The 143,816-nt window shown below is 37.1% G+C and overlaps 10 protein-coding genes and 1 long non-coding RNA gene across 20 annotated transcripts in view; 4 read left to right on the top strand and 7 right to left on the bottom strand.

The window, feature by feature from the left end:
- Positions 1–2,270, top strand: part of LOC116298954 (uncharacterized) — a 3,420-nt gene extending 1,150 nt beyond the window's left edge. Inside the window, exons 2-3 of the long non-coding RNA XR_004197396.2 lie at positions 552–712; positions 1,869–2,270. This is a non-coding gene — a long non-coding RNA (uncharacterized LOC116298954). The remainder of the gene's footprint in view (positions 1–551; positions 713–1,868) is intronic.
- The window catches only part of LOC116298953 (uncharacterized), a 4,271-nt gene extending 1,548 nt beyond the window's left edge, over positions 1–2,723 (bottom strand). Inside the window, exons 1-3 of the mRNA XM_031707545.2 lie at positions 2,452–2,723; positions 607–696; positions 1–102 (exon numbers count right to left, since the gene is read on the bottom strand). The exon at positions 1–102 is cut by the window's left edge and continues 5 nt beyond it. Of these exons, the coding sequence (XP_031563405.2) occupies positions 1–102; positions 607–696; positions 2,452–2,515 (256 nt within the window). The 5' untranslated portion in view covers positions 2,516–2,723. The remainder of the gene's footprint in view (positions 103–606; positions 697–2,451) is intronic.
- A 2,497-nt stretch (positions 2,724–5,220) lies between these two features.
- Positions 5,221–12,389, bottom strand: LOC116298935 (uncharacterized). Of its 2 annotated transcripts, XM_031707516.2 has the most exons (5): positions 12,236–12,389; positions 11,570–11,648; positions 8,249–8,350; positions 6,543–6,649; positions 5,221–5,918 (listed from the first exon to the last, which is right to left on the bottom strand). In XM_031707516.2, the coding sequence occupies exons 1-5, from the start codon at positions 12,266–12,268 to the stop codon at positions 5,724–5,726; spliced, it is 516 nt and encodes a 171-aa protein (XP_031563376.1). In that variant the 5' UTR covers positions 12,269–12,389; the 3' UTR covers positions 5,221–5,723. The 2 variants fall into 2 exon arrangements, with proteins under 2 accessions (XP_031563376.1, XP_031563377.1); XM_031707517.2 differs by lacking the exon at positions 11,570–11,648.
- Positions 12,390–14,085: 1,696 nt separating this feature from the next.
- Positions 14,086–75,913, bottom strand: LOC116298934 (voltage-gated potassium channel KCNC1). Of its 9 annotated transcripts, none has more exons than XM_089030498.1 (5): positions 75,789–75,913; positions 62,595–62,745; positions 58,558–58,624; positions 26,208–26,847; positions 14,086–18,673 (listed from the first exon to the last, which is right to left on the bottom strand). In XM_089030498.1, the coding sequence occupies exons 4-5, from the start codon at positions 26,745–26,747 to the stop codon at positions 16,955–16,957; spliced, it is 2,259 nt and encodes a 752-aa protein (XP_088886624.1). In that variant the 5' UTR covers positions 26,748–26,847; positions 58,558–58,624; positions 62,595–62,745; positions 75,789–75,913; the 3' UTR covers positions 14,086–16,954. The 9 variants fall into 9 exon arrangements, with proteins under 9 accessions (XP_088886624.1, XP_088886626.1, XP_088886625.1 ...); XM_089030500.1 differs by lacking the exon at positions 75,789–75,913 and adding an exon at positions 74,613–74,752; XM_089030499.1 differs by lacking the exon at positions 75,789–75,913 and adding an exon at positions 65,687–65,866.
- Positions 75,914–85,999: 10,086 nt separating this feature from the next.
- Positions 86,000–89,104, bottom strand: LOC116304811 (thialysine N-epsilon-acetyltransferase-like). The gene is made up of 6 exons (XM_031714597.1): positions 88,985–89,104; positions 88,252–88,303; positions 87,857–87,934; positions 87,003–87,167; positions 86,823–86,863; positions 86,000–86,236 (listed from the first exon to the last, which is right to left on the bottom strand). The coding sequence occupies exons 1-6, from the start codon at positions 89,057–89,059 to the stop codon at positions 86,060–86,062; spliced, it is 588 nt and encodes a 195-aa protein (XP_031570457.1). The 5' UTR covers positions 89,060–89,104; the 3' UTR covers positions 86,000–86,059.
- A 13,429-nt stretch (positions 89,105–102,533) lies between these two features.
- On the top strand, positions 102,534–109,330 carry LOC148910896 (neuronal acetylcholine receptor subunit alpha-7-like). Its single transcript, XM_089030784.1, has 6 exons — positions 102,534–102,655; positions 105,325–105,479; positions 105,894–105,938; positions 106,042–106,151; positions 107,498–107,733; positions 108,237–109,330. Exons 1-6 carry the CDS (start codon positions 102,604–102,606, stop codon positions 108,908–108,910), a joined length of 1,272 nt encoding a protein of 423 aa, XP_088886910.1. The 5' UTR covers positions 102,534–102,603; the 3' UTR covers positions 108,911–109,330.
- A 4,957-nt stretch (positions 109,331–114,287) lies between these two features.
- On the top strand, positions 114,288–117,362 carry LOC148910897 (neuronal acetylcholine receptor subunit alpha-5-like). Its single transcript, XM_089030661.1, has 4 exons — positions 114,288–114,402; positions 115,440–115,557; positions 116,142–116,377; positions 116,677–117,362. Exons 1-4 carry the CDS (start codon positions 114,288–114,290, stop codon positions 117,360–117,362), a joined length of 1,155 nt encoding a protein of 384 aa, XP_088886787.1.
- A 1,219-nt stretch (positions 117,363–118,581) lies between these two features.
- Positions 118,582–123,766, top strand: LOC116304814 (neuronal acetylcholine receptor subunit alpha-3-like). The gene is made up of 6 exons (XM_031714600.2): positions 118,582–118,683; positions 120,214–120,371; positions 120,805–120,849; positions 121,190–121,299; positions 122,365–122,600; positions 123,075–123,766. Exons 1-6 carry the CDS (start codon positions 118,620–118,622, stop codon positions 123,764–123,766), a joined length of 1,305 nt encoding a protein of 434 aa, XP_031570460.1. The 5' UTR covers positions 118,582–118,619.
- A 904-nt stretch (positions 123,767–124,670) lies between these two features.
- LOC116304813 (neuronal acetylcholine receptor subunit alpha-7-like) lies at positions 124,671–128,311 on the bottom strand. Its single transcript, XM_089030662.1, is given in 5 exon segments — positions 124,671–125,482; positions 125,484–125,981; positions 126,390–126,633; positions 127,685–127,794; positions 128,291–128,311. Coding segments are annotated over 5 exon segments (1,092 nt in total). The 3' UTR covers positions 124,671–125,263.
- Positions 128,312–131,707: 3,396 nt separating this feature from the next.
- Positions 131,708–139,668, bottom strand: LOC116304810 (neuronal acetylcholine receptor subunit alpha-7). Its single transcript, XM_031714596.2, has 6 exons — positions 139,573–139,668; positions 136,576–136,733; positions 136,124–136,168; positions 134,979–135,088; positions 133,753–133,994; positions 131,708–133,149 (listed from the first exon to the last, which is right to left on the bottom strand). Exons 1-6 carry the CDS (start codon positions 139,622–139,624, stop codon positions 132,422–132,424), a joined length of 1,335 nt encoding a protein of 444 aa, XP_031570456.2. The 5' UTR covers positions 139,625–139,668; the 3' UTR covers positions 131,708–132,421.
- Positions 139,669–142,476: 2,808 nt separating this feature from the next.
- The window catches only part of LOC116300672 (neuronal acetylcholine receptor subunit alpha-5), a 4,874-nt gene continuing 3,534 nt past the window's right edge, over positions 142,477–143,816 (bottom strand). The window contains exon 6 of the mRNA XM_089030909.1: positions 142,477–143,653. Coding sequence (XP_088887035.1) covers positions 142,869–143,653 — 785 coding nt within the window. The 3' untranslated portion in view covers positions 142,477–142,868. The remainder of the gene's footprint in view (positions 143,654–143,816) is intronic.

The following is a 143,816-nucleotide window of genomic DNA, read 5'->3' on the forward strand; positions in this document are numbered from 1 at the left end:
CTTCATTGCACTGTTCTTCGTATTTTCCGGTAACTTTCGATGCTGCTTCCATTAATCGATTCATCATGTCGTCCCATTCTTCTCGTGAATGCGATGGGCCATCTATAATATATCCAAACTGTGATTAAAAACTTATGTTTCACAACCATCACTAGCTTCCCATGGGGATACTACACGAGGCTTCTTAATCTACACAAAAGGGAACACCTTCACTACAACAATGACACTCAATGGAGAGAACAAATCGAACAGACTCAACTGACATGATGCGGTACAGTCGAGAATCGAATCCTCAACCCCAGACTTGAACTACGAAGTAGTAAGAGACAGCGCCGTAGAAGCGCGTCAGGTCTACTCAGGTCTAGCTACGAATAAGCACTGATGTAATTTATTTGGGTCGCGCATTTTATGGGATAGGATATATTTGGTTAGCGCACTTCATTAAAAATGCGATTTATTTTTACGTTAATAAACGACAGTAAAAAATGTTCATCTCCCTACCCAGAGTCTCATGACTAAAGCGTTCAATACCCTCGTCTTTTTAATTTCAGTGGCTGAATAATGTGACTAAAAGCAGCTAGTAGTTCTTGTATTAAACAAACTTACGTGCTAACGTTGGCGCTGGTATCTGGGCGCCTTCAACCACATGTGCCAGCAGCACCTGATCTCCAGGCATGCGCATCCTGTCAAGGTACCCTGTTCATGAGAAAAAGTAAGTGACTTAATTAATTTTGTCGAGATAGTTTGAAGGGAACTTTCATCATTTATCAGGGGGAGGGGGGATGGGGCGGGGGCGAGGGCTGGAATTCACTACCCCCCCCCCCCCCCCCGGATTCCTCCCGTAAATAATGAGCAGCTTCTAGGTGGATAATAAGATCCTGCGAGGAAGTTTTTTTCTTTATGGAGCTTGTACACATACAATGTCATGACTCTGAGAAAAGGTTCATGTTAAATTCACCATTGTGATATGATTTTTCTGTTTTGTAAAGTTTTGGTTGCTGTTGCTGTTGTTGTTGTTAAATTGTTGTGTTTCACCACATAACATGTAGGCCATCAATATATTAAGAGGGGTTTTGTTACGTTTTTAGAATAACATAGATAATAAACCTATATTTTTTATCTATTTTATCTTAATGCTTTTCCCCGGTTATGAACTATCATTCGACTAAATTGAAATGGGATGTAAAACAAATATACTCGGTAACATGAGTCAATAATAGTTCCTGGATCGATCTAATTACTTAAATCTCACTAAAATATTGAAGTGGAAAACGAAGCAGTTTTAACAGCGCGAACTCTAATTAACTAGATTCCAATTTCTAGAATCAGTCCCTCTTTCGAAATGTTTTACTTTTTTTTTTTTTTTTTTCACTCTTTTTGAACTGATGTGTTACGTTGTAAAGATGGCTTACAAAGCAGGTGGCACAATTGAAATCTTCTTACTACGCATCTTGACAAGCCAAAACAACCGGTAAAATAATATTTTCATGAGGCATGGTTTACTATTTACACGATAAAATTTTGCGGAAAATCTCCATTTTCTCGAATGATTCTGAATTCATCCAGAATTCTGATGCAAAATGTAAAAAAAAAAAGTGGAGTTTTTATAGCCACATTTTTCATGGGTATTTTTTTATTTACGAAACATTTTTTCAGTACAATATTTCAAAATAAGCCTTGATAATTTCTTTTTCTTGTCGAACGACTGTCTGTGATAAAGACTTCTTGTGATAAACATCAGCTCGCAGGCTTGGAAGACTGATATAGTCTAATAATGTCAATCCGCATGACTCTCCTCTGTAATGTTCCGTTTGACAAGTTTGTCGGTGATATTAATTTTTTCGCTTCCTTTTGTTGCTTTTTTTTAGTAATCTTCAATGAATCTTTCTATGGGGAGTACCAACGCATCTTTACATGTAACTGAGTGTGCTAAGAGGTAGGGACTTCAAGTTTAGACTTTAATGAACCAATGTCTATGTAATGTCTAAGTGATTTGTTTTCTTCGCTAGCTTTCGTATTAATAATATTATAGCCTTGTTTTTTTCTTCTTTTTTCTTCTTCTTTTTGTCCTTTTTTCTTTTTTGACCCTAAATGAAAATTACGACAGCTAACTAGAAAGCTTTAGCTCCTTTCGCTGTCGTACACTTACACCTATTATATGTTAACTATAGTAAAAATTCTAAATATTATTCAAGCTATATATATTCTTGTAATTCTGTTATATAAAATTGAAAACAAATAGTGTAAATAAACTGAAGTTGAAATTGAAATTGAAATCAGTTAGAGTTATAACATTACCAAGAAGAGAAATGCGGAAATCCATTTACCATACTCAACCTTAGAAATGCAAACTAAGTTATAGCATAACCGTATGAGATTTACAAAGAAGAGAATCTCGTAGCTCGATATGAAAATATGATGATAAACTAGGCATTTTTTCTGCATACTTACAGTCAAAAGCTCGCTTGCTATGTTGGCTTTCGTTGATGGCTATAAGGACGTTTCTAGTCGGCATTGTGACTAAAATTTCTTCTCTGTCGAAGTAAAAAAAGAAGAATTCCGATAATTAAAGCTTGCTCTTCGTTTAAAGTTTCAATTCTAGCGGCTTCAAAGCTTCCTTCGGCGTTCACTGGTCTGAAGCTTGTTCAGACTTGAGTCATGAATTATGGATTTAGTCATGCATAATAAGTAGCTCACATCACGAATGTGGTTTGTCCAAAGCTTATACTTATTTATTCAAGCCAAAACGATATGTTTAAATTCGAATTCTTATTTGCTATCTCACAAAGCACTGAAAAGTTTATCACAAATCTAGGTTAATTTTTCGATGACAGAATTAAACTGCGGACGCGCGCGGCAACGAATCGTCTGTTTTAGTGGCTCTGATACACATGTAAATCTTACAGTCACTTCCAGTCGACACGGAGAATTCCCGCTCAAATATTAATAATTTGCATAATCACAAGTTTTACTTCACAGCATGAAACATTTGGTCTACTACGCCAAGAAACTGTCTCTCTTGAGTGAAGGGTTTTTTTCTCCCTGTTCGGATTTTTCAGTCCCTCCCCCCCCCCCCCCCCCCCCACCGCAAATGAAACCAAGCTCCCTAAATTCCAGTTCGATCTGTGAGTTAGCTGTGCACTGACTTATCATATTTCTACCGACAAGCTTTCGCTTGCTTGATGTTATTCACAAAAAGATAAAACAAAAAACAAAAAATAAAATAAAATAAAATCACAATGAAGACACACTGTCGCCATGTTGGCTGACACTGTACAAAAAATATAATAAAATGATAATAAAGAATAAATAAATAATATATACTAATAAATTTCTTTTTTTTACTAAATTTATCAACCTCGTTCCCAAGGCTCCTCGGCGTGAGAGGTCCCTGAAAACGAGGCTGTAAATTCACCCAACATGGCGTCTGTGGAAACGAGCGATATATTATTTCGTATGTTTTTTAATGATGATAAAAATGAAATAAAACCCGGATGTTACACTTATCATTCTTCTAATAAAATGGTAATATACGTGGACGCAATGATGTCCTGTAGGAAGATGTAATGGACCGGCGACTTCGACGATACGGCGGCTTCTTTTATGGGAAAATCTGATCGATGTGGCGTCTTAATTTATCTTTTGTTGTATTATCATGTGGTGAGCTGTTAATATCAATCGAAATATTACAGCAACAAAGCTTTATTTGCCTCCTGGACGCCTCATAATGCCTTGCGATCGAAGATGGGCGCCGTATCGTTGTAGATGGCCATTATTCAGAGTTTGGGCACTTGTTTGTCGTGCGGGAACTGGGCAACGTTTCTAGGTAGACAGTCGGTACCTACAGAAACATATAAAAAGAAAACATAGTAATAGAGAGAAAATACTGGTAAACCAAGGGCATGGAGCTGGAGTAATAGCTATTGTTAGCTACTCTCACGGAGCAGTACGGGTTAAAACTACGAATTCAATAAACCACAAGTATATAAAGAAAAAGAAGAAAGAAAGAAAGAAAGAAAGAAAGAAAGAACGAACGAAAGAACTCAGTCCACCGACAGAAATCAAACGAACAAAAAAAATAAAATAAAATAAAAAACAGAAAATAAGAAAGGAAAAAAAAAAAAAGAAAAGAAAAGAAAAGAAAAAGAGAAAGAAAGAAAGAATGAATGAATAAATGAAAGAAAGAAAAAGAAAGAAAGAAAGAAAGAAAAATCGATTCCAAGGTGCCATACCCCCGAGACATCCGCAGAGCTGGGGCGTCGTATGGACTTCGGACCTGACTGCGATTAAATCCTTCTGCCCTTGGGTGTACGAATTACGCAAGAAAATGTTCTAGCCGAAGCATCAGGGGAGAGACCAGCCGGCCCCCAGACCATATCAGCTAATCCCTTGCATCTCTGCCACGCTCGGAATCGGTTGAAAAAGTAATGTTAAAAAGTCTAGTCTATTTGGTGCATTGTTTTCACGGCTATTGTTATGCTTATTTAGCTGGAAACGTGGTCCAGTGGAAAAAACTTGAGAATCGATGATACTAAGTCAAGCCCGGGAGAGGAGGGTTAGTACCTGGATGGGTGACCTAAACATTATACCTACTCAAGCTGTTGATTCTGATTTTTTTTTTTTTTCGTTTTTCTTTTTCGACTTGAAAATAATAAAATAGTTATATGATTTCTCTAGTTTTGTTTGTCATATATTAGCCATTCCGAGATTGAGAAAAAAACTGGGTTGAGTTCACATTACAGTGCATTGCTAGGCTGTTTTACGGGACATACTTCCAATATGGCGTTTATTTCGCCCCTAAGACGTACAGCCTCACAATGTACTTCAATGCCCATCCCATCCAGTATTTTCCTTACCTCCGAATGGCTTATGGTGAAACCGGTTTCTATCGACCCAAATTCTTTGGGGGGAGATGATCTGTAAAGGGACTGGGAGAGGGATGGGTACTTCGTTTTCACAAATGGACCCTTCTTTAAGTTGTCTTGAATGCGAAGCTAACTTTGAAATACAAAAGAAAAGCCACAAATTCTAATGAGAAAAAGTGTAATTTCTTTTGTATTATCATGTTAGACTCGCATCCACGATGCTTTTGAGGAAGGGTCCATTGCCGTGGTATACTAAGCTTTCAAATGTTAAACGAAAGTTTAAACGTCGATCAAGTTAAAATGATAACAAATGTGATTTGAATTTCAATAATAAAAAACAAGATCAAACTCAAAATTTAACAGCAACAACTTTAATAATTTTAACGGCAAATCTTTACCCAGGGACTGGGGGAAAGTGCTCAAAGTGTAGTTTAACACTACATGAATGTTAAATTCTCCAGCCTGTCACGGGGGTCTGGGGGTTTAATTAAGTAGTTTATTTAAGTAGTAATATTGATAATAGAAACAATATATTAGTGACAATAATTAATAATTATTATGACTTCTACGTAAGGTTTATATTATAAATACAGGCCATATAAAAAATAGAGATGATTATTGCCGAGTTCGGATCTTCTACTTTCTCGAATTCCTATTTGAATTCCCAGAATCGCCCTCTCGGCATCTTCGTTCGTCGAGATTCCTCACCAAATCATGTCTCATCCTCCACCCCAGTCTTCATAGGCCAATGACACAGGCCTGGCGATTCCTGGTCTAGAAGTTTCATTCCTTGTTAAGGATTTGAAATATCAGTGTAGAAAGTATGTAGCAAACCCGAGTGACAATCGCATTGCGTTACTAAGCTGGAGGTACGAGCATTACTGGAATACGTGACTTGTGTATAACGCTGTCACTAACGCTACCCAAAACAGATCGTCTGAACACACCAAGACCTCGGTTTCCCATGACGATACACGAGACGCACTCATTGGCTGCCGTCTGACAGATTTCTTTACTGGGACTTCCAAAGGCAACCATCGTTCTGTGACGAACCTAAAACCACGAATTTATACGAGTTTATCAAGAAAAGATGTCTATGGTACATAACGGTCTATGCTTTTGTCAAAACTAGAGGAGTTACTGAGACGAGTGAAAACGTCTGCGCATGCTCTGAATCCGTATGCAAATTAGTCAAAACATATGTAAATTTGACTTTCAAACATGCCTGATAAAATGGACTCCACAAAATGCCAAAACTTAGTGTCCATACTTGAAACTTAAGGCTAATTCTTACATATTGTGTTTGTTAATACAGTATCTTGGTCTGACAAAAGTATACTCTCGAACTTTTTAGTATACTTGGAGAAAACAAACATTTATTTTCTCACTCAATCTCTTCAAAATTCTTAGAAAACGTGCTGAAGTGAACGCATGCGCAAACGTTTTTCTCTAGTGTCTGAGATACTAGGAACTCGTTAGAGCTGATGCTTATGATGTAACTAAGAATGCTATTGCAGAATACATATTCATCGCGGGTCATCCCTCCTACACCATACCGCCCAATTTTTTTGTTTGAATTATATCCATAGTTCATGTACCTTCCCATCCACAAACGTTTAACAAAGAAATGATACTCTAGGGGATGACACATGATACTATACCCTTAAAGATACCTACCTTAGACTGAATGCATTTTTTTTCGAATCTTTCCATTATAGGTCTTGATTTCTTCTCAGCTGCATGTTTTATTTCTAACATATCATGGTAGCTGCACTCTGCCTCTTCTACGAAAAAAAAAGAAAGAAAATTAATAACAATAATAATAATAATAATAATAAAATTAATAACAATAATGATGATAATAATAATAATATTATTATTATTATTATTATTATTATCATCATCATCATATATGAATGGATTCCACAGAGTGGGCTCTTCTTACGTAAACTGGATTCCACTTGGAATTTAGAAGTTGATTTTTACGGAGGGAGGAAAAAAAGGAGCGCTCTAGAAGAGAGAGTTAAGTCTACTAATATTGCATGACTACGTCTGTTTATTCGTTATTTCCAATATTGGTTATTTCATTCGTTCCTGCGTTCGTTCGTAATTTCTTTCGTTCGTTCGTTCGTTCGTTCATCCGTTCATTCCTTAGCTCGATCGTTCATTATTCATTTTCAATTAGTTTTCTTTTATTTCTTTTATCCGTTCCTTTTCTATTCATTCTTTTTTTATATTTTTCTCTTTTAGACTTCACATCTTCTCTGTCCTGAATTTCTCGGCTTTAAACAAAAGCCAGTCATCCTTCTTTAAAAGGTTCCGGTTTAGTATTTGTTTTTCCGATGTACGTTTTAAGTTTAATTCTACAGGCCACCACAAAGAGCACGGGAAATGGCCCAGCTAAATAAAGCGGCAACTCTAAGAACTTAATCTTGACAATGATCGATAAAATCCTGACATATTATACTCATATCCTATTTCTAACAATTGTAGATAAGTGACTTTTTTTATTGTAACCCAAAAAATACTTCAATTTCAAACATTTTTATTCTGCAAATATTTTCTTAAGTTTGGATTGAAGCTCATCTTTCTTTTCTCTTTTCTATATCTTTAATGTTTCTTTATAGTCTCGTTCGTTCGTTCGCTCGTTTGTTCTTTCATTGATTCGCTCTTTAATTAAGCTCTCATTTCTTTCTCTCTACCGTTTTCTGTCTTTTCTTTCTTTGCTAGTGTTTTTATCAGCTCTTATGCGTTTGTTTATTTATATTTCTTTGTTTCTTTCGTTTCTATCTTTCTTTCTTTCTTCCTTTTTCCCGTAATTCTCTTGATGCTTTTTCAACCAACTCCGTGTATGCAGAACGAACTCCATCTATTCCCGCTCCAAACATTCTTTCTTTCTTTTCTCCAACGTTACTATAGTAAATATTGATTTTAATCGCAGTACCACCACTAGAAAGATGTTTATCTATATATCCATCTATTCATTCTATACAATCCATTCAGTCCAGGCTGCGAGGTGGTTTCAAGGAGTCATTCAAATTTGAACTTTGCAACCTCGATTGAATGCTTTGTATTTGACTAGTGAACCGATGTATGAAAGTTGGTAAATTTTAGTCATTTTTTGATCTTCACTAACGTTAAATTTTCATTATATCGCAGTAACACAGGGACGGCGGAACCGGGGGGAATGGGGGGAGCTTCAGCCCCCCCTCCCCCACTTTCTGTAAAGTTTTAATACATTTTCACTAAACTCAGCCCCCCCCCCCCCCCCCACCTTGCCATACAATGTCACTATTGAGCCCCCAATTCAAAAAACGGCTCCGCCGTCCCTGTACCATCACCTAGAAAGAGGTAAAAAGCTTGACAAATACGTATATATTTACCATCTGATTCGTGCGTCGTCTGTTGAGGTACGTTTTCAAGTGTATGATGGACGTGAAGGAATATCATTTCATCGTTATCTTGCATAAAGTGCGCCAAGTACCCTATTAAACATGGCAGATAATAAACAAGTATGAAAGAAACTTCTAGCCTGCCTACGGTAAGTAAGTCGTTAGCAAACAAATGTTTATGCTTTTGAATGGATCAAACTCTGACAAAGAAATTGCTCTTGAAGGAAATGTCACATGGTCTGAAATAGGAAAATATTACGCCCAGGGGATTTGCCTCTTTATATTGAGTATAGATTCTGTATGATGTGAATGACGGTGAGCAGTGTATTCTGATTAGAAGAGCATGTAAGAAAATTGTACTAGAGCAATACTGCTCAAATTAATTCCCAAGCTTTAAAAAAATCGTGCCAAACTCCCTGAAGCTTTTATATGCAGAAGCCGAGGCGCCGTATGGTCTTTAGCCAAAGCGCAATTTATGATAAAGCAGACTTGCCCTAAATGTATATAAATAGATAATAATGTGCGAAGCATCGGAGACTAGCCTGCTCCCAGACCATAATATTATGCCTAAAAAATTAATTCTCGCACATATACACACCACACACGTTGATTTTGAACAGATAGCTCTTTTCCTTTCTTTTTTCTTTTGTGTTCTCAATGATCTTAGTTAGCGCCAACTCGCTTGAACCACTAGTCTTTTAAAAAAACTTGACTATCAAGAAGAACGTGAGGGAAGCCTCGTTTTTGGGTTTTCTGGATGAGTGAATCATAATTGTAAACGCATAATTTTCATTCTTTCTTCTTCTTCTTCTTCTTCTTCTTCTTATCTTTCTTCTTTTCTTTCATGTTGCTGATGCTTTTCTTTATTATTTTTTAACTTATTGATTCGTTCAGACCACAATATTTTGCCTAAAAGAATAATCCTTGCACTCACACACCACACACGTTGATTTTGAAGATAGCTCTTTTCCCTTTCTTTTTTCTTTTGAGTTCTCAATGATCTTAGTTAGCGCCAACTCGCTTGAACCACTAGTCTTTTTAAAAAACTTGACTATCAAGAAGAACGTGAGGGAAGCCTCGTTTTTGGGTTTTCTGGATGAGTGAATCATGCTTGTAAACGCATAATTTTCTTTTCTTCTTCTTCTTCTTCTTCTTCTTCTTCTTCTTCTTCTTCTTCTTCTTCTTCTTCTTCTTCTTCTTCTTATCTTTCATGTTGCTGATGCTTTTCTTTATTATTCTTTTAATTATTGATTCGTTCTCTTGAATAACTTTCAGTTGTGATTTAGTTTTTGATATTTTTTTTCTTTTCGCTAATTACAAACCACAATTAATTTTACTCTCAAGGTAACAACTAGAACGTTCGTTCACTCCCTTTTGCCACACTCAATTAATATTGTGGGGGAAAACAATGCAAGAAAAGAAGCCGATCCGACGAATACTTCAACTTTCCACACCAGACATACTAACAATAATTCGACACAGCATCGAGAATTTCAAGTGTATTAACATATTTTGACCTTCATTAGTCTTGTTAAGCATCTCATCTTTCCCTGTATTACCCTGTGTTATCTTTGCAAACCTTCACACCAAAGACAAATATTCCATTATTTATTTATCTATCACTTATTGGAGATTTTTCAATCGTTTTTCACTGATCCTTAGTCTTATTTTTGCTTATGAATTGACGTTTCAAGTTTGCCTTAACTCTAGATCTCAGGTTGCTTTTGATATGACGTCATGGCGAGGTTTAGGTTCATTCAACGATTTTCAACTTTTTTAGTATTTAAGAAATGTTAACTTTCTTATTGCAAAAATAACAGTAATTATTATTTCATGTTATATTTCAATTTATGTTTCAGTTTGAAACTTTGGTTTGCGGTTTACTGCGGTTAATCTACAACACATTCTGGAAAGATACCAAAACTTTATTGTTGATTTTCATTTCATGATCAATGGAGCTAGTAATCGATTATGAACTTCGCCGTACAATTCGTGAAATCGCTAAGCCGGCCTTTCTCATAGATCTCTCTTCAAATACAACATTAAAAGAGACATCACCAATTAATAGAGATGTGTGACTAAGTCCCTCCAGCTCCTAATCATGAAGGCCAATCTAGAACGAAACATGAATGTATCACTGAAGGGCTTTGCATATGTGCTTGTGGACTGATATGGCGACGCGAAGCCGATGTTATCACGCTGCGCGAAGTGATTATGTTTACTCAACTGAAAGGATTTTGAAAGACAGATCTTAAGTGATGTTGGATTTACTTAGTTTTGGATATATAAAAATAAAAATTAAAGAAGAAAAGGACGAGATAGAGGTTTGAATAAAGATCCGGACACTTGGCCTTGACAGAAGCTTCAGGGCGACCGCCGGGTCCTAAATCGCGGAAACTTCTCCGGCTTTAGGAAATATTTCTAGAAACGTCTTAAGCTGAAAGTACCTGTAAGAACCCTTCGGATCTAAACGATGGATCAAACTAGACACGGAATACATTTATGGAGAAAAAAGGATAAAAATTGAGGAGCAAATGCAATAAAAACCGCGTGTGAACCTCAAAGATGGTTGGAAGAAAACAGAATTTACCGTGCGGTTTCAATTCAGATTATATTTTTTTGATTGAAATAAAAGTGATTTTGATTAATTAAGTTTCATTGTAGTCGAAATTTGTAATCAAAAGTGACACGAAAAAGGTTTTGAAAATGCAACAGGAACATAGGAACTAAGAGCATTAACAGTTTTTTTAATGAATTGCGTAAGGTTATCACATTGAAATTAATGCTTGATTTTGAATTGGAACGAACAATCAGAAATGAGGAAACAAATAAAAGCATTATTAGAAAAAGTTCTGTATGATTTTCATCAAAATAGGAAACATATCCTTTATATATTTTTTTCCACTTTAGGCTCTACGACAAGGTATTGGCAAATTTACGATGTTTTTTGTTTTTCGCTTTTTAATTGGTTATTTGTTTTTGTTTTGAACTTCATGCATATCTTGATGAAGCATTTGCTTTACAAAAGGTGCCTTTTTGCTTTTGGTTTGTTGCGGTTTTTATTTTATTTTTATTATATACGAGGAGTTCTTCACTCATACTCGCCATTATTATCTACTGCGCTAACACTTTATTCCCGTTTGCATGTATGAAATCAACGAAAATGACCCTCCTGATTAATGAGAATGACAAATGACCAGGATGACTGAATTTTAGCACAATTATGCATTATGCGTGATGGCAAGTTAAACTTGATTTCAACAAGCTACCAACAATATTCAAACTTTTAAGTGTAATTTGAAGAAAACTAACGTTGAAGATTAAGGGTACGTCTGTGTTTGAACAGTCGACTTTTGCGGACACTCCATACCTCCAAATTCCGCTTTATCCTCTACAAATTAAACAGTGACAAAAAAAATCAAGTCGAAAATATATCCTACAATTTACCAACTAATCGACTTCAAAGTCACATGTGAAAATTTAAGAGATTGAAACACGAATGATATCATTGAAATTTGTGTTGGTAAGAAAAAGAAAGAAAAAGAGAAAAGAAAAGAAGAGAAAAAAATCCCAAAAAATTTAATTTTGGAATTTCTAAATTTCTAATGTTTAAATATTCAAAAAAGGACAATAATTATTTTAGAAGATTAATCGCCTTTCATTCACTTATAAGTTTTTTTCCAAATATAAATGGTGATATTGGGTTGCTTCTTACATTGAAAATAAGTACACATTTTTAAAAATTAAATAACTTTGACTAACGAATAAGAGTTCGGTTGGAACAGCTTTAACTTAACTTTTTAAGTTTTTTTTAATTGTTACTGAGAAAGATTCGTACGAACTTTTATATAAATGAACGAAAATGTCGCTAAAATAGTCTGAATTTGTTTATAATTTTCAGCACTGGTTGTTCAAAAGCAAAACATCTTTTATATCATGCATGAAATCTAGGAAAATATATCAGAGAGTGTAACTTACAGTCAAAGGCTCGTTCACTATGGACGCTTCCATCAACGGGGAAAAGAATTTTTTTGTGGCTAGACATTTTCTGTGCTTACGTGTCGTTTCCAAGGCAGTCTATAGCGTTCTAGCTCTAGTGCAAATGAGAACATCCAAAACTTCAACAGCGTTATTTCTATTTGTGTTCCTTTAATAATGAATGATTCTATTAATATCAAAGACACGTGACCTAATCTAACAAGCCAATAAACATAGCCGAAACGGAACGGCGTTTCTTCAGTAGTAAAGAACGACTTGGAAGTTCTATGTTTAGAATTCAAAGATAATGAAAATATTGTCAATCTTGGAGGGGGAATTTCTCTAAGGGGTTGGGGAAATTTGTTCCGAAGAATCGAATTTGGCGACATCTGCGATATAGTATTTTATGCAATGAGGCAGCGAGGATTATAATTCAGATAGAAGTCAATTTTCGTTTTGTTTGTTAATACAACATTCGGTTTATGGGGTTATTGATATTCATAGAGTTAAAAGAAAAAGGAAAAACTAATTATGATTTTTTCGCCTAAGGTAAATGTGTTGTGTCAATAAATCGCGTTACACTTACAGAATTTCATCATGTGCCGAAGGATTAGAAAGTTTGCTTTCTTGTAAAATTGACACTAATTGAATAAAAAAAAGTTAAAGCTCAAAAGTACAGATTGAAACCAAAAACCTTTCTTTTTTCTTTTCTTTTGCCATCTGTGATCAACGCGTTCACCTTGGAATCAATTATGCAAATTTATCTTATTTTTAAAAATATTTGTTCGCGATAGCTATATTCGAGCAGAAAAGGAAGGACCTCCTAAGAAGAAATACGTTAACTGAACACGAAAATCTAGAGGCTAAACTGAAAATGTTTACCCGGTCAAGCACGATTTACGTTTAAGCCTGCTTTTTAAGCGGAAGAGGGACAGCAACGCGTACGAGCGGTAAATGTGGTCGCCTAGCATGTAAACACATACTCAACCAAAGCGACACAGCCGGCTTATTTAACATCAAAGTCAAATCACTAAATTCAAAGCTTCAAAACACTACGTGACGTAAGGAAACTTCCTGATCAAATAGGCGATAAAATAGAATAATCTTATTGTAAGAAACCGTTTGTGCTTTATCACGTAACATATATCACGGCTGTCTCTAATACTACTTGATAAAGATGTGAGCGATATTAATATTAGAAACAGGGAAATCAGTCTTTTTGCTTCTAGGCCACTATCGTTTGCTTCCCGTTTTTATCCCAGGTTCGTCGCACTGTATTTTGTGCAACCATGTGACTCAAAATCCCTTGAGATATGAATAACAATGAAACAACCGCCATGTTGGTTGATCAAGAGAAGCTAATGAGGTTATGACGTAACATGCGCATGTTCTATAGATCCTTGCGAACAAGGCAAGGCTGCAAGAATAACTCCCATGTTAATATAAGAAAAAATTCCAATTTGAAAACCCCATAGGGATCAAAGGCTCGAAAGGTTTTTCCAGCCAAAAAGCGAGAGACGGCGCCTGAAATACAAGCCTGGAATTGATTGGTTAAAATGAACTTATCGACGTCATTTGCATCCTTCTCGCACCTACGGACGCCTTTATCTAACGCTTGGTTATATTGAGTAGTTGAACAACTGCTGCATGGGGTAAATCTGAGAGATAAAAGTTACTAATGAAGTTAAAATATTGAGAATGGCGTCTGAAGCGGCGGCCATGTTGTCAGAGGGCAAAACAAAACGAAGATGAGAATATATCATCAGAGTTTAGTGGGTAATGGTGATCGACGTGTCGTCTTGCAACTGCAAGCTTTTATCACCTTGATCTAGTAAAATCACACCAAAAGCGGTTTACAAACTCCTTTTATTTATATATTTTATGTATTTTAATGTTCGATAACTCTTTGAGCATTTATATGTATCGACAATTTCGCCCGCTACAGCTCATGCCTCCTTCGAGCACTCGTAGCGTCGTATAAGTAACAAGTTTGTCTCTTTTAACGTTTGTATTCTTTGAATTATTGATGGTCTTATTGCTTTATAGCAAAACCAATCTCATAACATAATTTTTTAATTCTAATTTTAGAGCTCTAAACCTGAAACGCGCGTTAGATTCGTTTTTGGTAAGCAGGTACTTTACAGTGAACTCCATTATGGCCGTCCAGTATCTCCAAGATGGCGGCGAAAACGAGCTTTTTTGCTTATTATAATAATATCATTAAAAAATTTATGCAATTTTTCCAAAAAATCGAACACGCATAAGTATTAATGATAATAAAATATTAATCATAGATTTATCGCATTTTGCTTTGGTTAAAAAAAGCAGTCTATGGCTTATTTTTATACTAATTTATTTCATAAAACTTCGATGAAGTTGATCCAATGTGTGTCAATAAAAATAGACTAAATATGACCATAACTGTCTAATTTAATAATAAAGGATTAGATTTAATTCTAATATGGCAATAGAGCAGTTTTCGTATGACTGTGAAAAAGTCGGTGCCGTATGCGTACCTTGCCCCGACCACGATGTTTTCTAGAATTTTGATTGGTGGGGTTTTTTTTTTCGTCCAATGTGGTTTGCTTGAGAAACCTATTGTTATAGGTTTTTGTTCGACTTTATCCATTGTTGTATGACGTTGACCGTGCACAGAGAAGGAAAGGTTGCTCCATTTGTTCACAGTATTAACTATGGTCTGGCAGTGCATGCCGTGACCTTGACGTGACTGTGTCCACGTCATGTTTGTGCTGTGTTTCGGGCATTTTATTGGACGGAGAGTACACTAAATTCTCGTGCGATGTAATTGGGTTAGCGTATTACCCCTTGCCGTGTCACGACCGTGTTCGTACCGTGAGGTTTTCTCAATCATACGAAAACTACTATATACACAGTCAAACCCCTGTTAATACGGACACTGGATCTGTTGTTACGACCACTTAATATGCTGTATTAAGAAGGTTTGACTGCATTAATTTTTAATACGCTTTTAATATGTTTTCCCATTCCAGACCACGTGTCATTCTCTAGAGTATCATTTCCTTGTTTAATCGTTGCGAATGAGAAGACACATGAATATTGATACAACGTAACAAAGAGTATTATTCTCGTGAAAATAACATTAAGTTTGAATTGGGAAAACATCATACATAAACTAAGGTTTCAAAAATTCTCATCATTCTCTTGAGTACAGTTTTCTCTCCGGTGTTCACCCCTTAAGTCCATGCATTAAGTAAATCAAACTTTGAAAAAATTATACTCAAGAAATTAACAAACGTCTGAAATGAGAAAACATTGCTCCCAAGATCCTATTTTAATCCTCAATTTTTAATTTCAGAGCACCTTCGACTGCCTGGAGTATAAAATTCTTTTATTATTTCAATCTCTTCGATAGTGCAGCTTATTGAAAGTAATTAAAAGCAATAATACTCAAGGAAATGACACGTAGTCTGAAATGGGAAAACACGGATTAGATCTACAATTGATTTATATTTGAGGTTTTGCTTTTCAGATTTCATCCCACATTTACTTCAAAATGGTAAACAACAGTGAAGAATTAGTTTATATTCGTCGTTAATTTTCTTTGATGCAAACTGCGGATTGAGCGAGCTGTTAAGTAGCTTGCATTACCGAATTGACGTCATTTTCGGTCTCCCGCGGAACCTTTGTCAGTTGAATGGCCAGTTTTCAAGTAGATGCAACTTGGAGCATTTAACATGACAGATTGCTCATATTACTTTTCACTGATAGAAAGTTATTTATACAAAGGTGTCAATTCGATTGCCGTCAATTTGATTGCCGCCATTTTGATCACGTGATTAACGATTTCTTTCTTTTCAACTAAATGGTGCAGTTTGTGTGAGGGGAGGCGAGGGGGAAAGGATGCGTGAGAAGGGTTGGGTTCATTCCCCACCCCTCTCACAAGAATGAAAATCTCAAAAAATGTGCCTTAGTTTTGGAGGTGGCGTGGAAATTGGTAACGAGTTAGCCATTTACTTTGGTTTCTCGGTCTGTTTTTCAAGAGAGTTTGCTAAGCTTTCCGCCACATTGAAAATAAGCGTCCACTAAAACAGCCCCATGATTCAGCGCGTGCTCATTCATTACCAGTTTCCAGCGTAACCTTGGAAAGGCCAATAGGTTGGTAAACTATAGCACTTTTCTCATTTACACCATATTTAGACCAGATACGACCCATTTTAAAGAGTAGGGCTTTCGGCGTCCATTAAAGTGACACCCGACCGGATTTGATGAGGTATAACTTTTATGATGATAGCCAAAAACCAAACGTCAAGAATTTGTCGAGGTCGCAAAAACATAAAAAAAGCTTTTAATGAAAAAGGATGCAATTGAAGGTAATTTAAGTCTTTTTTGTAGGAAGTAAATTATTTTAAGTGCCTTGGTCTTGTAATGTATTAAGGATTATAGTGAAACCTTTTAGGGTCATCAATTTTGGTGATGAAATTTTTAGAACGTGATGATTTTTTATGGCACCTTGGAAAATGGACGCCGTTTGTGTAATACTTTGCCAGGATATTCTTGACAAGAAAATGAGCCTTGTAGGTATTTTTTCCCACTTTTAAGTGACTACAATAACTTAATTTTCTAACAGCAAAGTATTCCGTTTTTCCAACTCACGCCATTGAGCATGCGCAATTTCCGTACTACCGCTGACTACAAAGTGAACAATTCAATAAGGCTATAATGGCCTGAAAATCCCCATCAAATCTTTGTTTCAAGAAAATCAGGATCGTCTTTCGAGGTGGATGGAGCCACACTTAGTCCCTTTCGTCTGCCTTTGTTTACGTAATCTGGTAAATAAGGAAACGTAGTTGTTCTATCTCGTGGAATAAAATTATCTTCACCCGGCAAATCTTGATTTGCGTCACCAGTAGAACAGTTCCCATTGGCTAAAATTTTCTTTTCCGGATTCAAGGGAGATTTACTTCCGGGAACGCTTTGCGTACGAGGCGGTTGAAGTTCTTTGAACTTTGCCGATAGTTTATTAGTGTCAGTGTCACTCGGGCATCTTTGGGGAGTGTCGTCCTCATCTCTATGGTTACTGGATAATTTTGAATCGGAAAGTGATAATTTTCTTTTTGATCTCAAACCCGAACTAGGATAAAGCTTGTCGTTTTGATTCAGATTGCTTGGCTCTGAATCCCTCGTATCATCTTTATCAGTTTTATCCGAGTCCTTTGATTCTAGTTGTTTGCTATATTCCGAACTCGCAGAAATTGCTGGTAGGATTATACCTTCTCCGTCATCGAGGTGTTCATCGATAGGGTTATTCGTGACATTCAATACCGGAAATGACGCATCATCAGTATCGTCAATATCTTTACTAGAACCCGCTCTTCCTTGAGATAGGAGTGTTTCTTTTTCCTCAGGAACGGTTGAAGAAGGTATGTCGCCATTTCTAAAATTATCTTTCCCATCTTTATCTGGTTTGAAAGCGATGAGGTTTTCAAAGTTTGCCCGCTGTCGTCTCCTTGGAGGCAAATCCCGCGCGGCGTCAAGAAGCGCATCTTTTTCGCTTTCCCTGAAGTGAATGTGGTCAGGATTGAGATCTGACCTGGCGCGCCGTGGCATATGTTGTGGACTGCTCATTGTTGATGACAAGTCATCACTCGTGCACAACTCATAATCAACATTACTCTGCTTAGTCTTTTTCTTTCTTCGTGAGCTGAGTTCTTGCTGTTTGGACAGCAGCCCCGGTACGCCTCCGAGAACAAGACGACGGTGTTTTGTGGGCAGTTTCAGTCTTGCTTGCGCATGCGCATAATAAAGATTAAAGTTATTTCCGATGACCGATATCGGCAGAGCAACTATCAAAACCCCACAAATTGCACAAGCGCCGCCAATGACTTTCCCAGGCCATGTATCGGGGGTCATATCACCGTAGCCGATCGTTGTCATGGTGATCAGACACCACCAAAAGGAGTCTGGTATTGAACGAAAATGAGATTTGTCCTTTTGTATCATGAACTCAGCATAATAGACAATACTAGAGAACATCACTACTGGAATCAACAACATGAGCAGTAGTAGTATCAGCTCATGCGAGCTAGCCTTTAGGGTCTGGACTATGATTTGAAGCCCGTACGACAACTTGATAAACCGAAACAGACGAAGGACTCGGATAACGACGAGTATGCGAACGATCTGATCGTCCGTAATTTTACTCAAGAAGAACGGCACGACCGCCACAAAGTCGATCCAGTTCATGATCCCTTTTATAAAGCGAAGCTTCGAAGGACAAAATATCAGCCGCATCAGGAACTCGATGCAGAAGAAGATACTGCAAATGTACTCAATATAATCGAGCTCCTGGAGTTTTCCCATCACTAGCGCTTTGTTTTTCTTCATTGCCGGCATGGTCGTAGCACAGAACATTGCTATGGAAACGGTTATGAAAATGCATGACATGTAGGATACGCCCTTAAAAATAAAACAATAATAATAAATTAAAATAATATGGCATAGTATAAAATTAAAGTAGCAATGTACTGTGGTTATTATGCTCGTCATGGAAACGTTGTGGATATATCAAAATCAAATATATGAAGCTATTGGTTGAATCGATTGGTGCAACCAATAGAGCTATCAAATTTGCATGAGTGAACGTATTGTCTAAGTTTAAAGCGATTACACTCATTTTCATAATTGAGGTTTTGCATTATCACGTGCCCACGCCCGTAAAACAGCTCGGGCTACCTGTGGTTAGATGGCAAAACAATAAAATCTCTTTGCTCCTTGGAATAGGCGACTTGCACTAAGAGATCAAATCCGTGATCAAATCCGACATTGAGGCTGGCATTCTACAGGATTTTAGACATGCGGGAATGTAAAAAGTAAAGGCGTAAGTAAGGTTGTTTTTTTTTTTTTTGTTTTTGTTTTTTGTTTTTTGTGTGTGTGATAAAAGATATACCGTTTACGATTATATTGTTCTGCAATCATCTATTGGATTAAACATGGCTGCCGTCACGTGTTTATGCAAAACTTCTATTACGCGGCCAACACGATGGGACCCAAGACTTCTTGGTTTTTTTGTCTTCCATTAATCAAAATATTTTTACTAAAAGCCTTGGAAACGGTTGGTGGAACTGAGCTAAAAACCCAGAAGTCCGGAGCTGTGTTTGTCAGTCGCCTGATCCTTAATAGATTTTAAGGGCAAATGCATGCAATACAAACCTCTAGGCCACTACATCAAGTATTGAACGGTACCACACATCAATAGATCGATCTTTATTTACGTTTTTTCGGCTCATTAGCATTAACAAAATTTCAAGCTACAAGCAAACCGACTCCAGAAATCGAAAGAGAATGTCTTATTTTGTAACTACTGAAAATATGTTTAATATTTTGGGAGTAATTTTTTTTTGAAAGCGGTATGATTTACAAAGAAATGTATGGTCGAGTGGCGCACCCAGGGTGCAAGACTTACCACAAAATTTATTATTTGTTACAACATAAGTTGTTTAGTTTTTATGAAATAACCTGGTAATATCTATTTACACGTTCATCATTTCATTTTATGTTATGTTTATCAATATTTGATAATTAAAATTTAATATGATTATTTAATGCGACTGGATTTCACTTCTATTAGAGCTTCCAAACTCTTCTGTTCTTTCATTTTGTTCAATAATTATGACTTAGGGGAGGTAGGTTGGGGAAAAATGTCCCGTGTCGGGTAGGGTCGCGTACATTTTGGCGCGAAATAAAGGCCTGGTTGGTCGATTCTTCAAAAGCTTTTGATGGTGAGGAAAAGCTGTTCTTGAAATTACTTCAAATTCTTATTCAAAAATGAGAATTAAAAACAAGAAATCTCTACCTAAGGATCTTAGATGAATGGAGAAGTTGTGGAGCTAAAAATAGATAGCCAAAGTTTAGAGGAATTGGAGTATATGATGGTCTAGTGTGAACGAAGTTTTCAAACTGACAGAACTGACTCCGACATTCAGGTGAGTGAACTTGGAATAAACACGTGAAATATAAATATATCACTTAAAAATGTGCAAAAAGCAGAGCTAATTAGATAGTAAAAATCCATTACAGATATAATTTAAGACGTCAAAGCTATCTTGCAGAAGGAATTTCTATTTAAACTCGGAAAAGATTGATGTCGCTGCAGAGGCTGTGTAGAAAGAATCAAAGACTACCACAGGCAGCCCACAAAATATGAATGTACTTTCAAGTCGATTATTTTGTGCGCTTAAATTTATACAAATGAAAAAAAAAACTATTAGTTTTAGTCAAAATAAGAAAAGAGCGACAGAAATAACTTGAATACGATTGAAAATTGAGCCATCTTTAGTCTCTCTTAAAATCGAAAATTCTTATAATCCTTGTATGATCTGCAGACGTTTTTAAAAAGGCGAGAGGAGAGCTTTGCGTAAAGTCTTACTAGTGGATAAATGCACTCGAGTGTTATCAGTTGAATTTAGCTAAGTCGTTAGTCAGTTTCCTGGAGATTATTCTTAGTTTATTTGTGTGTATCTTCTGAGCCTATGTGCATTTATTCAATCTTGCCAATCGGGCACAAAGCATCAGACCAGTCCTATTGCAAGAAACTTTTAAGTCTCTTGAAATGTTATTACAGTGCATAGTAGTGAAAGACAAATATAGGGATAGACGGACAGACAGACTGACAGACAGAAGGACATGGAAATTAGAAAATCAGATAGAAAGGAGACAGATGTAGAAAGAAGGAAGACACTAATATAAATAGAGAAATTAAACAAGAGATAAGTTCGTTAAAAATTCCAAGAATGACATCGATGTTGTCAAACACGAGGCAATACATTTCTTTTCATATTGAGTTATAATACATGGTTCAAAAATTAATCTCTCTCTCCTAGAGAGAGAAGCAGGGAGGGAGGGGGGCAGGGAGGGAGGAGGGCGGGAGGGGGGAGGGAGGAGGGAGGAGGGAGGAGGAGAGGGGGGGTAGGGTGGAGGAGCGTGTCGGGGGTGCTTCTTTTCGGGAGGGAGGAGGGATGCTTCTTTCTTTCTTTCTTTCTTTCTTTCTTTCTTTCTTTTCTTTCTTTTCTTTCTTGTATGGCGTGCGGTATGTATTTCCTTTCTTTTCTCCCCATTCTTTCTTTTGTTCGTTCTTTTTCTCACTCCCACATCGATCCTTCCATTTATTTATTGATATAATTATTCCTTTCTTTAGTTGAAACATCTCTTATTAATGATCACTCTCTATATTGAATAGAGTCTGAGTTCAACTTCAACTTCATATATCTATTGATGTGATTAATTAGCGGAACATTTATTAAGTTGTTGATATAAGGGAGAGTGGTGTTTTGGAGCGTGTTTTTGATTTCTGTTTTGTGCAGACGTTACAAAATTGTCAAAAACTTAAGTTTTGATTAATGTATTTCATAAAACGGCAGATTTAAGCGGAATAACCTTTGAGGGAAATGAATAAACAAATTGAAAAAAATCGGTAAAAATATACAAATGTCAAGAGGAATTATCTTTCTATCAAATTCCTTTTCTTCATTTTCCTTTCCTTCACTTTTTTCATTTCTTTCACTTCGTTTCGTTTCCCGGTTCTTTTTGTTTTCTTTCCTTTCCTTCACCTCCTTTTCTTTCACTTCTCTTGCAGTCCGTCATTTTTAACTCTCTTCTTTTGTTATTCACTTGCACTTCGTTATAGTTTCCGTTTTCTTTTCTTTGCCTCACTTTCCTCTTTGTTCGTTTTCTTTCGTTTCAGTTTTCTTTTCTTTCCCGAGAGTTTCCTTCGTCATCTTTCTTTCATTTTCCTTTTTTCACTTCCCTTCCCTTATCTTTCCTTTCCTCATTTGTATCCATTACACACGAGGTTGTGTTTCCTTCTCATGATGACAAAATTGTTTACACATACTACAATATCATAAAAATTTATTGTACTAAACAATCAAAAGTTTCCTTTCGAAACTTACTTTCCGGTGATGAAGACGGTTTTATTGCGAGTTGCCTTCCTGTCTCTGGTTGTCAAAATTGAAAATTCTAATTGTCTCGTTTCTTGATTGTAATTTTGAATGGCGAAGGGTCAGGAAATTGAAGCAGGAATAATGTCTAGCTATCGTACTATATTAGTTTTTCATTTCTTTCTATTCTTATAACCTTTCTGTTTTCCCATTTCCTGTTTTTTGTTTGTTTGTTTGTTTGTTTGTTTTTTCCCCCGTTTTCAGTTTTTTCTCCGACGTTTTATTTTACTTAAAAAGTAACCTTCACAAAGATAAAAAGGCTTTCTGTTTTTGTTTTGTTTTGTTTTCTTTTTTTTCTTCAGTTTCGTTTCTTTAAGGTTGACTTTTTTCTTTTATATCTATATGTACCTTTTTGTAGATAAAAGGAGGAAAAAAACTGAACGTGTTAGCATCCAATTTTCTTATTTTCCCATTTCACTTCTTAGAACTGTATAACTAAATGACAATGGCTGCAATCTAATTTCCTTGTATCCGTTTTCAGTTCTTGTTGAATGACTCTTAAATGAAATAAAATTGTCTTGCATTAATGAAATCTTCACATGACATCCCACAAAAAGACATTTTTTTGCTCGTTAGTATTTTCACAATTCTAATTATTTGACATCTCCTCGGGAAGGGAGAATCTCTGGTTGGATTTATTTGATTTTGTCTATCATAGAATACTCGTTCAAATATACTTCTCAATTGACAAATGCTGAAGCAAGGAAGAATCTCTGTTTGGGTTGGATGTATTTGATCTTGTCTATCATAGAATACTTTTTCGAATATACTTCTTAAGTGACAAATGATGAAGCAATCTATTATTTGAAATTTAAAATACTTTCCATTTTTTTAACGGATTAACAGAGAAGAAAAAAAGAAAAAAAACTCCAAATTGTTTCTTCTTTATTCCCAAACTTAAGTTGTCAACAGCATTTTCATATAGTAGTTAATTTTGAAATTATTACTCATTCTCATGAGCAAAAATTCTGAGATTTAATCAAAAAATGTTATTTATGTACAAATACGCAAAATCCGTCGAACAGCAAATTACGATTTCGTACTATCAAGCAGTCGAACCAGCATCCTTGAACTTTTTTTTATTGCAAATTATATTTTAAATCAGTTTTGGAAAATTCGAATAAGATTCTGAGAGTCGGCTGACTTAAATTTAAAGGCTTTCTTACCAGTGGTAGACTTGAAAAATGGCTTTGTTTTGGGGTTTCCGTCGTGTGCCCTTCCTCATTTTTCGCACATGACTGTTTTGATTTTTGCTGTTGTTGTCATTCGGTTTCTGTTTTCGTTAGTTAATTGTCACCTTAGTCTAGACTTCCTAAAGGCTTTCTTTTACTCTTAATGCAACACAAGAGTAACCTTGTTTCAAGCCCTCAATTCTAATAAGTGCTATTCAGTTAGTGGAATAGCACTTATGATGCTTCTGTCATTTTTCACATCTAGGAGTATCTTAATCAAACAGTGAAAAAATACTGAAAGGTTCATGATAGAAGACTGAAGTCGAGAGTCAATAACCGGGGCATAACCATAAACTCCCAAGTTGTGGATGAATTTAAAGGTCGTATTGTTGTAGGAAATAATCTATCTAGACAAAATTGTCAAAACTATTGCCTGAAGTTGCTTCGGAAAGGATATCGCTTGAATATAATTAAAGATGAGGTATTGACGAGTTATTTCTCTACCGATATAACACATTTATGATTGATTTTTGAAGAAAAAAAGTTGCTGGTGTAATCAACTTTTATGGGGCAAAGATTAGCAAGTCTCTGCTTAAAATATGCGCCTAATTTTTTTTGAGCGGTTTTCGCATGAGTGGAAAGCGAAGACTTGCAAGGCGTGAACGTACGGTAAAATATGTCGTAACATTGAGATTATTTCCCATATGAGAATAGTTATTGCATGTGTGGGAAACATACGGTACCGACTTACAGTTCTAACGTACAAGGTACAATAAATGGTTTCTCATAAGAATGGTTATCGTATGAGTGGGAAACATACGGCACTTACAGTTCGTACGCGGTACAATATGCCGTAACATTGAAACGGTTTCCCATAAGAATGGCTATCGTATAAGAACGTAATGACTTACAGCACATAACACGGTAGGATACGACAAAGTGGCTTCCCATTGTCTTTCAGTAATTCCTCGAATCATAACGGGTAGGTACGGTAAGGTACGGTACGATTATACTACGGTTACGACTTTCCCATATCGTTTCCCACTCATACGAAAACCGTGCTAGTCCAAGAATGCATAGTTCACGAGTTCGTCATAAACATATTTTTGCGGAGGTTACTCATTCATTATCAAGAAGTGGCCTCTTCATTCTGATAAATTTTATTTGACAAGCATGCACAAAGTTAGTACCATTTCAAATTTAGCACCAAACATTTCAAATTCAGTTTAAAAAATATTGTCTTTATAAATGTTAAATGTATTTTTGAAAATGATTTTTGTTTTGTCGCCTATGTTTCTCGTTACAACACTACCCTATCAACTTAGCAACCATTGTTTTTCTGTCAGGTATTATTTACTTAAATATAAAACTTTTTTACATCTAATTTTTACTATGCTTTTCTAAATTTAATATTTTCTAAATAAAGTTCTACCCATTTATATAAAAAAATATTACTCTCGACATCTTGGTAGTGTATTATATTTTATCAGTCGAAATTATCAAAATTGTCCATGAAGCATTGATGTAATTCCTTTGAACGATTTCATGCTGCTTCTTATCGGCGATTAAAAAAAACCCGATGTACTAGCTAACAAAAATGCTTCCTTTATATATTAGTTATATTTCTGTATTATAAACGTGTCCAGTAGATTCTACCTTGTATAAATAGTCGTAATTTTGTATATAATGAACGTTGTAAAAAGTACGTAATTGGAATAAATTGAAAATGCCCATCGATTTGCTCGTTTTTTTTTTTTTTTGTTTTTTTTTTTTTTGCGTCTATTCATCATAAGAAATTAAGCTTCTCTTATATATGTGTAGCAGAGAATTATTCTTAAAAATCTTATAGGAATTTAGATATAAAAATTTCAGTGATAAAGTTGTTCTCCAGAAAAGGTGTTTGTTTTTACGTATATACGCCAAGAAATTAAGTTTCTCTTGAAAGAAAAAAAAAAAAAAAATATATATATATATATATATATATATAGTAGAGAAATATATAGATATAGCAGATAATTATTCTTAAAATCTTAGTTAGAATTTGGATATAAAGATTAAAAATCTTATTGGAATTTAGATATAAAAATTCCAGTGATAAAGTTGTTCTCAAAAAAAGTTGTTTGTTTTTACGTATATACGCCAAGAAATTAAGTTTCTCTTGAAAAAAAAAAAAAAAATATATATATATATATATATATATATAGCAGAGAAATATATATATATATAGCAGATAATTATTCTTAAAAATCTTAGTTAGAATTTGGATATAAAGATTAAGAGAAAAGTTTATGATTAACCAATAAAAATCAACCTCGCAATTCTAATTGGAGTCTAGCGGGAAAAGACCCATTCTGTGAAATCCAATGATAATTCCCATTCATTTTCTATTTATCCCATTTATTCAATTTGTAGAATTAATTGGAGGAAATTAAAATTTCAAAATCATAAGAGACAAAATTAAGATAAGTAAGCAAAACCAAGAAAACGAGTTAATTATTAAAAATCTATGCTATTTTGTTTATCTATACGAAGTTGTAGAATTTCTGATGATTATTATAATGAGAAGTGGCTGTAATTGTTTTGCCGCACCTCGTTGTCAAAAAAGATAATGATAAATAGAAGAGAATATAAGAAGCTAGCTACGAAAAAATGATAGAAAGAATATTCAATATAGTCACTAGGTTATGTAGGGGTTTGGCAAAAAATCAGATTTCACTAAACAGGATTCGAGCCCGTGAATGTTAATTATAACGTGTAAAAACGATTCATCGATACTTATCTCAACTAAATAAACCGTTACTATAACTAGTTGAAGATATTTACCTTTGCGAGTTTCGAAGAGTGCGGTTCTTCTAATATTTCCCATATTCTTGGTTGCCATTTCTTCCATCGTGAAAGCCCCTCGTCCAAGCTTCCGTGTGATCCTAAATGTTGTCCAATAAAACCATCGGGTGATCGTAGGTCTTCAAATCCTGGACCTACAAATGCTTTGAGATTTTCTTCTGCTTCGCGATGTTGTGTATACTTCCCCCAACAACAAGGCTCCATTTGTTTCTCGTCAATTCCCCAGAATATAAGCTCTTCTTCGTACATCGGCCCACACATTTCTGGCGGACAGTGTAGTTTCCCTGTTCGGTAAAAATTCAACACTTGGGCGAAGGCGGTAGGGTGACGATCGAAAAAATATTCTATAGCTCCTGCCTCGTCGGAGCTTGCTGAGTTCTCAGCGATCCAAGCCAGGCGAGTATCTGGGATGTTCTGTAGCGTTGTGATATTCGTTTCATGTCGAAATCCCCCAACGTTGATGATGATTCGCGATTTATCGCCTCCTTTGTTTTGGCAGTCCGTCCTACTGAAATCCATCCTTGCAAAATACCCTCAGTTTCCGAAAAAAAGTGCTCTCTAAAGCTCTGTCCCTTCAGCACAGTGTAGATGACAGGAGATCCTGGGAAGACGCCAGTTCCTGACAGAGAAAACAAAGCCATCACCAAACAAGTCATAAAAAATCTAAAATCTAGAACCAACTGGCTTACAATTTTTAGTCGATAAAACCTGACTGGTATTATTTATCCGCAGGTGTTTACATTTGAAGTAATATTTAATTTTCCAGATATAAATCAGCAAAAACTAAATGAACAATGAATCTGTTACTCATTGTTATTTCATACGAATCCTCGTATGGAAAACTGCTAAATGATATTCAGTGCGATTTTAAAATCATTTATTTTCGCGTCCTACCAAAACGCGTGGTGACATGAATAAACTGAATGGGCTTAATAAGTGAAGCTTTACATTTCGACCAACAATTAAGACATTTTGTCTCATTAGCATATCTGAGAATTTTTTACTTCCAAGCCCTGTAATGGGATAAACTGGTGTCCAAATGAAGTCTGTTATATGTAATTGAAAGTTGAGCAAAATTTAAATCTCTCTGTGCGACTGTCATTTTAAAGTAAGATCTCGAGAGGTCGTTAGGAAGTTATTATTTTGAGAGCAATTTATTTGCTAGAATCCTCGACATTTTCAGTTGTACTTTGAATGATAAGGTTGACGGAAAAACGAAAAAATGATTAGAAGCTTTAAAAAATTTAAATAAAACATGGCTTGAGAAGGAAAATAAAGGCTTTAAATTAAATAGCTACTCCTCCTTTTTTATCAATTAACACTAAATTAAACTAACCGAATAAAAAGAAATTAATGTAAATAGTATAAGAAACTAAACCAAAACAGGAGAATAAAATGAAGAGAAAAATTAAACCAAAATTATGAATAGAATAAATCAACAACAAAAACTTTTTTTTTAATTATAAAAAATCAGCAATAAAACTGATGAGTGATGTTTCCATGTTAATATAACTTAACATCAATGTTGTTACTCACACCGAGCGTCGCTCGTTTCTATCGCTTTTTTAATGATAATTAAATTACCTACGATATCCTTAATCAAAATATAAATAAATAAATAAATAAGTAAAGGTGAGAGGGAAAAGAATAAAATAAAACTTTAACAAGAAAAAAAAATGGAATTAAAACTAAAGGCGCGATTACACGGAGCAATTTTCTCTGCAACTTGTCCGAAACAGCGTTGCGTCACAAGTTGCATGGAGCATTGCACCGTGTAACCTACAGCGCAATTTGAAAAATGTTGCGAGACAAGTTGCAGCAGTCCTTGCGAAAAGTAAAATTCCTTTCTTATTTTGGCAACGATCGCGTCTCTGTTGCACCGTGTAGACACTCTTGCAACTTGTGTCGCAACGCTGTTGCAAGACAGGTTGCAGAGAAAATTGCTTCGTGTAATCGAGCATTAAAACTTTCATTTATAGAAATCGTAGTAACGAATAGAAAAACAATAAGGATAAGAATACCAACTTGACAAGACAATGGTTAAACATCCAACATGGCGCGAACTCTCGTATGTAAAGGTATTTACTGGGGTGCCTGTAGCCCCCATTTTTATTGACAGTTAAGCCGCGATTACACGGAGCAATTTTCTCTGCAACTTGTCTCCTCGCAATAGCGTTGCGACACAAGTTGCAAGAGTGTTTACACGGTGCAGCGGAGACGCAAGGAATTACTGCAACTTGTCTCGCAACATTTTTCAAATTGGGCTGTAGGTTACACGCTGCAATGCTCCTTGCAACTTGTGTCGCAACGCTGTTTCGGGACAAGTTGCAGAGAAAAATTGCTCCGTGTAATCGCACCTTTAAATTGTTGCACTGCTTATATGCTGAAGGATGAGAGGGAGGGATGATTTGTGGAGGTTAATAGGAGTAACTCTCGTCATCTGAAGTAAGCTAAGTAAGCAAAAAGCAAAATGCAGAATGCAGCCTGCAACAAAACCTCCACGAAGGAACATTTTGAAATATCTGCTTCCGTGAATATTCTGAGCATCATGAACACCCATAAAACAACAATTCAAGCAAGATAAATCAGTTTGGTTTCAGTGTAATGGCTCAGTAATAGTAATTTTCGAATTATTAGAGAAGTAATATTTCAAAGTCGACAAAGAGGACTGAAACGGATTTCAAGTCCGCGAAATTAGTTCCATACCGAGCGAGGCGCAGCCGAAGCAGCAGGTAGGGGGACTCGCGATCGATGCCAAAGATATACGGGTTTAACTCGCGGATTTACGAAGACGGGTACAGCAGATTTACGGGATTTCCTCGCGGTGTGTCCTTACTGCTGCTGTAACTCAAACGGAGGTTAAAAATATCTCATAAATATACGATGCACGAATGTAGGAAGTTTGCCAATGACTTTTGCATAATTTGTCTAAGACCTAAAGTTATCGTACCTAAGCCAGAACCCTTTTGGTGTTGTGGTAAGAAAATGCAAATAGAAGACGACACGTCATCACAGTGTTACGAATGTGGTAAGAATATTCGTAATGCCGTACCAAATGCTACCAGAGAGCAGTATTACGCCAATGGAGGTCGTAAGAAGACTCCATACAAAAGAATAAAATACTTCAGAGACTGGATGAGTCATATCCAAGGTTATCGACCGGTATATTTAAACAACGAAGTAAAGAAGAAAATCATAGACCATTTAGAAGAACCAACGCCACAAAGCCTACGGAAAACGCTGAAAAAATTAAAGCTAGGGAAATATTACAAAGCTATTCCCTATCTTTTGTCTGAAATTACCGGTAGGCGTATTCCTCATGTCCCAGATATGCAAAGGGCCGAGTGGTTATTCTGTCGGCTGGATAAGGATATTCCTTATTACCCCGACGTAATTTACGAAATATTTTACAAAATAGACCCCAACCACCCGCTGTTAGAATGGATTCCGAGAAGATGAAATGTGCAGCCGAAATCCCCCTACGTTCTTTTCAAAGCAGATGTCTACTGAGCGAGTTTTCTTTGGAGCTCCTCTTTTGCCTCCTGGTAGATCTTTTTGCGAGATTCCTCGGAAAGATCTTTCACGATGGTTTTTTTATTGCCCGACTTTAATTCGCCGTATTTCTTTTCCTCCGCGAGGATCAAAGAAAACTCCGTGTCGTCTATGCGGCGGTCCCGCAGAGCTTGGGAGACTAAGTCGGCGATGGTGTTAGCCTTTGCTCTTGCTAGGGCTATGTGTGTGTCGTGCTTGGATATCTTACCGGACAATTGCTTCATAATGCCTGTCGTAACAGCGGAAACGATGCCGCAGACGGCTCCAACGCTGGCCAAAGGAACGCCAACGACTATTCCAGGTCCGGTAAGCGAAGTAGCAACGCCAGTGCCTGTTAACGCCACGGACATGGAGCCGGAAGTTATCGCGATTTTATGTAGTATGCTTCGGGCTCTGGCGTACTTTTTCCTGACCTCTTCGTAGTGTTTCGCTTGCCCTTCCAAGTAAGCCAGGATTAAGTTTGCTTTGTTGAGCCTAAAGTTTTCAGCGTTTAATTCGTTAGGACCTGTATCCTTAGTGGTAGCGTGATAATTGGGAACATCTGGGTACAACTGAGGTGCTGAAGGTATAACATCCATTATATATACTAATGTACGACGCTTTTGGGGATGATATTGAGGAGCAGCCACATCACGACAACCGGGATTATGCCAACTGGAGAGCCTTTAGGAAGATGTTTCCGCATGCAGACCCTAGTAAGTTCGAAAGAAGACCCGATGGGATTTACTATAACGGCGAAAGAATGTACAGCAATACGGACTTGGAGCCGCATGAGGAGAGGAAAAAGGCACAGCATTTGCCAATAACGAAGGAGGCACCCGTGCATAAAGCGCCCAATTTTCCTAGAAACTTATTGTTAACCACGGAAGATTACCCATTTTACGATGCTGAAGGTGGTGTAAACGACTTTGAAACGATGGTAACGTTCCTGAAGATTTCAGTGGGTAGGCAATCATTTGATGTAGTAGTAAGGAATATCTATGGGGATACGATGTTAAAGCATACGTCGGGTAAAGAGGCCAGGGAATGGTTAGCAGGACCCAATATGCGATATTGGCCGCAGCAGTTAAACTTTGCTGTCTGGGCCGCCACTAAAGGTTGTGGCGTTGCCGCGGATATGTTTCACGTTCCGATCATGCGGTTTCACGTTGCCTTTACGGTAAGGAGGTTGTTGAAGGAGCTTAACGTACCTTTACCGGGAGATAAGGCATTTAATCCAATGAATAATCGATATAACGCCGCAGCCCTAGAAAGGTTAATTAATGAGTTCAAACCACAGCAAAGAGACTTTCGTTACAAAGAGGGTAAGACGCATGGCCTTGGCATCGTTTACGTTTGGGGTGCCAACGGTGAGAAGCCGGCCGATTATGGGCATCAGGAATACCCAAGTAATGAGTTAGAGTTCGGTGATATGGGTGGTGATAAGAGCAATAATTCATTAATTACCAGAATCCAATCGAACTACCTCGGCACTTGGGATCCATTCGTGTTGATGAAAGGAAAAGGTTTAAGGAACCTAGCCAGGATTAACCGCAGCATTGAAGCATTTGTGTACTGCATCTTAGGAGCGCAGGTAAATACCCGCAGCCCCATCGTTGGATCCCAAGGTGCTTCGCGGGAAACGCAAGAAGAATTCCTAACTTTATTTGAGTCAGCAATAATAGAGAACGACATATCCAAGTCGGTGCAGAGATATCAATTAGCGGTGCAGCAGTCTAAAGTGCGACTGGATTACGCTTTGTCGCCTGGTTGTTGGTTAATGCCGAGTAATTTGGTCATCAACGCCCATTCCGTTGTGGGTTATAACAACAAGCTGCAGCGAGCTACTAAGGATATGAAGTTTGGGGTGAATGACGTGAACTCTGACCCTCTTAGGAACATTCCTCACTTCGTAGAGAAGCCAAAAAAGTCACACGAAGCGAAGCTACCCGTAGTTAAGAAACCATCAAAGAAGGCCCATGTTATGCCTACGATACCCGAGGAATACGACCATAACTTACTAAAAGCCGGCTTAGCCACCGCGGGTGTTGGTCTGAGCTATTATATATGGCGATGAACAACCCCTACGTAGCTGGAGTAGATTGTGTTTATACGACTTACACAGGCGAGAAAAAATACAACCAGGCATCTTGGGTTGATGTCACGGGCATGTCCGTGAATTTGAATTACTCAGGAAAGAAATTGATCCTTTGTAGTATTTGCATTGGCACTGAGCAGCCATGCTAACGTGGGCTTTAGGTTCTGCGATGACAATGGCGTACTGCAGCCTATGAGAAGTAAGACAAACAACAGGGTGCCTGCGCATTTTTCCGTAGAGCCACCAGCGAATAGCCTTGAAAATCATTCCGTTTGGACTTTACACATGGTTGCTGATTGCCACGGGAAGGTAAAGCTGCAGATAAGAGCAGACGATACGGGAAAGGTCACGGTAAATAGCATAGAGGATCAAAGAGATTACGTTTATAATCACAAGAGCATCAGCACTCTTACGGTGCTTAGTCTCTAGAAGCAAACTATGTTTGCTGAAGTATATGAATCCACACGCAAAGGAAGATTGGTTTCTTTATTATTTGGAGGAGAAGGACTACGTAAACGACGAATGGCATGACACCGGATTGTGGGTAGAGGTTGGAGGTCTGGGATTAATCATGTGTACTATTAGTATTTCAACGGGGTGGCATTGTAATGTTGGGTTTAGGATCGTTGATGAGAGTAACCGACCATTACTACCCTATAGAAAAAAAGATAACAATAGGGCTCCAGTTCATTTCTCATTCGAAGCCGAAAGAACAAGCGTAGAAGATTTAACGCCCGTAACTTTTCACATGATAGCTAATTGTCAATATGCGAAGTTACAGATTCGCCCCAGTGATGGGGTTACGTCGGGCGTCAATGCCGGTAAGCTGGGTCGCGTTCAAATAAATGCCGCCCCGTCGAAGAATCCCCCGACTGATGCTATTTGGAATCATAAGCCCATTAGCACTATGACAGCCATACCCTTGATACCAAATTATCAAGGCGGTGCGAATACTATCTTTACTTATCCCCAGTCGAGGACGCCTCGGGCGCCCGACGACGATAAGCCACCAGTAATACACAAGGATAAGATTAACCCTTCATCTTCTTCAGGAGTACCACTCCAATAGCGACGACCAAGATCCAAATGTTATTCCCCACGAACTTTAACAGTTCGCCGCCGGCCCTAAGTGCCAAGGAAACAACCGAACCCAGCAGCCCAGGAAGACCGGCTGCCATCTTTTTTCCCAAGTCCGTTAGTCCACTGCCTAATTTCTTTACGCCCGCGCCTGTAGCCTTAAGCGTGGATAGGATGACTCCTACTACGCTCGAAATAGCAACCGCAAATGCCAGCGGAATACCATACTTCACCAGAGCTCTTTTTACCTTTTCCTTGGTGGTAAGCCCCAGCTCCTTTTCCAGGTTGTCCTTTTGCGCCTGTAATTCCGCAACTCTCTCCTGAAGGGCTTCTAATTCCCTTTGGGCAGCCTCCCTTTCTTCTTCGGTACGAGTTAGGTCCGCAATTATTTCCTGCTTTTCGGATATGTTTTTTTCCAGGTCTTCGATGGCCTGAGTTTTTTGCTGGATTTGCTCTTCTTTAATGTTGATTTCAGCAACTAACTGCCGCCGCTCCACCAAAGAACCCTCTATGGTGGTTTGTAATTTCCTAACTTCCTCCTGACTCATGTTTAGGTCCTGCAGAGCAAGGCGAAAAGCCTGTCGAGCTGTATCCCTTTCATCTAAAGCCTTTTCGGCTTCTCGTTTAATTTGCAGTATGCTTTCGTCTTTACTTTGACCCAGCCGCAACAATTGTTTTTTATAGCTTGACTCCCTTTCCTTTAGCGTTTTTTCTAACGCCGCCGTCGGAGCATGTGATTTCTTAGCCTCCTCCAACTCCCTTTCTGCTTTATCCCGATCACGTAAAGCCTGATCTAAGTGTTTCGTCATTTCTTCCATTCTTACGTCTCGTTGACTAAACTTCTTCTCAGCATTAGCAAGTAGTCGACTTTGCTTTTCGTACGCCGCCTCTTTTTCTTCCAGCGCCTTTTGCAGTTCGATAGCGCGCCTTTCTAGCGCAACCTTTTCATTCAGGGTTTGCAACCTTTCTAACATGCTCCTAGTAGCCTGCTGAAAGCCTTTTAATCTTGAGACGTCGCCCCTAACGTTGCCCTCCTCATCAAAGAGGGGTTGCGGTTTTGTCCAGCGGTCTTTGTCGGGAAATCTTAAGTCTTGGACGCTTATGAGGACTTTGTTTCCCTTTTCCGTAAGCTTTACGTCGTCAGCATCAAAGTTGTCGTAGCGCTGCGTTAGCTCTTGCATTGCCCACTCTACGGTTTCCCGCGCGGCTGCTTCGTCTGTGTTTTGAAGTTCCAAGTACTCGGGGACGGGGCTGCCGCGGTTCCTTGATTGCCACATGCGATTCAAGGCTGCCTTGAAGCTTTTCCACCTATTGCCATACTTGCTTATCAAGGCCATGTCGTAAAGCAAAGGCTTTGCCCCCGCGTTTTTAGTCCATTCATCAAATTCTTCATCGTTAATATCGACTTGGCCTTCTTCGGTAAGGGGGTCAAAATCCGTTCCTTCTACTTCCATTATATATGATAAGCTCAAAGTTAAATCCCAACGTATTACCTAAGCAGGTTGGCGGGCTGAAAGCGGAACGCACCTTTCACCGGGTCACCTTTACCCCTTCTAGCGCAAAGCCAGGGGAAACGCTGTACGTAGGCGTGCCCCGCCTAACAGATAACCTAGTCTTAGTTCCTGGCACCCTGGCTTTGAGGTTTGACCTAGCGGTACAGTCAAGCCCCACAGATGAAAGGATTATCGTTAACAACGTGGGCCGCAACATCGTTTCTAAGATGCGCGTAAAGTTTGCCGGGGAATCCTTGCTGGACTTAAATAGGTACGATCTGTATACCACGTACAAAGACTTATGGTTGACAGCCTTTGACCGCGCGCAAAGGATAGAACAAGGAATTGGTAGTGTCATTCTACGTAAGGTTCGCACACCTACGAAAACGCAACCTACTGACGGCAGCGGAGAAACCGCAGTGGCAGACGCAAAGCGAATAAAGACCGCCTATGGTAGTAAGTATGTCATACCATTAGACTTTGAAGTGATTACGAATCACGGTGTGTATTACCCAAGACAGTTATCCGAACTGCAGTTTGAAGTAACTTTAGCAGATGCTAATAACATTATTGGTGGGCTAAGCACTGCACTTACCACAACAACCCCATACTCTATTACCAACTTAGAATTACAGTACGAGACCGTGTACAGCGAAGAGCTGGCCCGTAGCGCTGGCATGGAATACAGCTCCGGCAAGGCATTCCTTTACGACCACGTAGTGATGTATAAGACGTTCAGCTTCCTGGATAAGACGGATGAGGTTATCAACCAAAGCATTAACCTCCCGCGAGGAAGTCTCACGGGGTTAATGCTGGTGTTTGCCAAACCCTACGAAGCCGGTAAGCGCGACTCCGAAGCCTTCCATAACCCCAACATTACTAACGTGGGGGTAAATATCAACGGAGTACCAAACAAGGTCTACTCGCAGGGAATAAAGCCCGCAGACGTGTACAGGGAGGCAATGCGCAAGTTTGGCGACCAAATTAGCCCCGAGGAATTCTTTAAGGACAAATATGCGCTGTGGATTGACATGCGCACCATTAACGACGAAGACCTACATGGTCAAGGCCTCCGTCTAGTAAATACGCAGGATGGCATAACATTGGAGATCAAACGCACCAAGAATGCCTCCGCGGGCGACGGTGATAAAATAAACTGCTACGTCTTCGTCGTGTCTGACGCGCAGTTAAGCGTAGAAATGAACCAATTGAAAAGCGTTGCCTACTAGGACGGCTGAGGAATGAAGTCGTCAATGTTAAAATATTTCTTGAATATACAATGCTTCGCGTATTTGAAAGCAACGGTACGAAACTGCAAGTCGTGCAAGGCGATAAATTGTACTTCAAAGCAAAGGAAGTAGCGGCCGCATTGGGCTACGAACGCCCAAAAGATGCAATTAAGGTGCACGTTCGCGATAAATACAAGGTAAGGCTTAGCGAACTTAGAATGGAGGTGAATCGCCTCCCTTCCAATTCACACCCACATTCCCTGTATGTGAACGAATCCGGGTTGTATCAGTTGATATTCTCCTCGAAGATGGCAAAGGCAGAAGAATTCCAAGATTGGGTCCTCGAAGAAGTCCTACCCGCGTTGAGAAAGACGGGTAAATATGCGATGGACAAACGCTTCGACAGCCCGAATAAATTAGTTTTTAAGATAGAAAATTAAGCTGACCTGCATGCAAAGGTAGTCGATTACATGCGTAGGTTTTACCCTGAATTCATCATAGCACCAGGCCTTGGCGAGCTGCAGGATTCTGACAGCAAGCGCATAACATGCTGGCGAAAAGGCTACCAAGCCGGCCAGCCAGACCTTTTAATCCTTAACGCCCACAAGAAATACCGCGGGTTGTGTATTGAGTTGAAAACCCCAAAAGGAAACGGCGTCTTATCCGCGAAGCAATCTAAGAAAATCTCGCAGCTTGATGTAAATGGTTACCTAACTATGGTTAGCAACGATTACGACATTATCTGCCGTGCCCTGATGGATTACGCGGATGGCATTCGTATTCCCTGTAAGGGCTGTGTAAAGCGGTTTAAGTCCTACGCCACTTTGAAAACGCACCTAAAGATATTCCATAGGTATAATGAAGCTCAGCTTGACTCACTGGCGTGATCTTGCCCACGGTAAAGCATACGAAATAAAAAATTACGTCGTCTTCGAAGACATCGACCGTTTACGGTTAGTCCTCAAAGACTTAGAAGGCAAGGAATATTCCCTTTGGGCGCCGGATTGCGTGCGGTACGTAATTCAGGGCGAGGAATTCACCCACTTACGCAGCTATGGTAAGGTAAATGGCCGATGGAAGTTTGACATTGAAAGAACAGTCACTCCATCTCCTCTTTGTAGTTAAGCGCGTCTGCTAAAGTCCGCTGCGCTTTAGGATCCGCGGAGCACCAATGCCCCACAAAGGATCCTTCGGAGAATACCCTGTCGCAATGAAGGCAGGTGTATTTTTTACGCGGCGGCTTACGAGGGGTAATGCAGTCGGCAGGTAGTTCGCAAGTAATACAGTCGATATATTGAAAGGGTAATTAGAATGCCTCCCAGAAAGGCAGCTGCGCTAGCATATACCTTTAAAAGGGGTCCTTATTTTTATTTATTATTATTAATGAATAAAAATAAGGATGGGATTTGAGACTCTTTGCGCAAACCCTACCTTACTATTAAAGGCCCCAAGAAATGTTATTTCAAAAGTGTCTCAGAATGTTAACAATAAGGTTAAATCTTTGTTAAGTATGTGTGGAAACTATTTCAAAGAGTGTCTCAGAATGTTGACGTTTAGGTTAAATCTTTGTTAAGACACCCCGGAAACTATTTCAAAGAGTGTCTCAGAATGTTAACAATAAGGTTAAATCTTTGTTAAGACACCCCGGAAACTATTTCAAAGAGTGTCTCAGAATGTTGACGTTTAGGTTAAATCTTTGTTAAGGCAGTTGAAGATATGTTCCTCTTCTCTAACACAACCACAACGATCGCACTCCTGCCTCCAATACTCCCTTTTAGTCCACGGAACGCCTTCGGCGCGTTCAAAAGAGGGGAAAGTACGGACTATCTTCTTATGGTAATCTATGCGATTCCTTAAGTAATCCTCTTTATGCGGGCAGCGACACATCAAATCCGCACATTGGTAGCAATCCACGCCTTCCAAGTCGTAAGCGCGGGAGAGAAACCTATAATCATGCGTTCTCCGGTGCGTCTGTAAACGTTGACGACTACTAAGTATCTTATTACAGAAACTACACTGTCTGGTTTGATTACAGACGCCCCTTTTCAGATGCTGCTGCATTTCGAAGGGGTTGTGGAATTCCTTATTACAGTCCTTACAAAGCCCACAAATGCGTTTATCCTGATGTTGTTGCATCTTTTGAACGGTGCTGAATTCCTTACCGCAATCCTTACAAACCTTACTAATTGGCTTCTTCGTGCAAACTCCATGCCGAACATGGTATTGCAGTCTTTGTTTGGTGCTGAACACCTTCTTACACAACAAGCAGTCCATATATACTTAACAATATCTTAGCCTCCATTTAACATCCTTAACAAAGATTTAACCTAAACGTCAACATTCTGAGACACTCTTTGAAATAGTTTCCACGCATCCTTAACAAAGATTTAACCTAAACGTCAACATTCTGAGACACTTTTGAAATAGTTTCCAGGCATCCTTAACAAAGATTTAACCTTATTGTCAACATTCTGAGACACTCTTTGAAATAGTTTCCAGGCATCCTTAACAAAGATTTAACCTTATTGTCAACATTCTACAGGGGATATCGCATGAAGTCCTTAACGGACTCCTTAGCCCACGTTGCCATCGTTATCAGCGCGCCAAACCGTTCTGCACGCTTCAGACCGCACATTTCATCGTACAATTCCTGCACGCGCTCTTTCAGCCGATCGATCTCCTCCCTTTGCATTTCTATGGTGTCTCTTTTATCTTTTGCGTCGGTGGCAATCCTTCTTACTGCGTCCACTGGGTCCATCGTATATATAATGGATCCGAACCATATTCCCTGCAATGCCCTGATAGTAGGACCCACCGGCTGCGGAAAGACCCAATTCGTAGTGGAGCAGCTATTAGGACCCTTTAGATACCGTTTCGACTACGTCGTGCTATTATGCCCCACCTACGTGAATAACCGCACCTGGACGGGCATAGGAGTGAAAGATGACGACTTCTTTGTAGATATCTTAGATCCTAACGAGTTATCCGGCCATCTTAAGTTTTGGCACAAACAATTCCCCAAGAATACGCAAACCCTCCTTATACTGGATGACATTGCCTGTGGGGACGACGTAAAAAGACGCACCTCCGAGCTCGTTAAGCTCGCTTTCAGCGGCAGACACGACAATATCAGCGTTTGGTTGCTCTCGCAGCAGCTTACCAGCGTCTCCAAGCCTTTTAGGGAAAACATAGGATCGCTTGTCGTATTTTATACTCCGAGCAAGTCTGACCTGGAAACCATCTTAAGCGACTACGGCGGTGAGATATCCAAGGAACAGTTACACGAATACATGCGGCACCTAAAAACGCACCAACATTCCAAGATGATCTTCTCTTTGAGGTTTCCCTACACGGTTGGAATCTATGATTCCTAGTGTATATGGACATTGAGCAGCTCTTAGATGAAGTCCCCACGCAGTTAGATGAAAGTAACCTCAAGGAACAACTTAACATCCTTGTGTCTTCTGGGAAGTGTAAAGAAATGATAGGCAAGGAACTTACCCATGAGCAGGTTAATAAGTTGTCAGAAGAGGAGGTTAAGAAGTTCCATAAGAGGTACGAGGCCGCCCTTGCAAGTAAGACCACGGACGCCGTCGCAGATTCCGCTATCCGACTTGCGACTAAATTGCTTGGACTTGCGCTGCCCATAGACGACGTGGAGCAACTGCGGAAGGACATAAGCGAGGACTATGTTATCGCCCAAGAACTTAAGATAACCTGTGGGTGGTTGTCTTTGAAGTGCGGTAAGTTAATGGCAGTCGCCTCTGCGGCACTTCACGTAGCTCAGCATGTCGACTTGAAGGAACTTGCGGGCACCTTTGGTGCCTCTTGGAAGGACTTCAAGAAGGATAGAGAAGTCGAAAAGGTCTTCCAGGCGGCACTTGCTGAGGTACCTGATCAAGTCGCCTCAAGTACTTAGTCAAGTCGTTGTCAAGTCATTGCCAAGTCATTGTCAAGTCGTCATCAAGTTACTTGTCAAGTCCTTCAAGTCCCTTAATATAAGATGAGTGGCACCGAAGAACAACCACCCATAGAAGATACCAAGATTACCAAGGCTAAATCTCCAGGCAGAGTTGCCGCGGGAAAGAAGCTCGCGGAGATGAACAGGAAGAACAAAGCCAAAAAAGAAGAAAAGGTGGAGGAAAAAGAAGAGGAATCCTTTATTAATCCTGGGTACGTCATCGGCGCGTTAGGAGTCGCTATAGCAGCAGGCAGCCTTTACTTACAATGGCGGGCTACGAAGCCAAAAGTAAAGTGGGAGGCCGCAACATATCACGCACCTGTGGAGGTTAGAAAAAGTAAGATCCCTGAAATGGAGTAACCTTCTCGCTTTGTAATATAATGTCAACCAAATTAATTGACGCCGTCCAAGAAGCTGCTATCACAACCTCCATCATCGCCGGTATTGGCTGGGTAGGTAAGAAAGTCCTAAAGGAGGACCTTACTGAGGACCCAAGTAAAAACCTGAGTAACTTTGCTAAGATGACCGCTGCCGTATGCGGGGCTATCATGCTAAGAAATTACCTACAGAAGGAAAAGTACCTGCCTAACATATAATGGTTAGCTTAGTCGCAGGCGGAGTTATTGCAGCTTTAGCATTTACAGGGGCTAATTATGGTGGTAGATATCTGGATAGATTAGTTAGCGGTGATAGAAACGCAGAATCTAACGCCGAAAGGAAGAGGCACGACTTAGCGCTGGAGAAATATCAGCGAGACGTGGAGGCTTGGAATGAAAAAAGACAAGCTTACAGGAATTGGTTGGACAAGAACTACCAAGACAAAATGCAGGCGGATAAGAACTTCGAAAATACAGACTACGCCTTTAAGCTCTATGCGCAGGCGCACCCCGACTTTAGAATGAGAAAGCCTCAGTTCAAGAATTACTACCAGCCTTCTAAGAAACAAAAAGACAATGAATTGGTCTTTGTAGGAGTCGCAGGGCTGGCGGGAGGCGTAGCTTTGGCGTATCTAATATAATGATCGTCTTTTTGGAAAGCGATAAAAATAACTTTACCACTTATTTAAATCCCCCCATTAAAGCCCATAAGGTTCGGCTCATAAGTTGCTCTTTGTACAATTCTTGGTATAACCTGATTAGGGGCATAGTCACTGAGCATACAGGAGGATCTAACTATCAAGCCGTATTGCTGCCCGATGGACATTATACGCCAATCACACTGGCCAAGGAATTAGCAAAACACGGTTATACTCTCACCACAGGATTGCCGCACGAAATGACCCTCAAACATAATATGTCAAATTATTCAATGACTTTTGGAAAGTCTGACCCATTGGGATCTTTATTATGTGCCTCGGGCAAGACAATTACCAACACAGCCATACCTGTGAAATGGAAAGTCGCATCCTCTTACGAAGTCTATTGCGATTTAGTCCATAGTTACAACAATGGAGAAAAGTCTTCTCTTATGTCCAAGTTTCCACCCAAAGGTAATCCATTCGATCTGGTAGAATACACTCCCATTTCTTTGAGCTATGACTTGTCTAATTTGGTAGAAAGCATAAACATCACCATTAAAGTGGACGGAAAGACGGTGGATTTCAATGGACGTCAAATCAATCTTGTTTTGGAATTCATATAATGGGCCGCTTAGAGGACAAACTCAAGAGGATTTACTATGGGCCTGAAGGCTATTGGAAAGGAGCGTCGGCCATCAAGAAACTCGCGACCGCGGCCAGGGTATCAGATGAAACGGCTAAGAACTGGTTAAAAAAACAAACCCTCTGGCAGGTTTATCTTCCCGTGCCCAAGTACATTCCCAGGCCCAGCTTTACCGTAAATGCCCCCAATGAAGTTCATCAGGCAGATTTGCTTTTCTTACCGCACGACAAGGTGCGAAGAAAGACCTATAGATACGCTTTGACCGTAGTTGATATTGCAAGCAGATACAAGGACGCCGAACCCATAACCAGCAAGGATTCTGGGGAAGTCGCAGAAGCCCTAGGTAGGATTTATAAGCGCGTTTTGAAATGGCCTAAGCTGCTGCAAGTGGATGCGGGGACGGAGTTTATGGGCGTGGTTACTAAGACCCTGAAAGACCACGACACTAAAATTAGGAGAGCTGAAGCTGAGTACCACAGGGGTCAGAGCATCGTCGAAAGATTCAATAAGACCCTGGCCGAGCGTCTCTTTGGGTACCAGTATTGGAAAGAGCTGGAAGATCCCTCCAAACGCAACAGGGAATGGACTCAGAGGCTCCCCCAGGTCGTCGCGGCTTTGAACAACGAGGCGGCCAGGGCTACGGGAATGAAACCCAAGGATGCCATAAAAAAGAAACACGTGGAACACAAGTCCTACGTTAGAAGTTCGAGGGCGGTCGGACTGAAGGAAAAAAAGCTCCCCCGCGACATAGTGGTGAGATACCTCTATCAGTCGGGGGAACTCGAAGGTGGCAGTAAGAGAGCCACGGATCCTAACTGGTCCCTGGAAACGTATGAGATTTCGAAGTCCGTCACCAAGGAAGGGCAGCCCGTGTTGTATTACCTAGATGGCCCAAGTCGTGGATTTGTCAAGGAAGAGCTGCTCATAGTTCCCAAAGACTCAGAGTAGTGCTGCTCCACGCGCCCGATTGCACTCTAGGCATGTCAGTCTTACGTTGCCTCTACAATGCCCGCGTTTGTTGTTGATACGATCCACGGAGAACTGCTGATCATCATTCGGGTCAAACCTCCATAGTAGAGGTATGTTGCATTTGGCACACCGTGCCCCTTTCTTATAGACGTCGTCCACGCATAGGTCAAACTTTATCCCCGCATAGCGGGGATCTTTGCTCTTTTCTTCGTCGTGGCGCTTGTAGCGAAGGAGTTTCTTGGTAATGTTCTCCTTTGGTATGTCTTCTGGGGTGCGGTCGTAGCGCAGTTGCGGCCCCCAGGCTCTTTTTAACTGTTTGGCATACTCCACACGACTTACGGCGGTGTAGATAAGGTTGCTCCAACACAGCCGCTGGTCTATGATCCATAAGGTTTCTTTTATGGTAAGCCCCTGCGCGCTGTGGACTGTCATGCAGTAACCTAAGCGCCAATCTGGGTGGGAGGTAATTTTTTCCACCTTTTCTATGGGTACCCAGGCTTTATCATGTGTTACAGCATTTTGTAGTTGGATGTCGGTACCAGGTACCCAGACATCTCTTTTTTGCATTCGGGTGTCGTGGGGTTTATAGCAGACGGGCACGGGATATGTAGGGAATCGCTCGCGGTGTATATTCAGCAGGTCTTTCTGTATGCGTGATTGTGCTGCGCGCTTGCTGCTCAACACCAAATCCTTTGGATGCCACGCGTGAAGGAATTCCTCGTATTTCTTTGCTCGTACACGTTTGCGAAGTATCTTGTTTTGTTCCGCGTCACTGAGGCCCCGAAGTTCCGCCTTTAGGTTTCTTACTTGATCCTTACTGCGGTAGTCGGTGTTAATTTCTTCGGAGTGGTCGACCATTTCTTTCAACCATTCGTGGGGCATCTCTCCGCAAATAGGCGGTGGCTGGCAGGGGTCGCCGGCGAATATCACTTGACACTTTCCACGGAGGAATTCTACGAACTCCTGCAGGATTTCTAAAGGAACGGTGCAAATCTCATCCCAAAGTATTACCGGCGGTATGTCGTGGATTGCTTCCGGCACCCACTTTTGACCATTCCAGCGGAAGAAGCTGTGGTACGTCTGCGCATCGTAACCCATCTCCGTTAATTCTCGCTCCAGACGATGCGTTGGTGTTAACACCTTTATCTTTGGAAACAGTTTCAAGACACGCGTAGTTTTACCACTGCCACCGGTTCCGTAGAGGTAAGAGAAGCGTTTGTAAGATATTGGATTGGCAACCGACGGTAAAGGCTCCACAGTGGGCGTTATTGAACCATGTGTGTGTTCCCCGTGGTATTCTACGCGTTCTCTCCAGGCCTTTATTTCTTCGTCTTTGACGCGCCATTGACCGCTCTCTGCAAGTTCGTCCTCTGTATAGAATTCCTGCATCTTTTCTAACACTTCTGGCTTTACATACAAAGAATCCGTGGCCACGCGTGGGATATCCTCTTTGTCAAACCGCAACAGCATTGACAATAGATTAATGTGCGCATATGCTAACATGCTGGCCCGAAGATGGTAATATTGCGGGCGATGATCTTGGTAATAACACAGCGCATTCCATTGCCGTTCCCCTTGGCCTTCTATGAAATAATTCCACTTCTCTACGGACACCATGGTTCCTTGCTCATGCGCGCGTTTTATTAAGAAGCTCAACTCACCGTCGTCTGTTATCAAACGCCGTTGCATGTGTTTTTCTCCTTCCTTAGCGCCCTGTGTGAACTTTCCTATGACAACCCGCGCTGTGGGGTTGTGCTCTGGGAGCCATTGTGTGAAGGCGCTATGGCAAAGTATGGCTTCATGCGCTGTGTATGTGAGGAGTTTACGCTCTTCGAGAAACTTCAGCAGGGGCACGGGGATCCATTCTTTCTCCTGTAGATGTTTCCCGTACCACGCGTAAATTATTGGATGTAAGTCTTCTGCCAACTCCCATGTGGTTAGTCTGACGAATCCTGTTGCTGGTGCGTCGTATTTACAGTCTAACGCGACACGAAAGAATTGTGAGTCGGGATGCCCGTATCTATCGTAATACTCCTTACAATCCCCAAGGCCTTTAAAACTGGCAGGGTAGCAATGTTTCATATCCAGGGATACGTATTGATCTTCGTCGTACTCCATGTTCCACAGACCTCCATGGCCGTGTTCTACACAGGCTTTGGCTATGTCTCCGAATTCTTTTGGGGTGGGTTTCCAGCCGTTTCTTTTCTTTGCGGCCAGGAAGTCCAAACTGCGGGAGCTAAGGACCTCATCTGAAAAGTCCTCACCAAGGGTTTCGCAGGCGCTTTGGATGCGCTGGTGTTCGCTCTCGGGCCGGTAAAGAGTGCCGTCTTGCGTCATGAATTGATTTCCTTCCGAATCCATTAGCCATATGGAATTCTCGTGGATCAAATCTATGAGTGGTGACCCCTTGTAGACCTTTGTCTCCTTCTTTCTTGGAAACCTAAGTTCTCTCCATGCGTGCGCGTTGTGTTGATAGATAACAATAGGCGCTCCCCGGCCTCCATACTTTTTCGTCCCTTCGTAAATGAAACCGTCGGTGATGTCCTTCACGTGTATGCGGCGTTCTAAGGCAGTTTCTAACTTTTTGATGTTTTCGATGGAGCCTCCAGTTTTACGTGTAGAATGCTCCCATTTCCTGATGGCTTCTCTTCTTTTTGGCGTAAGCTTACCGCCCCTAGAGGAATCTTCGAAAAACTCCCTAACCAGCTTCCCGACACAGTTACCAGGATGTCGCATTGGTCGCAACTTCTTAACATCCGGCTCCTTAATCTCGTATGCACCGTAAATGACCACGGTAACCGGGTAAGCGACCTCGTAGAAGAGCATGTCTATTCCCTCAAGTGCTCCCGGTCGTGTGTGCTTATTCAAAACGAACAGGTTCTGCTTACCAGACGCTCTGATAGGATTACGACCCTTTTCTATTATCCACTCACCGTCTAAGTACTTTACGAATGTCAACTCCAAACGGTAGTCACCGGCCGGCATTCTGTTGATTATCTTTTCAGCCATTTTGTGATTCATAGTTTTGTCTGTCTTTCCCTCCATAAATGTAGCGAAGACAAAGTCAGCGTCTGAGTTATCCATCACCTGATTTCCGAGCCTGCGCACAGTTTTGTTTTGAATGTCGTTGATGGTGGCCATGTATATCTAAGGAATATTTTAACCTCCGTTTGCGATACCAAAATAACTTTAGGTCTTGGTAAAATACCCGTAAATCTGCTGTACCCGTCTTCGTAAATCCGCGAGTTAAACCCGTATATCTTTGGCATCGATCGCGAGTCCCCCTACCTGCTGCTGCCGAGGACTGGAACTAATTGCAAGTACTTGAAATCCCGTCCAGTACAATTTGGAGGCTTTGAAATGACTTCTCATACTCATTAATTATTCGGGAGGTTATATGTCCCTGAACTGAATTAATTTGATCCAGTTCAAGGACTTGAACAAAATTAATTCAGTCCTTTCACAAGACTCTACCAGGTTTCAAGTAACATCATGTGACCCAAAAAATAGTCCATTGATTGGCTGGCTTCCTCATGCATTATTAATGAGTATGAGAAATGCTTTTAACGGACAATGGAAATAAAACGGTTTAAACTGCCCGAAGCTATTGCTGAATGTCTCAAGAAAGGTTCTGAGTAATGGATAGAAGACGGAAGGAAGGGACGAATGAATAGATGAACACATGAAATAGAACATGGATTAATGAGTAAGAGTGATCAATAAATGAATGAATTGAATAAAACAACATTGCGCCCTAATAAAATATAAATTAGTATCCTGCATGGTTTTTGAAGCTTCTCTCTCTCTCTTTCTCTCTCCCCCTCTTACATTCAAGTTCTAAACATTGAAAGAACTAGTGAAAATAAAAAATAAAAATTAAACGGACAAATGGACGAACACATGAATATTGAATGCAAGTCATAGCCAACAAATCAATAAACAAATGATTGAATGAGTGTGTGAATAGAGGAGTGAATGAATAAGTGAATACATGAACTAGATGATTGAGAGAATGAACGAACGAACGAACGAACGAACGAACAAATAAATAAAGAAAATATATAATAATAAATGAAGAAATACATGAATAAAGACTTCAATAAAATACCAATAAACGATGATATATATCTAGTACCAAACACGATTTGTAATTACCTGTCAGCTGAGTGTCATACCCCAAATGTTTCTTTAAAAACATCTACCACAAATGCTTTAATGCATTTGTGATTAAGTCTGGTCTGATAATAGTGGTGTAAAATAACCGGAAAGACCCGAGGCTCTGCAACGTGGTTGGTTGAATTACGAGAACCTACCTAATAATGATGGCACATAAAGCATGTAATAACCTTTGATGCATTTCAATAGTTGCTCTATACGTGGTTTATAAATAATAAACTTCATAAATGTGACCTGGCGAGTCGTGCTGAAGCACAAAGAAATAGATTCCGATATTTTTTCGTGTTAGACTTTCGCATTTATGTATTTTTTCTGCGGATCTATCTTTTTCGCCTTAACGATTTGATCTTACAATCTAAAGAAGCTATTTTTCTTTCTAAAGCAGGATAAAAAGGTCTGTTTATTTTCATTTTGTAGCGAATATTCATCTTGTCAAAGATGGCAGAAGATATATTAAAGGAGCGCAAGAATCCATATCAGTGAATTAATAAGAAAAAATAATTTCACCTTGATAAATTCAATAAAACTTATTTTTCTTTTAAATTGGAATCCAAAATCTAGTTTAAAATATTTCAGTTGGTTCAAAAAGTCTGGCCCAAATTTTCATCAGGTAAAAATTCAGGTCTAAAATTCAGCTCAAAAAATTGGTCCAAGATTGAATAACGTTCGACCTTAGGTGCAAATGGTAAAGATTTTACATGAAAATATACCCCCTGTAACAAAGATATCTTACTATTGATCGAATGATCCGCCAAAATTAAGCATTTGATATAAATTAAAAGCCCTAAAAACGTGTCGCATTGCTGATGGAGTGATCGAGTAAATGCCTTAGAATTTCGAGATAAATTCAAATATAAGTAACTGAACAAATGTCTGGTAAATATCAATATGAATAACAACTAATTACACTGTATATTGTAGTGCCTTAACTTACCTGCTGCCGTCCCTGGCTATCTTTGAATCGAAGTATGAAAACGTACTCGCTATCTTCCTCCAATGGTTTGGGTTTCAAATTCTAAGTATTTTTCCTAACAGTCTGGTCTGTTCATTAATAATTTAAGAAATTGTTTAGGTATCTGAAGGCTGAATTCTTTAATGAGTACTAACTGAATAGTTCATGTTTTGCTTTGGTAACCTGACTTAGTAGTCACTGAGCTTTTTTTTTTTTTAACCTTACCTTGATTCGAACTTCACCTTTTTTCAGTTAATAATATCGATTCATGCGTCAACTCGAACTTTGAATTTGGTAGGTTTTTACATCGTGAGCAAAGATTTAAATGGTTCAGTAAATGGCTAACGAGATGAAGGCCTAGGAATCCTTTTTCTGCTCTTATCTTTAGATCAATTGAATGGACATTCAGATCTTGAATGCCATCTTAAATAGATCATTCTAGAACTAGAATTTTGTGATCTACAACAGACATGCATTGCCTATATAAGCACAAGACTTAGTCAGAACATACAAATAAAATCCACAAATCAATTGAAATTTAAGTCGTTTCCGCTAAAGGGTCGCAAAAGATGACGAACAAATTTCGACAGAACGCATGCGCAGCCTCATGATCAATCGTCCAATCAGCGGACGCTATTTCACGAAGCTTAGAATAATGGTACCAAAGACCCCTTACACTTGAAGAGATATAAAAACCTATAAAATCAATGTGTGTATGTATTTCAAATATGCTCTTTTTGTGGTTTTATTTTGCTTTTAGTTTTTTGTCATAATTTCAAGCAAAGCGTTTTTCAAAATTAAATAATGAGAACCAAAAAGTAGAAGGTCGGAAGCTTGACGAGGATAATTGGGACGTTCGTCAACCCCATTATAAAGATTTCATTTTTTCTCTTTAAAAAATCACCTTTTACTTGACTGAATGAGTGGAAATGACGTAAAACAAATATCGTCATTCTGCTGTTAAATCTTTGTAATTTATGGGACTTTCTAATCCGCTTGCGCCTTCCTGTAAACCAACGCTTCCCCCTCGGCACGCAACTCATCGGCACGCAACTCATCGGCACGCAACTCATCGGCACGCAACTCATCGGCACGCAACTCATCAGTAGGGATCGAAAAAAGCAGTTAGATTAGTTCTGACTGAATACTTTACTTTATAATAGAAATAGGTCGGTAAACTCTGAATTCAAAGAGCTGCTTGCTATTTATTTATATGAAAATAATGATAATAATGTTGATAATGATGATGAAACATACATACAAACTTTATTGACAGCACTACATTACACTATATATAATAATATATTAAACAAATCTGAAATATCACAATGTAATTTAAAATCCAAACATTCTATATACTAAATACTACATCATCATCATCAACATCATCATCAGCAGCAGCAGCAGCAGCATCATCAGCAGCAGCAACGGCATCAGCAGCATCATCAACATCAACAACAGCAGCAGCAGCATCGTCATTATCATCATTATCAGCATCATCATCAACAACAGCAGCATCATCAACATCAACAACAGCAGCAGCATCGTCATTATCATCATCAGCATCATCAGCAGCAGCAGCATCATCAGCATCATCATTATCATCATCGTCGTCATTTATTTGTTTTGTTTTTGTTTTTGCTCTGTGTACTCTGTCAGTAAACCCGCTTTCGCTCATTATTAACAGAAAGTGTGCATTTGAAAATTAATTTTGAATTTATCAATTATTATCATTTTTTCCTTTGTTTTGTACTTTCGATTTATTGGATATAATTATGATAATAATTATCATCATCATCACCATCATCATTATTATTATTATTATTAATATCATTATCATTTTTCTTATTATCATTATTATCATTATCATTCATTATTATCATTATTATCATTTCATAAACTCTTGCTGTTTCTCATATTTTGTCTTTGTCTAGGTTAGAGTGCTCACATGACTTTAAAATCTTGTAGAATCTCTAGACTGTGGTAGACGAGTGATAGAACTAACACATTAAACACGACTTACCGGGAAGTTGAGGTTTGAATGAAATTATATCAGTTATTCTATAATCTGTTAATCTTGTTAAATGATTGTACTAGAACCTAAAGATATCGTCTTTATACCTACCCTCAGAATGGATCGTTGCTCCAAGCCAGTTTTTCAACAGAACTGTCATTGACGAGAAGGGAAACAATCTCTATGGTATGGTGCAAGTCTTGATTCATTTTAATCTAACCTAACCATGCAAGAACTAAAATTACGTTTTAGATATTCTAGATTTTTCGAATTTCATTTCTTCTCTTGGCAAAATTACAATTAGCGAGTTTTAAGTTAGTTGTGGTCAAAGATTATTCGTATTTTCATATAAAGAGTTAAAGCTGAGGATATATAGAATGGTTCCAATTTACCAGTTTATTTGTTCGGAAATGATTAGCGAATTAATAAACGATGTTTTTTTAAAGGATTTTAGGCTTCTAACACTTTTGAATCAATCAGCTTTGTTAGGCTCCTGAATTAAATCATCATAATGCAACAATATTGTCATTTAAAAGTTTATCCCTTAAAATAGTTCTAACATTAGAACAATATTTCTAATACCCAATATCCAAAAAATATAATTTTCAAAGTACCTAAATCCGACTGCTCAAAATAGCAGGTTAGGTTGACGTTGTTAAAAAGAGGTAGAACTCTGCCCGCCAAATAAGTTATTTTTGCGTTTCAATTTCGCTACACAAGTGGTCTAACTAGAAACTCAGCCAATCAGAGCACTGGATTTTTGATAGACCATTTTATACTAATCCGTATATTCTAATCCTTAGTCTCCAGGAAATATTGCTACAGAAAAAAGATCGAATCAGGCTGGTGATCTTTTAATATCATCATTTACTAATCGACTGACTGACTGACTGACCGACCGACCGACCAACCGACCGACCGACCGACTGTTTTAAAAGGAAATACTGGTGTACTAGGGACGCCATTTCCCTCAGTATATTCTGGTGCCACTCTATCAATTTACTTTTCATCCATTCCTTATTCCAAATTATCAAACTAAATAAATACAAGTATATTCTAGTTAAAATTGCAAATTGCAGTTTTCTAAAGATAAAGATATCCTTGGATGTAAATATAACAAAACACGATATATCATGTACATATTGCACTGAAGAATTTGCATTTTGAAAACCCATCGTTTTTCTTGAAATATCGATTATATTTTTCTCTATTTTTCGTTCAGTTACTCTTCAGTTTTTGAAGTAGAAATACGATACACGTACCTCGGTGTTTGACTTTAAGCTAAACCTTCCCAGTTTCAATTAAATGGTGCAGTTTCCGGCTCCGGTAGTTTGTTGGACTGAAATTTCCAAAGGACCGTTGTACAGCACGTAGCTGACTACAAACAACATTGATAATAGCATGGGCAATTTAGCTGAGGTTCAAGGTGGATTCTGCTTTCTAATTACCGTTGTCATAGTGAAAAAAACTAGCCTAATATCGCGTTAACAAGCCATCAATCATCTGTAGAATCGCAGAGAACAATCTCAATTAGTTTTCGTATTTCAATGCATCAAATGCGGCTTTTTATTGCAATAAACAAAAAAAGAAGCTTTTGTTTCTAAAACTCTTTAGCTAAGTGATAGTAACTGTAGTGATGATGCGTAGAAGTCAATGAAATGATCAGCTGGATAGCATAAAAAGGGAATAGTGAATTGTTCGATGTCACAGAAGTTGGGGTGTCTCCAGACTCGTCCCGGAGGCAAGGGTAGCTAATTTGGGTTTCCAATTGGAGAGAACAATATCCAAACTTTTAAAATCAAAATTAAAATTAATTAAGATTAATTAAGATTATCTCTCGAATTCGAGACGACCTTGATTTATTCACTTAAGAACATGCATCCTCGACTGGCCGTATACATCGAGAAAGTAAATATTTTCCTACTACTTCAGTTGAGATCACGAAAACTTTTCTCGTTTCAACTGTGAGCTAAACTAGATAGTTTTCATTGCTAGTTTATCAGTGGATATATTTATTTATTTATCAGTGAAATATGCGCGTTATAAATATATATATATTATTATTATTATTATTATTATTACTCTGTAGAATTATTTATTTATTTATTTATTTATTTATTTATTTATCTATTTATTTCTCCAGATTCCCTACTTTTCCACCGCCCTCCGTGTATGTAAAACTGAGCCAACACGATAACGGCCTAAAATTCTAAATTCCATTCAATCTGTGATTTATCGGTAACCGTACGTGCTCTGACTTAGATCATCTCATAGGTTGTTTCAGAGTACATCGATAAATTTTAAGTATTCTGATTAGCTGCTGTCCTATCAAACAATGCCGGAAGAAACGGCTTCGTCCCTCTACACTCATTTGAAGGACTGATATTTAAAAGCTTGAATAGGTTAAAGAAATATAATAACACTAGTCAGTTAACACATAAACAAACAAACCAAAGACAAGTCCTAAATTGCCGAAGAATAGCTTCCACTTTACAAAGAATGGATTAATCGAAGGGAAAAAATAAATAAACAAAACGTAAATCATAAATTTAAAAAGCACTAAAAAAAATTCAACTATTTAATTTTTTTGAAAGTAATAATTAAGTAAATAAATAAATGAAATAAACAAAGCAAAAATATAAATCACAAAGTGAAACATTGTCTAAAAATCAATAGTATTCTCAAGTCTCCTTTTAGCGACAAAGGAAAAAAAAAGAAAAACAAAGATATAAGAAAAAAAGAAAGAAAGAAAGAATGAATGAGAGAAAGGAAGGAAGGAAGGAAGGAAGAAAGGAAGAAAGAAAGAAAGAAAGAAAGAAAGAAAGAAGAAAGAAAGAAAGAAAGAAAGAAAGAAAGAAAGAAAGAAAGAAAGAAAGAAAGAAAGAAAGAAAGAAAGAAAGAAAGCAGGATTCGCGCTTTTAATCTTTGTTTTCGTTTCTCTTTCATGTCATTGACTTTTCTCAAACTAATAATACAAAAATAAATAAACCATCTTTTTCTCTGAATCTGAGCTTGAAAATAATACATCCGTGACTGTACGGTCAGTATTCTTGGATCGCTTCGGTCGTTACGTACGAACTGAATTAAGATTTCGTGCAAACAAGAGCCCTGAGCAAAAAATAGTGAGAAATCAGTAATCTCAAGAAAAACCCCGGAGGCACTGAAAAAAATTGTTTTTTTGCGTGTGTATATTTATCTCATCAAAATATCATAAACACAAATGATCCAAGAAAAGATCCGTATAACGACTTGCTCTTGAGCAAGCACATACCCATACTTTACCTCCACAAAGTGTTTTCGCTTGGAAAATAATGGAAATATTTTAGATGTAGATAGACTCAGAATTGCAATATCGAACCCTTTGTATTGGTCATCTGATTATTTTCCCCCTTCGAAATCTACCGAATAATTAATCACAATAACCCTCGCGTCCGAATGACTGTCGTCTATTTTCTAAAATGTCCCATAATTTTGTAGCCTTCTTTGTTTTCAGGAAGTTTAGAAGCTAGAAATTTAATAAAGTCGGCGGGTTTGGTTTTTTTAAAATTTTTGTGAGCGAGTGAATGCGAAAAGATTTCACCATAGCGGTGATAACGGAAGTGTTATTCTTCCGTTGAGGTGCCACGATAACGAATATCAGCTACAGAGAATTAAATATTGTAAAGCGTGACGATGTTTGTTGGGTTTTTATGAATATTCAAGACAATTAGAATTTTCTTGAACATATAGGAAGAAATCAAGAACTATATATTTTTACTATGTATGGTCGATTTGAGCAATCAAGACACGAGCTTCCCTTGTTTAAACAGTGTGAGTCACCCGAGATGATAGCAGCGATATTAACCTATCAACTCGTTGTAATCAAAAGCGTCTCCGTACATCGGGTTTGTTCCCGCTAGCATCTGGTGAGCGAGCATAGATCTTTAAGGCCATAATTAAGAGTATTATAATACCTATAATGTCTTGAATATGTGGGCTTGAAGGAAACCCCAAACAGAACCACTTAGCTGAAAACATAACATAGTAGTCTTAAAAGAAAAAGTTATTAAGTTGAGATTAGAATTTCCTGTCTCGACCAATCAGATCCACTTGGATTTGGTATTGTGAAATCTTTATTCATTTTAAACAGTTTCAAACTGGCAATAACCGACAGCGAAAGCATCGCAATTAGAGATATCATGCCATCCTTCAATGAAAAGATATCCCTTTTTTTCTTCGTGGGTTTCTTTTTCATTGAAAGATATTTATTGTTTCTTGCGCTGCTCGACTAATTTTAAAATAGCCGCGGAGGTTTGCGTATTTCGTTAGAACTGGACTGGGAAAAATGCGTTTACGATTCATCAAAGCAATCCTTGATCTATAGGAGGTTGAACAGCTATGTCAAAGGACAGAATAGTAGAATATTCTTAGTATCTTGGCGGATAACAATGCAAATACTTCTGGAAAAATTGATTTATGATTCTTAAGGTCCTCGTGATACCATTATTATGAATTCAATACGTACATACACACACACACGCACATATAAATCTGGGGATGCTCGAGTCTATACTGTCGGCAGAGTGCTCGATGGACTAAGTTGCAGAGCGTAATATGTTGGTGAAGCAAGCAAGCTACTCTACTTACTTCCCGTTTTATTCACTGCATTCCATGCTCTTTACAACAAAAACGTATCGGCTATGAAAAAAGAAAAGCTCTGTTGCATACTAAAATAATTAACTGGCATTATCATGTCTTTACTAGATATAGAACTTCAAGAGGCGATGTTGCAATTTTTTATATTGAGTTTCCAAGTATAAGGAGATGTTTCTTACCTTTCTATCTGTTCAGTCCATACAAAAATAATTAAACGACATTGCCATGTCTTTACTAGACTTTCAAGTGGAGATGTTGCATTTTTTTATATTTATCAAGTATAAGGCGATATTCTTACCTTTATATCTTGCAGCTATGAAAATTGACCGTCGTTTAACTAATCTTGTAAAAACGAATGATAGCTCCTTTATAGCTTTAAGAAGACTTCCATTAGGCAAGACGACCTTAGTACCGCAATTTACTGTCTATCGGTGACTAAGTATCACGCAATAAAAACTGCGCATGCGCATAAAGGTGGAATGAATTCATTGGAAAAACTCTGCATGGCACACAATAAGATTTACTTAATTGTTATTTTGATATAAAGAACACTACTTCAAGAAATTGATATCTTTTAGTTTCTAATCACATAAGCCTTTTAACTCCCTCTATGATATATTTGCATTTCATAATCATCCTTCGTGGCGTTTTCAGGTAGTAACCATGGAGCGATGTATAGTTAAATGTGTTTTAGCAATGTAGCTCGTTAAAATATATTAAAGAAAACATGAAGTAGTTTGTTAAAAGTGGTTCTCCTGCGTTTCTGCCGTTAGGGCTGGTTGCTAGGTTACATCGTCTTTCATTTAGCTATCTGTCATTTAAAGTTTTCTTTTTCAATGTTTTGCTTTTTCTTCTTACCATAGCGTGCTGTAGTAAGTTAAATCTTTGATTATATTGTTCTCTCTAGGAATGAAGAATTAAGTTGATACATCTGTTTGGGTATTCAATGGGACTTGTTAAAATGATTGTCGAATTTGATAGTCAAATATTTTAAAATAAGTTAAAATGTAAAAGTGACAATTTTTACTCTCTCTCTCTCTTCCTTTTTCAGGTTTTTTTTCTTCATTTGTTTGTTTGCCTTCGTTTTCTTCTAATTTTGTCTCTCTCTTCGCTTCTTTGGTATGGAAAACCAAACAAGACCAAAGTATATTCTTTACTATACTCAATAAGATATTTTACATGATTTGATTTCAAATCATACTATTGTCACTAGCACCAGATTGACAAGAACAAATAAGCCCAAGACCCCTTAGAGCTACTGCAGACACAGAAATCTCAAAGACAATAAAACTTTCACCATAATAAAAAGAATGCAGAAAAAATAAACTACAACGAGTAAACAAATCGGACTCAAAACAACTGTGATAACCAACATGGGAATCAAATTTTTTGGTTGCTTGTATTTGCAGTAAACAATTAATTACGGTCGGTAATGCAATTCAGTTCAGAAATATCCATCAAGATACTAATTAGTTTTAGTGTAAAAATTAATCTCCGAAAGATGGTAAAGTGTTGTTTGTTTAAATGACAGGCCAAGCTGTCTGGTGGAAACAAAAGATACACATAACAAATAATAATAATAATAATAATATTGAAGTAGTAGTAGTAATAATAATAATAATAATAATAACATCTCTATCACAGAAGTACAGAAGATTGCTCTCCTTGGTGCTGCACACATCATTAGAAAAACTCTCATGATAACTATTCTTGATTTCTTTTTTCCCTTTTAATTGATTTATTTTATTTTTTATTTTAATTACACCTCGTATTGTAAATATATTCTTGTTTTCCAAAGGCCCATGGATTGGACTCGGTAAACTAAGAATTTTGTAAGCAAAATTGAAGCAAATTGTAAATAAAGATAATAATAATAAAGATAATAATAATAAAGATAATAATAATAATGATAATAATAATAATAATAATAATAATATGATGACGATGATAGTAATTATTAAAATAAATATAATTATATCCAATAAATTTAATGTACAAAACTAAGACGAAAAAAATAATAATAAGATAAATTTGAAATTAATCTTCAAATGCACACTTTCTGTTGATAAAGATCGAAATATTTACAAAGTACACAGAGCAAAACAAAAAACAAAACAAAAACACATACAAATAAATGAAAGAGAATACTTTTATGGATCATGTTTAATAGATCTTCTAAGCTAGTAATCGTGGTGATAAATCAGTTTCGGAAAAAAGCGATCGGACATGCACGTCTTCTCATTCTAAGTGTTTTTAAAGCATAAGAAGAGTTTTTCATTTTGATTATGAGTACAGGAAGTAAAAAATATAACTGGATTCCACAGATATTAATTTGTTATTTTACTTTTTTTAATACTGCAGTTGTTTTCTTGTTTTTGTTTGTTTGTTTGTTTGTTTGTTTGTTTGTTCGTTTGTTCGTTTGTTCGTTCGTTTGTTTGATTGTTTGTCTGTTCGTTTTGTTCGTTTGTTCGTTTGTTTCTACCAGTTTTGTCTGTAATCACAGAGTGGGACAATCACGATTTGTTTGTTTGTTTGTGCTTTGTGTCCCTGTTTGTTTGTTGTTGTTGCTTTTCTTTCCCGCCACTTTGCAATTCAGTTATATGACTTTCTATTTTTTGTTTTTTCATGATGCATTTTACATGTTACCATTTGTTTTTATGATTTTTTTTTTCTGTTACGAACTTATTATATAAACTGTGTTTTATCATGCTGGTAAATTTCATTTCTAATATACCAGTCTACCAATCCGGTGTCAAGGTATATCATCTCTACGAATATATATAAGTAATCCCTAAGAAGATTTCAAAAGTTAATTGTGGAAATATTTATATAAGGAAAACATTTTCCAAGCATCATTAAGTGAGACAAACAGCGGGAAAACTCGTTGGGAGCTCACACGATATCAAAAGATTAAATAAAACAGAGAAAAATAAATTAAAAGGGATGAAGTAAGCCGTGCTCTCTCGGCGTTTGACTTAGACTAGACATTCAGTTTCTTCTCTGACTTTCTCAGTTCTTTTTGGTATTCATTTCTGTTTTCGTCCTTGAAGCAATCAAACGTTCTGTTTTCTTAAATATCCTATCGAAGGAGCATTTTTGAAGACGTTTTGAATCTGTCGGAAAAAAACAAAATTGATAGATATTTAATTTCAGAGCCCGCAGTCTTCCGGTCAGCAGCAGAAACACCGAGTGTGTACAGGAAAAGTTAAAAAGTGATGAAATTGCAATTTCTAGTTAACATCGCAAATTTTCGAGAATATTTAAGCCTTTTAATCCAAGCTTTTTTATTAAAGCTTCTTAATTGCAAAGTTTAGAAAATCAAGGCACAAATCTTCATATTCCGATTTGACTAGTATGGAAACGTTTTCCTTTAATTTTATATATGCTGCCGTTATCTTGTCGTTTTCGTGGCGTGACAACGTCATCGTCATCTGCATCACTGTCATCATGAAGGATTGGTAATTGATTGGCGGTTTCCATCGAGTTTTGGGTGCACGCTGGAGTTTGCTAAGCGGAAGGAAGCGTAAGAGTCGCACACGAGGCGTGGCCGATTGCGACTCTAGCTCCTTGAGTGCTTAAGCAACCGACCAACAAGTGCACCCAAAACTCGTTGAAAGCACGATAACCAATGACCAATGCATGCTTTAATTTTAATTCGATCTTGGGCTTTCACCTAGTTGGAGCCTAGCTCTGTTGTGATTATCCCACGCTGTGATACAACAGCTAAAGCTTAATAGATTTTTTTTTGTATCATAGCAAAAACTTAAAAAAGTCACTGGCAATGGCATTTGCATTTGGCATTTGCATACGGCATTTGCATTATTAATACCATCTTCCCAAATTCACTTACTAATGTGCTTAAAGAAAGTTATCAATGAAATAAAAATTAAGATACAAAAAACAAATTGATGCACGGACTTGACGCCTCTACAGATATCGTGTGCCGTTCATCGTATTTTAATTAATGTACTAGTTGGCATCATTTCTCTTTTTAGATAAGCCTACGAGTTTTACATAATCTACTCTAGGCCGACAGTCATTGCTGCAAACTGTAACACTCTCGCGTGTCCTTGCTGTCATCGACCGACCTTAAATTGCCACCAAATCCTAACTATTGTAAATAGTGTATTTCCGTCTCTTACATTCACTTGTCTCAAACACAAAAAACGTCAAGAACATTTTGTCGTGTCTTATTTTTTAGCTGTCAATGTTAACAATGGATACTTTCATTTAAATATTTTGAGATGAAAAAAATTTTTTTTTTGATAAGTTAAATCAAAAACGTGGAATTGAATAACTAGTCTTGGATCGGCTTTATTCAGTAAGTTTTTTGTAAGCTATTATAACTGACATGACCAACCTGAAAACATACAGCTTGCAATATTATCGACTAAACACTAAACATCTTTGTTATGTATCGCTAAAAACGCACAGAATGATTTTTTTTCGCTAGAGCAACAGCGAGAGCGAAGAAGAGCAGAAGTAAAGTAGAATGAATATTTAAAAATATTATTAAGGAAATTGTTTTTGTACCTGTTTTGCCTCACAGATTCAGACTCTTGGATTCCAATCCATTTCGAATTCTTGCTTCTGCACGTTCCTATCAATGAAAACAGATTTTTAGTACCTAATTGGTCTATCTGCATTTTTAAATGTAGTTAGAATTAAACTTGGGAATCCTAAAATACCATGTACGTATAAGTTTTCCGCTCTCTTTTCCAGAGTTCCTGTCAAACGCCCTCGTGAAAAATAAGTACAAAAATAGGTACATCAGATACAAAATCCAACGATGTAAACAATTAAGTCTACTTAAACCCTTGAGCCAATGCTGAAGCCTTTGGATTCGAAGTCGTATGATAACTTACACAGTAAAAAAAATTTCAATAGATTCAATAGATAAGCCATGTAAAATAACGTATTGTATTCAACCAAGTGTTGTGTACCGAATCGACTCAACCTTTGACATCAACCTATCCGTAAAGAAAGCCAAGCAATTTTAAAATAAATTTCCCTCAACAACCTGACAGCGGGTAGAATTTGATATTAAACAACTCTGACCAATTAGAAATGCCCAATTTATGACTTGGACTTTCCGATTGACCTGTACATTGTATATTAGTGTATTTCTATCTAGAATATTACTTTTGTCCATATGGCGAGATCAAGCTCGTTATGTGTCCTCGGATACGGACTGATGCTGTCTTTGTTGGCAACGAGATAGCTAGAGCCTTAATAGCTAACCAAGATATCATTTTAGATAGTCTTGCTAATTTTCATTGAAAGGATCAGTTAAACTCTGAATTCATGAAATTTAAATTATCCATAGCACATTTTGGAGGGAGATGACACCGATATTTGTGGGAAGGCGGGTGAGGAGACTTTGCAAAACAGACAGATAGACAGACAGACAGGCAGAATTTTTACTTGAGGTATATTTGCAGTTAATTCTACATGAGCTTGGTTTAGAGAACACGTTCTTTAAATTTCACTAGCAGTAATCTCCAAGTTTCTTCAGGTGATCAACGATTTTCAAATACAAAGGAATTGGGAACCTGATATAAGGTCAGCCTGAAACCTTTACGTCCCCTAAATATCAGAACTAGACTTGATAAGTTCTAAGAGAAATAATGTATCGATATACATTAGTCAATATAGAAAATATCATTTTTCTGATGATATTTTTCAACCCATGAAGTATAAAGCTGCCGCCCACTTTCAAGTCTAATAATACCGACAGCAGAAGAAGAAAAACAACTGAGAATGAAAAATGCCCAGCTTATCTCGGTTGCTAATGAAGTGGTGAAAAGAGACACTGTCTGAAGTGGACTGATATATGTCTCGATAAACAGGTCCCTTTATTAAGATACATGATGCACGTACTGATTTGTGTTCAGATACGTTATTTCTATTCAAAACAGGAACTCTATGCCTCTAGAAAGGAATACAAACACAGGGGCGGTTTCAAGGTCGAGTAGGGTTGCAACCTAATTTTCTTGAAAAGATACTACAGTTACCCTGAGCCCACAGTTAATTCTTCGGCGGTTTCTTTCAAAACATTGTAATGGCGAAAATTCTCACTAAGAAATAACCAAATAACTCTATGAGACAGCTGAACATAGCTGCGCATGCGCAATTCTTCAGTAATTTCCCGCCAATTTCACAACATTGCAACCGACTTCCTTCTAAAAAAATACCTGTATCCGCTTTTGATAATTAAGTATTTCCTTTAATTTTTTATTATTTTTATTTTTTATTGTTATAATAATCTACTACACGTGACGTTTGATGAAAACGTATGTTTTGATACAGAATAATAATGGTTGGAATGTAAATACTAATAAACCTTGATCTTTATAGTAATCATGGCATATTTAATTCATATCTTTAATTACTTTTCGTAGCCCCCATACGCACGTATCCGGATATTTTTGAAAAGGGCCGAATTTCTCTGCCAAAACGCGCCACTTTTTGAAAACAGATGTGTGCGGACGGGCAAAAACGTTTCCGAAAACGCTACTTTTTGATAAAACGATAAAACACTGAAGTTCGTATTCAAAAATATCCGATTGGGAAAGGTCTGTCCTCAACATATTTTTTTTTAATTTTGAGCAGTGAATGCAGTCTTATTTTAATTGTTCTCCCATTTATAATCTTTTTCGCAAAGATTTCTTTCAATTGAAGCAGTCCGAGAGTAGAAACAGAACGATGAAAGGGATATTGACAAGATCACTGTAATTTGTATGGTCTGGGGAGATAAATCAAGTCGGTATTTGGCTTGTGCGAGCAAACCAATCAGACTATCTGACCTCTTTTCAGATGTGTGTTTGAAGGAATTTCCGCAAGAAAACAGTATATCACAAAACAGAAACTATATGAGAAAGCTTATAAAGTAGTTTGAAATATTTCACAAAATAGTTTCGTGTTGCTCCTAGGAAACCAGGATATTTTTTTAATACTTTTTAGTTACATGTAGTTCTACTCCCAACCTGACTCAAATATTTTTTTCACAGAATTTCCCAAAAAAAATCTTTCTTAAGTACAAAATTAACTACATCAAACATTTAAAAATTCAAAAAGTTGTGTGGATCAGACTGAATGGATGTTGCAATTCTTTTTCTTTCTTTCTTTTTTTTTTTTTTTTTTTTTTTTTCCCTGTAGGATTTCCACAAGAAATCAAAGTTCAATCCCAGACATTACGAAACGTCCAATTAAGACCCGATGGATGGTCGCGCGTGTGGTCAAAATCTAGTAAACTTGAAGACACCGAATGTGGTCGAAATCTAGTAAAAAAGAGGTAGGTAAGACCAAACAGTACTTAAACTTTCCTTTGTTGGATAATCTGTCTTATTATCATAATTTATTAACATCTCAATGTTGTTAATGGCTCTAATTAAATGTGGGAAAACAATTCAAAGGGATGGATTAAGGTGGAACCGAACGTTACTTATTCCTAATTTCTTAAGCCTGCTTATCAATATTGAATAATGCCATCAATGATATTCAAGAAATTACGGCGTCAAAGTAAGCTTCTTAAATTTTTTTTATAGATTTCTTTGAGAAGAAAATCCTTACTTTTTTATCTAGCTAGTCCTTAAATTCTGAAAAACAGTCTATGCTATGATTAAGTAACTTCAAAAGGTGAAAAGTCTAATTCTATTCATAAGTTAGCCTTGCCCTGGCTTAGGATCAGCCTACAACCAAGATAAAATAAAATAAAATAAACATAACTCAAAAATGTGTGTCGAACATGCAATTCTCAATTTACTCATTTCCTGATCGATGAAGCGGCTTTAAATATATATCCCATGATTTTTACTACAAACCATCTATACCAAGTTCTTCAACAGCAATTCTGTTGTTGACGTATTCATTATCTCGCGACCTCTTCGGCTTTTCAATATAAATATTTCATCAAAAACCTGTTTAAGGCAACTCATGTACTTCATACCATCCAACTCTGCCGACTTATTCGTCAGAGCTGTGATATATGTCTTCAGTATATTCTGATGGAATTAAGCTAGAGATCCTAACATCTTTAGAAACAAAGTAATGGCAATAAATCTTTTTCGGAATGGATGCAAATTTTTGTTTAAGTGCTCGATCGCCAGATTACTTAGTTCAATCCTACGTTTTAGGTCTAACAATAGGAAGAACTGGTTGTTAAAAATGCGCTATCTTTTGAACTGATAACGACTGGCATGACGTTAAGCAAGACTACGATGTAACATGGGGTCTACACAATTACTCAGATACCTTTTAGAATCTGTTGGCAATTCAATGATGTGTTTTCACATCTTATTTGATCCCATTAAATCCATACCTTTAAAATATAGGAATTTTCATACTTATAAAATAAAGAATACTCAAATCAGCTTTTTTCAAGGATTAATTAAGTAGAGGATTGGTTTTGTGGATTCGTATGATTAGCAACAAGAAACGTCTGTAATCCTTCTGGGCACTCACAATAAAGATACATTGAATTTTTGACCGGGGACTCGTAAATCAGAAACAAGTGGTACTGCCACCATAGGAAAGAAAGGGAAACAAAGATTGAGTGATTTGAAACTCACCTGGTAAGGTTACTCCTGCTGCTTATAGTGTTTTGTTTGTGGGCCACTGATGTTTCGCGTGAATTGCTTTTGGTCATGCGCAGTAGGTTACGGCATATCGTGACATGACGTTACCGCATGTGCTTGTAGATTGACAGTCTGTTAATTAGAGCTGAATGAAGAAACATAGTTGATTAACAGAGGAATAGAATAAGTATAGTCATTTGTTCGTTTTGCCTCTGTATTTCGTTTGTTCTTTCACTTCTTTTCTATCCATTTACTTATTCGTTCATTGATTAATTCATCTTTTTCGATTTTTTTTTTTTTTTTTTTTTTTTTTTTTGTATCAGTATCGACATCTATTCATTTTAGTTTCCTCAGTTGATCAGAACCAAAACACAAGCCTGCATCAAATCATCTACAGATGTTTTCCTCTCATCCTTACTGTCACCTTAAACTGTTCTCAATCGCAACCGAAGACAAACAAATTTAGTGTGACTACTGATCTAGCCAAAACACATCCTCCTCAGGGCACCTCACACAGTCTACCAAGCCCTATCGATCCACAACAGACTATTCAAAAGATTTAATTAGCTAAAAGTGATGTGCATCATTAATATTACTGGCCGTGTACTCTTGCTAATCAGGTTTTTTGACATTCATTTTGTTGCCTTCACAAATCGAGGTCAATCTTGTAAGGCACTGTGACCTCTTCACATTCACATATAGATAAATTAAAGATAAAAATAGAAGGTAAATCTAAATTCAGTAAAAATCAATTTCTCATTATTTAGATTATCTTTCATCGCTTCATTTTAGAAAATTTAATTGATATCGATTGAAATCAAACATCGTTTGAACTGAGACGATTATTTTTGGAACTAGTAGAGACCTACAATTTTCAGTATTTGATTCATCTTTTTTTGTTTTGGTAATATAGAATTTATGTATTTGTTTTATTCATTTATGTATTAGCATAAGCAACATAATCTCGATGACTTTAAGCATGATTTCACAGATTTCAGTCTGTCATTTTTTAGTCTTCTTCATCCACCCATCCGTCTATGCATCCATCCGTTTATGTATCCATCCATCCGTCTATGTATCCATACGTCTATGCATCCATCCGTCTATGCATCCATCCGTCTATGTATGTATCCATCCATCCGTCTATGTATCCATCCGTCTATGTATCCATCCATCCGTCTATGTATCCATCCGTCTATGTATCCATCCATCCGTCTATGTATCCATCCATCCATTCATCCATCCATCCACCTATCCATCCACCCATCCATCCATCCATCCATCCATCCATCCATCCATCCATCCATCCATCCATCCATCCATCCATCCATCCATTCATCTCTTTCTCCCTCCCTCTATCAATCCCTCCCTCCCTCCCTCCCTCCCTCTATCAATCCATCCCTCCCTCCTTCCCTCCCTCCCTCCCTCCCTCCCTCCCTCCCTCCCTCTATCCATCTATTTGTCTTTTATCTAAGATTAATTTGCTGAATCTAATGATTTTTTTTTCACTTTTCACCAATATTTCTCAATATTTCATGTCACCTACATTTTTCTATTGTCTTTCTTATCACCTTTACTTTCCACCATCTTCAATATTTTTCTGAATCTAATCCTATTTAACTTTATTTTTACATTTACTCTCCTATTTCTATTCCTGACTCACTAAGATTATTCCAAGTCTATTCCCATGTTTTCCTTAATCAAACTTTCCTTTCCATCTCTGACCAATCTTATTTTACGAACTGAAACCGCTAAACAGCGATAACACTAAATTTCATTTTTCATATCCCATTATTTTTATATCATTTGTTGACTTCAACATTCACAAAATTGAATCATTTTAAACCAATATACGAAGCATAGAAATTTTTTGTCTTTTATCAATAAATCACTTCCATATGATAAATATAATCCTTCAGCTTTAGTTCTAACTCAAAAAGGGTTTAAATTTAAAAGGGGCTTTGGATATCTGTGACTCAAGTTAATCCCATATAAAACACAAAAACATTTTAAAGTCTTTAACTTTTAGGTGGCTTTTCTTTTGCGACCTTTTGCGATGTTCCGAAGATTAACGTGAGCTTTTTCGTATTAGCTAAAGGAGAATAAAACGTCCAGAAAGCGAGTTTTAAGGCTAAACTGACTTTTTGTTGACTTAATATATGGCATTTTGATTGGGTTAAATTTTGGAGTCAAGACTAAATTGTATAGGTCTTCAAGTTCAAATCAAACTGCCCTATCAGTCGTAAAGTTGTTATTTTCTAAGATGTTATAACAAATTTATGACAGCCAGTCTTTGTTATAACAAAAACAGGGTTTTCAAACCTTGAGCTACAAGAAATAGTGTTGGTGTCATCGGTTGAACTTTAACAGTAAATCAAAATTGAAAGGCTAAAACTATTCAAGATTATGATTGGCTTTTACCGAGGGTCAAGGCAATAAATTATATTCTTACGAAATATCCATGAAAATATTGAATTAAAACGTAAATATGAGTTTTAAAATTTCGATTTTTAAAAGAGATGTCAAAAAGGTGGATAATTTCTTATAATTGTAATACACCGATGATTTTTAAACTTTCAATCCATTCTTCTTAATTTTCAGTGCATTTGATTCTAATATTAAGCTTTGCTTTTTTTGAAATGTCAACATATATAGTGGCTCAACTAAAAAATAATAGATGAGAATAGTTGAAAAAAATAGTATTTGATTCAATTTTGAATCTATAATCAAAAATCTTATGAATATTTAAAAAATAAAATTTAAAATATTATAACAAAAAATTCGGAGCAGAGAGTGAGTTTGAACAACAATTTCTGTAGATTTACTTTTCCTTATTTGTTTGTTATTGATATAATTCAAAAAAGCATTGCTTGCCATCAATAACCTGAATTAAAAAGTGCCTTGGCGATTCGTGTAGCATCGGTAGTTAGAAACGAGACATGTTTAGACTGTCTGTCTGCACATGGAAAAAATAACGAGAGAATAAATCCCACATTTCAGCGCCTTAGAAATGATCATAGAACACCAAAAATATTGAAGTAGTTGTATACTACGTGGTTCAACTTATAGTTATTTTTGAATCCTACCTTTTTCACGCAGTCACAGTGAATGAGAACTGGCTTGAGAGAACATAGACTGAAAACTTGCGGTAATTGTGACAAAAGAGAGATTGAAGCAAGCTAGATGTTTACTCGAGAAAGACAATTGTCGAGTCTGATTGGGACTTCTGCACTATCTTAGCGGAAGCGATGAGGTGTTTACGATAATGCACTGCCAGTAGTAGTAGAGCCTTAAAATAACAATGCATGCGCAGTAAGGGTACTTAATGATTAGATACTTTGAAGAAGCGCTAAGCACGCAGGGTAGCGAAAGAGGTCTGGATGTAACGCAAATAAGGGGATTGTAACTGGTCAATTTGTGGGCATTAACATAACTTTTTCATAAATAAAAACAACCCTTTTTTGAGGGAAAAAAAGATTTATTCAAAAAATGTATTGCGATACGGACCTTTCAATAACCTGAAATTAGATCTAACCGTGCAAAACAGTTCAATGCATTATTAAAGACTCTGACCATTTTAATGGCAATCATCAAGGAATATACAAGGTAGTAAAATCTCTTTTCAGAAATAATCAATAAAATAAATGCATGGATCAGTGGCATGCATGCTGAGAAGGTTCAACACAGCAATTCAAATTAAAGGCACAAGCAGCATAGACGCCTAGACGCCTTGATTATATATAAGTTCTTATGTGTGGAACTTAAAACTCGTGGGTATAAAGAAACAGAATATCTAATATAAAATATCATTATCTATTTATTTCAGGAATTTTAATAGAAAATATTAATGACATTTCTTAGAATTTTTCCGGCAATTTTTGTCAGCACGATTGAAAAAGTGAAATTGAACTGTTGTTAATTAGATATGTGGAAGTTGAGACTCTTGAGTGTAATACAGGAATATTAATAGAAATTATTAACGATATTTTTTGGGATTCTCATGCAATAACTAAAAGTAATTGTCGGCAAGATTAAAAAGGTGAAATTGAATGAATTGTTTTGGAAATATTTTGTGGAAGGACTCACGGGTATATCCAAAAAAAATAAAAATGAGGCGATATTCTTTTGGACTTTTCTATGCAATATCAGAAATGCTCTAAGCAGGAGTCGCGAAAGTAAAAACTAACAGTTTTGTTGTAAATGATGTAGTTATTTAGATAATGGCCGGAAAAATAGAATAACGAAAAGTAAGACGCAAAAAAAAATCAATCCAGATAGATACGATAGAGTAAACCGGCAAACAAACAAACCAAAAACATCACGTTTATTGCTAAAGCTGCGAAACATCACTGTCAGCACTGTAGTTTATATTTTAAAAGACACTCACATTCGCTGCCAATTTCTTAATAAAAAACCCAGACAGCATATATTTTTAATTTCCTTATACATCATGCAATTTAAAAAAATCTATTAAGAGAGACAATTTCGCCAGCTTATCACGAAATTGGCCAGTAATTAAACTGAGGTCATGGTCATGGCTGTGGGCCGATTAAAGTATGTGGTGGTACTGATGGAATCTAAGGTTCTTCAGTTCAAAATTGCTTTCATGATTTTTGCCCAGATGATTAAAGTGTATGGATTATAATAGAGGATTCGAGACGTCGTGATTTTAAAAGATCTAGGGATCACAGACTGCTTTGAAAAAGAATAACAATTTCCCTGGGGTCCATTTTTGATTATTTCAAGGAAGTGAAACCGCTAGATACCCGAAGGGTGGTGACTGAAAACACTCGACGAGTAAGCTCTTCTTAGGGATACATCACGACATGGTCCGGTTTTGGACAAAATTCATCAAGTTTTTCATTTGAAACGATGCATCATTTCCTTATATTATTTATTGTCTACCGAAAATACTTAAAGTCTAGAAACTTTGATAAAACTTTTATTATAATAATAAATATATTGATCCTCGTATGATAAGATGCACAGGCATTGGTCAGTGCAGACCGCACATATTTCTGAAGAAAATGAATTTAATATTTATAGCTGAGCTTCTCATCACTTCGTTATAAATATCATCTCGGATGTGATACTTAATTTTGTCATAAGTGTGTGCTAGTCATTTTTGTAATTCAGTATAAACCCCACGCATGTAGTAGCTGCAAGCAATGGAAGAGTAATTGCGCAGTGTTCAACCCAACATCCCTGGAAAAAACTATACAGTTCAATTCTTATGAAATAGGAAATCGCACATTATAAAACCAAAATAGAGTATTCCAAGATTTAGCAAAATTGACTAAGCTTTACTTTTAAATACTACGGTCTTTAGCCACGTTGGCATGCATAGACACTCAGACATTTTACGTCTATACCTCCATTTCGAGTATAATTGATTAATAAAGAAGGTCGAGAGTGCACCCTGTGGTCGGAGGCGTGTGAAGTTTTGCATGCGACCATACGATATCATCCAACGAGCATGAAAAATAAATACACCAGTGCCAAAAAAGAAAAATGTTGGGCCTCGCATTTGCATTCTTTCTGCTAACGTCTATAAATATCATGGCTCTTCCTATCTTCTTTTAATCTTCCTATATGACTATCACCATATGAGCACAATATTTAATTTGCAATTAAAGCGACTTCCAGACATTGCTCTGTACAGATGCTTTGTACCGATCTACAGACATAAACGTAAGTAGGTTTTTAGGCGCGCACGTAAAATTACATTATTCTCTTTATCTACCAATTATTATACCACATGTGTATCACTAATGGCAAGACATACCTCAAACATAATCGAAATACCGATTGAAGCTTTAAACTAGAATTGCTTTATGAGATTCCTCCCTCCACACCTCTCAAATTCTTATTCTGCAAAGGAAAAACCTCTGAGTATCATCACTCCTTACCCCATTTCTGGTTGTTTTTTTTTCCAATGGTTTCTGTTGACAAAATTTGACGAAAAGTGAAAATTGGCATAAGATCTAGCTAGTATGTCGCCTCGAGCTGAATAAATTTCCTTTGTGCATTCTATCCATGTCTTCGCCGGAGTGCCGCAGAGAAGACGTTGACCAAAACGATTTGTATAAGTGACAGTGAAATCCTAGAAGGTTTGCGAAATTTGACCACTTTAACATATAATTTTTTTAAAAACCTAAAAGCTAAGGAAAACTAAGCTAAGTGTGACTGCAACAAGGCTTTGCCCGGCATATTCTTTCACAATATCACAGTACCTGTGTCTAAAAAGGCAGCTGGATCTTACATAATTTTAATGACACAAATATAAAACCAAAGTATCACCAAACGATATCACTCAGTACTTGTTCCCTTACACATTGTAACTAAATAACTAAAAGAATTAACTTACTCAGATATATATATAAAAGGCACGAATAATAGTAATGGCTTGTGCACTGTGTTTGATTAAAAATAGAGAAAGCAGTCATGGTCAAAACATGAAATAGGGAAGTGTAATATCGTTTTAAATTATTAAAAGCATCCTATCTTTTTTTTTTTTTTTTTTTTTTTTTTTCCCTCTTCCTTTCCTTTCCGTTTTTTCGTTCGTTTGTATTTTCCTCTCGTTTTTCCATTTCTTTTTCCCTCACGTTATTTTACTTTACCTTTTATTTATTTATTTATTTTTATCTCTTTCTTTCCAATACTTTTACTTGTTTTCTTTGGCTTCCATCCACTCCCTTTCTTCTTCCTTCCTTTCTTTTTTACTTTCTTCATGCCTATAACGTAATCTAGCAAATCAAGTCAATTGCCAAGCTTAGCATAATGTTCATTCTGACTCTTGCTTTCATTAAATATCTTCATTAAACTGAACAAAATCAACTCAATAAAAAATGCCAATTTAAAAAAAAAAACCAATTTTAATCTGTCGTATCGGTCACTCAGCCAGCAATCCGCGGAAACTATAAGATTGAAGGGCTAACACTCCTCGAACAAAAGTAAGCTTTGTTGAGGTTCTTGAAATCCATTTAAACGAGGAATTGAATAAAGATTATAGAATGAGATGAAAAAGATTAAACTGTTAAAATATTATGCCGTATGATTGTGTAAAATTTAAAGCAAGTTCAGCTTGGTCAACTGAAATGCAAGGCACAATTCATCCTCTACCATCCCCGATTCTCTCTCTTCCTCTTCCTCTATTTATAGGTTGAAAAAGAACTCAAAGACTCTATCTCTTTTCTATGAAAGCAAGTCAAGTCCACGAACTGAGTCACTTTTAAAAAGCTTTAATTGTCATAGAGCCGCCATCTTGGATGACTTTCACGTGTCATTGCTTTCTGTTTCATATAATCCAACATGGCCGCCAACCGGCCAAGAATTATTTTCATTCATCTAACTGTACGTTCCTTCCTTCCGTGTCAACCTACTCCTATATTTTTGTAGCTCGAATCAATAAAAGACTGTTCTAGCCTGATGTACTTTTCTGCCCAAGTGTCAAAAGCCTGGAGAAGTTCCGCCTATTTAAGGATATGCGTTCTCTTTATAAAGTAAACAAGCTCAACTTGCCTCCCAGCATAACAGCCTTTTCTATTAACAAGAATATACATTATAGAACTACGTTTTTTAGTATTTACTTAAATTAAAGAAAAATTTACGTATAAATGCAATAACTCGAACCAAAGACAAAATATAAACACATGAAAGCCTAAGGGTCTAAAATTCAGCTTTGATTGATATATGATATTATTACTACATTATAATAATTTTGGAATTAAACTGAACCTTGGCATATTTCCCCTCCCCATGCATCCTCCCCCTTCCCCGAATGTAAATTTTTCGCGCTCCTTTCCCCAGGGTCTCTACTGACTTTATGGTGCTCGATAAGTGGTCAATTTAGGAAGATAACAAAAATACCCCTAGGATGTCCACATTTTCCTTGTTACATGTAACATAAACGTTTTTGTGTTGACACCTAAATATGACTTTGAAATAATTAATCAGTATCGATTCTACCTTTCGCTCTATTTGTTACTTATATCCCATTGCATTTGATGTCCATCCTTATACTCATCCTCGCCTTTTGATTTTCTGATGTTCTCTAGAGAAGGTGATAAAGGAGGGAGAGGCTATTAAGGTCTAATGCAATAAGCCTTTTCTGACTTCGATAAACAGGAGACATTATTGTCTATAGATCCCTTGCAGCACTTTGGAATGCAGCTCAATCTGGGAAACAATGGGTTCCAATTCTCAGGAAATTCTTTTGTTTTGTCCCCCAGATTGAGCTGCTTTGACGTCACGTGCAAGGGGTCTGTAGCTTTAAATAACACCATATAAGCCATTCCATGATGGAGATAAAATTGGGTCGAGTATTTAAAGCATTGCCGAGTTTCATTTCATGAGACTGACTAGGTCGAAGGCCTGACAATCGTGGAAACAATGCCACAAATATCTCCTCCATTTCCCAGTGATTTTTGTATATTTGTTCAAAATCGGACTGCATTTGTCGAGATCAATTGTATCATACAATTACATTTTAAAATGTTCATTTTGTACAGCCTGGTCAGCAGTTGTCCTGTCGGCTCAGTCCTCAGTCGATATCAAATTTTAAGATTGCAGTGCATGGTGGAAGTGTTTTAAGGGACATTTTTCAAAATGGCGTCTATCTAGTTACCTAAACGAATCCACAATGCACTGCAATAACATCTTGATCCAGTTTTTCCTCTGCCACGGAATAGCTAATAAGGCAACAAAAGAGATCCCAAAGTACCCTATCGATCTCGGAAGGTATCTGGTTCACATTTTATGCAGTCATCTTCTTATCATAATGATCATTATGATATTGACCATCTGTCATTACCATAATACCATCGTTTATGATTTTAAACCTTGCTGCATTAAGTTTATTGTTATCACTACCAGGTGTTGTCTACATCCGATATATCATCGCCATCATGTGAACATTATCTTCAGGATAATCTTTAAACTTTTACTTATCACCTACACTCCAAGTGTGTGCAGGGTGTCTGGCTTCTTTACTACATTAGTACAAACTTTTATGCGTACCTGAAGATTATCTTCCCACAATCTGTTTTTTATCCCTCGAACAAATCCATTCCTTCCTTCCTTCCTTCCTTCCTTCCTTCCTTCCTTCCTTCCTTCCTTCCTTCATTGACCCTATTTTATTCGTTCATTTATCCATCACTCCGCTCAGTATTAATTCAGTCATTCAGTCATGTATCCAATATCATTTTAAGAAATAAGACAGCCATGTTGTTGCAACACGTACTGTCATCTTCAGTTGCAGACGGATATCATTGCAATACAAACAAACCAATTATCATCAATTATCATCATCTTTAAGATAGTTACCATCATTACTTCTTCATGAAAAATTCTTATAATATTCTATTTGTTGTAAATTATTTACTCCCTACTCTCCATCAAGTACTTCAAAGACATCGTCACATCCTTATATTAATTAAATCTAATCATAGAGTCAAGGCCATAATGGCAGAAAATATAACTGCTCGTACTTTTCTCTCTTTGCCGGCGTTAAGAGCTATTTTTCTAACATAAACACAGTCCGAGTCGAATTGTTTTTTAATTTTTCATTCTAATCTTGACACAGATACTGGCCATTATGGTTTTTGCGGCTTCATAAGAACATAGTACTGTGTGAAACCACATTTATAACCCAACCACATTAATATTCTAGAAGCTACAGTTTTTCGATATATTTGAGAAAAAATGGATGGGCAAACCGGGTGCGACTTCCGAGGCAAAATATTAGTTATGTATTCTACAGCATGAAGATTCGATATGTAAATGCATTGCTTTCGGTATTTGCTTTTATTTCGCAGGCATCCCAGCATCTCAGCCAGTAATTCATAAAATCGAAAATTATTTATGAAGTGATCGAATGCTGGTTGTATTATGAGATAGGGAACAATTCCAGGAAAACAATAGGCCTCTTCGGCTTGGGGTAATGTTTTCCCATTTTACCTTACCACGTGTCATTTCCTTGAGAATAAGATTCTTTGTTTGAGCTCTACTTGTACTTGCTCGTGTGCAACCGAGCGCAAACCTTAAACAAAGAAATAATACTCTAGGGAATGACATTTGGTCTGAAATGGGAAAACATTACGTCAGAGCCGAAGAGGTCTATTGCTGGCATCTCATTTCACACTCGAAACCAAGCAAGCAAGCATACTTTTTTGTGAGGTTTGGGAAATAATGGGTGGGGGGTCGTTCTAAGAAGGTTCACTTTCGGTTTGACTGAGGACATTGATTGAAGATCTCCTGGCACTCGATTTCTAATAACATCTTATCGGTTTATCACAGCTTAGCTTAATTAAGCTAGTTGAGTATCTCTCAGCCTTATAAGTTAAATGCCTTTATTAGTAAGGACTAGTAAATATTGACAAATATTCCGCATAGTATAACGTCAGACGACTAACTTCACTAGATTGAGCTAATGGATTCTATATGAAACACTTTATCGACCTGAAAGTTTTCGTTCTGAAATCCTATCTTCTTTCCGAATTAGCACGTTTTACATCATGTCCAGAAATGATCCTCGCCAACTGATTGGTTAATCGAGGTCTTTGGTTAGAAGTCAACTGAAATGAATCCCACTAGCAATGCATATGTGGAACTGGTCGCAGATGGTTAGGTCAAGGTGGACGACTTACTCTCTTGCGATAAGTTGAAGGAAATTTAAACTGTAGAAGTCTTGGCAAACCGTCAAGAGGATGAAGGGGGAAAAATCCCTCAAAGAAACCGACGAATATCTATGCAATCTAGTCTGTAGCCATATTTGTCTTCGCTTCAATTGTTGTTGCCATGGTAAATTTGATAGTCATTAGTCTTTATGCGTACTCGGAAACATTTAACGGTTTTAAGCAATATCTTTGTTGTTTACCTTTTTTAAACGGCTTTTAGCAAGCGGAACCGATAGTGTCCATTGCCATGGATGTCTTGTTTTCTTGGCCTTTGATGCTTGCGTCCAATATTTAGTTTACAAAAAGTGTTTAATAGTGTATTTATTTTTTCAGTTCTTGCAGTATCTTTCAATCTATACTTAATGACTTTTTTTCCAGTCATCAAACCGGCTTGCCATTTATGGCTTGATTACGTTAACCCAAATAGTCCAGAGGGATAAATTAGTATTTCTTAGATACTTATATTTTGACTTCTTTTAACCAATTAGTCCTATAGAGATTTTAAAATTTCCGATACTTTATATTTATGTATTTGCAAATAGACATGTCTTGGCTAATTTTCCTGATTTCATTGATATTTTGATGTCGTTTCTTGATATATTTATTTAATATAAGAAAACTTAATCATGTTACTTCCAAGAAATTGTTTCAATTTCCAGACATAACACCACATATAGAATACATAAGATACAGCATTACTTTTTGCTTTTTTTCAATTCCGAGGAAAAATTGAATTACACAAAAGCTGAATCGACATTAATTTTTAAACATAAAACATACGTCCAATAAATATGTAAAAACGCATGGACTGAACAAAATTTATAGTAAAAAATTGATGCTGCAAATGAAACTGTTTGAAATTTCATTGGATGCAGATTTTTTTTTTTTTTTTTAGCTGCTTTCTGTCATTATCTTGCCCTTTTGAAAAAATAGCGCTGATTAATGCGAAAACGTACAAAATAAGCCGAGGTAATCATATCTACCAGCTGTTTTATAATAGGAGTCGAAAGTCACGTGCAGTTTACAGTTCATATCCGCCATGTTGGTTAACTTCAAATACAAACACGTAATCCTTGACAAAGGATTCCATATATATATTTAATATTCTTGAATGATTATTGATAATGATTAAAATGATCTATCAGTATTATTTTTTCTTGAAATGTAAAAAGTCACCCTTTCAGTTATTTTTCCTTGGCGTAAAATTTTTCCGCCATTTCGGCGGTAAATTCAAAGCAGAAAATTTTTTTTTACAAATTTCCATATATATTTTTTTATTTTCTTGAATAATTACCGAAAATAATCCGCTAATAGTTAATAATTCTCTTTAACTTACCGATCGATGACGGTTGGCGTTTCGGTTTTAGAAATCGTGATTCGATATCGGTTATCCACCCAAGGGCGGGAAAACTCGATCACCTGACCTGCTACTACAGATTTTCTAGAAAAATCTTCCCATTCAGAAAACTATTTTCCTTTGAGCCAGTTGACTTTCTCCACGGGAGAGAAGCTCCTTGATTGCCTTCCCAAAGACAACACCATGTGGTTTTCAAAACATTACCTTGGATATCACCAGGCATATGTAAACAGTTTGTCAATATCTTAAAAGTATCGGACACGATGTTAATATTTGTTTGTTTTTTTTTTCTATATTGCTTCGTGTTATGAGTAAGTCCTTTATCGGAAGAAAGTTCACTATAAACATTAAAGTTCTTTACGTGAATAATTTTTTGCGATAAAAAATATTATCATATAACAAAAAAATTGCTGGTGTTAGAAACACTTTATTCCGCTAATTATTTCTTATATTATTCATGTCAACTATTTATTCATTTCTTTAAGTTAGATTTTCTGAGAAATGCTTCATTTTTTCTTTATAGAAAAACACATATTAAATTTACCGACCTTAACCTGTTTTTATTTTATACCTCTTTTAGATAAGAGAATGGATATTCTAGATCATGCAGTTTATCTATATCTCCAAAAACAAGATGTAATGAGGTTTGCATTTAGATTGAACCAAAAACCAGTATCTTTCGAATTGATTTTAGATTTATATTTCATGATCCTTCGGTTTAATTTTCATTCGTTTGATTTGAGCTAGAAACCCATGGAACCTATAATGCCATTCACAATACTAACCTTCCTCTCGTCATTCGAGTTTAAATTTCTACTCTTTTTGAGAGAAAAAATTAATCGAATTAATGGAATAAAGTAAAGTTTATAACTTATGAATAATAACCAGCATCACAAACATCGGCCAGTCTGATAAAAAACGTAACTGAACTGATAAACTGACCTAACACCTTTCCTACAAGTTTAATTTCTCAATATCAAACATGAACTTGCATGGTCCGTGAAGAATAACACTAATATGGCCGAAAACCGATCGATGTTTAATTCGGCCTTCTCTTTGAATATTTAAGGTAAAAAATAATAATATAAAGAGATACTGAAGCGGACAGGCTTCGCGACGAATAACAAAATAAAAGGTCAGAAATTATTGTCTTACCTTATTTGTTTTTCGACTGAGAATCAAGGTCCGATTGACACAGCCTTTCCATAGTCGTAAATTTAAAGTCCAAGCTGTAATGTGGGTAGTAATAGTCAGTGGTTTAGGTATTTTTTTCTTTGACAAAACAATGAATAATTTATGAGTATCATTTAAATAACTTTTATTATCTCTCCTGTGCAAGATACGTATAAGTTCTCCCGAAACTGACACCGTCTGCTTTGTTATAAACGTTTTTGTACGCAGTGTTTTAAAAGCTTCATTCTGAAGCTTCATTCTTCACTTGTTATATTCAACACACTGACGCATTCTCAACTATACAGTATACACCGCTAGTCATTATCATAATTAGCAACTAATTCACTTTTGAAATGCTATAAAAACGCTAGTCGTATATGATTGTCGAATATTTATGTTTAAGTTGCAATTAAATTTTTTTTTTTTACTCAGTGTTTGTCAGATTCTGGACAATAAAGACGCCATGAAGTATATTCACTTTTTCTCTAGAATATTCTAATGGACAAGTGAATGATAAATAAGCCACAAATGTGTCTGAAAAAAAATATAGACCAGTTTCAAGTTCCAAATTACTGCTGTGTCCCTTGATGACAGACTAATTTACTCAGGCTTAGCCTCGCATCAGTGTCTAAATATTTACAAATACCAACTGTAAAGTAAAGAATACACAACTTCAACAATAGAGGTTTTGCACCACCACGTGACGGCAGCCATGTTAGATGGCAGGAATAATACAATAGTTTTTATTGAGAAAAAACTCAATTCCCAAGCAAAGGGATTTTATTGTTCTGCCATCTAACCACAGGCAGTCCAAGCTGTATTATGGGCGCCGACACATGATGGTGCAAAACATCTACACGACAGTTTCAAAATTCCACTGACCTTTACTGTAACACATGAATATTCTGCACAAAATGGAGGCTAGCTCTGAGCAACATTGATACAACTGGGTTACTTTACTGTAAAAGACTTTTAATTTAAGGGTGGCATACATCCCCAGATATAAACTGTAAATTTGTCAATTTTTAACTTAAAATTTCTCAGCTGATATAATACCTTACCCAATGAATTGTCGTAGGGCCACAAATAAGATAAAGGTGCCCTCCCTAGTGTTGGCATAGATCTTTATTTCACTAAGTTTAACTTATTTGGATTGCGCAGCCATTTTGGCCATCTTGTTAAAGAAACTATTGGACGAGATTGGCCAAAATGAAAATTTTGACTCATTGAACCCTGACACAATCACATCACAATGAATTAACAAAAGACTTGGCGGCCATGTTGGTTGATGAACGGAAAAGACTTATGGTGAAGCGTTTGTTAAAGTCATCCAAGATGGAGGCTGTGAGAAACAGCATGAAGCCAGATCCTTGCCATTAGATTATTTTAAATTTTAGTCAATTTGAGCGCAGAGTCGTTAGCTTGGAAAACCAGTGGAGGTTATATGTGTATAGATAGATATAGACCCCTTGCAGCACTTTAGAATGCAGCTCAATCTAATAGACAAAACAATAGGTTCCAATTCTCAGGAGATTGGAATTCTTTTGTTTTTTTTTTTTGTCCCCCAAGATCGAGCTGCTATGATGTCACATGCAAGGGGTCTATTTTGATTTTAGGTTTCAGGCAGTGAATAGAATACTTTAAGGACTTGTTTTGACATGATTTGACTTAAAAGTTGCATATGTATTGACTTCCAGTCAACTCTAATTTCATCCGCTGATCAGCAAGGAATCTTTTTTAATACAATTTTCATAAAATAAACTTGTGCTTCCTATTATAGGACCGCATTATATCTTCCTTTACTCTCATTTCCGTTTTCCTCATAACTGCGGGCGTTCATAGCAAAAAAAAGGTATCGAAAACTAAAGCTATACTGAAAAATCTGTTATAACTAGACACAAATATGCATTTAAGATATTCTCGCCGTAGCTTTAATTAAAACCTAGTATTCAAAGTTGTAAACAATGGTCATAGCAAACTGTTATCATCAGACTGTAAATATGCACTTACTAAGGTCGATATTTCCCCTAGAATGTGCTTTGGCTTCGGTATTTTAAAAACCCATAAGGTTTACTACCCCATATTGAGGTTTCACGAGATAGCACTCTCGCGACCAATCAGAGAGTAAATTAATGATAAAAGTGTAAATTAAGCTTAATGGGAGACTTTAAATCACAAATGAGTTCAGCTTCTTTACAAAGAAACCGAAGTCGACATCATAGAGTTTGTTACGTTGTTTCACAGTTTCAGGTCAGTGTGAATGAATGAATTATATTTTTAAAGTCAAGATAAATCTTGTGCTGTATCCACAAAAAATCAGTTCAATGTTGGCATAAAAAGCTTATATTCGTGTGAAAATACTCGCCTCAGAAAACAGAATTTTCCTATGAAGCTCTTCAGCTGGATCAAGGCCCAAAGATAATTCTCACATTTCAGCAATAGCAAATTTATTCACTCCAGGTAAGATTAAGGTCTGCTGCAGCGAGAACATCGAGCAAATATAAATGTTGAAGCAAATGAAATTTAACCCATTTACACATAATGGAAAAAGGGGGTTAACGTTGTCATTTGAACTTGGATTTGTTTAAGTTGAATAGTAGTTGGTGAACGTTACGTTATCTCCCTCAAGTAGAAGCGACTGAAATCGTATTATAATTTTAATCTCAGTTGTGTGATTCATCGATATCTGTCTTTTCTTATTCTCTTCGTTTCGTACGCTTCATGATGGAACTCAAGTCATTTTTAATGCTGCATTAGAAACCAATGTCTTCTCTGTGATTAATACTTGATGAGTATTGCACATTAAGACAAAAAAGAGCCCTGACTGAAGTGCATTACTTAATCGAGACAAACGAGTTCCTAATAGACTTAATCCTGTTGTTTGCATAGTTAGAAAAGGTGCTTCTTAGCAGTAATAAACGTATACTCTCAACTCACACTTCTGGGATCTCAGGTTCTTTCGTGAGTATAGATATCGATTGAGCTCTCTCGAGCGTCCTTGATTCGAGGGGTTTTCTGCGGATTCTCCGATCCAATTTTCCTCCCTCTGCAAAACCTAACACGTTAAATTGAAATTCAATCTGTGACTTAGCCGTGCCCTGACTATGGTCAGCCTAGAGGCTGTTTCAGGGTATACATAAGAATTCTAACGTAGGATAAGGCCTGGCCAAATGTCAAATTTCTAATTTACAATGTCTCGGGGAGTAATTCAGTCGGTTTCTACGAAGGTAATACGTTTTACATTCATATAAATATATATATACATTTACAAGACTGAAATGTTTTCATTTCCATAAATATATCATCTTTGATTCCTCATAGGTTCATAATTGAGTATTGTTGCTAAACCTTCTTCGCTACCAAATAATCAACACAGGCAGCTCAAGCGACGGAAAATTAAATGTTAGGCTTGAATAAACGTTGTAAGTGAAGGCTGTCGTGTGGTGGTGCAGTGCAAACTGATCGATTGAACTGGAACTTTCCCCTTCTTTTCTTGAACAATATTCCAGGAAAAAGAAACAAAACTGGATTAACTCCTCAATTTTCTTTCTCGTAACATGTTCCACACTGTGGTTCTCCTTCTTTTCACTGCGCACGCCTCAAAATATTTAGTCACCTGTTCGACCCGTGAAAGTGTCTGTCATGATGGAGTAGTAAATCAAGGCCTTTGCCAGAAAATGTGCAGAAATACAACTTGCGAGTGTTCCATGAGCGGCCAATCAGAAATCTCCAGTTGCACGCAGACATGCCATTGGTTGCACTCTCACTCATGCCCAAGAATGTCTTGCAAGGGGCTGAACTCTTGCAACCAGAATTGTTTTCGGGGTGAATGCAGCATGGAATGTTCTGGCACGAACATGTGCTCGCAGTCATGTGCTTGGGAAGCACGTTGCAAACACCTGAAGTGTTCCGCCAAAATCTGCCATCAAATTTGTTCAAATTGTTCCATGGAGTGCTCAAGTTCTAAGGAAAAATGCGAACAGATGTGCGTGTCTGGCGTATGTGACATGGCGTGTCACGCAAAGAAGTGTAGGCGCATGTGTGTTGGAAAATGTAACGTGATAGGTAAATCAAGTCACGGAGCTCATTCCCAAATAATTTTACGACTCTACGAGCTTATAGTGATGGAATTTTTCCTCACGGTTATGATCTTCAATTAAAACGATCCTTGCAGGTACACGAGCTTGGAGGTACAGAGAAAATATTGATTTGTTGAAAATTTTAAGCCTTACAGCGCTTCAGCATTTCTGCACCAAAACAAAAACAAAAACAAAAAAAACTGCACAACGCAATTGCGCAAAAACATGTTGACTTAAATTCTTCAGAATATTACTCAACCACTGGCATCTTGTGGTTTTTGTTGTGTTATCTAATTTGTACGTTTGTCGGTCGGTCGGCCAGTCAGTGAATTGCCCAGTATACTATAGCACCACAAACATAATAGACAAAAACATATGTAATTCTACATTCATTTCTATTTATCAAAGCATTAGATATATAAGCATTATTAAAGTATATCCAACGTGTTAACATTTTTTTCTGGTCCCGTTTACGAGTTAATTTCACCGTATAGTGTTTAACAGTTTATTGCTATTCGTACTGGATTTTTTTGACCTCTTACTAGCACATGACTGTAAGTGGTCTCCATTTTGCAATAATAGCTGTTAATGATATCCTAATAACTCGTAAGCGATATTACGAGACTTTGAGGAAACAAATGACAGTCACGGTTAAGGTAGCCAGAAGCATAAAAGATCCTTTTGAAACTTCACCCTTCGCATCAACATTTCCAGGTGCATCGACTTCACATTGAGTTTCATTTCCTTCTCCACATGCATTTATGCAATTTCGTGCCCTGCACTTCAGGCTGCATGAACCACCGAGGCAAGTTTGCTTGCACTGCCTAACTTGTTCAGTACAGATCATTGTACAATTAGAACAAAATTGGACACATTCTGCAGAAGAGCATTTTAAGATGTCACATTTTCCTTGTAATGAAGTGCAGTTTTGATGGCAATATTCAGTATTCTCCGAACACGTCATGTTGCATGCTGCATCCCCGCATAGTTGAACACAGGTTTTGCCGCCCCTGCACACCATATTTGGACAGCTTTCAGAATGGGGTTTGTCACAAACCTGTTTGCAGTGTTTGACGTTGATGCCATCCGCTTCACAGAGACATGTGGTGGAATTCTGTGTGCACTGATTGATACAACGATCGTCGGGTCTCAGAATGCATAACGATGGCGTACAATTAGCTAATTGCAAAAGAGATATTAAGATGGCAATTTCAAGCAACGCTTGTTTCAACTCCATAATGTATATCCTGAAAAATAAGAACAAAAGTTGACGTTAGAAGGCAATGGTATCAAAACTTGTCTTTCGAATGTTACGTTGAAGCCATTAGATACATACAGAATTTTGCCATAGCTTGGAAATATCTCGCGCGCTGATTGGCTTAGAACCATTGTCGATTAGAGGCTAGACCTGCTTGTGCTTACGACATCCGTTGCGTGTACTGAGCGAGCGTATGAAACGGCTTTTTCAAACTATTTATATGTCTTTTTTGTTCAATTTTTTCGACTTTGTCATAGTAAAAAAACATGCTCTCGTGGTTCCACTTTAGTTTGGATCCTTTTTGACGTCATTTCATGTTCGATTACAATGCAGACCTATAGAAAACTGACTTCGATTTGTTAAATACACGCATAAATTAGTAAATTGTAAGGAAAAAATTGTAAAATGCTAAATCCTAATCAATTCTGTACTGGGCTCTGTCTTGACTTTGGTAGCCCAGGTTGTTTCAGGGTTCGATAAGACGGTTATTTCGAGAGAAATTTTACCGGCTGAACGCAAGCAATAAAATTGAAGCTGCTTCGGTTTTCGTTGCTTTTGTCGTCGATCTTGGCGGCCGGAAATGAGGCATCCGACGGAAGACCCGTGTGGAGCAAACTTGATCTGTCATCCAACATGGCGGCCATGTGTTGTCTATTTCCCGAGTCATTTCCGAATTCTTGGAACCTCACAACACCATCCCACTTTTTTTCGTTAAAAAAAATCTACAATCTAGATTCTTTTAAATTTCCATTATTTTCATTATAATATACGATACATACAACACTACCTATTGATGTATTACAACATAACGATGTACTGGGCATCCTGTGGAATTATCATATACTAACTCGATAAAGATCCGCCATGTGCACAGGGAGCCCGGCTTGGTGATGCTAAATCGGTAAAACGATCACGTTTCATATGTTGATGACATTACATAATAATCGTAACTCAATACACCCCTATTACAAACGGTCACTACTAATAGAACTTGTAATGCAATAGTGTTAGACGCCCCGTAAGAAGAGAGAAAGGAGAGAAGGGCTGAAACAAAATATAGTAGCCCTTTTAAAACCTCGATTTTCTAGTCTTGTTTTAGAGTTAGGGCTCTTAAACCTGGATCAAGCGAATGAGTATAGATTAAACCAAATGAGGGAGCGTTGATTTCATAACTTGTGAGCAGTTCTCATGATATTTTCGGCAATTTCGGCAAGCTTGGTTTAAAGTTATGTGCGCCAGCAGTTGATGGGACATGTTTATGATTAACCTAGCCTGATTTGCCATTTTTCAATGAAATGATTTTTTCCCCGCTTTTTTCCAAAGTGACTTTGACTCTAGTCGCTGAAGGAAAAACGGTTTTTAGGAGACGTCCGAGTTCTCTGTTATTATTGTCTATATTTTCTTTATCCTGAACTTACCCTGCGAGCAGAGGTTTTTTTCCTGACCCTCCGTGGAGCTGGCTATCGGGGAGAAAAAATACCTAGAGGTATTTTTTCTCCCCGATAGCCAGCTCCACGGAGGGTCAGAAAAAAAACCTCTGCTCGCAGGGTATCCTGAACTATATGCCGGTAGCTCTTCGTATATTTCGGCGATTGATATTTCTTCAGAGCCAACTTCAACGTTTTCAAGTAGCCTGTCCTCGAAATTCACGAAAATAATTCTTAGTTTATAATCGATAACAAACTCAGTTAGTATTTTTTTAAATCAGTTTTAATACCTACTATTATGGACGAACTCGGAACTAGTACATTTGAGTACCCGTTCGATGTCATGCTGGCTATGAATAAATTAAGTGTCCCATCAACTGCTGGCGCACATACAACGAATAAACTTCGCTTGTTTCAAGCCCTTCTCTCCTTTCTCTCTTCTTAACGCGTGCGTTACGTATTTGAATTTATCACGGTATTAAGTTACGCGTTACAAACACTGGTGTTCTAATTACGTAGTGACCGTTTGTAATAGGGGCGTATTGAGTTACGATTATTATGTAATGTCATCAACATAAGAAACGTGATCGTTTTACCGATTTAGCATCACCAAGCCGGGCTCCCTGTGCCATGTGTCAAGTAAGGTCAAAACTCATTGTAGTGTTATAGTGTCTGGCGTCTATCTGCCCTGATGTTTCATCTCATTGTAGCCTTAGTCTTACACGCAGCTGAATTAGTAATTTTCCTTGGATGAATTCTCCTAAGTCGATTTACGTCATTAGGCTCTCGAATAATAATCGTAGCGTTATCAAAGATGCGATGAAAGACCGTTTTCTCAAGGTTGCGTGCGCATCCAACTTGACGGGCTACAAAACTGAAAAACGCAAATTCAGTAAAATTGAGAAGACAGTTTTATATTTAAAGAGGAGAATAATCGATTTTATGAATTCTTATCGAAAACAATTTCATAGCAATGCACGATAATACTCGTATTCTGGTATCGTGGCCCTTCAAGTTCCTTAAATTTGGATGCGCACGCAACCTTGAGAAAACGGTTTGCTAGATTTCAATCATTCCCAAGAGAATGAAATAACAGAAGAAACGGCCGCCACGTTGGACGATATTAAAAAAGGGACGAATATTTCGTTAAATTCATCCAACATGACAGCTGTGAAAACCATCAATATTACTCAATTACTCTATTAATTTTCTTCATAAAAATATCCTTTAAAAACCTCTGTTATGGCAACCATATGTTTCCTAGGTCATATTTAATGTCACAATGCTTATGTTGCGATTTTAAAGGAAATTAACAATTATTAAGGTTATTAACATCTCATTTATGTAGCATGTCACGCAATAAATACATCCCAAACGTCACGCACAGTCACGAAGTTGATCGCTCCTTTGGAAAACATTCTAATGTGTTATTTCAGAGATAACAATCATTTTTTCTATCATTTTGGAAAAACAATGGCTGATTTAGATTAGAAGCCAAGGTTGGGGTCGTCTAGAGATTTTTGATCGAGATCAAGTCAACCATGGAAAATTATATCCGTTTTAATTATAATATGTAAGGTAGAATGTATATGTGACTCCATTATCATTAACAACATATCCAACACAGGTCACCAGGCATCTGTGTCGAATTAAAAACGAAAATCGGGACTATATCTTATTCTTCAGCGTCGTCATTTTCGCCTTAAATTGTCTTTTCGTCGACTAGAATACATCGCTTAATCATCTACAGAGAGAAGTTCACAATTCTAATGAATGCTAAGCGACTAGACTAAAAATACACACATCAAATTCGAATTTTAAAAGGAACTCTTCGCTGAATCGATGAATAGAGATAGATTGCAAGTTAACTCTGTTGGTGTAACAGCGAAGATTGCAAGAAAGATCATTCACGCTGAGACACAAAAATAGCTAAATGGCTATACTACGATTCAGTCGAACGTAGTAATGTTGTAGTAATGTTGTAAAACGATTTGTAACTTACCTAAATCTCTCAGTTCTTTCATAAACTCCTTCTAGCTTACTTTATCTCGATGATTTGAATTCTTGAACAGTCTAGAAGCGTTGTTTTGAGCATTTTTCTACACACCCATATTATGGGGACTCAGTCGAAGATATTGATGGGGACTCGGTTCTGATATTTACATATTCCACGACCCGAAGACAGCGCGCATCAAAACTGCCCCTTCAAGCTCCACGGCCTCGAATGAATTGATAATGAGATCAAAGGCTAGCCATAGACTGGGCCAATTATTGAGCCATGTTTATTTTTTCAGCCCAACGGCTGTCAACGGTCAAGTGCGGAGGGGCTCGAGTGAATAACAAAAAGGACGACAAGCGAATTAAATTCAAAAAATTAATTATTTGTGTAATGAAAAGAAAGAAAGCGCAGCGAGAGGTCATGTAAGTGCCATGTGATTTTGTGTTTGGTGCCTGAATTGTTCAAACAATTTCTTTTGAATTTTGTCTGACACAAGCAACAACATTATAAAATATTTATAGAACATTTTTGCTGTTCAGTGGTAAGCCTTAACTGATACTACGTAGGACTTACTACCAACTATTTTTTACTATATTGAATAATTATCTGTTATTGGTATTACCAAGCATTTTCGTATACCAATAGTATGCTGTCCTTTTCTTTTTTAGCTTTCACAATTATCGAAAGGTAACATGACAATATGGAATTTTTTGCAAACTTTTGTCTGCACGATTTTCGTGCATATTTTCTTCTGTTCTGGCATTATTTACATATGAATAAAATGCATGTTCTTCATTCAAGTTTAGTAAGCAATATGGAAAATCAGTAGTGCAGCAATTTCTTTTTACTTAAAAAAAGAGGGCAAAGAGTAGATGCTCAGATTTAGGGGTGCAGTGTGTGTTGTGTTTTTTAGTAGGGGTTGTGTGAAGAGGATGGTTTGAGTGATGAATATAAGGGCAGCACAAGGAAATATTTTGGTGTGTCGTCGTGGGGGTCTGTGTAATTTTCGACTATATAGACAAACAGACCACAAAGTTTATATTAAACATTATATCTTCAAGCCAGCTTTTTCATAGCTGACCAGTGAGCCTCTTACGTCAAATGTTTGGTATGTTCAGCCTTCAGTAAAGACGCTTGAAGCTTCAACAGCCGATAAAGGAGGGTCCAAATAATGTGATACAAAGAAATAGCCAGCGATAGTCTGTTGAAAGTACTCCATGAAAATACGAATAAGACCCCTTATTTATTCACTCTTGATATTTATCGAAGATAAATTTATATAGAATAAAATTCACAACACTCATGAAGCATAAGCCTGGCTTACAGTTTTAACCGCTGACCAGCAACCAATACCTGAAAGTTTTTTATTCAATATTAGGTTTAGCACAAAATCAACTCAAAACATATTTCCGATTCTAGATAATTAAGTATAATTATATAATTTAAAGATTGGCAAGGAATTTTAATTCATATCATAGTCGTAATAGCTATCATTCTTCTTCGGGCTCAGCTGCGTCGGATTTCAGTTCGTTGATCTCCGCTTTGCCCAATCGAAAAACACACCAGTCTCCCAAGCACTCAGCTCCAAATTTTTCGTAGAACCTCACAGATGGGCGTCCCTGTGGTGACATCCATTGCATGCGCGAGCACTTTTTGTCGGCAGCGATCTGTACAGATAAAATTTTTTACTAAATTAAAGACTTATCTAAGTGAGAGTACTGAACATATAGTTTTGCTAAGCGCGGTCATACTTGATGATGGAGAACTTGACAGCGATTGAGAAAACAGGTCGATAAGCTCAATTATTTCCTGCAAAAAACGTTTTTTACGCCAAGTCTTTCAAACCTTTCCAATTGTTTCTTTTTCTGCTCAGACAATCATCTGAGAATGCGACACTGATTGATACCACAAGAACAGGATAACAAGGAGCTAGTGGCAAAATGAAGGCCTTGTCGGTCACCTGCGGTTTTTATGTAATTAGTTTTTGAGCCCAAAAGATCTCTTAATTTATAACCATGACTTCAATGCTTAAAACGATAAGTCAGACATGTTTTATGCACTGCGCATGCTCAAACCTATCAAATCAAAATTAGGAATAACAGTTTGAGCCTAAAATAATAGTTTATTTTATTCTTTTCTTAGAGCCGTACAGCAGCGAACGAATAGTCTGGGGACGAGATTAGAACGTGACACGGCTGCAACATGAGCAAGCGCACACGTTTAGCTTTTTTCTAATATTAGCTTTATACTTACCTTTGCAAGTGATTTCATTATTGAGGTACCAATCCCTTGACCTATTACAATGCAAGAGAAAATAACTTATTATCAATGCAAAAACATTTTAAATATCTAATATATTGAAGGCACGACATTTTGGATTGATATTGGCCACTTTGTTAGATATATTTATATCTATCTTAGAAATATACTGACCTCGAGCAAAGGGAATGACAAAGAGATCCTCCAGGTAAAGCATGGGACCCTCCCATGTGGAGTAGGTATAGAAATAGATAGCAATACCCAGGATCTCCTTTACCCTTGGTGTGGAAGTCTTTCTGTGTGAGCTTCTGGCTGGGTCAATGATGCTCACGGTCGCGTCTGTTCAAAAAAAATTCAAATGTAAGAATACTTCATGTTTCGAGTTCTCGGTTGTTCAGGGTTAGACTCGACTTTGTGAAGAATATTCATGTGTTCCAGTGAAGGTCCGTTGAATTTCAAGGTGTTTGTATTGTTGAAGTTGTGCATTCTTTTTTTTTCTTTTTTTTTTTTCTTTTTCATTCTATCTCTGAATAATTAGGCACTGATACAAGGCCGAGCCTGAGTAAATAAGTCTGTAATCAAGCAATACAACGGTAATTTGGAACTCGAAAATGGTCTATACACATTACATCTAATGCATTACATATATAAACTATATTTCAGTGTCATAAAGATTTAGCTATGTATAAACTGTGAATTGGGGACACTATAACAAAAAAAAAGATGGGGACGTAAAGAAAAATTATATATTCAAAAATATATATATATTAGATAAATCCATAATAATGCATAAACTAGTAGCTACTATTTACCTATAAATGGATATTAAGTATAACCTATAATTTATAGATTTATTATTTAGCACAAATTGAAATATATCTCCTATATTACTGTTTTATTTCTTTCGTTCTCACTTTTTTATTTCTTTCTTCATTACTGTCATCCTTTTATCCTTCCTTCGTTTCTTCCCTTCCATCTTTCCTTTATTCATTCGGTCATTCGTGCATTTATTGCAATGACAAACTTACCTTCATGTGGAATAGGGATTTCCTCAGCTACAAGGCAGTGAAAAAGTTGATTTGCGCCGAAACCATCGCGCAACAGTTCTAGAATAAAAGTTTACCGTTGCATTTATTAGTTACCTCCTTAAGCCTTTCTTCAGGGTTGTGAATGACATGTTTGGTTCCAATTCAACTGTTGTAAATCCTTCCAATTATATACTGGAGCCGATTTCCTAATTTTTGCTCTACACATTTTGTATAAATTACTTTTCAATGAATATAAAGCAAGGACAAGAAGGAGTAGGGCGGAACCAATTAGGGCTCTGTCCCCTATATATTATCAGTCGTAAATCATCGCCGAGACGAAAAGAGTGGAGTTTAGAAACCTAGACCCGTTTCTTGTTGAATGCATCAGCTCTTACCTTCTTCTCCTGTCTTTAGTTTGTCCGACTCCCCTAGGTATTGCGCTAAACCCTTACATTAAAAATGAATAAATGTATGTTAATAAATTATAATTATCATCATCATGACCATCGTCATGTATATGCCAAGAGCATTTTATCTATTACACTTCTGCAGTCTGTTTGTCTGTCCGTCCGTCCCTTCGTCTGATTGTCAGTCCGTCCTCCCCTCTTTCCGTCTGTCTGTCTGTCTGCTATCTGTCCGTCTGTCCGTTTACTTTGCTTTGCTGCCATGACCGCATTGACTATAGTGCTTTTTAGTTTCATATAATAAACCACTATAATAAGGCAATTTGAATATTATTTTGTACCATTTATGCCGTAATTCATGATTCATAAATATATTACAATAAATAGATTATGGCATTTACTTAAGATTAAATAAGAAAACCGGTTACTAACTTGTCTTACAAGCGTTATAGAGAGAAATATCTATAGACAAGTCTGCCATAGAAGGACAAAAAGGGTCTTGTAATGCTCGATGATTATCATTTTACAAAGTCAGTTTTACTCATTTAGCATACCAGTCTTTTCACTTCTAAAATCAGCCTTGCTATTTAGCATTGTAATTGCAACAATTTATATCGTAAGTACACAGTTTTTCTCTAATTTTCTAGTGTAATTTCACGCTCTGCCGATCCACTTTTCTTTGTACTAAGATTATTTTTCATAGTGTAAATTGAGATTAATTCACCTTGATCATCTTTGCAATCGCAGGCACATCCCTCTCTACTGCTGGTCTAACTTCAAAATTGCGGCGAGATTCCATTTAAGCAAACTAATATATCTTAAAAATACTTTTTCTTTGGTTAAAAAATTCTAGGACGTTTGAACAAATCGCTATGTTTTTACATACCCATGGTATTTTAACTTAAATTTCGTTAATTACGTCACCTAGGGAGATGAGCCAATCACGAAGGATTTTTTCATAGTGCTGTAGAACTGTATGGATTCTCGTTAATTGGACAGAGAGAGGGAAAGATGTGAGTCGTGTTTACAGTTTTGTCAAACAATCAGTAATTTTGCTAGTAATGGAGATAAACAGTCAGATTGTAAGACGATGACAAATTAATTATGGGCATTTTGCAAAACGTTGGCCATACTCAAAAACTATATTTTATCCATTAGAGTTTTTCCGTATCCCTTGAATTTCATGTGTGAATTTCAAGGGGTGAAATGTTTCATGCAAATTAGCTGTCTGCTCCATAATTATGAAGTTCTTTTGTCTTCAATTTTGAACATAAATATATAACTCTGTAATATTGATACGGTAAATTGCATTGAATTTATTTGGCAAAAGACTCAAGGTATGACTAGAATGTAGCACCAATAAACATTTTTACTTCAAAACCACAGAAAACCCTTTATTATTAATGAATTATGGCAAGCTTCTGTTTCCTCTTGAAAGGAAAGAAGATGATTGGTGTGGGTTTCCATGACAGGGCTTATAACCGGTTGGGATTCAATTCTTGCAGTCACACAAGTTAGTCTCTGTTATTCATTCCTTCCCTTTCTTATAGTTATTAACGTGTGCGAACATTTATTTTTAACGGTGTTGTTGCGCCATGGTGACGATACAAAGATATCCAATGCAAACTTAGTTTGGGCACTGAACTGGAAAAAAAAGCTACATCTAAAATGATTTTTAAACTAAATGGACTGCGTTTCTTCTAATATTGTTAATGAGCTTTCTTCTATTCGTAAGGGCCACACTAAGTTGGCCACCCCACTTATTCGCCATCGCCTGTGTCTAAATCTACTCGACACACGTCTATAGATTTTTAAGTCAGTGATCCGATGTTCCACTCTAACTCTATGCCTGGACAACGAAAGCTCGATTAAACATTTCCATGTTGGCAGTTAGGCGTCTTCCACCTCTTCGGGAAAAGGGTACAAGCAGTAGATATCCTGTTGGACATCCACTATCTGCCATAAGATAACTACTGACAGGAAGCTGTAGAAGAAAATTATTGCCGAAACCTATTCGTGGTAACATTCTGTAACTTGAAACGTCAGTTAAATGACCGAGAAACCCTGCCTGACCATACGTGAAAAAAACCTTTGTGTCAACAGTTACTTGCCACTTAACGAAATGAAACCCGCGATTGCCGCGATAGTAGAGCCTTTGCGCGTTCCCTTGAGGTCCGTTGATGCTGATTGGTGTAGCGTCAATCATACCAACAACATCTGAAAAGTCATCTATGCTTACACGTAAATAGTTCCACACTCGCGAAGAATGCCAGCGTATGTATAGGGGCTCATAGTTAAAAAGCGTTATTAAGAGCAATATATGGAAATTTTCTGTTGTAGCACTCGTTCCAAACAAGCTCCCAACATGTGAAAAGGTGGGATAGGTGCGTAACCGAAACTAAAAGCATCATCAATATCATACTTTAAACAAATGGCCTTGTTTGAATTAGTCCCCGTATTGGGTTTCTAGAGTCCCGGATAAAACTTTGTACCTCACTAAAAATTCTCTGTACAACCCTTGACAGGCTTTCGGGTGTTTTACCAGGCAGCTCCCAAAACCGAACTGGTTGTCGAACCAACGAGGCCAAAATTCTTCTGGTTTTGACGCGGTATTGTTGGAAATGATTGGCAACTCGGAGTAGAAAGTTCTTGGCAGCGGAAAGCACTTGTATTAACATCAAGATTGGACATATTTTATCTTCATCTTCTAGTACTTCCATGATTATTGTAAGAATAACCGAAGTAGCTGTACTGACTAGATCAATGAACTCGGGCAAAGGACATTTGGAACTCATTTTTTTACCTGTGGAATGTCACTCGTAATGATGATTTATGATTTTATCACCTGTATTTTTTTACTGACTAAATACACTCCGCAAAATCTCGCTGGCATGCAAGTATAACAAATCTGTATTTCAATAGCCCTCCTCCCACAGGGTCATTTGTATGCATCAACATAGGGTCCCTCTCTTCATGATCACGATGTTACAGTTTTCGTTAGAATTGTCTACTAGCTGTTAAGTGGTTTTGTTATATGTGGTTACCCAGCTGCGCCCCCCCCCCCCCCCCCCCCCAAGAAAAAAGGTTTTGCCTTGCGAGTTTTGTTGCATGGCAGATAGAATTTTAGGTACCACTGGCGAAAAGATGTTACCAGCGCTCAAGAAAATAACTTTGTAAAGTACAATTACCGAGTTTCGTAAAGTTAATGAAGAATATAATAAATGTCCTTGCTTAATTTGCATGAAAAATTTCACCCCTTGAAATTCACACATACAATTCAAGGGATACGGAAAAACTCTATTTCTTTGATGCTTAGAAGATGTTTGTGTTTTATTTTCTAGCATAGCTTTTTTTTCAACAATGCTCCGTCTTGGTTAAGTTGCTCCTTAAGGCCTCGGTCGAAGTTCTTGATCAGTCATGAGTGTAAATCCGAGAACATGACGGGGCCGAAATCTCCCGCATAGCCGTTAATCGGCTCCCCCCGGTATACGACGCGCGCTGCAGCATTCGATGTCTTGAGGTGTGGTCCCAGATTACAGCCATTCTCAATCACGCGCCCCCTAGCGATTGTTTCTGTCGCGACGAAGTAGGTTTTGGTTGACGTCAATCACAAGGTGTTTCCATAACATTGTAGGAAAACACAAAGCTATAAGAGCACGTGCCTATAGAATGTCATGGAAACGCTTTGATTGACGTCCACCAAAAGCTTCTTCGTCGCCACAGAAACAATCGCTAGAGCGGCGCGTGTAATTGAGAATGGCTGTAATCAATCGACAATAATTTCTAAATTTATTGATTTGATCAAATTTTTGTCGTTACTATGGCAACGCCAATCTAGCATAAACCTTAATTATCCAGCTAATTTAGGGCCGATTATTTGCAGATTTCAAATCATGAATATGGTTATAATTAAAAATAATAACTGCAGTGAGCCACCTTAATTCAACTTAATTCTTCAAACGGAACTATTACTTAATCTTTTAAAATCTAAAATACATAAAGCCATCGAAAATACGTTTAGAGTTACGGGATCAAAAAAGAAAATCCCAAAGCTCAAAAATAAATATTGATCATGATGTTATAAATACACAACAAAGCATTTCTCATATTCGTATATTTTTTATTTTATTTTTAATACTTTTTTAAATACAATTAATGATAACCTTATTAAACATTGGAAAGCATTTAATAATATAAGTTTATGACAACTAGGTTTCTCGACATTTCGATGGCATCAAAACGTCGAGAAATCTTAAAAAAATAATGATACTCGTGTATGGACATAATTTGATCGTCCGTTTGGATAACATAATATTTTTATTCTAATTATATTTCTAGATTCTAAAATTAGATCGGCAAACAAAAATTAGGGTGTTTGAAAAAACATGTTTTGAGGTTGTTGTTTTGAAACGACCTTTTTCCAACTTCCAAGAAACAATGCTTTTGATAAATGAAGGTGAATACAGTCCAACCAAGTCAAAGCCACTTCTTTGAAAACATGTTTTGTTATTTGATTATATCGGCGACATTTTGTCTCGTAGTTTAAGGGCAACATCGTATTTCTCTTGTTTTTGAATCGCTAAATCTTCCAGGCACAAAAGGCCAATACAAATTAATGTACTTGATAATATGATAAAGGGCTATTTGACTTTTCGATGTCTTAATCTTTCTTTTTCATCACTTACCGTAGGTAATTGCAATAAAACTGTACGATAAATAGTTTTAATAGCCATAAATTCATATTAATGCCCGTATTTATGGCGAAAGTCTCGACGAAGTATTTGCATGGGTCATTAATAAGGGCACTTTCCGTAACCAAACATTCTGTTTTGTTGGGTTGTGTCGTTAGCATTGACTAGTTAATAGAAAGTCATATAGATGTTCCTTATTCTATTAAACACTTTCCCGCCAAAAATAGCTGCTATGAATTTTCCCGCCATGAAAATACTGTGATTTATCTGTTTACGCAAATTTCCTGCCAAAAACTTGCAAACCGACTTTTCCCGCCAAAAAAGGGCCGGTCTACCACACTCCTGCCAAAAAAAAAAAAGTTAATTCATAAACATATTCATTTTCCGTCAAAGAAAACAACAATCAACTTTTTTTGAAGACACATTTCAAAAATAAAATCAATCAGCAGCATATTTGTCGCTCAGAAGAAGATTGACTAATCCGTAGACGTATATCTCCCGCCAAAAGCAATTTATCTCAATCTGTTTTATTTTCATATTTTCCACTCAAATGTAAGTAGTAAGAATACATTTTACAGACATTATGATTATTATGATTAAGAGCAACTAAAATCTAAGGGGATAAAAACCTTAACAGCTGTAATTTGCCAAGGGAATGGAACCAAAAAATAACACAATATTAGCATCTATTTCTTAATTTTTTTTATTTTTTTTTGACTCGTCTTTATAAAAAACGGCTGAAATTTAAAACTCTAGATATTTCAGCGCTAGTGCTCCTATTTCTTGTTTTAGTAATTATCTACCACTTAGAAATATTATTTAAAAGGATTTCTGCAAAATGTTTGAAGTTAGATCAATTCTTTTCCACTTTTCCCCCCTATTTCTCACGTTACTGGTTCACATTACACTGGAAATATCTATCGATTTGAGATGTTGGAAATATGTTGGAAATATCATAGAAATACGTTGGAAGTTAGTTAGTGATGACGCGCTCTGACTTCCATTATATTTCCATGGTTTTTTTACTTCCATAGTATGGAAATATGTTGGAAGTCGATACTTCCAACATATTTCCAAAATCTCAAATCGGTAGATTTTTCCAAGAGGTGTTACTGGAAACTCGTCCAGATTGTTGCTGAATTTTTTGAACAAAATATTTCACTTTCAGGAGAACTGAATTTCCATCCTATAGTTTTTTCTGATACTTTGACTTCCAAGCCTTCCGTAGCCAAAAAAACAAAAGAGTAACGCACTATTTTGAATTGATATTGGCGCATCTTTGTCTGATAGGGTATACTGGCCTGCAAGACCCCTTAATTAATTCTTTATATTTGAGCCAAAGCACTTGGTTTATTATATTTATTGGCCGGACATTATCAGTATTTCGGCTTTTAAAAGAATTATGAGCTTATATTTTATTCTTAATGAGCTTTGTCTTTAGATGAGATATCTAGAATTTGTTGGCCAAGATAAGACCACTTCATCAATTCGTCTTAATATATACCCTTGTCAAAACACCTTCTGCATATGGATATTTCTAAGTCTTTTCGGGCGGTTACTCCAGATGCATGTCGATATACCTATTCACGAACCAAATACATTCCCGCGCATTGAGTTTTGTTTTTGGCCAATTTGCTGGCCAATCAAAGACTTGAAAAATTCCTACGATACCGTACCTAAAGCACCCTTTTGATATTTCTACGTCGATGACTAGTTTGGCCATATATTTTGCTTTCGATCTAACCAAAACAATACATTATTTGATATATGATTTCCGTTCAAGATTTCTCGGTGTGGATAATTCCCTGGCCAATATATATATATTTCATGTAAGACCACTTATTCACTTCATAAGAATAGCGCCCCTGAAGCCATACATTTTAATGAATCGCACTCTATGAAGTTTGAACCTTTTCGGCGACACCCGATGTTTTGCACTACCAAAGACATAACAATTTCTTGCAGGACAAAAAGCAACACTTGATTCACGCCAGAACACGAATGCATCAATTTGTTTGCCAAATTAAAAGAAAAATTGCTTATATTTTTATGTTTTACACTCCCATATATTCAGCGTGTTCTGTATGTCGAACTCAAAAAGTTATTTAAAAAATTAATATGTTTTGTTAGCTACATCCGTCACTCAGCGGTACCCCCTGGTGATAGTCACTGCGGGCTCAGTGCCAGTCGCTCACTAAATTAGCGCCTTTTTTAGTTTGATAGTTCGTAATTATTGACGGTTCACAAATTGAGGGATGGATTCCGTATTATTCTCTCCTGCTTCTGCTTATAAAGTCGAATGGAATCGAATTAGAAAAATACGAACAATTAAAATAACAAAACCGAAAAGGCCTTGAGGCGATTATGAACATAAAAAAATGTACAAGTGAACACCAATAAGATTCAAGCGCTTGAATTGAGTTTCATGTTTAAGGAAGCTGATTGTTTAATTGAATTAAATAATTCAAATGTAAAAAGGTGGATCATGTCTTAAATGTGGCTCTCTGGAGAAGTTTTCACTCGCATTTTCTTACCATCGAAACAAGACGTTCAGTCGACCTCACGCACTAATCATCGGTGATATTCATTTAAGATTAAGTTTGTTTCAGCGCTTTATTTCTAAAGACATAACCAGATTATACTAAAATTCCGGCTGAACTATGAAAACGCGACGCCATGCAGCCACTCACGGTCTAAACTACAGGAGGACAAAATCTGAACTTAGGTGACTTTTCTAGAGATAAATTTGCAAATACCACCGGTTGTACTTATCCAAGGAAAACAACATTACAATCTCCACAATTAGAAACTTGTGTTCCAGAGCTCAATCTGACTTAAGATAAAAAACACATTTGTCCATGTAATTTACATATCGCGAATGAGAATGAGATAATCCTGTTTGGTGGTATCCGGTGCACTTTCTTTTTTTGCTCTCCAGGCGAAAGCAAGAAAGATGTTCGCCAAGCTCCCGTTTTAGTTGCTGTTCATGGTATTTCATGAAGCATGTGACGACTAAGTTCAAATATCAACAGAGTTCCTCTCGGCTCGTAAAATGTTGAATGAAATTAACATTATTTATTTACTATTGAAGGCTTTAAGTTTATATCTGAAGGCTTGATTCAATGATGTCTCTATGTTTACTTAGGAAACCCTCTTCTTTGTTCTCTTTCGAGGAAATTTCTTGGACGTGCAATTGTAAATCAATAAATTGTTTGATCCTATTTTGAGGCGTTTGATTTATTAATCACACTACGACATGGATAAAAGAGATGAGAATTTTAAGATATGTCATGGGTCTTTATGACGCTCATCATCACGAACCGACACTTGTCATGCATAGACATCACGTTCAATGAAGATTTTCCGCAGGTAAAATTGCGCCGTAGTAAAAAAAAATCTCTTTCTTTTTCTATTCTTCTCAGTTCCGCGTTAGATTTCACACCAGATTTACTCTGAGGCTTCTCGTTCGAGCCAAGGCCTCCTCTTTCGCTGCTGCTCGCGAAACAAGATAAGCAAAGACAGCTACTAACAGCCCAACAAACATATAAATAAACCCAAAAACTAGAAGGATATTGTCCGTTTTCTTGTCCATTCTCTTACATGTGTCAATAGCTTGACGTCTTTCAGGGTTCGATGCCAAAGTACATGTAAATCCCAGTGTCAAAAATACTGTAGCAGGAATGATGAAAAGTAATGCTGACAAGAGCAATCCACAGATGTTGAGGTCGATCTTCTTCAGTAGACACATTTTTTTTTTTTTTACAATTCAGTGGCAGACTTATCTCACCATGAACGAGTTATAAAGATACTGACGTCGAGTAAGTTTCATCCAAGTTAACGGTCCAAAAGCTATTTACATATATTTACCCCTACTGATGGTAAATCACCTCGGCCAACGCATTTTATGAGGTTTCGTTGCCAACGTAAAGGGGCTTTGTGTCTAGCAGTTTTTTCCTTACAATTTCTTAGGATCCAGGGAAAAAGCGATCAGCTTTTGGTCATTATGACAACGTCACCTGGAGCTATCAGCTAGATGAGCATCGTTCAATCAAAGATACAAAAATGACGCATTTGTCGATCAATTGAGCTACATCGCTCGTCCTCAACATGACTTTTTTGTACACCAAGTTTATCCCCGTAAGTTCAGTTATGATATTCGCCGTTATTGAACTTTGATAAATCTTATCTCGAATGCTTTCACTGCGGCAGAGTCTTACGGCATAGAATCTGATATTGAGTCTCGACTCGACTTGAATAAAAAAGCAAATGGGAAAATGAACCTGGCCTAATTAGTATACCAGGTGTGTTTCCTGCATTTATTTCGATTGTCCGAGAATAATAATTTTACACTAGCTTAGCTCAGAGTATTCAAATGGAATTTTATATTCGGCCATTAGTCCTTGGAGACTGCCATTATTTTCTAGATTCCAATCTACATTGAGGTCTTACCAGCCCATTCAGATATTATATATTTTAGCAAGAGGTAACCTAGCACCGACGAATTCTGTTCCTGGAGATTTAGAGTGCAAAACCTGCCATTTTTACCGTAATAAATTTGGTTGTATGAAAACATTTCGTCATTTGACAGTGAACGTCATCATCGCATAGAATTTTCAAAACATTTCAAACAAACCACAAACATGAATATAAATTTATATCTTTTTATTTTAATCAATTTAGGAAAGCTAAGGCCGGACCGACTGACGCGACAAAAGCGTAGGTTTAGGAAAACGCTTCTTTTTGGAAAACATTAGAAACAATATATACATCAATATATACATATATTCCTGATCACTTCAACACTACATACTTCTTCTTAAAAAGACTAAGGAAAAAAGCGTAGGTTTAGGGAAACAGTACTTCTTGCACTCAAGACAATTCGTAAAAGAAAATTCATTTAGAGGATTTTATTGATGCATTAGTTGAACTAAAATTTCAAAATTAAAAGGCACAGAACTTCCTTTAATGACAGTCGTTACTAAGCAACAGCATTGTGAAGACCACGTGACGTTTTGCGAGCCATTTGATAGAACTTGTGTTAAACAACCAAATTGAGAATTACGGAACTTTTAAATTCATTAATCGTAAGTTGTCAATCAGGGACATGACTATTCAAAAAAGGTTTTTTAAGGTTGATGGAAACGTTGGATTTCAATTCTAGAGGTACTAATGCCGGAAAGGAAGTTGTTTCTTGTGATAACGACAGGTGTTATGCACAGTCGACTCGCAATTTGTGAGACAAATATCGCGTTACGAAATACAAGAATATGCTAAGACGACTGTTGAATGCATTCACGTATACGACGGTGCATGTTCACAGTTGATACACTTGTGAGGCAATGCCGTTTACTAGCCACAAAATAACTGGAAATAATTTTTTTAAAGGTGCTATTCTTCAGTTCAATGTGGTAACTTTTTTTCTCTCTTTCTTGTCTTTCTTCTTTTTCTGTTTTCACTTTCATCAGTTCCCCGAAAATTAAAATTGGATAAGCTACATAGAGACCGCTTCAAAAAAAAGAAGAGAGAGAGAGAGAGAGAGAGAGAGAGAGAGAGAGAGAGAGAGAGAGAAAGAAAGGAGTAAATAAGAAAAGAGAAGAAGGAAACGAAAGAGGAAGAAGGCGGACGACCAGAAGATTAAAAGGAAAGAATAGACTAACGGGTTTAAAATTAAAATAATTAGGGGAAAAAGATAGACAAAGGAGAGAAATTGAATAAAAAGGACAGTAAACGAAAATAACGTCTAGTATCTTGAAGATACAGTTTAATAGCACGTCCAAATATCGTTAGACAACTTCCTTTCCGAATTCCATGTATCGAACTTGTAAATTATCGGTAGTGAGTAAGAAAGCAAAAATATAATACAAATAAATTTTATTTAAATAAATTAAAGAATATTTTTGGAACTAATATGTTAATCAGTTCAAACAGGCTAAAGCATGACATTGCACGAAACTTTTAGTTCATAGACAATAATTTTCTCAAAAATTAATTCATTTCAACATTCGGCTCACAATTCCAAATTCTAAAGTAATTGTAATTTTTCCCCACTTTCAGAAAAGCGATTTTATTATATCAAGTTCGGTCAGACCGACTCGCTTTGGAAAGCTTTGAAGTATTTCAGCCCATTTCCCATGATGTTAGCTGTAGTTATTTACATAATTGGCAATCTGGATGGGCTGGAAATATTAGATTCAGACAAACATCCTGCTGTCATTGGAGTACATTATTAATCTATATCCATTTTTTTTTCCTTCCTGTTTCTTAATCGTGTTTTCTTACGAAATGTCGTTATCGATGGCTTGCCTACCTTTGATTAGGTCTATTGATGGTATCGAACATTGCTTATGGTATTTTAGAAAAAAATAGGAATATATTTTTCAAAAGTTTTTCATTAAAGGGTCGGCTAGCTTTGATTAGGTCTGTTGATGGTATCAGTGCAGAGGATTTTGGAAAGAAATTGGGAATCTATTTATTTTTCGACGGTTTTCTTATCAAGGAATTCCTTACTTATGATAAGACTATGTTGATGGTACCACATTTTGGATATTTGTGAGAAAGAGTTAAGACTTGGAAAGTGGTGCGGCATATTAAGAGCAAGTCTTTTTCCTAGAGTAGAACAATGCCAAATTAGAAAAGGAGTCGATAAAGGAAAAATATTTGAGGCAAATTTTGATTCAGAGATTTTCACTCGAGCACAACGTATTAAAAGGGAAGACTTGGAAAGAAATTTAATTTTTTCAGTGGTGCATATTAAGAGCAAGTCTTTTTCCTAGAGTAAAACAATGCTAAATTAGAAAAGGAGTCGATAAAGGAAAAAAAATATTTGAGAAAATATTTTCACTCGAGCACGACGTATTAAAATGGAAAAAGGTGGAAGTGAAGAAGAAGAATAACTGAAAAAAAGTGAGGTTGAATAGCATGGTATCAACGTATCAAATTTGCTTATTTAAAACGTGTTACATGTAAAATGGAAAGGGTATATAGATTACAACCAAATAAAAAGAGAGGAAATCTAGGATGAATCTAAGAAAGGAATACAATACTCTGTAACAGTAGACCTATTAATCCATGTCCTGTCTTCCCATTTCACACCACGTGTCATTCCCAAGAGTATCATTTAGTTGTTTAACAGTTGCGCATGAGAAGACACATGAATATCGATGTACAACTCAGACAGAATCTTATTTCCAAGAGAATGACACATGGTCTGAAATGAGAAAATCAGTTATGTTTAGATGTATATTTGGTCTATTTTTGCTCAGTTGTGCAAAACATGAGAAGATACAACTCAAACGGAATCTTATTCGATCCCAAGAGAATGACACATGGTCCGAAATGAGAAAATCAGTTAAGTGTAGATGTATTTAGTCTATTTTTGCTCAATTTTGCAAAACGTGAAAAAATGAAAAGAGGAATAGAGAAGAACATAACTTATAATGAAAGGCAAAAATATTATAGGTATAAAAATAGCATCAAGATTTTTGCTTATGCAAATTGTGCCTAAAATTAGAGTAAAAACGAGAAAGAAAATACATCGGAAAAGCGATAACGTCTTGTGGCTATTAATTGGGAAGTAAGCAAAATAGAATGAAGATATTGGATATATATAAAAATAGCCAAATGCCACTATTATCTGGCCAAAGCAAGCTAGTTTGTGATATTCAAGTATAATTGAGAGATTCAGACTTTGATATAGAGTATGACAGCGCTAGTTTGTTGCACCGCAATTCCGATTCCATCATGAAAACACGGCGGCCCTTTTCATTTCTTTTCGGTTAAAAACCAGTCTTAATTAATTTATCGCCAATCGCATAACACTGAGCCGCTCTTATGAATTATTCACCCTTAATTAAAAATAAACTGTCTGGACGCCAATCAATCAATAATTTCTTCAGTACTTATTAATATAAAACAATATTTAAATATTTACATTTGTGAGAAATATGACATGCATAAAAGTACAAGCTACCTATGATAACTTAAGAGTTAGACTAGATAGGTAGATAGATAGATAGGTAGCCACGGCCGGAATTTCAGCAATCAAATACTTCATGTCGCTGGTTGGTGATCTGTTAATTTAAAATACGGTAACATAAATGAATTTCAAAACAATTGGTCGGATATAAAGGAGGACACAAATTGTAACTATTGATAATTTTTATTCGTTCTTCTATAATAATAAATAATAATAATTCAATATTTTTATTGCGCATGTTCCATTTGAGAGATACGAGTTAATGAGACATGCGCATTACAAACATTACATTATTTTTTACATTATGTGATAAAATCTAAGGCATGGCAGCCATGTTAGTTGACATACCACTACCCCAACATGGCCGCCATTACATCACGTGAAATCTTGATTGATTTCGGGTATCAAGATTGACATCGGCAGTACTGCCTTTTACGTCTGAGTTCTCGAGTAGAGTTTGTTATAGGACTCTCAAAATGAACCCCTTAAATTCCAATTCAGTCTATCTCATGAATTAGCTGTCCTGACTTTGATCAGCCCAGAGGTTGTTTCAGGGTTCAATCTAGCCTGTGAGTTTGCTGTGCCCTAACTTTGATCAGCCCAGAGGTTGTTTCAGGGTTCAATCTGTGGGTTAGCCATGCATGCACTGATTTTGATCAGCCCAGAGGTTGTTTCAGGGTTCAATCTGTGAATTAGCTGTGCCCTGACTTTGATCAGCCCAGAGGTTATTTCAGGGTTCAATCTGTGAATTAGCTGTGCCCTGACTTTGATCAGCCCAGAGGTTGTTTCGGGATATCAATACCATTTAAAGATTGAGTCATAAACCCAGTAATATTGAATTTAATCTTATAGAGCAGCAGTATCCGAGATCAGTGCTAAAACTGAATGGCTTCATCAAATTTCATCGGCACTGCATGAGATTTTAACTTTCATCAATAAAGACTCCGACATCATCATTTTAAAGCGTCGCTTGGCCACCCTCGCCTAACGTCATACATGACGTTATGTCACAGTCATTAATAACTTTATGGTATTTATGATTGATTGATTTTTTAAAAAATGAAGTCGCCTACCAACTATTGAGATTATAGTCCTTCCTGCATAGCAATACTACAGACGTAACTAGAATTTTATTTGATTGCCAATCAAGTCAGTAGCAGACAAACACCTGGGCCTGTATGTATGATATGAGCTCATCCGATTCCCTTCCTACCTATCCCCCCCCCTCCCTAAAAGTATCTTTGACAAAGGATTGGTATCCCGGGTTCTGATTTATTCGTTTAAGATGTTTGTGACGACATGACACTTGAACTAAGTTGTTTTCTTACTAAATTGTATAACTAAAAGTACCTTTATCAAATAATAATCACGTTCAAAAATATCTGAATAGCATTTGAGCTACAACCGTAATATCGTGTGTTACGGCTGAACTGACAGTCACACAACAATGAGCTCATCAATCACATCCCTTTCTACCCCCTCTCCCAAAATTATATTTGACAAAGGATTGGTATCCCGGATTAATGGTTTATTCGTTTAAGAAGTTTGACGACATGACACTTCAACGTGACAACTCAAACAATAATAATGACGTTCAAAAAATATTTGAATAGCATTAATTTGAGCTACAACCTTGATGTGTGCATACGTTTTAAAACACTAGTTACTGAACACTTCATGAACGGAATCATGCCTGTAAAATTTCTAAGCATTGGTTTTTTCCTACTTGGTAAGTGAAGAATGATACAAATTTACATCTAGGCATTTTGATAGATGAATACTAAGTATAGCATCAAAGAAGGAAGTTTCCATGGAAGTTATCTATAGATTATTTTGTACGACCAAGAACGTGGCTCAGTTCTTTAATACGTCAATCTATCCATCAAGTTCTACATCTTTCCTGTTCATCGGGTCGTAAATCTGACTGAACTCACTTAAAAATAACGGTTCGAAATTCGTGCCTATGGCATTTTTAAAATTTTATTTGTTATAGATTACAAACTGTTGCTTTAGAATAAAAGGCTGATTTTTTATCTGAAAATTTTTCTGGAATACACTTTAGTCGACCTTCCTGGACCACTGATAATTTTATCCCATCCAATTCATCCACAGTGGATAAATTAAATCATTTCTTATAGCTACGTGAAGTTCTTAATTATCCTTTTCGTGACAATCCTACTTAAAAAGCGATGAACATTAATATTAAATTTGACCTTGAAAAGCACGGTCCAATATTTTAAATAAGGTATATTAATAAATCTTTAAAATACACGTTTTTCTAGGTATAAAGTGAAACGAAAATGTTTCTAAGGCTGAATGCCTCATGAAATTCTGTATACTATTTTTGAAAAAAATTTTTTTTTTCTCAAAAAAATTTTACCGTTACTTTTGAACCCTAGTTACCACCAAAAATTCAGTGCTTAGCGTAGCTCTAGTTCTTTTGCTGAATATTTAATGAATTGTTAACAAAGTTACGGCCCTAGGACAGTGCCTAAGGTTGTGGCTAAGGTGTCAGTAATATAATTTTGTAAGTAATATAATTTTATTTATTATATATATGTATATTGTTTCTAAGGTTACCAGTCACAGAGCAAATCGATCTTAGGAATTTTGCCAATCTTTTTATATTTATTGCATTTATTTGTTTACTAAATCTGACTATTATTTATCCTTATGAATTGGCAGAGTCAGTTTTTCGTTACTTTTCGGTCTCCTAGTTGACGCTTGAGAGAGACAGGCTTGCCTTTGAATCGTCCAATCATTTGAAAGAACCAAGACTGTTATGAGTTTAGTGCTTTGTTTCAGCTTGGGACTATAATCTCTTTTTCAGTTTCACTAGCTTTATTTTACGAAGCTAGAACTATTTGTTTCCAAACTGCAAATGAAAAGTTAGACTACTTCTAGATCATGTATTTGGTGTCCAATTATGCATCAACAGAAATAACGAATTATATATTCATTTATAATATCTCTTATAATGTTTCCATAGTTTTAACAATTTGTTATAGTAACTAGTAGTAGTTATATCATGATCGGTATATATTGTATATTTATTTTATTTTATTTTATTTTATTTTATTTTATTTTATTTTATTTTATTTTATTTTATTTTATTTTATTTTATTTTATTTTATTTTATTTTATTTTATTTTATTCTATTTTATTTTATTTTATTCTATTTTATTTTATTTATTTATTTATTTATTTTTTAGTGATTATATAACGCCCCTTTTGGAAACCAGTATTTCATTTAATTGAATAGGTCAGCGTGTATAAAAAATTGGTCGCATCTCTCATATGCAAATGTGCCAAGATTTTTTTCTTATTGATACATCGATCTGTAGTCGAGTACAACTGTACAAATATTGTCCTTATCCAGAAACGGTACGAAGATATGCTTAGTGAAGGTAACAAATATTTATAAGCATATTCATCCATTTATCAAATTTATTCCTAACGATATTCATCGTTTATCGAAGGGGGGAGTCGGTGCAAGGGAAACGATTTAGTCACTCGTATGTGGCTAATGTGAATGAAAATTTCGTATAACATCTAAACACTAATAGACCCCTTGCATGTGACGTCAGTTTGGAGGACACAACAAAAGAATTTCAATCTCCTGAGAATTGGACATGCTGCAAGGGGTCTATAAAGTAAAACTATGTGCGCAGAATCATATGATGAGATTAAATAGATATTACCTTAAACGTTTGTCATCTTTGATGCTATTAATCAACGTCTCAAATGCACTCAAGCACCGTTTGATTGCGTCATAAAAGATAAGTGACAATTAATTAGTTTCAAATCATTAAGTCTTAGTTATTAATGGCAGTTGAACAAAGTACCCTAATCTCTCAACTAAAGGCCTTTTGTGTCGCCAAAAGATTAGAATCGATAGCTTATCTTATAAGACATGACTATCAGGCAATACATCATTGTAGAATTTTCTAGCTAAATTTGTATAGAAAAATCATGTTCAAGTGAAATCACTCTTTCTAGATAATGTAAAGGGTTTCGCTTTTAGAATTTTTTCTTAGCTTCGTGATAAGAAAGACATGTTTGTACAATCATGCCAATGACAGTCTGTATACAACTTAAGTTGCCCACACTGAAAACGTCTAAACCCATACTTGCCAAAACGTTTTCGTTTTTGAAAAGCGAAAACAAAAATCCAGATTCCGTCTGGCTATCATTATATCATTATTTCAGTCTCGATCTCTTTTTATTGTAAATGTTTTCGTCCTTCCTCCTTTTCTCCCTGCCTTTCTGCCTGCCTGCCTGCCTGCCTTACTTCCTTTTTTTCTTTCTTTCTTCTATCATAGTTTGCTTCCCCATCGTCCCTATACTAGTAGCTAAGGATAAATAACCATAAATCGTTGGTTTCCTACGTATTTTTAGTTGCTGCGTATTGCCATGGAGCATCTAATACTTCCCATGAGCACCTCATACGAGCGGCACTGTTAGACAACTATGACAGGAATGTGCTGCCAGCAGAAGGCGGCAGAGGACTGGTCATTGAGTTTGGGTTCAAGCTTAACAAGCTCATGAAAGTGGTAAGTAGGAAATGGATGAAAGCAAATAAATAGTAGGGAAAGAAAATGAGATGGAAGAACAATGGGTTAAAAAGAGGAATTGGAATTGACTTTGTGGTATTGAACTCGAACTTACAAACTTGTTGAAATGGTCACTGGGAATTGGTGGGGTTGAATAAATAAGAAGGAAAGAAAATGGAATAAAAGGGAAGAACCATGGGATAAAAAAAGATTACCTATGTAATATTGTGCAATAGGTTTAAACTAACAAGCTCGGTAATATTGTGAGAGGAAAATGGTTGGAATAAAAGCCTAGGATGGAAGGACAAAATTTGATGAAAGTGATAAAAATTGGGATAAAGCAGAATGAGAATTTCAGTTGGTGAAAGAGGTCACTACAAATATTATTAATCTATTATTATCCTATATTTCTAGGATAACAAAGAACAGCTTATGACAGTAGATACCTGGGTAATCATGGTAAGTTACTATTAATAGTATTACGTGAAAGGTTAGAGTGATGGGACGAGAGTAAGGTAGGTTGCATTTCTTCTATTTTTCTTGCGTTATCTCTTACCATCAGAAATGGAACAACAGTTTTTTTAAATGGAACAAGAAGGACTATGGAGGAAGAGACAAAGTTCATTTTCGTCCATCTGAAGTTTGGTTTCCTGACGTCGCTCTATACAACAAGTGAGTCTACAAGGTCTTACCACTTAATAACAATAGTCCCCTTCACAGTTCCCTGCGCCATCTTGAAAAGACGAACGGTGAGCTTGCAATGATAGAGACCTTTTTTTAACACCTTGGACAATTATTCACATGTCTCTATCATTGCAAGCTCACCGTTCATCTCGCTTCGATGCAAAGGTATGGCTACTTTTCAAGATGGCGCAGGAAACTTTGAAGGGGACTATTGTCAGTATCTTACAACAACTTCTGGGCTGATCTAAGCTCCCGGGAGGGGGTACTCCCCTATATTCGCTATACGGGTACGTGCCGCCAAACATGGATTTTCTCTGGAACAGGGTATATAAAATCGCGCTCGCTCTGGGACAGGGTATATGAAATCACGCTCTCTCCTCTCTGGAACAGGGTATGAATTTCAGCGATTTTTACTCTGGAACAGGGTCAGGGTTCAGAGGACTCAGCGGCACATCCCTACCCTAAACGGGCAAGAGTACCCCCGGGTCTAAGCTAGGGCAGTGCTGACTCACGTATTATTGAATTGGAATTTAGCGTGTCCGGCAACGTTAGGTTTCGCAAACGGAGGGAGGTAAACCGGAGATCGTGGTGAAATATCCATGAATAAATGGAGATACCTAAGACATGTATTACATCATGTATTACATGTATTGTATCTATATTTGTGTGCTCTTCTCATGGGCAACCGTTGAACAAAGAAATGATACTCTAGGAAATGACACGTGGTCCGAAATGGGAAAACAAACCTTCTCTTCGTCAGTTCCTAAAATCTTTTTATTAATCATAAAAAACCCCTTAAAAATTATTTCCTTTCTTTAGAACTAGAGCTAGAGCCCACTTAGAGTCCATTTAAGTTTTTTCTTGTTTATTATCCTTATACTTAACTCTAAACGTAAATATATGCTGTTGTTGTTGTTGGTTTTTTTTCCTTTTTCCTTGTCAATCTATCTCTAAACGAGGGAACATGTTTCCAGAAACATGTTTCAGTAAATGTTTCCTAAGGTGGCAAAACTGTGTTTCATGCGTCTTGAAATGTTTCTGCCGCTTGGCAAAAACATTTTTTGCGTCTTGGAAGCAAAATTCGTTGCAAGCAGCAATGTTTCGCATGTGGCTAAACTGGGAAACATCGAGGAAACATGCGCGCGGTAAACATGTTTCTGGAAACATGTTTCCTCGTTTAGCCAGGGCCTTAATTTTATACTTGCTGACTATTTATAATTTTTTTTCATATCCTGTAATGCTCCATAAGCCCCTGGCATGGACTTCGTCAATCATTGTATACGTTATTTTCTTTATTGTTGAATAAATAGATATTAAATTTCCATATATTTCAGCGGAGACACTGAAACTACAAGAGCCGGTGGAAGGGAGAAGTTCTTGTCGAATGTTCTAGTTGAGAACACCGGTTTATGCATCTGGAGTGGACCAGCAATGTTTACAGCTAGTTGTGACATGAAACTCAAGACTTATCCCTTCGATCACCAACAGTGTGACTTTAGATTTGGCTCGTTTTCCTACGCTAGTAATCAACTGAAAATTGTTGCTTTTAAGACGAGAAAGTCTACTGGAGGTGAGATTAATAAGATGCGTCGCAAGTATTGTTCATTACAGTGAAGCAACTCGAACCGTACCGTGATCACAACTACTTCGAGTTGTCCCCCCCCCCTCCCCCCCCCCCCCCTTTTAATATTGCATAATGTAAATCATCTCTCGAGCCAATCGACTGGAAATAAGATTTATGTTGATCACTCAGTGTATGTGAAGTGTATGTGAACTCAATGCTTTACTTTAGAGGGTTCAGGAAATAATAACTTGAAAAAAAAACTCGAAGTCTAAGTTTCCTTGCAATCTCGTACTTGGTTTCCTTGCTATAACTTCATCAATGCGTGCGTCATTAGAAGCAAGCAAACAAGGAACAAAATAGTGCATAAATAAACGCAGGCTCAGGGGGGTGCGGAGTAAGGGAAGGATAATTCATATAAGCGGCGCCCGAGCCAGTAGTTCCCTAGCATCCCAACTTTTTGGGCATAAATCTTGGTTTGTGATTTAAATCTTCTTTATTATTATTTACAGACCGATTTATAGCGAGTGGAGACTGGGATCTCCATGGTATTCAAACAAACACGGGACTCACAGACCAAGGCAATTGTTGTCCCTATCAGTTCAGTGAAGTCGTGTACACTGTCAGGATGAATCGACGTTTTCAATACCACATGTTCTATCTCGTCGCGCCTTGCATCATCATGGCCATACTGGGGTTGATCAGCTTCTGGATCCCGACAGAGAGTGGGGAGAGGATTGGTTTTGTCACTACTCTCCTGCTAGGCATGATGGTCTTCTTGCTTCTTATTCCAGAATCTCTTCCGGAGTCCTCTAAGGCCATTCCGCTGTTAGGTATATTAATGATGGGAACAATGGTGATGATTGGTTGTGTGCTTCTCGTCACTATCCTAGTCCTTGCAATATTTTATTCCAAAAGAAGACCTTCGGCATGTATTCGGAAGTTATTCGGCCCAAAATCGGGAGAACGGAGTGTATACGAAAATCAGGATAAAGGCATAAGTCACATTAATCTTAGAGCCGTGTCGCCATTTAAGGAAGAGACACATCCCAAGCCTACTTATTCTGAAGAAGAGAACGAAGCAACATGGCAGAACTGTGCTCGTGCGTTTGATAGAATCATGTTTTGGGTCTTCTTGATTGGTGCAGCCATTATGTACGCTGTCCTTATGACCATAAGAGACTAGACATATCCGTTCCCTTGTCAACCACTACATGGCTCTAACTTAAGCACCAATAAGTGTGACGTCAATCATATGGAAAAAACGGCTTCCGGGTCCAAAACGAAAAGCAGTTCTCTAAAGATTTTTTCATACTTTTTCTCAACGACAGGAATTGTGGACCAAAATCCTAATCGTTTTAGGTGGAGTTCAAATCACCAAGAAAATATTTTGCTTTATTTTAGTGGTTCTTTCTGAACAAATGAACACTTAAAAGCCCTTTAGTAATCGCCATTGAAGCTACGCAGCTCCCCCAAGGAAAGAGTGCACACAAAAACTAAGTATTTACAAAAACTAGTAACTACATGAATTAGAAGGCCAAATTCCTATGGTATTTTCATGGAACAGTAAAGACTTTTTTTAAATAAACTACAAAACATAAAAAAATTATCTCATGATACAAACTTTTCTAACTCACTTTAGAGATGTTTTAAGTAATGTTTAATAAACGAGCAGGAGTGTTTTATCGGGTATAAAACACGAGGCGCAGCCGAGTGGTTTTAGACCCGATAAAACACGATCTGCGAGATTATTGAACGGCTTAGAAAACTCATGATGTTTGTTCTCATACTGTACCGATTTCTTTACGAAATGAACCAAGTTTGATAGAGAAAATCCAAGTTAAAGTTTATGCAAATGAAGACGAATCTTTATCAGATATAAAATCACCTTCATGGTCATGATTTCTATTGTGTTTTCCTCATGAATTATTAATGAGTTTTCTAATCGAATTTACAAACATGTGCGAAACTAAAAATGTTTGATGTCAAAAAATATATTCATTTCTATGACTTTTCACACCCGTAATCCGCGTAAGAACAGAATTACAAAAAGAAAATGAAATTTTCACAACTCGGAAATAAAAGGGCGAAAAGATCTAATAATAATAATAATAATAATAATAATAATAATAATAATAACAACAATAATAATTATTATTATTATTATAATAATATAATATAATAATAATAATCTGACCTCTGAAGCGAACGGACGCAAGTCCTGACGCTCCCGCTAAAGAACTGGGAAAACGCTAAAATAATGCGACTCGTCACGATTATTCTGGTCCTAGTCATCTCCAACATGCCACCAAAGAAGACTACAAACACGCAACACATTCGAAATCAAACAGAAGCTCGACAGAGAATTGAAACAACGAATGATGAACGACACCGCGTTAGAACGAAATGGACCCAAGAGATGAACACCGCTTTAATTGATTCTAGAACACTAAGATTGCGGAGAGAACTGTTGAAAAACAAGAAAAATACACGGAACTACGTGCAGGTATCAAAAAAGAGTGCAAAAGCTCAAGTGTAAATCAGATTAACATAGTGTTTGACTTTCTCGCAGGACATCACGAACAGCTAAGAAAAGACCTAAGAACAATTACAAATACAGACAGGGAAGTGAACTTTCTTATAGAACGATGTCAGAAATGGATTTTAAGCCAGAACGTTAATATAGTCAAGAAGTTCTATGAATATGCATAAGCTGAAGAAAGGATTGAAAAAAAATGATGAACTTAACCAGCCTAGACTTAGTCCGCTGGTCAATGTAAACATGATATATACAGACAAATAAAACTTGCCATAATAATAAATAATAATAATAATAATATAATAATAATAATAATAATAATAAATTATATTTTACATAGCGCTAGTTCCTTTAATTCAACAGAGCTTTACAAACATTAAAGACTCAAAAATGTTTTAAAATTTAATGCTATCTACGTAAACGTTTCTTTCACTAGCTCATCTCATCTTAGAAACTCTTTCTCTAAAACATCAAATAATCAAGTTTATTCACGACACGTGAAAACGATCTTTGAAGTTTTCTGTGAGGATATCTGAGGGCCACCGTAATTAATTGTGGAAAGCATACCTTTCCATGGGAAAAAAGTACAAAAGACATGGCCGCCATTGACCTCACTCACGCAGCAGTCACGTTGAATTCTAATGAGACGAAATCCCATTTGCTTTTAATATTCCCCAGCATTGTTCGTCAGTTGCTTTTTTTTTTTTTTTTTTTTTTTTTTTGCTTCTACTTTTCAAAATTTTATTTTTCGAAAAGCATTTCCGTATATTCGGAAATTATTTAGCCTCGATTTCTCGTAGACGTCGCGTAGACTAACCTCAGTGACGGTTTCCAATGGACTTTTTTGAAATTTTTTGAGGTTATGTGAGAAAATTTTAAAAGTGTGCCCTGAAAACTTTGACTTTGACCCAAACATTTGTAATTATATAATAGATAGCTAGATGACTAGCTTGGTGTAGCCCGTACAGGTCATAAATCCAGAAAATAGTTTTGATATCTAGAAAATAATTTCATATTCCGGAAAATAATTTACAAATTCAGAAATCCTGAAATGTAATTTCAATTCATGCCAGGTGGCACCCTGATCTTTATTCTTAAGTAATTGCAAATGCGAGGCTACTCGTGAGAAAATCTACTATTCCAATCAGTGTGCTCAATATGGCTACCCGCTTTAAATGAGTATAGGCCCATGCTGTTTGACATAAAAGGAATCAAGACCAAATCAGTAGGAACTTGTAGATAAATTGGATCACCGTAAAAAGCTTTGTGAAACGAAGGACTAACGTCCGAAACCTCAGTTTCACAAAGCATTTTACGGTGATCCAATTTATCTACAAGTTCCTACTATTTTATTCAGGAACACCGACGCAGTCCACGCTAGCACTCTACTAGTTATCACCACAAGATCAAATCAGTTTGTTCAAGTGCATCCCAACAATATAGGTGCTTTGTCATTAAGAAATAAAGCAAACTTATGTTAATGTAATTGTTACTGGTTAAATAAAACCTCTTGGTTTTCAAACACTCAATTTTAAATAGCTCACGTAAGAGGAAGTATAGTCCACTATATATTTCGTCATACGTTGAATATCCCGTTCTCCCTCGAAGGACGAGGCCAACAGAACAAACCGAATGGATTGTTTTCTACTTGAAGTTTTTATTCTGGCTACGGGTAAGTCATTAAATTTCTACTGAATACAGGTTAATTTTATCAAAACTTTTCTCCAAACCTCTTTTTATGTTCTAGTACTTTTTGTTTGTTAAAACTGAAATCAAGAAAAGTTTGTTTTGAAATGGGGAAAAAAATCAATGAATCCTGAAACACTGAACCTCTGGGCTGATCGAAGTCAGGACACGACTAACTCATTGATCAAACCTTGAAACAACCTCTGGGCTGATCGAAGTCAGGGCACGGCTAACTCAATGATCAAACCTTGAAACAACATCTGGGCTGATCTAAGTCAGGGCACGGCTAACTCACAGATTGAACACTAAAATAATATCTGGGCTGATCTAAGTCAGGGCACGGCTAACTCATTCAGATCGCAACTTCAAACAACCTCTGTCCATATCTAACTGGGCACGGCTCTTAACTGGTAATTTGAATTTTGATGGGTTTGGTTTTTCGGAGATGGAAAAACGATCGAAGGAAAACCCTAGAGAGACCTAACAAACTCTACTCGCAATTTCACTGAACCTCGTTCGAACTCGCCATATAACACTTTCAATGAGATTAAAATTCTTATTTCCTTACTTTTGCGAAGTTTCTTCTTTCTACTATTTCCATATAATTTTAAGACTTCTGAAGCGTTAAATTACTGCCTGTACATTTATGAAAGAACTATATAAGAAATAAATATTATTATTACACAGTTTATTTTACTGTGAAATTTAATTTTTGTTAACATTGCGTCGTCATAAATAACTTGATGAAATAATATTTCATCAATGATGTGAAAATTACAAAAAAAAGATTATTTTTCAATTCTTGACTTTTTTTAAAGGATTGAAATGGTTTATATAGTTGATATCATCAATTTCATTTTAATAGCAAGGATTTAACTAAAAATATTTAATAATTTCTCTACCTCATAAATTGAATGCGATGTGTTCAGCCACGTCGTCAGGATATCTCACTTTGTTTTCTTTACACGATATTTCCCTTCGAGTTTTTTGATATTTTTAAATTTAAGAGGAAATGTTTTTCAATAATAATGAGCAAAAATGGCGAAAAACGCCAAAAACTAGACTTTCGTATGAGTTTTGATCCCAATTTTCGTTTTTCGCAAAAATCAAATCCTAAATTCCAATTGCAATTACAGTGAATAGCTACTCTGTAGAAATGCCACTGTCATATCATTTATTTTATTTTTATTTATTCATTTTATTATTTTATTTATTTTTACAAAGATGTTTTGTTGCATTTGTGTTAGAATGTTGCCTTGTCAGGCTTTTTTATAGACAATGTATGGGGGAAAAGCAAATGAAGGCCTAAACTTTGACCTCATTTTCGAATAACATTTTTGTTTTGGGTTAACACTTTGATTCAACTTTCATCGGTCATATCTCCATCCCCAAACAAGTTAAACTTTCTGAATAACAAGATTTTAGCCTTGTACAACAGCCCTTATTCCAGAAAATAGTTTTTGGCGCTCACTGCTTGAATACGAAAAGAAATCTCTCTAAATAAAATATCTCTTGAAACGTCGGTTGAAAAGGAAAAAAATAAAAAATATTCAGAATTATCGAAAAACTGAGAATGCAAAAAATCTCCAATTGGAGCTAAATAAAAACTTAAGTTGGTGAGAATGTTTACAAAAGGTAAAGTAAAATGCCAAGAAACGATGGAAATGTGTTCTATAACACCTTGATTTTTGTCCTAAAACAGATGAAATCCGTTGAACAGATTTTCAAAATTCTGCAGAAAAAATGAGTTAGTTTTTATTGATCAATTTTATATCAATATCATGTTATACTCTCATGCAATTACTATGTTTTTTTGTGTGTTTTTACCGTTGTTAAGCACCCTGCAACGTCGAAATTTAAAAAAAACTAATAAACTATAGAAGATGCAGGTGTTAATATAATGTCTTTATTCCAAGGCATTTCGATGTACTGTTCACTAATGAAATAGGTCTATAGCTCTAGATTTGAGTCCACTCAGCTATATAATCAATGTGTATAATCAACTCTTTTCAAACCTCAGAGTCATTATGAATATTGTTCAGGTCAAACGTGTTTGAATTGAAATAAAAATATATTATAAAGTTTTCAAGGGGAGCAACGTTATATTTATGAAGAAAAGCCATTCAAATTTTCCGGGTTCTCCGGCTGTTTTCCTCCCTCCACAAAAATCAACTCCTAAATTCCAATTGGAATTTCAGCGGATGAAGAGCCACTCTGTGAATATGCCACTGCTAAGCTTATTATTTATTTGCGTCCTATTTTGTTTTATTTATTAAAAGTGTTTTTCATCGTCACCTCTGGACGTTCCAATGGTTCTCACGAGCATGCTATCCGAAAGATGTTGTTAACAGACTATGACAAGACAGTGCGGCCTCCGCCATCTGCCCAAAACATATCAGCAATAATAACTGTCGAGTTTGGTTTGATGATCAACAGACTTGCTGAACTGGTTCGTATGTTCATATAAATTCGATTTTCGGTATTGGTAAATGAATTAGGTGTTGGAAAAGGCAACGGGCAAAGATTTTCGAGGCTTCTAAGTTGGGGTCCTTATCCCCTTTCCCAGCCCCCATTTTGATCAAATTCAATAATTCAAGCCTATGTTTTGCTCAATTCTCAGTCCCATTTTTGTTTGTGAATCCCATTCCCAGTGAACATTTCCCAGCCCAATAAGGGCGAATCCCAGCTCCCATTTTACGTACACCTTCAGGACCATCATTTTGACATGCGGTTCATTTGCGGTTCATTTTTGGTGTTGGCTTGAATGAAATTGTGCCACTGATAAATACAAAAAGAGAGATCTAGAGAGGAAGGAAGGGAGGGAAGGTGAGGGGTGAGAGGGAGGTTGGAGGGAGGAAGAAATGAAATAAAAACGAACGAAAGAGCGAAAAAGACAAAAAGACACACTGAAGAATATAGAAAGAAAGCAAGAATAGAGGAGCGAGGAAGGAAGGAAGGAATAAGGAAGGTGAGAAGCAATTAAGAATAAAACAAACGCAAAAAGGACAAATAAAAATAGAGGGAAAAAAATCATCAAATTTAATCAATGAGAACAATAGTCTTTATTGCACTGTCTTGGCTTTTATTATTATTATTATTATTATTATTATTATTATTATTATTATTATCATTGTTTGTTTGTTTGTTTGTTTTCACTTTATTGTTTCTTCGTCTTTGTTAATATTATTATTCTCGTTCTCACCAATACAGGACAGTATAGAGGAGCTGTTAACTGTAAGCACGTGGGTCGTAATGGTAAGGTCATAAAATTAATACTTTAAGAACCTAAAGGCCGGAAACTATCAATTTGACTGTACAGTATAAGATGCCAAAGGTTTACCTTTATCCTATTTAGAATACTCAACACTCTGGGCAAACAATGTCTGAGCTGATCTAAGCCAAGTATGGTTAACTCATGTCACACTACACGAGGCCTAGATAAAGATGTCTATTAAGGACAATGTGTGATGTAACTGGGTTTTTTTTTCAGCTTCGCAGAGGTGGAATAACTCATTCTTGTCTTGGAAACCAAAACAATTTGGAGGAATGCAAAGAGTACATTTTCTACCATCAGAAATATGGTTTCCTGACATCGTTCTTTACAACAAGTGAGTTGGCTAACTATGATACATATAATAATACTACCACTACCACTACCACTACCACTACCACTACCACTACCACTACCACTACCACTACCACTACCACTACCACTACCACTACCACTACCACTACCCACATACCACGACCCTACCACTACCACTACCACTACCACTACCACTACCACTAACCACTACCATACCACTACCACTACCACTACACTACCACTACCACTACCACTACCACTAACCACTACCACTACCACTACCACTACCACTACCACTACACTACCACTACCACTACCACTACCACTACCACTACCACTACCACTACCACTACCACTACCACTACCACTACCACTACCACTACCACTACCACTACCACTACCACTACCACTACCACTACCACTATTACTACTACTACCACTACTACCACCACCACCACCGCTACCACCACCACCACCGCTACCACCACCACCACCGCTACCACTACCACTACTGCTACCACTACCACCACCGCTACCACTACCACCACCGCTACCACTACCACTAAAACGTCCATTCATAATGAAGGTACTACTATACATTTTCAGTGGTGATAGCGGAACCCCAAGAGCGGGAGGTAGAACTAAGTTCTTGTCGAATGTAGTCGTTGAAAGCAGTGGCCAGAACACCTGGAGTGGACCAGCTAGTTTCACAGCCAGCTGCAAACTTGCTTTAAAAGCTTGGCCGTTTGATAAGCAGACTTGTGACCTCATGTTTGGTTCTTATTCCTATGACAGTCAACTACTGAAGGTCTCTAGTTTTAAAACCAAAGGTCACAGAAGCGGTGAGTGAGTTTAGCTGTGTTGTTGATACCAGCCTCGTAAATCGCGCTACTACGAACAATGGAAGGAAGGAAAGAAGGTGAAAAGGAAGTAAGGAGAAATGGAAGAAAGGAGAAAAGGAAGGAAAGAAGGAAGGAAGGAAAGAAGGAAAGAAGGAAGGAAAGAGGGAAAGGACGTCGAGGAATGGAGAAAGATAAAAGGAGGAAAGTAATATGAAAAACAAGTCAAGAAAGATAAAGCAAAAATTGGTGAGCCAATGATCTACTATTATATTTTTCATGATTGCAAAACGTTTTTTCAGGTACCTACCTACAGAACGCAAATTGGAACGTAGATTCTAAAGTGTCCGTAAGAACAGAGGAGTCCGACTTCGGCAACTGCTGCCCATTCAAATTCAGTCAAATCACGTTCACTCTAAAACTGGAAAGGCGCGTTGAGTACTGCCTTTTCTACCTTCTTGGTCCTTGCCTTGTTCTTTCCCTCCTGACTTTGATCAGCTTCTGGATCCCGTCAGACAGTGGGGAGAGGATAGGCTTTGTCACTACACTCCTGCTAGGCATGATGGTATTTCTGCTGGTGGTCCCCCAATCACTTCCACAATCCTCAGAGACCATTCCTGTGCTGGGCATTGTGATGATGGGAACTATGGTCATGATCACCTTTGTACTCTTCGCTACTATTCTCGTGCTGAGGGTTTTTCACTCTATAGGAATACCACCAAAGTACTTGCGACGCATCTTTAAGCGCTCGCGTCGCTTAGAACCAGAGCTTATCCAAGTTTCCGAAGTACTTGATCGTAAAAGTGAAATTCCTCCAAATGCCATGCAACTAGAAGACAAATCTACTGATACAGCTTCCATGACCCGGTTCGCTGCCAAAGAAGAGGCGACATGGCAAATGCTGGCAAGCAAGCTGGATAAGATGTTCTTCTGGGTTTTTCTCGTAGTGACAATCATGATATATTCCGTGCTGCTTATCGGGGAGTAAAAGCGGAATCATAGAGAAATAGGAATAATGATTCAGAACCACTGCTTGCAAGTGAAAAGGATTCATGAATCTTTGTGTTGGAAATTTAAGAATCATGATTTTTTTTTTTTTTTTTTTTTGGGGTGAATTTTCGTTTTTAAAGCTGTCAATGCTTACATATGATGATTCACAATACATTACAAGCTTGTTATGCGACATGCCACATCACGGCCATGCAACAAAAGCCTTCACCAACCTTTTTTGAAATAGTTGTATACTCTCACCAATTCTTGAGCACTTACCTCATTATGAAGTCATCACCACGGCACGGATTGGATGACGTTATAAATGGACCCATTTTAGTGTGGATCCTTCACAGAGCACTGAAAGAAGCAGAGGAACCCAAACTCAAACGAAGTATTTGAGTCTATCGAAAAAAATCTCAGTGGCGCAGCTCAACGGGGTCGAAGTGAAAGCATGTGAAGGCGCCTCTGGGGCAGCCGTTATACAGTCCATGTATGACCCAAGAGCACAGCTGTAACCAGTTTGAATTAGTTAGGGTTGATTTGAGAGGAGGGAGGAAAAACTGGAGGACCGTAAACCCAAGGCACTTCCAGAGTGAATCTGAGAGCTTTAGGTTTAAGAATATCTGAATTGCAAACCCGCTCATGCCCGACTAAAGAATGAAATTTAAAAGCAATACTCAAATATTACCCGAATAAATAAAATACAATAACTTCGTTTAGTATTTTTACACAAGTGAATATATTGATAAATCCGGCGCACTCATTAGTCACAATTTACGTCTTATGCTGTTATATTCACCTACAGGTGAATACAATGCGCACGCGCACGTGCACGCTCGTTAATTGTCGATTTGTGCTGCTTCAAAAGATAAATCGAACAAACAAACCCTCTTCTCCGTTATTTATCAAATTGTGTTAAAAATAATCCCAGATATTCACTTTGCTTTCGCAGAATAATTGTTAAATTCCTGGGATTCGAAAACTAACTTTCAGAACACAATATATAACACATAAATAAGCAATCGAAAATCCTACTATTAGCGTTCACGCACACACACAAAAAAAACAACTAGGATTAGAGTTAATAATAGAGGTGTCGGGAATACAGGTCTTGACGTAGTAACTATTTAAAGGTGTAATAAACTCATTATGTATGGTAAAATATTCTAAATATTCGACCGTTTCAAAACCATTCAAGTGTGTGTAACTTGGGATTCACTGGTTATTGGATGTACTAGCTTTGCTCGCCTCTATGGAAGACAAATTAAACTCCAAAACTCTTGGAAACTTTGTTCTCCTTATAGTCATTTTACAGGGTAGGTCTTATTTTATCTGTAGCTTAACGGCTCCGTTTATCGGACAGAGTCCAGCCAGAATTGGGACTTGTCCGGTCGAATATCATTTTGAGCAGTAACGTTGCCCCAGAAACAATGATCGATGTAAAACTGATTTGGCCGGTCATATCTATCTAACCTTTATTTTTTTTTTCGATCAGAGGCTGTTAAATACTGGATGAAATATAGAATTCGTGTGAGCGGTGCTACGATTACATTAATAAATTGTGCTAGCTTACGAATCCGGTAGATAATCAATCAAGACCGAGTATTTTCTTAAAATTTTGTGCAATTTTTCCGGGAAGATTACTTCAGATGTCATTACATGATCTGGCAAAACATCATTCAAGCTAATGACTGAGTTTACGAACTATTTCAGTATTTACAGCTGTACTTTAAGATATAAGAACGATTAATTAAATATCTCTTTGTAATTCAAAAAGAGCTTGCTAGTTTGTTTACACCATTTCATTATGTTTTTCACCTTGATGCGTATTAATTTTGCAGTGTTATTATTCGTACACAAACAAACAAACAAACAGACAAAAAATAGGTCATTTTTTGTGAACTTTCTAAAAAGTGTTTTCTAGTTGGGTAATTTTGATCCCTGTTTGAATTGTATATATGTATAAATGTTATCTCATCATGCGTATAACATAATCTTAATATCATATGATAATAAACATTTACATACGAATTACGACAACAAAAAATGCTAGGAAAGACATGAATAATCTACTAGTATAAGTTAAGATGATTTTCAAGTTTTGAAGCTTATTCAGGGAAATAAGATGTGAAGTAATTTTTTGAAATATTTTCAAATAAATGGTTTCAAAAGATACTCAGATTTTTAGTCTATTATTCAGTAATGTTAGCTTATTACACATTCAAGTTCAGTATATTGATCACTGTTGTTAGGCAAGTCATGGAGATAATAATTTTAACCATTGCAATATAATAATAGGGCATGCAAGTTGATTAAGTAAGCGAAAGGTGTTTTCATTAGATTATTACATCTTGACTTTTCAAAAAAACCAACAACAACAAAAAAGTTAGCCTGTGTCACAACCGGAATTTTCTTCGTATTTCCGAAGAAAATTCCGGATGTGACGCAGGCTATAAAAAAGTTAGATGTAAAAATTATAGCCGACATCAATAGACATTAGCAGTTGTAAGAATAGGGTGCACTTTTTATGCTCAGGGAGTTCGCAATCCCTGTAACCCTTTCCCTGGAAACCAGAAAAGAAAAAAGAAAGGAAGGAAGGAAGGAAGGAAGGAAGGAAGGAAGGAAGGAAGGAAGGAAGGAAGGAGGCGCGAGGGAGGGAGGGAGGGAGGGAGGAAGGAAGGAAGGAAGGAGGGAAGGAAGAAAGAAAAAAAGAAAGAAACAATATTGGTAGAATGTACGTAAGAATGAATAAAAAACAGGAGTTTTTTCCCATCCGCATAACATTATGTTCGCCTCTTCAAAAACGTGGCCAAGTTAACTCTGTTCTCAATAAATTTTTTCATCAGTGTTGCTGCACATCGCATCTGGAAGATCGAATACCTCAGCCGAACACTCGATTAGGAAGCTACTGTTAGACGATTACGACCAGGCTGTACTGCCGATAAGGGGCGGTTCTCCTGTTGATGTAGAATTTGGACTAAAGCTCAATGCACTTCAAAAAGTGGTAAGATTTTCTCTTAAGTTACCAAATTTCTGTACAAGAAAGTAACTAACTTAGGCTCAGGTTAAACATCGAACTTCACATGAGCCGAACTTAATTCTTCAAAATAAGCTCATGTGAAGTTCGGCGTTTGACCCAATTAAGTTCGACCGATTGAATTTGATCCGACTAAGGCGACCTTCACGACTAGATCAGTCTGGGAGAACGACTGTAGATCGACCTGGGGTGAAACGTCGAACCTCACATGAGCCAATCTAAATACATAAGTCATGTTAAAGTATGTTTTGCATTCATTTCAATCATTCTTTGCCACCACGCATGCGCCGTTAGCAATTTTTTCAAAATGGCTGCTGCAGTTGAATGCTGCATAGGGCATAACACACACACACACACACACAAACAGCCGAGTTTGTGATGCCTTTTTTCTTATTTGCAGGACAGTAAAGAACAACTTATCTCAGTCGATACATGGGTCGTCATGGTAGGACTAAAAATGACGACATAGTGGTGGCAAAAATGACATCATAATGTTTGCAAATATGACGTCATTTTTGCTACCACTATGACTTCAAAATGAGTGACACCAAGGCGTTACGTTATGATATTTCTGACGTCATAACACCAATAGTGATGTCAATCAATATGTGTGTTAAAAATGATGATTAAAAACTTGACTTTAACTGACGTCATATAGTGGTAGAACTGAAAAATGTAAAAAGTGACAACAATATGGTTTAAACGATTGAAAATGCTTATTTATGCTTCATTTTATTTTTTTTATTTTTTTATTTTATTTATTTATTTATTTTTTATTTTTTTAGAAATGGAATAACACTTTCTTATACTGGGACAAAAGCAAGTACGGTGGAAAAGATCGAGTTAACTTTCTACCCACCGAAGTATGGTTTCCAGACATCGCCCTTCATAACAAGTAAGAAAGCCAAAAATAGAGTAGTTCCTATATGAATCTCATAAATAGACCATATTCGAATTCATACAATACCGCTGTGGTTCTTGATTACGGACTCTTTTACTCAGGCTTAACCTCATATCAGTGTCAAAATATTCACAAATACCAACGGTAAAGTAAAGAATACACACTTCAACCATAAAAACACCTTTCAACGGACCATCACTGGAATGAATTAGGAGAGAATTCTTTTCGTATTCGAGCAGTGAGCGCCAAAAACTATTTTCTTGAAGAAAGCCGGTTGTACAAGGCTAAAATCTTGTTATTCAAAAAGTTTAACTTGATTGGAAGTGGAGATGACCGATGAAAGTGGAATCAAAGTCTTTGTACGATTGAAAATACCGCTTCAAACAGGCATCTTATCATAGTACATCAGTTTCTAACTGTTTAAAAAAGGTTTTGAGTGTTAACCAAAAACGAAAATTGGGATCAAAACTCATACGAAAGTCTAGTTTTTGGCGCTTTTTGCCATTATTGCAAATTATTGAAAAAATATTCTACTCAAAATCAAGGCTGACCCTAAGCAACAGAGAACTTAAGACTGAAGTATTCCTAAAGAGTTACGGAGTCCTACACAGTACAAAAGATAGAAAAGGAAAAAGCGTACTTAAGGAAAAATTAATGAGTAAATGAATCTATGAATGCATAAAGAAAAGAGAGAAAGAAGAGGAAAAGAAACGAATGGAAAGAAAGGGAGAAAGAATTGAAAGAGAGAGAAAGTTAAAACTATCACATACAAGCAGGCTACTTGAGTCACATAAAGTAGTTAGTGGGTATGAAGTACTTCTTTTAGAGGAGACGGTGTTAATTATATTCCTTTCTTAAAATTGCTCGTATTTTTTACAGCTTCACAAAGTATTGAAAACATTCTCAAAAATCATTACGTTTAATATCAGAATGAATCTTATTGGCGGAAAGTCCACGATAATTTTAAGGGGGGTGACTGTTACTGTCAAAGCCACTCAATTCACCCCTCTGGCCGTCCATGAATCTTATGACCTTTGGTGTTTACCATTTGTTTTTCAGCGGTGACAATCTTACCCCGAGGGCGGGAGGTACGAGCAAGTTTTTGTCCAACGTTGCTGTTGATAGCGATGGTTTGAATGTCTGGAGTGGCCCAGCCAGTTTTACAGCGAGCTGTGAATTGAAATTAGATTATTGGCCTTTTGATACGCAAAAGTGTGCATTCAGATTTGGATCTTTCTCCTATCATAAGCAACAATTGACAATCAGCCCTTTTGCAACCAAGAGCACTTTAGGAGGTACAGATAATTGATTCTCTTTAGCTTATTATCTTATTATTATCTTCTATACTGTCTGCTCGCCTAAAATACATCTTTAGCCCATTACTGCAAGCCACGGCTTTGCTTATTGGAGTTTCTTTTCCCTGCCTGTCTGCCCGTCTGCCCGTCTGCCCGTCTGCCCGTCTGCCCGTCTGCCCGTCTGCCCGTCTGCCCGTCTGCCCGTCTGCCCGTCTGCCCGTCTGCCCGTCTGCCCGTCTGCCCGTCTGCCCGTCTGCCCGTCTGCCCGTCTGCCCGTCTGCCCGTCTGCCCGTCTGCCCGTCTATCGTCTGCCTGTCTGCCTGTGATTTTGTCAATTTGTTTGTTTGTTTTCCTGTGTGCCTGCCTGCCTGTCTGTCTTACTGCGTGTCTGTTTGTCTCGTTTATATCCATGTCTCTCTTTCTGTATGTCTGACTTTCTTTCTTTAAAAAAAACTATTACCGTTTTTTGCTCAGAAAGTTTCATCGAAAATGGCGACTGGGCCATCATGGGCATTGACATAGACATTGGCGAGACCGACCACGGTAACTGCTGTCCATACAAGTTCTCTCAGATATCTTTCACCATCACCATGGAACGGAAATACAGTTATCAAATGTTTTATGTGGTTGCACCCTGCCTCATAATGTCCATCCTTACCCTGGTCAGCTTCTGGATCCCGTCAGAGAGTGGGGAGAGGATTGGTTTTGTTACTACACTCTTGCTAGGCATGATGGTATTTTTGCTCATAGTTCCAGACTCACTTCCAGAGTCTTCAAGAGCAATTCCAGTGCTGGGCGTTCTACTGATGTGCACTTTAGTTCTAATCTCTTTCGTGCTACTCGCCACGATTGCAGTCCTGCGATGCTTCCACACCGAAGGAACCCCGCCAAAATATTTAAGATGGCTTTCGAAATCCACAGTGGTAAATGATAATGGAGCATTTGAGATTGTCGAGCTGGACAGACAGAAACCAAGCGTGGCCACTTTAAGGGCCGTCCAGCCGTTTCAAGCGGATCCTGCTGTCAAACCGGGCACACCGAGAACTAAAGGCACCGCTACCGTGTCATGGCAAGGAATCGCGTGCAGACTCGACACCATATTTTTCTGGTTTTTTCTTGTGGTGTATGTCGTGGTATACGCTGTGTTGCTAACTGCTAGAGGTTAGACTTGAAAACAACATTTAGTATTGTATCTCCATATTAACTCTTTAATATATATTGTCACGTGGGACGTCAATCACAACACATTATTGCACCAATCTAGACGTGTATAAAACCAATACTTAGAGAACCGAAGCACAAACTGTTGCATTTATTTTTCATTATTGATCGAATATAGCACTTTTCTCCAAATGTTGTAAAAGGGGGCCACTAGTTTGTGAGATAAAAAATGAAATTAAAGCGAGTTACTTTGATGATATGACGTCAGATCGCCACGCACGCTTTGATTGGTTCACAGTTGTGAGAGCAGAAAACGTTGCCACATCATCTGCACATGCGCACCCTACTTTACAAAGAAAGGGAGACCTTGGGCGTAATATTTTCCCCATTTCAGACCACGTGTCATTTTCTTGAGAATAAGAATTTTGCTTTCGATTTTTGCTCACCCATTTTAATTTTAACCTGAAGTATTTAGAAGAACAATAAATGAAGTACATTCCAGCTCACTTAGATTGTAATTAGAACTATAAATAGCCAAGTCATCCATTAGATCTACACACTGAGATGATGAGGTGGGGCACCTCGAAACATGTCTGGTCATAAACCGAACAGGTTTAAAATAAATAAAAATGTCTTCCTAACGATCAATCGATCCTAATCCTCAAGAGAATGACGTAGTCTGAAATTGGAAAACATTGTGCCCCAGGTAAAGAGGTGTAATTAAAATAAAATAATGTGTGAAACCTACTGCAAGAGCTAGGAGAAGAATATAAAACACTAGACGAAGAGAAGAAGCAGAAATGAATGGAAGACAAGAAGAAGAGACCAGAAGACGAGAAAAGATGAAACGTCGCAATTTGTGGTAAGTTTTTAATAGTTCATAAGAAAACTAGCGAATATAAACTACAATATCCAGCTGCGTTGGAGTATGAAGAACAAATGATGAATCTTATTTTAAGCAGGTTTAACACCGTGTAATAATCAAACGCGCCCTATGGCGAACTCGTGGATACTGATACACCTCTATAGCTTCGGCGTAATGTTTTGCTGCACTGGCTGGATACGGTAAATCGTAAGTGTATCATTGCTTATCGTCCGAGTCTACCATTACTAGTTACTAGTAAACGCCCATAACTCGCTTGTTTCCTGCCCGATTCTTCTTAATCTTATATATCTTTACCATACGCTGTTTTACTTCAAACAACCTATGAATACAAAAAATATGAATTACTAGCTATAGTCATTTATTAGCTTTATTTTTTTGCATGCCCAACTTTAGCTACAAGAACTTCGACGTGCAGTTTTATTTAAAGGTCTTTAAAAAGGTTATTCATCTTCATGCATTCTCTAAGCTTAAATCAGTTATAGTTGTTTCTTCCATTTAATAATTCATGCAATCATTTAAGATTTTCTAAACTAGTCTACCCTTTGCAATCTCCAAAGCTATGAATAGATGCGAAATCGAATGCTGCAAAGTAGCCTTCCGCCTTGATGGCGTGTAACTAGCGGTTAAAAAAGATCAGCAGCATCGTTAGTACAGACAGGGCTAGAATGACGCCGAAGAGTACCCAGTTCAGCCTATCAGACATCTCATGCCACTTAAACTCTTCCTTTTCGTTCGAATCCTCAGTGAAGGCCATTTTTGGTTCCGTACTAGGCATGCGCACTGGTTCTTCCATATCAATCACCTCGGTAGAATCATCCTGACCATGGTTGACCTTACCATTGTCTACTTCTCTCGGAATCTCTGGTGAAGTGGCAGGGCACTTCGGCTTGTTTTGACAGAAAAGAATTCGGATTACAGACTGAGGGTGTACCTTCACTGTGATAGCATTTCAAAATCACAATCGTTGCCACGAGAACAATCGCTATGAGGATCAGGAATGATATCATGAAAACCCCAAGAACGGGAATCTCGTCCGAGGTTTCGGGGAGATACTCAGGGATCAGAAGGAGAAACACCATCATTGTCAACAAGATCGTGGTGACGAAACCGATTCGTTCTCCACTCTCGGTGGGGATGAAGAAACTCATGAGGGTCAGAATACCAAGGATGACCGATGGAGGCGTCAAGTAGAAGAGGAGATAAGCTGGTTTACGAGCGATAGTGATGTGGTAGCTGATAGTGCTGTAGTTACCATCGCAACAGTTGCTATGGTCGGTTTTTCCATGTGACGTATCTGATGGATTTAATCTCCCACTCTCCGTTTGAAGGTAGAACTAAAAATAGAGAAGAAATAATGGTTGTTGAGTTTAAGTTTTAAAATGTATCTTAGCTACGACATTTTTTTATGTTATTTTGTTTCGTTTTGTTTGTCTAATCAGAATGCTCGAAACAGTACTGTGCTTCTGTCACGGTCACAGCACGGTACGTCCGTACGGTAACCTAAAGTTCAGTGAACTTTCACTTCTAGGGCTCAATCCTGTTCCTGTTCTGTCCTGTAGAGTTTGTTAGGCCTCTCGCTTGATTTGAAGGTTTTTCTCCGGGTTCTCCGGTTTTCCTTGCAAGTCCTTACTCCCGTAAGACCTAACAAGCTAAATTTCAATTCCATCTGTGAGTTAGCCGTGTCTTGGCTTAGGCCAGCCTAAAGTTTGCTTCAGCTTGCGTATCATTCATATGAACATCACCTCACCTGCACCACTGTCGTTCTTTAACGTATGCGGCTCGATCTTCATCTCGTGATCGAAGTACGTCCACGATCCAAAGGTCAGCGTACACACCTGCTCATCTATTGGCCAGTACTTAACATTCATCTTACAGTTACTGGTGTACGTTTTAGGAGTAAACCAAAGGCAGTCACCGCTTTTTTTCACGTAAACGTTGGTCACGTGTTTACTTGGTAAGTTTTTTAGGCTGTCAGGGCTGTTAGCGCTAGCGGAGAAGAAAAAATTATATGTACACTCAATTGAAGAATCGTTGTCGGGTTCAGAAACATAGAACATAGAAGCTGAGACCGAAATGGCACATGGGAAGTACGTTAATTAGATGCATGTTGTGACCGGCGACCCGTGACATCATCCACTGTTTTTAATACGCATTTGGCATTCTAAACCGACTGCATGGATGGTGCAATTGAATAAATTATAATATAATTATGTCATTTCCCATGTGCCATCTCGGTCTCACCTTTTATGTTCTATGTTTCTGAACCCGACAACGATTCTTCAATTGAGTGTATATACAGCGGTTTGCATAAACTTTGACCCTTTCGTATATATATATATATATATACAAGTATATCAAACGTAGATCAAAAATTATGGGTGACCATCCTTGATATTCTTTTACGAGCTGTCTGTCACTAGGAATTTCTGAAAAAACGTTACAGGGATTACATCGCCATAATTTTTGATACACTTTTGATATACTTGTAAACTATACAATAGTCCCCTTCACAGTTCCCTGCGCCATCTTGAAAGGTAGCCGTGCCTTTGCATCGAAGCGAGACGAACGGTGAGCTTGCAATGATAAAGACCTTTTTTTAACACCTTGAACAATTATTCACATGTCACTATCATTGCAAGCTCACCGTTCGTTTTGCTTCTATGCAAAGGCACGGCTACCTTTCAAGATGGCGCTGGTAACTGTGAAGGGGACTATTGTTTAATTGATAGCTGCAACTTTTATTGGATGAAGCATTAGTGCATGATATACTATTATCAAAAAAGGTTGGTGACGGTTTTTTTTTTGGTTTTTTTTTTGTTTTTTTGTCTTTGTTTTTGTATAACAAGCCCGCTGTGCATTCTTTACTTTACCGTTGCTATCTTTAAGTATTTTGACACTGAAATGAGGCTAGCCCTGAGTAAATGAGTCTGTAATCAAAGAACACAGAGGTAATATCCAAATTCGAAAATAATCTATTTCTGAGCCGGATCGACGTGCGCAATAGACGTAGAATGTATTATATTTTTTTAAATCCCACCTGTTGTAGAGCGTAATATCGGGTACCCAGATTTCATCGGGGGCAAAGATAGTCCTTCCAACTCCACCAAAGTCGCTGAGTTTCCACTTGAGATATTCATCTGTCCAAGCCTAGAGATAACAGCAAATGAAATATTGCGTATAATAGTAATTGAAAGTACAATTGATTTGGCATTTCATTTGATTTCAAGGCACTCCTATAATACTTGATGGCACACATTGATCTTATGGATTTGGACTTCAGTAGACTGAATCCATATTTTCCCCCGCTTTTTTCTTTTTTTTTTTTTTTGCATCACGTGTCATTCCCTTGAATGGTATTTCTTTCCAAATAAAAAATATTATTCTCAAGGGAATGACACGCCGTCTGAAAAGGCTTAACATTGGAATGGATTTTATAACGTATATATTCTGTCACTGGGACAAGTGCGACCATAGACCTAATCCCCTTTTTTCCCATTTCAGACCACGTGTAATTCCCTAGAGTATTATTTCTTTGTTTAACGGCTGCACACGAGAAGACACATGAATATGGACACAACTCGAACAGAGAATCTTATTATTCTCAAGAGACACGTGGTCTGAAATGGGCAAAACATTACTGTACGTCCAAGTTGATTTGGTCCATTAAGTTATATTTTAATTGTTTCAGGTACTTTAAAGTGCGACAATTGAGTTTCAAAGTGCGAATAAATATTTCAACACTAAGCTCCATGTGCTTGACGAGAATCAGAAGCAGAAACTCAAGTTATTCCAGCTTTTCTCTGATCTTAGGAGGACCTATCGTCTATCACTTATTGCATTTCGCCTTGGGTTCCAAATACCTTTCTTAAAATACGTATATCAGTATGAAAAAAACAGAGACCATTACAGCTTCCACATACAATTACCTTAACTTCCCATACGTCCAGAGACAAGGTTTCCTTTTTGGTGTCCTGCAAGTTAACAAAGGAAGTCTTTCGAATTAGCTATTCTTTGAAATCGGTAAATAAGTTTATGATAATTAATGATGATTAATAATTATGGGAAAATACCAGAGATTTTTCACTGGGACAATTTTCACTGGCATGGAATCAGTATATAAGTAAATAAAATAAATAAATTAGAATTAAAGTAGAACACGGTCCCTTAACGTACCACATTAACAAGGTTCGTAACGGACAGAGAAAATTTAACCAAAAGAACGAGCTTGGAACGATATTCCACTGGACCAATGATACGATCGTAATCTTGAAGTTTTTCCTTTCTGATCTTCACTTGTTTCTGATTGTGTTCCAGGTTTTTTCCTTCGATAACTGACAAAAATAAAGTGTTTTTCAATGAAATGGTACGATTTTTATTCATATTCAGTAATGAATGCATGGACTATAGCCAAGGGATTTTTTTTTCTAGACCTAATCATAAAAAGATTACTTATTCGCAAAAAAAATCAAAATTCTTTTAAAATCAGCATCTTTTATAGAAAACAAATAAAGCTCTAGTAATGTTTTTCTCCAAAAACTAAAGCTTTTTAGCCATATTTTTTTACGATCGCTCTTTTCGTTTTCGGATCAGAGAGTGAAAAAACCGTGAAATTCGCCATTAGAATAGATGGTGAATACACAATAAAGAACAGATTGAAATTTGGCTGGAGCCCAAATTAAAAAAATTTTTTTTCAGAGTTGATTAAGTTGACAAAGGAAAATCAATATCAAAATTATTATTGTTTTTGAATTTTTGAAGAAAAGAGCTACTTTACAGCTGGCGGAAATACCAAAAGTATTAGAATTAAAATTGAACTAACTAGCACTGTTTTGTCGTGTCTAGTCTTTGACAATTCAACGAGAACAACAACAAAAATTCCCAGTGTATAAGACATTTAGCTATTAATCTCGAATACCAACTTCATGGTTGATTAATTAAAAATGTCTTTGGCAAAAAAAAAAAGTTTGTTAAAGGCTGTTCAAAAGCTATTGTTCCGGGCCTACCGCTCTCGGTATAGGCTTTGGGATCATATTCTACTCTCTCTCGAACTGATTACATGAGCTGTTTATAATGATTCTATGACAGGTGTCAATGTCTAATCAAGTGATAGTGTGCGTGATGGTAGCAGTACTGAAATATAATATCGATATTTTTATATGACTAATTGGTCATTCTTTATCTTGTTTTCAGATAAGTAATGGTAATTACAAAACTGATGTCTTGCTTAGTCTGTAAAAACATTATTTTCTCTCTCATAATGCACCTATTAATGTATTCCCCCAACGGGGAGAGCCCGGGCATACACAGGCTATTGACATAAGAACCTTGCCCATGACAGGGGCTGCAAGGCTTTTATTGACACTTTTTTTTTTCTTTTTCAGAGTAAAACCCTTAAAAAACAACATTTTTATATGGCCCTTATGAGGGTCTCATTGACAATTTTTTTTTCGTTCAAAGATGTCAATAGCCCTTGGGTATGCCCGGTCTTCCCTCATTGGGTCAAGACTTTGATAGGAGCATAACACTATTACACTCAAATACAACACTTCTTGATTCCACGTCTTCGAATAGGTACGCGGTAAAATGGCGTATCACTATGATTAATGTCAAAAATTACAAAAAAGTTTTCTTAACTGCCCCGAAAAATAGGTCATATATATATTAGTCAGAGATATAATTGAACTTGAAAACACTCCGCTAAATAAAGTGTCTTCGTCTGTCCTAATTGTGCGATTTTTGCTTTTTTGAAATTTTTTTAAAAAAAAGATGGCAAATTAAAACCGTCGGAAATATGGTTGCTATTGATTATAAATTTAGTTGAATAGATAATGGGAGATACCTCTTTATGAGACCAAAATAGCTTGGGAACAAATATTTAAAAAAAAGCATGATTAGACTAATCAAGTATACAAGTGAGAAATTCTAAATTCCTAGAAATATGAAGTTGTTAAGCGTTAGGTTTGAAAAATATTTTTGAAAACTTTAGCACCGAGGTCTTGACGCGAGAATCATTAGGTTATGACGCTCGCTTTTTTTTCTTTTTAGCTTTTAAATGACTAAAAATATAGTAACAATGGACCTTACCGTTTAGCATAATTAGGAACAAAAATACAAGACCTGTGATCAACTTCATCATCCTCAACCCAGCCTTCTTGATTTCTAGAAACACGTTCTACTCGAATGCGTGCTAAAACTGAATCGAACACTCCTGCAAAGTAGGTTATACCGTATTTTCATTGAGTTTAATTATTAAACTTGGCAGTAAAACAATCGAAGGTCGTTAATATTTTAGAACATTTTTGGCGCCGCAATGTCGATGAAATGTGAAAACCAATCGAAATATATAATTGGCAGAAAAGCCTCATTTTGAGGTTCTTTCATTCTTTTATCTTTGAAGAAGTTTTAGTAATTAGAGTACTGGTGGTCGACAATTGATGGAAATAAAGTTTAAATTTTACGTTAAAATTCAATTATTGTAAATGAACATGAGAAAAATTCAAACTGAGAATTGAAAGCCAAAATCTAATAATCGCACCCTTCCACGGTTTTTTCAACTTTTTACATAGACTGTAGTTAGCAAAAATCGATAATGCCAGAAAAAGCACCTCAAAAAGAGTAATTTTACCAAGTTTGAGAGTGATATGTTGGAAACAGCAGAAGATATTGATGGGTTGCAACCATTCCCAAGAGAGTTAAAAGACAAAAACATGGCGGCCATTGTGGTACCGTTCACAATGGTTGCTAATGAGAAATCTTTTGTTAAATGGTACCAACATGGCCGCGATGCAATCGAAGAATAGCCATGCAAAGTCATTTTCATCACCCTCTAACTTGGCAAAATTGCTAAATTTGAGGTGCTCTGTCCATTGGTGTTGATCGATTTTTGCTATCTTGGTGTTATCAAAAATTGGGGGGGGGGGGGGGGACGCGGAAGGGGGTCTATTGCGCTCATTGTTTTAGTTTGTTTACTGACGCACTTTGAGTGTTTGGTTTCTCAGTGAGTCGGTGAAAATATAAAGATATTAACAATTTAAAAATTGTAATGTTTTAATACCTCAAAATGAAAAACATCATTAAGAAAAAGAAAATGAAAAAAAAAAACATTGTGAAAATGAAAGATTAAAGGTCAAGCAAAAAAGCTATTCCCACATTTATGCCGTTATCACATTTTCCCATTTTTCTCCAACCATGCCAGCTATCCATTCATCTCTTCCCATCCATTTATTCCACTCAATTCCATCCACCCATCCATTTATTTATCTCATCCCATTGCATACCTCATCCATCCATCCATCCGTCCGTCCGTCCGTCCGTCCATCCATCCATCCATCCATCCATGCAGCGTCTGTTTCAGGGCTTGATCTGTGACATGTTAGGCCTGACTTTGATCAGCCCAGAGGTTATTTCAGGGTTCAATATGTGAGTTAGCCCTGCCCTTACTGATTATATGGTACTTTTTACGTTTTACATATTTGAAACCCCGAGGCCTGAATCTAAAAAATAAATTGTAGAATTGCTGTGCAGTCTAAAAGAACCTGTTATTAATAGTATAAAATGCTTGCTTGCTTGCTTGCTTGCTTGCTTGCTTGCTTGCTTGCTTGCTTGCTTGCTTGCTTGCTTGCAAATTTAACAAATAAATTCCCCTACCGGCTATGCAAGATAAATGTATTACTTTATTCATTGTGCAAAATCAAAGGCATAACCAAATACACGTCTTCGTTGGCGTTTTGCTAGCTAGTTATGTTTCTATCAAATTCATCTTGATAGCGTCTAACTAGCGGCTAAAAAAGATCAGCAGCATCGTTAGTACAGACAGGGCTAGAATGACGCCGAAGAGTACCCAGTTCAGCCTATCAGACATCTCATGCCACTTAAACTCTTCCTTTTCGTTCGAATCCTCAGTGAAGGCCATTCTTGGTTCCTTACTAGGCATGCGCACTGGTTCTTCCATGTCAATCATCTCGGTAGAATCATCCTGACCATGGTTGACCTTACCATTGCATACTTCTCTCGGAATCTCTGGTGAAATGCCAACTTTTCTTGCTGGGCACTTCTGCTTCTTTTGACAGAAGAGAATTCGGATTACAGACGAGGGTGTACCTTCACTGTGATAGCATTTCAAAATCACAATCGTTGCCACGAGAACAACTGCTATGAGGATCAGGAATGTTATCATCAGAACTCCAAGAACAGGAATCTCGTCCGAGGTTTCGGGGAGATACTCAGGGATCAGAAGGAGAAACACCATCATTGTCAACAAGATCGTGGTGACGAAACCGATTCGTTCTCCACTCTCGGTGGGGATGAAGAAACTCATGAGGGTCAGAATACCAAGGATGACCGATGGAGGCGTCAAGTAGAAGAGGAGATGAGCTGGTTTACGAGCGATGGTGATGTGGTAGCTGATAGTGCTGTAGTTACCATCGCAACAGTTGCTATGGTCGGTTTTTCCAGTGACGTATTTAATGGATTTAATCTCCCACTCTCCGTTTGAAGGCAGAACTAAAAATGGAAAAGGAAAAGTAGTTCAGGCGAAAATCAAATCCATGTAAAAAGTATTTTAGGTGCGTCATTATTTTTTGCCCAATCAGAATGCCCGGAAGAGTACTACCACGTTCGCGGCATAGTGCAGTTTTCGTATGGCTGTGAAAAGCTCAGTGCCGTGCCGTGACCGTGATACTTTCTAGAATTTTAATTGGCTGATTTTTTTCTCGCGTAATGTGATTGGTCTGAAAGTGCCGTGACTTTGGCGTGACCGTGTCCGCGCCGTGTTTATGCCGTGGGTATCTGGGTATTTGATTGGATGGAGAGTGAATTCTCGAGCAATGTGATTGGTCTGGCGTATCCCCAGCCGTGCCAAGAACGTGTTCGTGCCGTGAGCTTTTCACAGTCATGCGAAAACTTCTCTAGTACATCAGTAGCGTGAAGTTCAATGGTAGTGATAGTAGTGTTAGTGAACTCGCCAGAGGTTGTTTCAGGGTTCGATTTGTGAATTAGCTGTGCCCTGACATTAATCAGCCCAGAGTTTTTTCAGAGTTCTATCTGTCAATTATAGATCAGCCAAGAGTTTGCTTCAGCTTGGGTCACATGTAAACGCCACCTCACCTGTATCAGTGTCGTTTTCAGTTAACGTAAGCGGCTCGATCTTCATCTCGTGATCGAAGTACGTCCACGATCCAAAGGTCAGTGTACACACCTGCTCATCTATTGGCCAGTACTTAACATTCATCATACAGTTACTGGTGTACGTTTTAGGAGTAAACCAAAGGCAGTCACCGCTATTTTTCACGTAAACGTTGGTCACGTGTTTGGTTGGTAAGTTATTTAGGCTGTCAGGGCTGTTAGCGCTAACGGAGAAAAAAAGTAGATATGAATGCAATCAGGGCACAGCAATATGGAATTTTGCCAAACTTTGTCTGCACGTTTTTCCGGCATATTTTCTTCTGTGCTGACATTATTTACATGTGTTTCATTTCAAGCTTAGTAAGCAACATGCACCATTTAACATTACCCTTCAGATGCCAACCTTTTTTGGAATAGCTGTATCAAGGGCAATGTCAGTCACATGTTTGGCAGTGCTCAGTGAAAGCTAAAAATTCCCTGTCATGCACGCGACGCGCGCCATAACGCATCATAAAATAATCTAGTAGAAGATAATATAGGTAAGTTGTAGTGCTTGGGAACGAGGTTATTCCGGGCGAAAGCCCTTGGAATTAAATTCGGAAAAATTAATTTCCGACCTCGCTGGGGAGCCAGCGAGGTCGGAAATTAATTTTTCCGAATTTAATTCCAAGGGCTTTCGCCCGGAATAACCTCGTTCCCAAGCACTACAACTTACCTATATTATCTTCTACTATTTCATTAGTGCCACGCGGTCCACATACTCTCATCTTTGCATAAAATAATCTATAGGAGATCTTGAATATTCGCTATATGCTAGGCTATGGTTTTTAGGGACTTAAAAAACAACCTATATCCTCATAAAACCCGGTTTGTGTCAAGCAAGCGGATTTATTAATCACTGACTCTTCACGGTTTCCGATACTCAAGATTCGAGTCTGTTCTTCAGAGTTCGACTCGATTTTGCGCAGAATATTCATGTGTTCCAGTGAAGGTCCGGGGAATTTCAATTGTGTTTGTATCGTTGACGTTGTGCATTCTCTACTTTACCGTCGGTATTTTTGAATATCATGTTGAATAACGGTTAGCCTTGAGGGAATGAGCTGTAATCAAGGAACAGGCGGTAATATCCGAACTCAAAAATAGTCTCTTCTGAGCCGGATCGACATGCCCAATAAATGTAAAATATATATCATTTTTTAAAATCCCACCTGTTGTAGAGCATAATATCGGGTACCCAGATTTCGTCGGGGGCAAAGATAGTCCTTCCAACTCCTCCAAAGTTTTTAGGTTTCCACTTGAGGTATTCATCGTTCCAAGCCTAGAGATAAAAGCAAATAAAATATTGCATTCTTTAATAGTACTTGAAAGAACAATAGACCCTTTGAAGTTAACGGTCACGTGCCTGTACTGGACTGCAAAATTTTTGTTTTTATATAACATTGGTGATTCTTTTTAGCTACTTGTAAAGAACTGAATGAAAAGATGTGTAACCAGTGTGTTACAAAATGCAGTTTTATTACGATCTTTCAAAACAGGTTGTAGAAAGCGTGTTTGCTCTCCAGTATATTTCACCCTTGGGAATCAAGATGTTCATTCATTTGCTCTCAGTGAATTAATCAGCACGTGATTGCTTAGCTGCAAAGGGGCTATTGATTGGCATTGTAATCTCATTGTACTCCTATGATGTATCATTCGAATATTACATCTTTTCTCTCTTCACTGATGCTTGATGGCACACATTGATCGCATGGATTTGTCCTTCAATAGACTGAATTCATATCTTATATTTATATTGTCATTCCCTTGAATGTTATTTCTTTCCCAAATAACAAATCTGTTTCACTGATGCTTGATGACACACATTGATCGCATGGATTTGTCCTTCAATAGACTGAATTCATATCTTATATTTATATTGTCATTCCCTTGAATGTTACTTCTTTCCCAAATGACAAACATACCCAAGGGGTGACACGTCGTCTGGAATGGCAAAACACTGGTATGGAGACTATAACGTGCGACAATATCTCAAATGTAACGGATTTTTTAAAGTGCATGTGAAAATTGATGGCTTTGAGTTGAGTGCAACAGAACAGTACAAAAACTATAGCTGTTTTTCTAACAACATATAAATATCGATATCTCAACACTAAGCTCTATATTTTTTACGAGAATACGAAGCAGAAACACAAGTCATCCAGCTATTCTCGGATCTTGGAAGGACCCATCTCCTATCGTCTTTCACCTATCATGCACTTATTGCATATCGCCTTAATTGGGTTCCAAATACCTTATTTTGAAATATGTACATCAGTATGAAAAAAAACAAACAACATGACGATTACAGATTTACCTTAACTTCCCAAGCTTCCAGAGTCAAGGTTTGCTTTTTGGTATCCTGCAAGTTTGCAAAAGTCAAGTCTAAAATTATACTCGCGACAATTATTCGCCCCAGACTCACTAATTTTGGAGAATATTTGCCAATAATCAATAGATATTTAGCAATTTTATCCGCCCCAAAAAATATTTAAACTGTTGAATGTAATATTTCCCAATTCAAACCATGTGTCATTTTCTACAGTATTATTTCTTTATTTAACAGTTGTGCATGAGAAAACTCATTAATATTGATACCGAACTCAAATTAATCCAAAAATATTATTCTCAAGCGACTCGACATGTGGTTGTATATAGGAAAACATTACGCCCAAGGTAAAGAACATTTCTTGGGGCAAGAAGACCAGTAAATAAGCAAATTAAACAAACAAACTTCAGTTGAAGATAAACTCAATCTCTTTCACGTACCGCATAAACAAGCCTTGTAATAGACAGAGAAAACGTAACCGAAAGAACTCGTCTTTCACGATATTCCACTGGACCAATAATACGATCGTAATCTTGAAGTTTTTCTTTTCTGATCTTCACTTGATGAAGGTTATGATCAAGTTTTTGTCCCTCGACAGCTGAAAAAAAAGATAACTTTTAATTCACAAAGAATAGAACTTATTTCTATTTATTAATGGTGAATAATTCATACTAAAATCTTGCTTTTAAAAATGTATCATTTACGAACAGTATACAAAAACTACAGCACATGATTTTGATGTATTTTTCTTTTTTTCAAACTTTTCCACGATCATGAAATATTCAGAAAATGTCCAAAATTCGTCATTTTGGGTCATAGGCCATAGTGTTGATCGATTTTGGGTGTTTTTCACACCCTTTAGGGAAAATATAATTTTTTTATTTCTTTTGAAAAATGGGTGTTTTTGGCCAAAAAGCATGGACTATAGCCCATGATTTTGATCGATTTTCTGTGTTTTTCACACCTTTTCCAAAAATATGAATTATTTATGACACTTGAAAAAAGGATGTTTTTGGCCAAAAAGCATGGACTATAGCCCATGGTTTTGGTCGATTTTGGGTCATTTTCACACCTTTTGAGAAAATATGAATTATTTATGACACTTGAAAAATGGTTGTTTTTTGTCCAAAAAGCATGGACTATAGCCCATGGTTTTGGTCGATTTTGGGTCATTTTCACACCTTTTGAGAAAATATGAATTATTTATGACACTTGAAAAATGGGTGTTTTTGGCCAAAAAGCATGGACTATAGCCCATGGTTTTGGTCGATTTTGGGTCATTTTCTAACCTTTTCCAAAAATATGAATTATTTATGACACTTGAAAAATGGGTGTTTTTGGTCAAAAAGCATGGACTATAGCCTATGGTTTTGATCGATTTTGAGTCATTTTCACACCTTTTGAGAAAATATGAATTATTTATGACACTTGAAAAATGGGTGTTTTTGTCCAAAAAGCATGGACTATAGCCCATGGTTTTGGTCGATTTTGGGTCATTTTCACACCTTTTGAGAAAATATGAATTATTTATGACACTTGAAAAATGGGTGTTTTTGGCCAAAAAGCATGGACTATAGCCAGTGATTTTGAGCGAATTTGGGATTTTTTCACACTTTTTCCAAAAATATCAATTACTTATTGCTTTTGAGAAATGGTTTTTTCTTGGCCAAAAGGCATGGACTATAGCCCATGATTTTGATTGAATTTGGGTGTTTTTCACACCTTTTCAGTTTGCTAATCATTGTCGGGTTGAACTGTAAGGGTGTGATCGATGTTCGATTATTTCTTCAATCATAGTCACCTTCACAGTTCCCAGCGCCATGTTGAAAGGTATTCGTGCCTTTGCATCGAAGCGAGACGAACGGTGAGCTTGCAATTATAGAGACATGTGAATAATTGTCTAAGGTGTTAAAAGATGTCTTTATCATTGCACGCTCACCGTTCGTCTCGCTTCGATGCAAAGGCACGAATATCTTTCAAGATGGCGCAGGGAACTGTGAAGGGGACTATTTGGATGACGAATGCCGCAAAACGTGCTTCAATTTGAAAATCAGTAAATAATTGATAAGCCTCAATAATTACTATATCGAAATAAATTATTTCTAATAGACTTACCTTTAAAATTTCAAAAAAACTCTTCTAAAACTAACATTTTTAGGAAAACGATATCATATTAAGCTTTCGTAATATTTTTTTCTCGAAAAACTCCAGTTCCAAAATAACAGTCTTCGTTTTCGGGTCAGAGACTTATGAGAAACCGTCAAAGTCCCCATTTGAATAGATGGAATACGTTCCACTATAAATACAATAAGAAGCAGGTTCATAATTTGGCTGGAGTCCAAATGAAAAACTAAAGGTTTTAGAGAGGGTATTAAGTACTGCCGTTGGCTAATGGCGGAATAGAACTAAGTAATATACACTGTTGTAGACGTAAAAAAAAAATTAATTAAATAAATAAATAAATAAAATAAGATAAATAAATAAACTAAGGAAAATCTTTAACAAAATATTTTTCAAAACTTATGGGAATGGGAACAAAAATACCCAATAACTGTTTCAGGCAAGAAAAGAGCTAGTCTACAGCGGGCGGAAATCCGGCCAAAAGTATTAATAAAAATTGAACTAAATACTTTTTTTTGTTTTGTCTACTTTTTGAAAATTCAAGAAGAACAAAACGATAATCTCCAGGGGTATAAGATACTAAAGTATTAATTTTGAGAAACTAAAGTTACCAACTTCATGGTGAATTAAAGATCTTTTCGTCAAATAAAAAAAAAGGTAAAATAAAATAAAATAAAATGAAATGAAATGAAATGAAATAAAATAAAAAAATAAAATAAAATGAATATATAAAAAAATTAAAAGTTTGTAAATTGTTTAGAAGCTACTAATCAAATACAACACTTCAATCTTAATGGTTTTTGAATGAGTACGTGCTAAAATGGCATATCGCTTTTGTTGATGGCGCCTTTCACACAAAAATGCCAAAAAAGTTTCCTTAAATTTCTTTAGAAAAAAAAAAACGACTGCCAAATGTATATTACCCAGAGTTGTAACTGAACTATAGAAAACAATCCGCTAAATATCGTTTCTTCGTCTGTCATAATTGTGCGATTTTGACTTTTTTGCACATAAAAAAGGCAAATGAAAATCGTTGGAAATGAGGTTAGTATCTACATTTATTTGAAATGATCATGAAAACCTCTTTATGAAACCAATAGTTTGTGAACTAAATTTGAAATAGGAACAACGCGTTAAAATTCTAGTGATTTCACTAATCAAGAATGCGAGTGAGAAATTCCAAAGCGTTAGGTTTGAAAAATATTTTTGAACTTCAGCACCGAGGTTGTGACGCGAGGTGACGCGTTGATACCGCGCTCGCTATTTCTCGGCTTAGCTTTCAAATGAATTGAAATAATATGAAGAAAGGACCTTACCTTTTAGCTGAATTAGAAACACGACTACGAGACGTGTGATCAACTTCATCATCCTCAACCTAAACTCTTGATTTCTTGAAACGCGTTCTTGTATCGAATGCGTGCTAAAACTGAATTGAAACTCTCCTGCAAAGCTACTATTATACCGTATTTTCATTGATATTAATAATTAAACTTGGCAGTAAAACAATCGAAGGTCGTCAATATTTTAGAACCTTTTTGACGCCGCCATGTCGAGGAACTGTGAAAACCAACTGAAATACATAATTGGCGAGATTTTTTTTTTTTTTTTTTTTTTAAATCTTTGAAAAAGTTTTAGTAATTAGAGAACTCGTGGTCAACAATTGATGGAAATAACAATTGATGGAAGTGCTTTCCATTTAATACCAATTTATCCCGTTGGAAATTCATTTGCTAATGGTAATAAAAGAGCTGCCAGCTGATCTGAAATAGTGACGTAGAAATGACGTCACTGCAAAACTGAAGTGTCATGAAGCCTGTGAAAATTGAGCTGGGAAAAATAAAAACATGTCCACCATTGCTCTTATTAGGAACATTATTTTTTTCATTTGGTGGTTTGGAAATACATCATTTCAAGACGAAAAGAGACACCTCAGTTTTGCAAATTTTCACGATTATGATTGGCATTTTCTCTCAGATCAGCTGGGAGAAACTTTGGCTTCCTACAAATGGTACACGCGTCTACCAGAAGAACCGAAAAGAGCGGGAAAAATGAATTACCTCAATCGATAGACCGAGTGTTCCGGAACTTTCTGATTAAACTGAAACATACCATTTGTTTTTCCAACAGGAGTTTCCGTTTTTTTCGGTGAAATGAAAAGCGCCCAAAGTTAAATTCATACGTGAAAATTCAATTATTATAAATTAGCATTAAAATATTTATACTGGAAATTTAATTTACAGCCAAACTCTGATAATTGCACCCATTGTTTGAGTTTGTTTACGCACTTTAATCGATTTATGTTAAAATTATTTTGTAATACATCAAAATGAAAAACTAAATGTAAAAATTCAAAAAAAAAAAAAAAAAAAAAAAAAAAAAAAAAGAAAACTTGTGAAAATGAAAGACAAGCCAAAAATGTGTATTTAGCCCATCCTATACCATCCATACTTTCAGCTATTCCTACATTTATGCTGTATTATTACATTTTCCCATTTTTCTCAACTATTCAAATTTATCCCTTCCGATCCATTTGTTACACCTTTTTCCATCGATCCATCTATCCATCCATCTCCATCTATTTCATCCATCCATCTCCATCCATGCATCCATGCATCCATGCATCCATGCATCCATGCATCCATGCATCCATGCATCCATGCATCCATGCATCCATGCATCCATGCATCCATGTATCCATGCATCCATCCATCCATCCATCCATATGTCCATGCTGAGACAAGCGAATCAAATTTATCCCTTCCGATTGCGATCGGCCCAGAGGTTGTTTCCGGGTTAAATACGGTGAGTTAGCCCTTCCCTGACTTTGATCTGCCCAGAAATTGTTTCAGTTTTTGTTCTAGCCTATGTTTAATCTTTAGACTTTCACTACTGGAAGACTTCAACATATAAAGCTAGTAATATTGAATTACATCACAACCGATACTCCAGTTTCGAGTTCTCTTTTGCCCCAGCCTTGAATAATGAATAATGACCGGTACTTTAGCTGCAGTGCGCAAGATTACAGTCATTCTCAATCACACGCGCCACTCTAGCGATTGTTTTTTTTCGCGACGTAGAAGCTTTTGGTGGACGTCAATCAAGGCGTTTCCATGACATTCTAAAGGTACGTGCCCTTATAGCTTTGTGTTTTCCGACAATGTCATGGAAACGCCTTGTGATTGACGTCTACGAAAACCTTCCTCGTCGCGACAGAAACAATCGCTAGAGGGCGCGTGTAATTGAGAATGGCTGTAATAAAGCCACCACTCCTAGCCCTAAAAACAGCGGTCCCTCAGCATAACGATAGGGATAAGATTACAAGATAAATAGAATGCGATTCGACGCATTCAGATGTACTCATCTTAACAAAGTTAGTCGCCTGAAGAGCTACAAAGCTGAGACCAACAATTGATGGATTGCAAGCGGCTTACCAAGAGAGTCAAAAGACAAAAACATGGCGGCAATCTTGGTGCCGTTAACAATGGTTGGCACAAATATGGTCGCGGTAACGTGACGTGCAATCGAAGAATACACATCTCGTACATTTACATGTTTTACCCGCTTGATAACTATTGATGGACTTGAGATCTTTTACCAGTTAGTTTCACGTCCTGTGAGCATCCTCAAGCTGCAGTTTGTATCGAAATATTTTACTTGTTTGATATGAAATGTTTCCCGTGATATTCAGCGGTCTCTGTAGGCTTTTCGTGACTAACTTTATTGAAATGAGTAAACAGCTATTTCAAAGTAGTTTGGAGGTTTTTGTTGTACTTTATACCAAGCCCTCTATGCACTATGGGCGATGTGAATGTAATCAGCGAAAGGTCACAACAATATGGAATTTATCCAAACTTTGTCTGCACGTTTTATAACATATTTTTTCCTTGGCTTCGCCTCGTGAAGCATCAAGACTTTCGGGAAAACAAAACTATTTCCCTTGCGAGCAGACATTAAGCGTATAATATGCAACATGCAACATGCAACATGCAACATGCAACATGCAACATGCAACATGCAACATACAACATACAACATACAACATGCAACATGCAACATACAAAGTGCAACATGGAAATGTGACATGAAATATGCGACATTGAACATGGAACATGCAACATACAACGTGCAATATGCAACATGCAACATGGAAATGTGACATGCAACATGGAAATGTAAAATGCAACATGCAACATACAAAATGCAACATGCAACATGCAACATGGAAATGTGACATGAAACAAAACCTTCATTGACGTTTCTTTGAAATAGCTGTATACACTCAATTGAAGAATCGTTGTCGGGTTCAGAAACATAGAACATAGAAGCTGAGACCGAAATGGCACAAGGGAAATGACATAATTATATTATAAAATATTCATTTGCGCCATCCACGTAGTCGGTTTAGAATGCCAAACGCGTATTAAAAACAGTGGATGATGCCACGGGTCGCCGGTCACAGTATGCATCTTATTAACGTACTTCCCATGTGCCATTTCGGTCTCAGCTTCTATGTTCTATGTTTCTGAACCCGACAACGATTCTTCAATTGAGTGTATCTTAAAACTTTACTCAAAGTGTAATACCTGAAAGATCAGAATAAGATAACGCTTGTTCAATAAGCCACAGAAACAGCCAATCCAGTCAGCAACAATGCAGTCATAATAACAAAGAAAGCAAAACTGTTCAACTTCTTCGCGATGTCTTGCCACGTGACCTCTCCTTCCTGAACGCTTCCCGGGTCGGCAAGGTCATTACCAGCGATGGTTACTACATCCTTTGTGTCTGCCTCTTGCAAATCGGTCTCCATTCCTTGATTTATAACACCATCTGTATCTCTGTCGAGTGTGAAGGATTGCTTCTTTGCGAGAAACTTGCACGAAGAGAGCATCTTTTGAATAGTCTTCACCCCACGATTCAATATCCCATCTTTGTTGGTTTTCAATGGATGCTTCTTTATGAGGAACTTGAATGGAAAGAACAGCTTCTGCGTGAGCATCGACGGTTTTCCTTCCCTGTGATGGCACGCCAAGATAAAAATAGTGCTAGTTAGAACAGCAGCGACCATGACCATAGATAGTATCAAGAGGATTCCCAGAATAGGGAGTTGGTCCGAGGTCTTGGGCAGGTACTCTGGCATCATGAGAAGGAACACCATCTTGGCAAGTAGGATTGTCGTTACAAAACCAATCCTCTCTCCACTGTTAGTTGGTATGAAGAAGCTCAGCAAAGCTAAGACAACAAGGATGATAGCAGGAGGGGTAAGATAGAACAGGACGTAGGTCGGTTTTCTGGTCAAAGTGAGTTTGAGATTAAGGATGCTAAAGGTTTTGGCTCTTCTCACTTTGCTGGTATGGGCTTCGATGTCATTAATAGTCCACTCGCCATTCGAAATAGAGCCTTAAATGAAAACATTTAACAATAAGTAGATGCATGTACACTTTTTACTGGCTTACAAATGTCTGTCTGATTGTTTCTAAGTTTTTCTGTCTGTCTTTGTCCTTCTGACTGTTTGTGTGTTTGTCTGTTTGCCTGTCCGTCTGTTGGTTGGTCGGTCGGTCGG

Source organism: Actinia tenebrosa, unplaced genomic scaffold (genome assembly GCF_029948245.1).
Source record: "Actinia tenebrosa isolate PJP-AT-01 unplaced genomic scaffold, QUT_ActTen_1.0 PGA_scaffold15__27_contigs__length_11533743, whole genome shotgun sequence".
NCBI lineage: Eukaryota > Metazoa > Cnidaria > Anthozoa > Actiniaria > Actiniidae > Actinia > Actinia tenebrosa.

What these genes read in the sequence shown, in the direction of transcription:
- LOC116304810 (XM_031714596.2), bottom strand. Translation starts at nt 139,624, where the DNA reads ATGATGAAGTTGATCACACGTCTCGTAGTCGTGTTTCTAATTCAGCTA. An exon ending in GATATTATGCTCTACAACAG is followed by an intron (nt 133,995 to 134,978) that starts GTGGGATTTTAA and finishes TTTCTCCGTTAG; the next exon opens with CGCTAACAGCCCTGACAGCC. An exon ending in TGAAAACGACACTGATACAG is followed by an intron (nt 133,150 to 133,752) that starts GTGAGGTGGCGT and finishes TTCCATTTTTAG; the next exon opens with TTCTGCCTTCAAACGGAGAG.
- LOC148910896 (XM_089030784.1), top strand. Translation starts at nt 102,604, where the DNA reads ATGAACGGAATCATGCCTGTAAAATTTCTAAGCATTGGTTTTTTCCTA. An exon ending in CATTGGTTTTTTCCTACTTG is followed by an intron (nt 102,656 to 105,324) that starts GTAAGTGAAGAA and finishes ACGTATTTTTAG; the next exon opens with TTGCTGCGTATTGCCATGGA. An exon ending in GACGTCGCTCTATACAACAA is followed by an intron (nt 106,152 to 107,497) that starts GTGAGTCTACAA and finishes CATATATTTCAG; the next exon opens with CGGAGACACTGAAACTACAA.
- LOC116304811 (XM_031714597.1), bottom strand. Translation starts at nt 89,059, where the DNA reads ATGGAATCTCGCCGCAATTTTGAAGTTAGACCAGCAGTAGAGAGGGAT. An exon ending in ACTAAAGACAGGAGAAGAAG is followed by an intron (nt 87,935 to 88,251) that starts GTAAGAGCTGAT and finishes CTTTTATTCTAG; the next exon opens with AACTGTTGCGCGATGGTTTC. An exon ending in TGTCATTCCCTTTGCTCGAG is followed by an intron (nt 86,864 to 87,002) that starts GTCAGTATATTT and finishes GCATTGTAATAG; the next exon opens with GTCAAGGGATTGGTACCTCA.
- LOC116304814 (XM_031714600.2), top strand. Translation starts at nt 118,620, where the DNA reads ATGGAAGACAAATTAAACTCCAAAACTCTTGGAAACTTTGTTCTCCTT. An exon ending in CCTTATAGTCATTTTACAGG is followed by an intron (nt 118,684 to 120,213) that starts GTAGGTCTTATT and finishes TTTTTTCATCAG; the next exon opens with TGTTGCTGCACATCGCATCT. An exon ending in AACCAAGAGCACTTTAGGAG is followed by an intron (nt 122,601 to 123,074) that starts GTACAGATAATT and finishes TTTTTTGCTCAG; the next exon opens with AAAGTTTCATCGAAAATGGC.
- LOC148910897 (XM_089030661.1), top strand. Translation starts at nt 114,288, where the DNA reads ATGTTGTTAACAGACTATGACAAGACAGTGCGGCCTCCGCCATCTGCC. An exon ending in CAGACTTGCTGAACTGGTTC is followed by an intron (nt 114,403 to 115,439) that starts GTATGTTCATAT and finishes TTTTTTTTTCAG; the next exon opens with CTTCGCAGAGGTGGAATAAC. An exon ending in GACATCGTTCTTTACAACAA is followed by an intron (nt 115,558 to 116,141) that starts GTGAGTTGGCTA and finishes ATACATTTTCAG; the next exon opens with TGGTGATAGCGGAACCCCAA.
- LOC116298934 (XM_089030498.1), bottom strand. Translation starts at nt 26,747, where the DNA reads ATGGATTTCAGTAGGACGGACTGCCAAAACAAAGGAGGCGATAAATCG. An exon ending in ACTCTTCGAAACTCGCAAAG is followed by an intron (nt 18,674 to 26,207) that starts GTAAATATCTTC and finishes TTTATTTTTAAG; the next exon opens with GGCGTATCCTACATGTCATG.
- LOC116298935 (XM_031707516.2), bottom strand. Translation starts at nt 12,268, where the DNA reads ATGGAAGCGTCCATAGTGAACGAGCCTTTGACT. An exon ending in ACGTACCCTTAATCTTCAAC is followed by an intron (nt 8,351 to 11,569) that starts GTTAGTTTTCTT and finishes CATGTTTAATAG; the next exon opens with GGTACTTGGCGCACTTTATG. An exon ending in AAAAATGCATTCAGTCTAAG is followed by an intron (nt 5,919 to 6,542) that starts GTAGGTATCTTT and finishes TCGTGGTTTTAG; the next exon opens with GTTCGTCACAGAACGATGGT.